The following is a 119,387-nucleotide window of genomic DNA, read 5'->3' on the forward strand; positions in this document are numbered from 1 at the left end:
TGCCACAAACACTACGTAGGACAAACAGGAAGGAAGTTAGCCACCAGGTTACATGAACACCAGCTAGCCACAAAATGACCCTCTCTCCCTCGTAGCCCTACACACGGATTTAAAAAAACACCAATTTGACTGGGACAACACATCTATCCTGGGACACGCTAAGCAAAGACATGCCAGAGAATTCTGAGAGGCCTGGCACTCCAACCACAATGCCATAAACAAACACATAGATCTAGATACCATCTATCAACCCCTCAGAAAATGAACAGGAAATGACATCACCACAAACCCCAGGAACCCCATCCAGGAGAAAGATATAAATAGAAAGCAGGAGACAACAACTTCGCTTCACTTGGAGGTCGCCACTGATGATGTTACCTAGCCAGGTAATGAAACGTCTGGATATCAAACCTACAGCTCAGCGAGCAAACCTACACCCTAAATGCTTAAAGCTGTTTGCCCACTGCTTATGAAGCAGACATTCCATCTCCTATGGCAACACTTCTGCAAGAGAAACAGCACAGAACAAATCTCTCTTAAGGGCAAAATATTGTTACACCTAGCCATCAAGATTATGGAGCCAGAGGGTGGATCAGGTGATCAAAGGGATAAAATGATTTCAATACATGTTAAGAGTTACATACTTCAATATACATTGTATTCTGAAACCAGAACAAAAAAGTGAGCAAATAAAAACAGAAATTGCTGGAAAAGCTCAGCAGGTCTGGCAGCATCTGTGAAGAAAAATCAGAGTTAACGTTTTAGGTCCGGTCATCAGACCTGAAATGTAACTCTTGATTTCTCTCCACAGATGCTGCCAGATCTGCTGAGCTTTTTACAGCAATTTCTGTTTGTGTTTCTAATTTAGAGCATCCACAGTTCTTCAGTTTTTTTTTAAAAGTAAGCCTTGCTCCAAGTGAGTGCTAATGTCTTGACTACCTTTTCCAAGCGATACAATAGAAACAACCAGGGTGTGTCACTCAGGTCTTTTACCACAGCTGCCACAACAGCAGCAACAAGAGGGGAACTCACAATACAGCAAAGGCGTGATACCTCTTGTGCCCCTATCAAGAATAGTCTGGCATTTTAATCTAATTCCTGCTTTCAGTGTGAGGAGGATTGAGAATCTTACACCTGAGATTTGTCCAAAGGTGGCAGCTCTGACATTTTGTATCATTTTAAATGGAATTTAAAGAGCATTACAGACTGAAAGAGGCCTTTCAGTTAAATCATCGTTCTAAAAACTAAGTCCTATTCAAAGATAGAGTGCATCAGAACACTGCCAGTGAATCAAAATATACATTCTATGAGATAATATTTACTTTCCATTGAACTCTAAACATTACACAGGGATGTAAGAGATCATATAAACAAGGGTTGTATTGTCTGGAATTTAAAAGATGTTCTGATTGGCGACTTCAAGAACTAAAAGGAACTGATAGGGTAGATAGAGAGAAACTATCACTGCTAGTTTGGGAGTCTCAGACAAAATCTAAAAATAAGAACCATATCTTTGAGGAGCAAAATTCAGAAATATTTCTACATACAAAGGACACTCAAAGTTTGGAATATTTTCTGCAAACAAAATTAATGTGAGATCAATTGCTAATTAAAAAAAAATAGTTTTTTGTGAACTGCAGCTCTTAAGGTATAGGGAGTTGATCCCTGCATCTCAGACAAAATTAAGATTTTCATTTGAGGAGCACATCAGAATAAGATATAGGACTAATGCTGTTGAGGTAATGGAAGTGACATTGAGTCTAAAGTTTTTTTTGTGTGAGAAATGATGGGACCATTCCTTTTAATCCAACACTTCCTTTGCAACAACTCGATACCAAGAATGAGAATGAAAATTGAAAATGTTACCAATGTAAATCTTATTCCCTTTAAGGAACACCAAAATTTTAAAGACTTAGCTGACAGTATGTATGACACAGACTTTGGACAGGATGGAACAAATTTATTTTTATCCAATGAAAGATTTGAAATTGTTTGAAAAATAAAAGAACTGTGTCTGCGTCTTTCAGAATCAAGAATGAGGCAGGAATTGAACCAAGAGCCTTCTGATGTGTATGGTTAGTATCATTTTGCATCGCTTGTTGAAAATATTGACTGGTTTCATTCCTATTTCCCATCTCTATATAATTAAAATGGATCGTGAAGATTGCTGATACAGATGTATATTAGAACTTTTAATCACTGTTTGAACCACATCAAATACTTGACTTGTAATCTAGACAATTACTGGCATGTAAAATTCTAAGCTTGTCACTGATTATTATTTAGATTAAGGGCTGGCATTGTGTAGATTGTCCAAAATTTCACTCTGATACAATACAATGTACTCCTCTAAGTTTGAGATTTAGGGAGATTATTGGAATGGGATTACGGAATTTACGCAACTGGAAATGAAAAGATAATGCTGTACAAGAAAAGCTGCTCTGATTCTGAGCAGACACAGAAAATTACCAGAATGCCTGATGGTGTACTGAGTATCAGGAAAAGTTGGCCCTGAAAGAGGCCAGTGGTAGCATTTTAGCTTCTGTGCTGTTGCTGCAAATATTTAGGTAATGATGATGGAGGGGCATCAATTTGGCAAAATACACTGTTTGGTCTATCTGAAGCTACCAGCGCAAAGAGCTGGCAACAAGTGAATGCGCCAGACTGGCAAGGTCAATGACTACATGCTACAGGATGCACTGAAGTTTGGGACATCTGCCATAAAGGCTCACTCAAAGGATGTTCTCGCCAAAGTGCACTAAGGGGCTGTATACACCAGAGAATGTGTGAAATGAAATGTATGTTATAAATATACCCTATAATTGTAATTGGTTGTAAAGTACTCTAGGACATCCTATGGTCATGAAAAGCTTTTCTCTTTAAAGCAAGAGACAGAGAGAAAGAGATTTGGAAAAGCAAAGGAGTTCCAGAGTTGACAGCCTAAGCAGTTGGGAGGCACATCTGCTAATGATGAAGTAATGAAAATCTCCCCTGCTCTCATTTGTCTCTATTCTTCCTCTCCAGCAATACTTTCATTTCAAAATATTTGTGTTAGTAGTGTTGTACTATTTTGAAATAACAGTTTGTATATAGTATTCACTTATAATTTCCATGAAAAATACCAGATGAAGCTGTAACAGAAGCAAACAGAATATGTGGTGTAATTATTAATGAAAGCAGCCATTGTTCTTGTTTCTCTGTAGCTGTTTGTGTCCCAGGAACCTCACAGTCCTCATGCAGACTTTGGACAGCCTCACAAGTGCCATCCACCTGTAACTCTCTTTTCCGCTGATTAGCACCTTGTGTGCATGCCCCTCTCTCCTTCACACCAACACAGGCAGCTGTGACTTCAGCCTCCTGGGCATAGTACTCTGATTTCTATTCTCAAGTCTTTGGAATGGGTCTAGAACCTACACCTTACCGAACCAAGACATCATATCCATTGAGCCATGCCTAACTTGGCAGCACAGTGCTCCTAATTAATGCTGAGCTGTTCCTCAGTTCATGCTGGCACACTTACTGAGTAATTTCTTCCAACTAATACAAGCACTCTCAGCATACGCATGAAGAAAAGCCAAATTGGTCAGTTTAGGGAGAAAACAAGAGAACAGCATCCCAGCATATGACAAGATCTTGAGGCAGTGAAAATAAATTAGTGGTGAAGAGGAAGAAGTAGATTAAAAAGTTAATGGCAATCTTTTTCTCTTTAACTCACTGGCCAGGACTCATTCCTATGAAATCCCACTAAAAATGAGTTAGGCGTGGGTTGAAAAGACCTTTCAAAAGCAGCCATAAGTCTGTCAAACAAAAAATAAATTAACAACCACTCCCCAGACTCCTGACAGACATCTCCTGACAGTTTCCTTGCTGTCACTGCAAAAGCTGTACACCTGTTTCAACAAATCAACAAAAGGTATCGCCTGTGATCAGCAAAAAACGCTGATCACAAATCTTGAAAAAGAAAATTAATTTATGGATTAAGGGTGGCAACGAGAGAAAAGGCAGAAGCAGCAAAATCAAATGGAATGTTGAATCTAACAATAGTTTCCCATGTGAATAGCGAAGACAGTATCACATTTAGTCATCAATTATTCAATAACAAAGAGGTTGTGCATAAGATCTGACAGGTTGGTTTGGTGAAATTTGGCAGTGAACAAAGGCTTTGTGACAAGGATCTTTCCCTGTATGACTCACCTTTTGAGACAAAAATGGCACATTGGTGACATCTTGTGGTGAGTAGTGGCTGCAGTTTTTTTTATATATATACTCCAGCATTGAGACGAAGTTAGGTCCAAATCATTTCATGAGATTGAATTTCTTGGTGTGCAGCAAAGTGATTGTGTTAACCACTGTTCTTGAAGGAAGCTGCTTCCAAAAATCAAGTTACCTCTGCTACATGGTTTTCCCCTTGCCTGACATCAAGGGAATTTCTAAGCTTCTGATAGCAGGGTTGGCACTAGGCAGGGTAAGCAGCCAGTCACATTTAAGTTTTCTTATAGAGAGCAAACCTTAAAGTTAAAAACTGACAAATTCTTCACATTTCATTTTTGAATTTTACACATTTTACAGTAAATTGAAACATACACAATGGAGTAAGGTGGAATCTAAAATATCAGAAACTTAAAAAAGATTAAAAATCACACAACACCAGGTTATAGTCCAACAGATTTAATTGGAAGCACTAGCTTTTGGAGCGACGCTCCTTCATCAGGTGTGACAACCACCTAATGAAGGAGCAGCGCTCTGAAAGCTAGTGCTTCCAATTAAATCTGTTGGACTATAACCTGGTGTTGTGTGATTTTTAACTTTGTACACCCCAGTCCAACACCAGCATCTCCAAATCTTTTCTTCAATGTAATGCAGAAGTTTCATAAATATAAAATTAGTTTTGTGGGGTCAGTGAAGATATTTAGCAGTACTAATGCTGTTAAAATCCCAGTTACATCTCATTCGACAAGGTATAACTTTTTCAAGGGTGTTTACAGCGACAGTATGCAATTTCTAATTGATTGCAATCTGGAGGACAATCTCAAAACTGCAGAGTGAAGCATAGAATCACTGACAGCAATTTCTGGATTTGCTCATTTACTTGCACATCAGAAATTCCAGACGTTACTGTCAATTTCAGACAGATAAGGACAGCAAATGCTAACAGTTTGAATCTTTGCCACTCCAGAGTCCGGTGTTGTTGATGTGGACAAGAAGCTACAATTTTGATGAATAAAGACAGAACTGATCAGTTAAGCAAATACTACAATTATATTACTAGACCTTGGGTGGTTGTGAGGTGCCTCGGGACGTTGTGCTATGTTAAAGTGTTATATAAATGTAAGTTTTTTCTTTCAACTCAGTCAAACATCTTGATTCTCAAGCAACTTGCATTTAAAAATAAACTGACACATGGGAGAGACATGCTAGGGTAATGTAAACAAAACAAAAATCAGAAATAGCCTGAGTAGGTCTATGGCAGTTTCAATTCTTACTAAGAATCAAATTTGGAATGTACAGACACTTAACAACAGAGCTAGGTCACAACTCTCAACAGCTGCTGTTAGGACTTTGATAGTCCAGTCTCCACAGCTAGTTTGGTCCTCAAGGACATAGTTGCTAGACAGGGTCCACAGCAGTTGCTGAGGGTAAAAAAACATACTTGACCTCACCTTTACCAATCTGCCAGCAGCAGATTGAAGCATTCTCAACAATCTTCAGCCAGAAATGCTCAGTGGATGATCTATCTCTGCCTCTTCCAGTGGTCTGAGCTGAAAATGTGTTGCTGGAAAAGCGCAGCAGGTCAGGCAGCATCCAAGGAACAGGAGATTTGACGTTTTGGACATAAGCCCTTCTTCAGGAATCAGGATTCCTGAAGAAGGGCTTATGCCCGAAATGTCGAATCTCCTGTTCCTTGGATGCTGCCTGACCTGCTGCGCTTTTCCAGCGACACATTTTCAGCTCTGATCTCCAGCATCTGCAGTCCTCACTTTCTCCTCTTCCAGTGGTCCCCAGCATTACAGATACCAGTCTTCAGCCACTTTGATTCACTCCACATGATATCAAGAAATGGTTGGAGACACTGGATACCACAAAGGCTATGGGTGCTGAGAACATTCCAGTAATAGGACTGAAGATTTGTGCTCCAGAACTTGTCACTCCCCTGGCCAATCCCTTCCAGTACAGTTACATTTCCATCTACCTGACAATGTGGAAAATTGTCCATGTATGCCTTGTACACGAAAAAAATGCAGGACAAATCAAACCTGGGCCAATTATCACCCTATCAGTCAACCCTTGATCATCAGTAATGTGATGGAAGATATCATCCACAGTGCTATCAAGCAGCACCTGCTTTGCAATAACTTGCTCAGTGATGCCCAGTTAGGGTTCCACCAGGGTCACCCAGCTCCTGACCTCATCACAGCCTTGGTTCAAACATGGACAAAAGAGCTGAATTCCAGAGGGGAGGGGAGAGGGACAGCCCTTAACATCAAGGCAACACTCAACCAAGTGTGGCATCAAGGAGCCCGAGCAAAACTGGAATCAATGGGTATCAGGGACAAGCTGTCCAGTGGTTGGAGTCATACCTGACACATACGAAGATGACTGTGGTTGTTGAAGGTCAGTCATCTCAGCTCCAGGACATCTCTGCAGGAGTTCCTCAGGGTAGTGTCCTAGGCCCAACCATCTTCAGCTGCTTCATCAATAACCTTCCCTCTATCATAAGATCAGAAGTGGGGAAGTTCGCTATTGATTGCACAATGTTCAGTATCATTCACAACTGCATAGACACTGAAGCAGTCCATGTTCAGATGCAACAAGATCTGGACAATATCCAGGCTTGGGCTGACAGTGGCAATTAACATTTGTGTCACATAAATGCTAGGCTATGAGTATCACCAATAAGACAGAATCTAAGCACTGCTCTTTGAATTCAATGATGTTATATCACTAAATCCCCCACTATTAATATCTAGGAGTTACCCTTTTTTTTTAGATTACTTACAGTGTGGAAACAGGCCCTTCGGCCCAACAAGTCCACACCGACCCGCCGAAGCGCAACCCACCCATACCCCTACATTTACCCCTTACCTAACACTACGGGCAATTTAGCATGGCCAATTCACCTGACCCGCACATCTTTGGACTGTGGGAGGAAACCGGAGCACCCGGAGGAAACCCACGCAGACACGGGGAGAACGTGCAAACTCCACACAGTCAGTCACCTGAGTCGGGAATTGAACCGGGTCTCTGGTGCTGTGAGGCAGCAGTGTTAACCACTGTGCCACCGTGCCGCCCTTGACCAGAAGCTCAGCTGAACTTGCCATATAAACACAAGAGCTGGTCAGAAGCTAGGAATACTACAAGTAACTCACCTCTTGACTCCCTCAACTCATCCAAACCTTTGTTGTTTACATCCCAATTTGCAACAAGCCCCAGTCACACATTTATTTTTCCCTTGCTTGCTGACTAATATTGGCTCCTTGTCCACCAACACCTCAAATTTTAAATTCTCATCCCCTGTCTTCAAAGCCTTCCTGGCCTCCTCAATCCCTCCTCTAGCTCTATAACCTATCAGGGAATGGGTAAGTTTGTCCTGTCAACCATCCAAAGTATACTTTACCCCACCACTGACAATTTTCAGCTGACTTAGGTCCCAAATTCTGGAACTCCCTTACTAAACCAGTCCACTTCTCTCCCCTCTTTTCAGATGCTCCTTAAAATCTCTTTGACTGAACCTATGGTATTCTAATGTCGCTTTTGTAAAGCTTCATCCAATTAAGCATCTTAGAATGTTTTACTACATTGACAGTGTGATACAAGTGAAGTTGTAACCCCACAAACAGCAACATATAAACTGAACAGATAATCTGTTTCTATCTAACTCTAATTGGAGGAAAAACATTGCTCAGAACACCTGAAGCTTTTGCCAGTCTTTGATTTTAACTTAAGTTCCCATCCAAAAGGGCAGATAGAGCCTCAGTTTAACATCTCTTTCAAAAGATGGCATCTTCAACAGTGCAGCTCTCCTTTATGGCACAGCAGTGACAACACAGATTTCTGTGCTGAACGGGTTTCAGGGAGACTCGAATCTATAAATCGTCTGACTTAGAGAGAAGTGCTATTTATAGAAAAGATGTACACTAAAGAGATCAAAAGATACAAAGAGATGGTTATTCTTGTTGGGATTGTTCAAGAGCCATAGATTATTAGTGGGAAGTTTGGATACAAATCAAGAGGAGTTGAAATATTATTGTTCTGAAAGATTTTAATTATCTGCTCATTGATCGGGATTGGGAGTAAAGAGGGAAAAGGTAGTATGATTTCTAAAATTTGTGGAGGACAATTTCTTCCTCAGGCTTGCATCCACAAGCTCACAACAGATGTTGCTAGATTCAACCCTCACCAAGAGGTGTTACTCACCCCCCCCCCACCAAGAAAAGACTAATTTAGATCTAAGATGACACACGACTGCAGTCAAGTGCCTGGGTGGACCCCTGTGGTGTTAACTGATAAAATGTTTATACTGTTCAGTTTATCACAAGAAGAGCAAACAGAACAAATGATTTGAGATGCCGGTGTTAGACTGGAGTGTACAAAGTTAAAAATCATACAACACCAGGTTATAGAGCAACAGGATTAATTGGAAGCACAGTAGCTTTCGGAGCGCCGCTCCTTCATCAGTTGATAGTGGAGAACACAATTGTAAGGCACAGAATTTATAGCAAAACATTACAGTGTGATGTAACTGAAATTATACATTGAAAAATACCTTGATTGTCTATGGAGTCTTTCATCTGTTCGAATACCATAATAGTTTCATTTCTTTTATGTGTAAATCACAAAACTCTTTTTTTAAAAGTTGCATTCTCAGGTTAGTTGTAACAATTGATGTTAGCTAGACAATATGTTGAAGGTGTTAGCCCCCTGTGTTCTCTGTCTATGCCATGATGTTTAGATTGATTCTAATCTAAAAAGTGAAGTAACAGAGTTTTACATGAATTCATGCAGTTTTTGAGCAAAGTACAATGTAACTCTGCAAGTACAAATTCACCCCACGAAATATATGTGTACATGTGAGTCTGTGTGTCTGTCTGGGTTGGGGGTTGTGAGTGTGAGAGAGAGTGTAAGTGTGTGTGTAATGAGTGTGAAGTGTCTTAAGTCTGTGAGGGGGTGCATGTGAGAGTGTGGGAGTGTGTGTGTATGTCTGTAAGGGTGTGTGTGTGTGTATAATGCAATGGTGATCACCTGTAATGTGACATGAACCCAAGGTCCCAGTTGAGGCCCTCCCTATGGGTACCAAACTTGGCTATCAGCCTCTGCTCGGCCGCTTCTGGCTGCTGCCTGTCCCGAAGTCCGCCTTGGAGGATGGTTACCCGAAGGTCCAAGGTTGAATATCCTGGACTACTGAAGTGTTCCCCAACTGAGAGGGAACACTCCTGTCTGTTGATTGTTGTGCGGTGCTCATTCATCCGTTGTCGTAGCCTTTGCTCAGTTTCCCCAATGTACCATACCTCAGGGCATCCTTGCCTGCAACGTATAAGATAGACAACATTGGCTAAGTCACATGAGTACCTGCCACGTACAAGGTGGGAGGTGTCCCCATACGTAATGGTGGTATCCATGTCTACACTCTGACAAGTCTTGCAGCGCCTACCGTGACAGGGTTGTATGGAGTTGTCCTGAGAGCCAGGCAGTTTGCTACGAACAATGATTTGTTTGAGGTTTGGCGGTTGTTGAAATGCAAGCAATGGAGGTGTGAGGACGGTCTTGGCAAGGTGCTTATCCTCATTGATAATGTGTTGCAGGTCATGAAGAACATGGCGTAGTTTTTCAGCTCCTGGGAAGTACTGAACAATGAAGGGTACCCTGTTGGTTGCAGCGCGTGTCTGTCTCCTAAGGTGGTCATTACGGTTCCTTGCTGTGGCACGTTGGAACTGGCGGTCGATGAGTTGAGCATCGTACCCTGTTCTTGTGAGGGCATCCCTGAGTACTTCCAGGTGCCCGTCACGTTCCTCCTCATCTGAGATGAGGAGGAACAGAACAAAGGTAGCTTTGTTTTTACTTATTAATAGCAGAGGAATCAAGTTTCTTCCAGTTCAGTTCAGTTCAGTTTAGGAGATCCTAGCACTTCAGCAGAAGTGGTTTCTATTCTGTGGACTTTGTACGCAAGGAGGGCTTAGATAGACAGTTCAAGTTGTTAGAACTGAAAATGTTTAGGCCTCAGAATTGTGAACTGTTTATGCCCGCAGACTGAGAAAGCAATCGTAAAATTATTCCTGCATTCCATGGAAGAGCAACTGGAAGGAGTCAGTACAGTAGATACTTTAGAGTCGAGATAGCAATTTAGTTTTTCTGGACTGAAGTCTCTGTAACGGATTATGTTGTAAAACAGATTGAAACTTTATACTGAGATCTTTCGAAATTGCTTTATCTTTTGGTTTACTTTCTATTCTGTGTCATTAACTTATATTCTGATGTTAAAGAACATCTGCAGCATCGTGTGAATATGTTTCAGTAACTACCCACCATGCCAACTAACTAAAAAAAATTAAATATGTGACCTATCAAACCAGTTTTCAATCTGGGATCTGATTTGTCCAGTATTACTGACAGCTAGAATGAAAACAATAGGCACAAATACCAAAAGATAAAATTACTCTATATACTGAAGAGATCAGAGCCCCAAACAAATTAAATTAAAAACAGAATAAAGGGATGGGGAAAGAAGAGGTGACATGGGTCACACATTAACATAAAATGGACTGGTTGAGCCTAACACCCTGTTTCTGTAATTCCAATCTGCATTCAGTATCACACGCACACAGGTTGGTCAGCAAAACAAGAGCAACACTGATGCAAGGAAGATAAATTATGAAAATGACCAGGAGTCGGCTGAGAGAAGTTAATTTTATGGGTTAATGCAGGAAAAACATTGCAGTATGGCTGGACAACACTCTCACTAACCTGGAAATTGTGACATTTGAACCAGTGAGAATGAGGTAAATCAAGTTTTGCAGAAATTCAACAGTTCTTGCAACATCTGCAGAGAGAAACAGAGTTAACATTGAGTCCAATATGACTGTTTTGAACCAAGAAGTCTTGATGGGCTCAAAACATTAACTGTTTCTTTCGCCACTGATGCCAGGACTTTGTTACATTTCAGATTTCCAACATCTATGTACTTTACATACCAATGACAATTCTCAGCTTCATCGATAACAAATTCAGGCAAGACCATTAAAAACAGACTGTTTAGTGTAGTTATATAAAAGATTTTAATTTTAAATGCAAAATAAAATGCTTCGTCAATTACTAGAAATGTCGGTTTATTCATTCTTGGCTCAAGGAACGTTTTTTAAAAAGCAGTAAACTCCTGTCCCAATTGGTGCTCCCAAAACACCTGACTAGTTCCATATTGCAGTCAGTTGTCAGGAACTGCTGAATCTTGTGGGCCATATCCCCTTTAATAGAGAGTGTACTGAAGTGGTTAAATCTGCTTTTGCCCAGCTTGCGCAGCCTGCGGGCTGCAGCTCGGTAGCACTTCCAGGGTTGTGGTTCAATCAGTAAAGCTTTGCAAAGTCCTGAAACATACAAAAGGAAATCCAGTAGCCCCTGGTCACCGTGATTGAGATGGATCCACATTGTCACGGACATACAAAAACAAATATCAAAGCAAGTACGGTCTAATTTCTCCAAGTAAGGCTTTAATACGGCCTCGCGGGAAGCAGAATCCATAACATCCAGTGTAACATACGAAATGGATTCAGGAAAGGAATTGGATTCAGTGGCTCTTCGAATCAGGTCAGGATCGATGTCACAACCAAGTAGCTTCAGGTCCAGTCTATCTGGGGAAATCCACATCCGGTTTTCCTTTAGATCATAAAGATGTTTGTACACGGCAACGCTGAAATCCTGAGGAAGACATTTGGACAGAGTTTGAAAAAACTTAGATCTTAAAGCAAGAACGTCCACAAAAGGGCAACATTTAAAACGGAGTTTATGACTTATGAGCAAGTTGAATTTTAGTTACCTTCTTGGTGTCTCACATTACAAACAAGCACCGTTCACATAAAATGTTGCAGGCACTTCACAGGGGATATCAAACAATATTTGACACTAACGGAAATTGTTCAGAGTATAGGAGTTGGGAGGTCATGTTGCGGCTGTACAAGACGTCGTTTCGGTCACTTTTGGAATATTGTGTGCAATTCTGGTCTCCTTCCTATCGGACAGATGTTGTGAATCTTGAAAGGGCTCAGAAAAGATTCACAAGAATGTTGCCAGGGTTGGAGGATTTGAGCTACAGGGAGAGGCTGAACAGGCTGGGGCTGTTTTCCCTGGAGCGTTGGAGGCTGAGGGGTGACCTTATAGAGGTTTACAAAATTATGAGGGGCATGGATAGGATAAATAGACAAGGTCTTTTCCCTGGGCTGGGGGAGTCCAGAACTAGAGGGCATAGGTTTAGGGTGAGAGGGGAAAGATATAAAAGAGACATACGGGGCAACTTTTTCACGCAAAGGGTGGTGCGTGTATGGAATGAGCTGCCAGAGGAAGTGGTGGAGGCTGGTACAATTGCAACATTTAAAAGGCATCTGGATGGGTATATGATTAGGAAGGGTTTAGAGGGATATGGACCAAGTGCTGGCAAATGGGATTGGATTAGTTTGGGATATCTGGTTGGTATGGACGAGTTGGACGTCTGGGTCTGTTTCCATGCTGTATACTTCTATGACTCTAAATGAAGAGATCATAAGATGGTGACCAAAGGTTTAGTCAATGAGATAGATCTAAAAAAGGTGAAAGGTGGAGAGATTTAGAAAGGAAATGCACGTGCATATTGGCTGGGTTGCTGAAGACAGGCACTAATGATGGAGCAGTTGAAATCAGAGGATGTGCAAAAGGCAAAAATAGAAAAGCAGAGATCTTGGAAGGTTGCAGGGCCACACAAGGTTATAGAGAGATTTGACAACTAAAATAGAAGATTGCAGCAAGACCAAAGACAATGACTTCGGAGTTCTCTAATGTTGCATATGAAAGAAAATTCTGCTCATTCAGTGAAATCGAAGAGGTAGGACAAATCAGAAATAGTCGATGGACTGAGGAAAGTGATGGTGAAGTACAGGTAGGGGAAACATTGCAGTATAACTGGATAGCCCTGGAGATGCATGGAGCCAACAGTGTTTTCAAATGTGGTTGAAGGGTGGCATGTAACTGAAAAACAAAAGGAATTTAAAGGATAAATCCTTGGGGGACAGCAGAGAAAATGGTGCAGAAAGAGAAACCATTGTAGATGATTGTCTGGCTATACCTAGATAACAGAATGGAACAAAGAAAAATTAATTCTACCTCAGGACAAAAAATGAATGTTGGAGCAGATGTTGTGGTTAGCTGTGTCAAGTAGAGGCCAAGAGGAATGAGTGCATCAAGGTCTCATAAGTTGTCATTTGTGACTTTGATAACCATAGTTTCATAGCTGCAGAGTGGGCTGAAGCCTGACTGAAAGATGCAAGTTGCAAGAAAGAAGGCATTAATTTCAGAGTAAACAGCACGTTCAGGGACTTGGCAGAAGAAAGTTGGAGATTGTGTGATAAATTGCAAGGACAGAGCGGTTAATGCCAGCTCATGTGAAGAGGGGGGAGAGAATAGATGAGGAGAGATAATGGCAGCTAACAAACGGGTGTGAGGACAGAAATTTGAGTGTTCAGCAATGTTTCTCCTTAGATGGACAGCAACTCCCCTTCCCCAATCCCAGTGGCAGTGCCTTCTCTTTCCAGTCTGGCAGTTAGACACACCATTGTTCTGCCATTCTCACATTCTGATCACAAACTGAACTATCAAAATCTTTTCTCCACCACCGCCACCCCCACCCCCCAACTATTGCATAAATGCTGCCCCCTCCACACTTCACTTCAACTCTGTTGAAGAGTCATCTATACTCGAAACGTTAGCTTGCTCTCTCTCCAGGGATGCTGCCTGACCCGCTGTGATCTCCAATGTTTGTTGTTTTCAGTAGAAATTCCAGCATCTGTAGTAATTTACTCCTCCAATAGGTGTTTTAGGTGGTCAACCAAATCTGGCAGTGAATGGTTAAATCAATTGTCCACTATTAACCCTCAAATCTGAGCCCTCTGGATTTAAGTGAACTGTAACAGAAGATGTATCATGTGAACAATCAGTGCAAAAGAGCTAAAAGAAAAGTTGCTGGAAAAGCTCAGTAGGTCTGACAGCATCTGTGAAGAGGAATCAAAGTTAACATTTCAGGTCTGGGACCTTTTTCACGCAGAGGGTAGTTCTTGTATGGAATGAGCTGCCAGAGGAAGTGGTGGAGGCTGATACAATCACAACATTTAAAAGGCATCTGGATGTGTATATGAATAGGAAGGGTTTAGAGGGATATGGGCCAAGTGCTGGCAGGTGGGACTAGATTGGGTTGGGATATCTGGTTGGCATGAATAAGTTGGATCAAAGGGTCTGTTTCCATGCTGTACATCTCCATGACTCTATGCTGCCAGGCCAACTGAACTTTTCCAGCAACTTCTGTTTTTGTTTTTGATTTACAGCATCTGTAGTTCTTTTGGTTTTTATAGAGCAAGAGAGCTAATGGTTTTAATGGCTACTGAGACAAAAGATGAAGGAGTGAGAAATGAGCGGACTGGTAGCTGCAGAAATGTGTTGAATAATAGCACTGGAGCTAAAGTTAACTGCAAAATATCAAACCTTCAGGGGAAAAGAAAATCCTAATATTTAAATGAAGGGAAAAGTACATCAGCTGTCAGGGGCACTGAGATCATAGTGGGGCCTAATTTGGAACTCCAGTGGGCAAGGATGCCATGCCCTTAAATCAGTTAGAGACAAAAAACTGCAGATGCTGGAATCCAAGGTAGACAAGCAGGAGGCTGGAAGAACACAGCAAGCCAGACAGCATCAGGAGGCGAAGAAGTCAATGTTTCGGGAGTAACCCTTCTTTAGGGCTGAAGAAAGGTTACGCCTGAAACGTTGACTTCTCCACCTCCTGATGCTGCCTGGTTTGCTGTATTCTTCCAGCCTCCTGCTTGTCTACCTTTGATGCCCTAAATCAGCAGTTTCACTCAGTTTATAGTAATCATGGAAGGAGCTGATTAGCTTGGGTATTGGAATTGGTAGTGGTTGGTTTTTTTTTCAGCACGAAGAATAACACGTTTGCGACAGAGCAAGGGAATACTCTGCATTGATTTGTAATCTGGTATACCAGCACCTGATTCAAATAGTGTAAAACATTGACTAAACAGTCTGTTTCCCAGAATTGGCATTCTGCACCTGCTAAGGGGGAAAATAAAAGTAAAATAAAGAAAGCCTTTTTAAATACAATGAATGTTTGGATTTGAAATGAACAGTCTGATTAAAAAAAGAGAGAATTGGATTGAAACAGAAAAGCTTAAAGGGATGTGGGGAAAGAGTGGGAGAGCAGGACTAACTGGATTGAACTTCCTAAGAGCGAGTATAGACTTTAACCAAATGGTCTCCATCTGTGCTGTACTATGCCTGATGGCATTAAACTTCATTGAAATCTGCATTAAGTGCAGCCATATGAAAGTCAGTTTGGAAACTAGCACAACTTGCCAAATTTCCAGTAGAGCTGGACATGCTAGAATCTACGACAAAAGCTTGAACTCCACTGTTATGTACAAAGTCTGTGTTCAAGCTTGACACTTTTACTGCCACTGAAGGATTAGTTAATTTTACCCACAGCTCCTTCTGTAGTTCGACAAATCTGATGTCAGTTTGCTACACTAAACATAGTACTGCTGCCAAGCTTTCAATGAAATATTGTGCCGATTGTGGTGGTGAAGTCGTCCCACTTTTCCACTTGAAGTGCAAACATCCATCAGTACCCTAAAATTTGTTATTTGTAAAGTACAAGTCACTGATTGATAAAGGATGGGCGTTGCGATGAATTATGCCAACACAACATGGAAAGATTAAGAAAAGTAGAAACTATTGAAGAAACTCAGCAGGTCTGAAGAAGGGTCACTGGAGCCAAAACGTTAACTTTGCTTTCTCTCTCTACAAATACTGCCAGACCTCTGAGTTTTGCCTGCAATTTCTGTTTTCATTTCAAACTTCCAACATCTGGTTTATTCTGGAAGGATTAACCTCTGGGGCACGAAATGGATCTGGCAACAGTATTAAAATGTAGAAAATATTAGTGAGTGCCTGTAACATTAGAAAATCAATCGTAGGAACAAGGGCTGAATGGCGTTTTTAAAGCATATTGAAACTATCAAATTAGACAAAAGTCGACTTTTCATATTATGTGACATTATTTGAAGCAGTATGCTGAAGTGTCATTGCTGGCTAGATTAAAACGAAACACTCAGGCTTATTAGAGTAAACTCCTACCCCACAATTACAGCCCACGTCCAGCGCCACCACTCTTCCTCCCGGGAACACTTCCAATAAATCGACGGCCGGAATGAGTCGTAGCCGCTCGCCTGGAGGGTTAAAACGATAATAGTTTGTGAAATTCCCATATAGTGCTGCTCCGGGTTCACATTGATAATTTTCCACCTTCACTTGTTCATGCCTCTCCTCGTGGGTGGAGGCTGCCATTTCTGTCCATCACAGAAACATGCTCTTCGCTACCAAAGCGGCCACGACGAAAGGTTCCGGGTCCGTTCCAACACAAATTAATTGGTTTTGCCAGATTATTCTTGTTGTATTGAGAAATTATGGGAAGTGTTTGATTACAAGTTTGACAAAATTGGTTTCTACTAAAGTAAACTAATATAACTCTTCTGTTATTTTACGTTATAAAGTACAAGAATTTCAATCTTACAGAAAACGATACGGCCACCCGTTTTAAAATGATTCCTCTCAGTTTTTATCTCAGTAAATAATGACAGAATTAATTAAATATCGATTCATTAACTTTATTCAGTAGACGTTGAAAATGCTAGAATTTAGTCAATTTCTCTAATAATTTGCTTTATCGATCATAATTTAGCTGTACATCAATGTTCTTCTCTCTTAACTGTCACACCATATTTCATGACAGTCCAATCCCTCACAGTGACCGTTGACTGACTGTTTAGTAGTTGCAGGATTCACAACCAAATCCAATGTTATTCTGAATTAGTTGGAATCCTGACTAACCTATTTTGGGCCAAATATCAGAACCAATTCAAATGAGCTGTTGTGATATGGTGGCAGTGCCCCTACCTCTAGATCAGAAGACCCGGGTTCCAGTCTCACTTACTCCAGAGGTATTTCTGAAAAGGTTGGTTAAAAACATCAAGAAACAATTTAAGCACCAAGTATCTACCTATATCATTTGTCATTCAGTATTAAATACACTTAAGTCATCAACCAAGTTATATTCATTTATTTACAGTAAACTTTGCATCAAACACTTTTCCCCTTGCTGGTTTTATTTCAGTTCAATCACCTAATGGTAATATATCTTAAAATAAAAGAAATTCCAGACCTTAAAACATAAACAGATGCATTTGAAAACATTACAAGCATTCAATTTAATAAACCATCCAGATAGTCTTCTCTGCAGTAGTGAAAATATTTCCCCATAAGTTTCATTTTGCACCAGCAAAAAGCTTTGAAAAAGGCCAATGTGTGGAATATTGAATTTTCAGCAAATATAACACTGAATATTCAATGAATATGATATCTGAACAGGTTGATTAAAAATACTTCTTAAGCAGACCTCTGAGCCAGGAGACTTGGGTTCAAGTCCCACTTGCTCCAGAGGTGTGTAATAATATCTTTGAACAGGTTGATTAGAAGATATTTGTTTAGGATTCTTGTGGTGCATTGGTAGTGTCCCTACCTCTGGATCAGGAGTCCTGTGTTCAAATCCTTCCTGCTCCGCAGGTGTATGATAACATCTCTGAACAGGTTTGTTAAGTAATTATAAAACAGACTTCTACCTCTAAGCCAGGAGGCCTGAGTTTGAGTCCTGCTGCTCCAATTGCATGTCATAGTGTAAATAAACAGGTTGATTAAAAATACCTTATAAAGTAGACCCAGAGTTGGGTCTGCAGAACTGTCTGCCTTAGGCTGGGACTAGCCTATGTACACCATGAGTAGTGGCTCTGTTTTTGGTGTTCAGCAATAAACAATATTCCTTTCCAGTCAGGTTTCCTCAATTATGACAATGGGATCAAGCCATCAACATTTGGAGAGTTGAAACTTCAATAATTATAGTCATTATGGCACAGAAGGAAACCATTTAGCCCATTAAGTCCACATCAGTTCACTATAGAACAACATATTCAGTCCCATTCAGCATTTCATCCTCGTAGCCTTGCAAGTTTATTTCTGTCAAGTAGTCATCCAAATTCTTTTTGAAGTCATTCATTGGCTCAATTTCCACCACCAGAGGTAGCAAATTCCATTAAAGTCCTAAATCGTCAATTGTTTCTTCAATGGATACATTATGCATTGTCAACTAATATGAGTACTGGATGGATATTATATTGGATTCTTTAATATTGAATCTTCAACAATCTGAATTTATAAAGCCTCTTTTGCATTGAAAAAAATTGTCTCGAGCCGCTTCACAGGAATGTTATTGAACAAAATTTGACACTGATCTGCACATTGATATATTTGGATAGGTGAACAAAAGATTGGTCAAAGCAGCAGGCATACGGAGTGTCTTAAATGAGGATGGGTAGATAGAGAGAGAGAATGTGGGACAAAAAAGAGGATTTACATATAAAGGCAGAAAGCATGGCTGATGTGTTAAACAAGTATGTTACAACTGTCTTTATCAATGAAGAAGATGGTACTCAGCCCATGGTGAAAGAGGAAGTAGTACAGACACTTGAAGGGTTTAAGACGTTTCGTCACCATACTAGGTAACATTATCAGTGAGCCTCTGATGAAGCACTGATAATAGTGACCTGCTTTCTATTTATGTGTTTAGGTTTCCATGGGTTGGTAATGTTATTTCCTGTGGTGATGTCAGTTCCTGTTCTTTTTTTCAGAGGGTGGTAAATGGAGTTCAAGTCGATGTGTTTGTTGATAGAGTTCCAATTGGAATGCCATTCTTCTCTGAATTCTTGTAAGTAAGGATACATACAGATGAGGAAGGACACCACTTCAACTGGGACAACACATCCACCCTAGAGCAAGCCAAATAGAGACACACACAAGAATTCCTAGAAGCATGGCATTCTAACTGGAACTCCATCAACAAACATTTCAACTTGGACCCCATTTACCACCTTCTGAGAAAAAGAACAGGAACTGACATCACCACAGAAAATGACATTACCAACCCAAGGAAACCTAAACACATAAATAGAAAGTGGGTCACTAACACTAGTGCTTCACTAGAGGCTCATTGAAGATGTTACTTAGTATGATGACAAAACATCTGAAAATGAACTTTCCAGCTCAGTGAGCAAACTTACATACAATGTTTAAAATACATTTTGATAAGTGTAATTGTACCCACACCCACCACTTTCTCAGGAAGTTCAATCCACACGTGAATGTTACACCCTCTGTGTAAAAAAGGTGTCCCCCGTGTCTTTTTTAAATCTCTCTCTTCTCACCTTAAATATGTGCCCCCTAGTCTGACCTAGACTTTGGTATACAGGGCACAATTTAAAAGTTTGCAGATGATACAAACCTTGAAACATTGTAAACCATAAGAAGGATTGTGAAAAACTTCAAAAGGACATAGACAAACTGGTGGATTGGGCAAACAAGTGGCAGATGAGATTTAATCCACAGAAATATGAGATGAACATGGAGCCAATACAAAATAAAGGTGTAACTATAAAGGAGAAGCAGGAGCAAAGGGACTTGGTGTGTATGTGCATTAGTCATTAAAGGTGATAGAACAGTTTGAGAGAGCAGTTAATTTAAAAAAAACAGATAATATCCTAGGTTTTAATAATGGCATCATGTACAAGAACAAGCAGTTACCTGTATAGGATATTAATTTGATCTCAGTCCAACTCTGGGAATGACACTTCAGGAAAAATGTGAAGGTATTGGAGAGAGTGCAGAGAAGATTCGTAAGAATGGCTCAGGAATGAGTTACTTCAGTCCTGAAGATAGATTGAATAAGTTAGCTCTGTTTTCCTTGGAGCTGAGAAAACAGAGGGATTTAATAGAGGCATTGAAAATCATGAGGAGTCTAGACAGAGAAGATTGGAAGAAACGGTTCCCACTCACAAAATGATTGAGAATCAAAGGACATAGGTATGAAATAATTGGCAAAAGAAGAAATGGAAAAAAAAACCAATTTCTCATGCAGCTACTGGTTTAGTACTGGAATGCACTGCTTGAGAGTGTGCAGAGGCAGCTTGATTCAAAGCATTCAAAAGGGAATGAGACTGTTACCTGAAAAGAAAGAATGTTCCAGGTTACGGGGAGAAGGCAGGAGAACGACACAAAGTGATTTGCACATTTGGAGAGCTGGCACTGACACGATTGGCTGAATGGCTTCTGTCTGTAATTTCCCACAAACAGCAAAATGACCAGATTATCTGTTTTTGTGATGTCAGTTGAAGGATAGATATTAATGAAGACACCAAGGATAGCTCCCCTGCTCTTCTTCAAAACAGTGCCTTAGGATTTTTTACAAATCACCCAAGAGGGCAGATACATTCCATTTTGTTCAAAAAGCACACAATCTGTAGGCAGACAGTCCATGTGGTATTTTATAAACTGCTACTTTGGAAATAAAACCAGTCTGACTCAACATTGGGATACAGACAGACTCTAACCTCACACCTTTAATGCATTGTCTGAGCTGAGATGTTACCTTTGTTTTTATACTGATAAAACTTTAAGTTGTCTCAGCAATGTGACTTGAAAGAAATTCTGGGATTTACATATTAATTAATCAAAGCCTGCATACCCATTCTAAGTGATTAAAGACTTAACAGCACTCTAGGTTTGTTCAATACATCACATCAGTTGTATGACACTTTGATTTTTTACTATAAATTATGTTCTATGATCCTGCCCCACTAGTTGCCTGACAAAGGCACAGCACTCTAAAGGCTTGTACAGTACTTTCAAATGAACCTGTTGAACTATAACTTGGTGTTGTGTGATTGTTAACTCTCATTAAAAAGGCAGCACCTTCAACAATGCAGCACTCCCTCACTGTTCCAGTGTCAGCCTTGATTTTAATGCTGTTGCCCTGGAGGGAAACCTGAATCCAGAGTTTTTTTTAATACAACAGCAACCAAATTAGCCACAGCTGACATTGAAAGTGAGCTTCATTCTGCAACTGAAGCAGTGTTCTATTCTCCCGTAGAGACATGCTTCATTTTGATTAGTACGAAGTTTAGCTATTTCTGTTCTTTGTTTAACATCTCACAATCCAAAAATAATGAAACTATCACGACACTAAATAAATGCACCAGTTCTGATGAGTTTTGTTTGGTTCTTTATTAGCAATATGGAAATACAAAGTTTACAACAAAAAAGCCACAACATTCAAGCAAAGTAATAAAGTACACAGTCAAAACATAGCTAAGCAGATGATATAACCTATTACAGAAAAATATAATCTATATACCTCTCCTTAATTTAAAACAGTCCATTAGGCCACAGAATTGACCTTCCACAAGTAATGATTTGATACCACGTTAGGTGAAAAGATAACGAGTCAAGCTATGTTATTAAGAGATAGTGTAAATGCAGAGAAACTGAAATAAAACAACACTGCTTGTATCACAGCACAAGTCTATCAGCATCTGAAGGGAAGAATGAAAAATAAATACTCTGGATAGGACTTTCCATAATAGAAAATATATCAAATTATCAAAAAGATTTAGGTTAAAAATGTAGAATAAGAATACTTGTTTTTAAGCGCCAATGAGATGCTTCTGAAGTGTAGACATTTTAATAATGTAAGAAATATGGCAGTTTGCACACAGCAAGCTCCCACACACAGCAATTTGATAATAACCAGGTAATGCTTTTGCAGTGTTGATTGAGGAATAAATATTGGCCAAGTCACTGCACATAACTGCCCTGCTCTGCTTCAGAATAGTGCCACTAAATTTTTTTAATGCTCACCTGAGAGGATAGACAAAGCCTATTTCAAATCTCGTTCAAAAGGTGGTACCTCAGGCAATGCAGCATTCCTTCAGAATGTCACTGGACTGTCAGTGTTGAATTGCATGTTCAAATCTTGAGAAAGGAACTTGAACCCACATCCTTTAGACCTTTGAACCTTTTAAAACAGTTTCTCCCTGTTCACTCTTATGATTTTGAAAAGTCTGTCAAATCACCTCTCAATGTTCTTTTCTCCATGATATCAACCCTAGCTGCTCTAATCCAGGCACATGACTAAATTCTCTCATCCCTGGTGCCATTCTTGTTAAGCTGTTTTGTACCCTCTTGAAGTCACATCTTTCCTAAATTGTCGGGTCCTGAATTGGACATAATACTCTAACTGAGGCCAAACCAATGTTTGTAGAAAACGGTTCACCATAGCTCTCTTGCCTTTGTACTCCACGCCTCTATTTACAAAGCCTAGAATCCCATATGCTTTATTAACCATTTTTTCAATCTATCCTGGCACCTTCAATGATTTGGGCTCCTTCACCTACTTTAGAATTGTGCCATTTATTTTGTTGATATCTCTACTGACACCAATGATAGTATTTCAATGCTCACTTCCAATATTTTATGTGCATGCACAGTATGAAACAGATTGTTAGAAGTTTTGTATAATCCTACTTTCTTTAACTGTTCTTTTTCTATTCATCTATGTACATTTCCATTTTGTCTTAGTATTCAGGTGTTTGTCAGGTTTTTAAATCACTCTATTTAAATATCTTTGAAAGATTTTGCCACACGTGCACGTGGCTGGCAGCAACCACAGCCTTATTTTCTACGGCCTCTCTTCATTTCTCCTACCAAATATTATCACTTAATGCTTCTCTACAGTCATGTGTCTGCTATTCCATCAGCCCAAGTCCTCTTGATGCCATCACTATCCTCCCCAGCATTTGCAATACTCCCGATATAATATGTGTGTGACAGACATATCAGAACAGACAATTACAGGTCAAGAGACAATTAGCATAAAGCATCGCTGCTTTAATAAATCTCAAAATTGAAGTTTCTGAGTAAATTGGGGAAGATCTCCAATTGTTTTACTTGAGATTTTGCTGCAAATTGAAAACAGACACAAAACTCCAAGACTTAGCCAGGGCATTCATTATTCATTCCAACAGACATAATCCTAATGATACTTAAAGAAATAAGTCATTTTAACACATATCTTGACAGCAGATTCTATTACTTTACACTTATTGTTTGGAGCTCAGAAATGTGAAACTCTTTACTTTGCCAGACAATCCTCTCCTCCTACTATCAGTAAGCTTTCAAAACCCAAATTTGGTGTCATCTAAATCTTAAATCAACCTAAACTTTTTTTTCCCAACCTTGCTGGTGTAAGCCTTGGTTCTTCATGTAGTCCTTTCATTTTGATTATTCAGTCAGAAAAAGATTTTGAAAGGATAGGAGTGCAATGTCCAATTTCCATTACATCAACTTCAAGGACACAGGTCATTCGTTGTTCGTTACATCGTTGTGTTGTGCACTTGCAAACAAGTAACAGAGGGTTGGTGACCCACTCTAAGTAAAGTAATGCTGTTTTAAGACTGTATTCAAGCTATTGGGTCAATGTCACTAAAACCTCTTAAAAAGGGACCATGTTTCTTTTGTTCAACTATGAATGCTGCAATGTAAATCAATTTAAATTAATGCACAGCAATTTCCTGTCTCAATAAGGTGCCCAACCATACAGATCTTTGAATACAGGGTAAAAACAATGACTGCAGATGCTGGAAACCAGATTCTGGATTCTGGAAGAGCACAGCAGTTCAGGCAGCATCCGAGGAGCAGTAAAATCGATGTTTCGGGCAAAAGCCCTTCTTCAGGAATACACATCAGGATCTTTGAATACACTCAATCCAAGAAAATAATACCAGTATCAAAGAAACTCAAACCATTTGTTTACCCTAAGTTATATTACACAATCTGGCAATAGAAAAATACAATAAGGTCCCAGATCATTACTGAATTACTCCTCTGAATTATGGAGGCTCTTCTCTTACTCCCTCTCTCTCACCCTTCCTCTTTTCATGATAGTAATTGTTTGAATCATGCTAATATTTCAGACTATACAATACTTAGCATAAAATAATGATTCACAATTAAGTTAAGTTTTCAATGCAACAAAAAAGCAGAATGACACCCATAGACTACCACCCTTAGCTTTACAATTATGCCAAAGATTTCATTTTTCCACTGCTTTTGGGCATGGCTGTGGCAGATAATGTGTACAAAAGGGACATGGTTTCATTGAAAGTAAGAAGTTCTTCAGCTTGTAGGATATCAGGCAATGACAGACAAGCCAGAAGAAAAATCAGTCCATTAACATTTTAAGGAGTGTGGTTCAGGCTTTTGCAGTAGGCATGAGTTGAAAAATCCCACTCCAAACTGTAAAGTAAGGGGAATTCTTTTAACTACACTGTGCGAGGCAATGCTGATGAAGAACAGAATGCTAAGGTATTTGGTATCACACTGATTTGAAACAGCGAGTATTGCAATGGCCTAATAGGTGGAAATCGATGCACAAAATCACAAAGGCGGTGAATCAAATAGGAGAGAGAGAGGTAATTCAATCCTTCAACAGTTTGCTAGCTCTTTGAAAGTGTTATCTAATAAAAAACACTCTTTGTTTTCTCTTTCTGCCACTACCCCAACACAATCTTAGCTTGTTTATCTTATTTTAGCTTCTATAAGCTTGAGGTCATCCAAAATTCTGTTGTTCACAGTTTAACTCGCACCAGGTTCTGTTCCCTTATCACCTATGTGCTCACAGGCCTACACAATGGCTCCTACATTGGCTCTTGTCATTAAATTTCATGTTCTGTATTTTTAAATCCCTCCTTGGCCCCCAATCTCTGTCATGCCCTTCAGGCCCATAACTCTCTGAGAGATCTGCACTCCCCTAATTCTGGCCCCCTCAGTATCTCTGATTTTAATCCCTCCACTATTGGCAGCTGTGACCTCAGTTGCCTGGAATCCCAAATTCAGGAGTTCTCTCCTTCCACATCTTATTCTCATTCTCCTCCTTAAATGCTCCTTAAAACTGACCTCTTTGACCGACGTTTGGTCATCTGTCATAATGTCTGTTTTTGTGGCCAGTGGATGAAACATTGCTTCAATATGTTCCTGTGAAGCACCTTAGGACATTTCATTACGTAAAGCTATAAAATTATCGTATAGAGTTGCAAATCCTCCTCATAGTTCACCCAGAACTTGCATTCACTTAGCTAAATGAGCTGAGAAATTCGTGGTGATGTCAGTCTCCAAGGTTCCCACTTTCAGAGTACGTTATATTGCACATCTCGTCACGACTACAATGAGGTCAAATCCAAGAGGAAAATGCAGTCATTTCTTCTATAGCACAATAGTTGCATTCCTGTGCAACCCTGTGCTATATAAGAATCGCACATTACAAATAACACTTAAAGTGTTGGCGATGAAATTGCATTATAGCCAACATACGTTTTAAAAGTTCACGCTTTAGAAACAGCTTCCCCTATTCATCAATCACTTTACAGCAAATTTGCATTGACGAAACATGGGTTATAGCAGAACGACCTGTACACAATAAAATGACAGGATCCCTAGGAGCACTGATAAACAGAAGGATCTGAAGCTGCTGGTTCATAGCTCCCTGAAAGCAGTAACAAAATGGATAAGGTGGTAAAGAAGGCTTACGGCATGCATGCCTTCATCAGTCAGGGGATTGAGTATAACATGTGGTAAATCATGTTGCAGTTGTATAAAACTTTAGTTAGGTCACATTTGGAGTATTGCGTGCAGTTCTGGTCCTCACACTATAGGAAGAATGTGGAGAGGGTGTAAGTTAGGTTTACCAGGAAGTTGCCTGGATTGGAGTGTATTCGCTATAAGGAGAAGTTGGACAAATTTGATTGTGGAGGCTAAGGGGTGACCTGATAGCAGTATATAAAATTATGAGAGGCATGGATAGGGTGGATAGTTGGAGTCTTTTTCCTGGGCTGTAAACGTCAAAGACTAGGGGTCATAGGTTTAAGGTGAGAGGGGGAAAGTTTAAAGTAGATGTGCAAGGCATCACATGGTTTCCACAGACACGGTGGGCCAAAGGGTTGTTTTGTTCTAATAATCATAGAACTCATGCAGTGCAGAAGGAATCCATTTGGCCCAACGAGTCCACACCAACCCTCCAAAGAGCATCCCACCGAAACCCAACCCCCACCATATCCCATAATTCCATATTTCCCATGGCCAATCCATCTAACCTGCACATTTTTGGACTGTGGGAAGAAACTGGAGCACCCAGAGGAAACCCACAAAGACAGAGGGAGAACATGCAAACTCCACACAGACAGTCATTCAAGGCTGGAATCGAACCCAGGTTCTTGGTGCTGTGAGGCAGCAGTGCCATCTGCAGCGTAATAGGCCAATTAGTATCACAGCTAGCCAACCTAAATCCTAAGTCAAGAATATTCAGCAAACTGAACTGTTCAGAAAGAAAACAAATGTAAAAATGACTGAGCACTTGTTAAATAATCAAGGGGTTAACTGCAGTCATCCTAGCAAACTTTAACAAATGCAATTCACTCTGGTGCCGATTAGAGAATTGAAACATACAAGTTAGACTGCTTTACCTCATCCTCCACATACAGGAATGCAAATGTTGCAACTGCCGCAGACCTCAAGGCATTTTTGTTATCCACTTGTGGGATGGGTGTTGCTGGTTGGCCAGCATTTATCGCCCACCCCTAGCCACCCTTGAACTGAGTGTCTTGCTCGGACATTTCAGAGGGCAGTTAAGAGTGAACCACATTGCTGTTGGCCTGGAGTCACATGTAGGCCAGACCAGGTGAGGATGGCAGATTTCCTTTCCTAAAGGACAACAGTGAACCAGATAGTATTCCCAACAATCAACAATGATTTCATGGTCATCTGTAGATTCTTAATTCTTTTAGCAGTGTCGCAATCTAATCTTTTTTAAGAGATTGATTACTTCACATCTCTAATTTGGTTTCACAGCTATTTGAGCATTGTTTAATCATGTAAGAGATGGCCCTAAACTAAGACAGATAAAATTCCCATCCGGATCTTCATCATTCTTGCCCTAATTTACTTTTCAAATTATCCATCATCTTCACTTGCACCACCATGATAGGCAGTGGGCTCCAGGTCATTGCCACTTGTTGTACGAAAGAAAGTTCTTTTGCACATCCCCTCTGCATCACTTGCCTAAAACCTTAAATCTATGTTCCCTAGTCCTTGCACAATCAGTTAATGGGAACAGCTTTTCTTTGCCTGCCTTATCTAAGCCTGTCATATTCTTGTTCACTGCTATTATATCTCCCCTCCTTTTTTGCAATCACAATCCCAGCTTCACCAATCTACTCACAGTTAGTATTCATCATCTCTGGAATCAATATGATAAATCCTCTCTGCATCCAATTTAAGGACCATCATATCCTTCTAAAGAATAGTGACCAAACACAAAACTAGATTTTCATGGAGTTGGGAACGCTCTGTGGAATTTTAAAGATGGGGGATGGGTGGCTGGACACACATATGCTCCCCTTATTGTTGCTGGTAGGGAAAAGAGGAGTAGTGAGATTCACACTGGAGGGAAGCCAAAACTCCAAGGGCCATTTCAACTTAATGCTGAATTAAAACATACCCTTTTTCGTCTGTTACAAGGGTGTTAACCGGCATTGTGGGAGTCACAAACGTATTGAGTAAACACAAAAGCTTGTAAAGGGCTGAGGTCTGTTTAACTGTCATGATCTGAAGTTGTTTTCAAATGTCCTTAAACTGTAAAAGATAACTGCCTTAAGTTGTTTGTGAAACCTCTTGTGGAATGCTCTGATTAACAAGCCAGCTAGCATTATAAGAAAGCTTTTTTGTTAAAAGCAAACTGTTCGGACAGATCATGAGCTGCCTTTGTGGTGGGTGGGACTTCAACCAAAATCCTTTGGTTATTTGGTTATCCCTTTTGCAGGGATATTACCGCTGCATCACAGTATCCTTTCAATAGAGGTCTTTGTTGACATTTCTACAGCAGCTATTCATTATGAAGATTTGACTATGTTTGAAAGCTACAATTATATCAGCATTGGGTTTTGAACTCACCATTTGATTGACTGCTTAAAAGAGGCTAGGGATATGAACACATATTTATTTGCTTTTATAAGAGATTAATCAGAAGTAAATTTAAAAAGTTTGATGCTTTCAAAATGAGTGTTTATTCTCACAATCAAGTATGTATTGCAGGATCTGGATTAGATTTTTTTTTAAGAGTACAGTATTTTTCCATCTCCACATGGCTCCTGAAGTCTGCCTATGATAGAATGTGGATGGGTTTGTGTTGAATTGACATAGGGGTATGAGGGACTGTGTGGTGAGCTGGGAAAGGTATGCATTGGCATGGAGGAATTAATGTTGGGGGATAGTGGGATGGGGTTGAAGGCTAGAGAGCCTAAAATGTACTAAATCAACCGTGACCATCCTTCGTCATTTGGAAAAATGCAGGAACCAAAAGTAAAGGTATAATAAAAGCAAAGTTAAAACAGCAATGCAGATTTATAGGTGGAAATAGTTTTCTTTTCAAAGTATAAATTTCTGAGCCAAAGGGCCTTTAAATAAGAAATATTGGAGGACCAAATGACTGTGATGGTCCCATTGTTTTCCACTCTATTTGTTGCCAAATTTCTCAGAAGATGATGATTTGTGCAAGATGTCATTGCAAAACTTCCGATATGATCTAGATATTATCTCCCTTTTTGGAGAATAAAACAAAATTATTTTGTTATTTATTTTATAAAACTTAATAGCACTTGGTCCATATGATCTCATTGACTGAGTCCTATTGTACAAGGATGTCAAAGAAAAATTTTCCAGAGTATTTGTTTCCTTTATTAACCCTGGGTTTGTACATGGCTTTAGGGGTTAAGGATGTGTTTAGTTGTAATGTTCTATCCAGCATTGTTTGTGGCAGACTTAATAGCATCTAATCAAATCCTGTCCCTCAGTCTCTGAAATGTATATGTTTCCTTTCCATACACATTTTGATTCTTGGGTCAAGGATCGTTGTATAACTTGAAATTATGTGCTAGTCTCCATTATCAAGACAAATCCTGAAATAATTCCACACGTGACCCTTTATTTACACGTGGAGAGTCCTTCAAACTGATCCAGCTCCCTCAGAGCCAGCTCTCAGAATGAACAGAAGCTCTAACCCTCCTGTTTATATCTGTCAGCCAGGGCATCCTGATTGAGGCTGTTGATCTGGTCCAATCACGTAACTCATTCTAGGAGGTCCACCTCGTTACAATCACAACATCCCCCTCCAAGTCCAGGGATGTAGGCCTGCTCTTTGTCTTGTAGCCTCTCCTGAAACGTTTTACACTGGGTCTGATTCTTCTGACTCAGTCTTGGATATAGGCAGCATGTAGCAGACCAGAGCCTGCCTCTTGTGCTCAGAGCATCTCGGAAGAAATTCATCCTGTTCTTCAGGTAGTAAAGGCATCGATGCTGTGCCATCACTGTGTCCATTTCAGATTCCGAGGTTTCTTTGGCGCTGCGCAGAGGAGGAGAACCCATGGTTTTCAACAGTTTTCCAGGTGTTCTGAGGGGCTGGGTATGTTTTGCCCCTGTCCTGTTTGCAAATTTGCAGCTTTTAGGCAGTCCACATGCTTGTTCAGGATTGCCTTACTTACTTTGTATGTCACGGGGCCTTACCTCATGTCGGCCATGCCCCTTACGCAGTCAGACTATTTCCATGGTTTTGCCACTAGAGTTTGTCCCATGAAGTAAACTGTCTCTCTCACTTAGCAGAGTCTTATGTCTGGCATTGGCATTCCTGATGCTGTTTCACCCTCACCTCCTCCCCCCCACAAGGTCCAGGAAGATCAGACTTAATCTGGTGTGGAGTCTTCTCCCCATTAGCAACTCTGCTGGAGGTATCCTTGTAACTGCATGGGGGATGGTCCGATAATCAAATAGGAACTGGGACAGTTTGGTATCAAGTGAAACTGTAGGCGGTTTCTTTAAGGCTGCCTGGCCCTTCGAGCCTGCTCTGCCATTCAGTAAGATCATGGCTGATCTGTGTGTGGACTCAGATCCACTTACCCGCACTCTCACCATATCCATTAATTCCTTTATTATTCAAAATAAAACATCTATCTTAGCTTTAAAAATGTTTACTGAAGTAGCATCAACTACTTCACTGGGCAAGGAATTCCATAGATTAACAACCCTCTAGGTGAAGGAGTTCCTTCTCAATTCAGTCTGAAATCTGCTCCCCCTTATCTTGTCCTAGTTTCACTTGCCAGGTGAAATCTGACAGGTGAATATCTTATCTATTCCCTTCATAATTGTATATGTTTCCATAAGATACACCCCTCATTCTTCTGAATTTCAATTAATATAATCTCAATCTACTCAGTCCCTCCTCATGAGCCAACCCCCTCAACTCCGGAATCGACCTAGTGAACCTCCACTGCACCCCCTCCAGTGCCAGGACATCCTTTCTCAAGTAAGTAGACCAGAACTGCACACACTACTCCAGGTGTGGACTCACCAGCACGCTATCCAGCTACAACATAACCTCCCTCTGTTTTTAAAAACAATCCCTGTCGTGATGAAGGACAAAATTCCATTTGCCTTCCTAATTCCTTGTTGTACCTGCAGACCAACTCTCTGATTCATGTACAAGGACACCCAGGTCCCTCTGCGTAGTAGCATGCTGTAACTTTTTACCATTCAAGTAAAAATCCTTTTTACTGTTATTCCTCCCAAAATGGATGATTTTACATTTATTAACATTGCATTCCATCTGCCAGACCTTTGCCCATTCACTCAAAGTATCACCGTTCCTCTGCAAAGTTTCCCAGTCCTCTGCATACTTTGCTCTGCCACTTATTTTAGTCTCATCTGCAAACTTTGACACACTACATGTGGTTCCCAACTCTCAAATCATTGTAATAAATTGTGAATGGATGGTATGGAGCTGTCAAATACCAATTGACTTCAGGAAATACTCCAATCCTCTGCTGGTAAATTTTCTGTTTTCTGTGACCAGTATTTCCGGGAGTCTGTATATTGCAAAAGATACTTGCAGATTTTTATTGTTATCCCTGTTTGGCGAATGAATTCTAAGTACGTCCAACCACTGACTAAGAGCAATGAATCCAAGAAAGGACCAGCATGGTCAATGTGTAATCGAGTGCAGGGGTTACCTAGCCATTCCTACAAATGTGGGGGATCTGCACTTTGGGTATTGCCCCACCAATGCAGCTATGTCTGCATCCAATCCTAGCCACCAGACATCACCACCAGAGCCATCCAGGAGTGTCCAAACTGAAAATGTTGGCAAGAGGTTGGGTTCAGCCAGTATCTGGCAGTGAGCTTTACTCAGGACAATCACTCTTGTTCCCCATAATAATACGCTGTCCTCTATGGTGATTTGGTCTCTCTGGGTCCAGAAAAGCTTCAGTTCTGGTTGTTGTGGCCCTTCTGTTTTCCCCATCAGCACCAGCTGTTTTAGTTTTGCCAGGACTGGCTCTTTTTGTGTCCACAGTCTGATATTGTCAGTGGTGACAAGAAGGGTGCCCAGAAAGTTTAAAACCAGAATGGAATCTTACAGTGGCAGTGACACCAGTGGAGTATCTGCCAATGGGAGGCCGCTCAATGCTTTCCCATTTGCCACTTGTCCTCCCGGAGGGTGTTCTAACGTGTAATTGTATGCACAGAGAATGAGAGTCTACTGCTGAATTCAGCCTGAAGCTATGGGCAGCACGGCCTTGTCCTCTTTGAGTCACCCTCGCGGGTTTGTGGTCTGTTACTGTTACAAATTTATATCTGTAAGGGTACTGATAGAACTTGCTCACATCAAAGATGAACATCAAATCTTCCTTTTCTATTTGGTTGTATTTGAGTTCTACATCAGCCAAAGTCCAGGAAGCATACAGTATTGGGCGTTCTTCTCCAGTGGGTCATCTGTGAGCCAACACTATCCTGATACCGTATGGGGAGGCATCACATGTCACAGTATGCTAACACCTTAAAGAATGACAGCTGCTTTTGCACTTCCCTGAAGGCTACATCTTGGCTACGAGACCATTTCCAAGGCTGAACTGTCTCAATAGCAGATGTAAGGGTTCCAGGGTGGAGGGAATGTTACATATGAACTTTCTGTAATAATTCATCAGCCCAAGGAAAGACTTAAGCTCTGGTACAGACATGGGAGCCGGGGCACTTTATCTTCCAATGGGTGTAACCTAGTCTTGTTGACTCTTGAGCCCAAGAAGGTCATTTGGGGTGCCTGGAACATGCATTTTCCACTTCTAAGGCAAACATCCACCTGGGAGAAACATCTAAGGATTATGTCTAAGTTCTCCAAGTGCTCTTTGTTTTCTGTTACACCATCCAGATAAACAATGACATAGGGTACACCTTGTAAAGTGCTCTCCATCATCTGCTGAAAAATGGCACAGGCTGATGATACCACAAGTGGCAATCTCTTATATTGCTACAAACCCTTACAGGTGCTTTGGGAATCTAACTGCAATTGCAGGTACACATGGCTCATGTTCAGCTTCGTGAAGGACAGACCCCCCCCCCGCCGCCAGTTTTATGTACAAGTCATCTATGCAGTTTACCGTTTTTTTAAAACTACCCACAAAGGTGAACTGACCCATTTGGCTTCACAATCAGTAGGTCACTTGGTGTGTCCGGAACATTCAAGTTTCCCTTCTTAGGTGTGCGCCCACCTGGGAGACACATCTGAAGACTATGTCCAAGTTCTCTAAGTGCTCCTTATTGGTCTTCCCTGTTATTTGCACGTCATCTAGATAAATGGCAACCTGAGGTAGACCTTGTAAAATGCTCTCCATCGTCCGCTGAAAAATTGCACAGGCTGATGTTACTCAATGATGGCAGTCTGGTATACTGGCACAAACCCTTACGGGTATTTAGTTGTAGCATACCTCTGGGAATCCTCATCTCACTGCAATTGTAGGTACACATGGCTCATGTCCAGCTCTGTGAAGGACACCCTCCCCCCGGCCAGCTTTGTGTACAAACCCTCTATGTGAGAGATTTGATATTTATCCAGTTGTGATAAATGGTTTACTGTTTGTATAAAATCCTCACAAAGGTGAGCCAACCCATCGGGCTTCACAATCAGTACGCCCAGTGCTGCCCATTCCACAAACTGGACTGGTTTGATGATTCCTTCCCTTTCCAGTCTCCTTGATTTCTGCCTCTGTTTTCGCCCATAAGGCAAATGGCATTGGGTGGGCCTTAGAGAATCGTGGAACTGTGTCTGGTCAACATGCAAGGTAGCCTTGGCTCCTTTAACAATCCCTAGACCTTCCTGAAAATCTTCCAGGTATTTAATTAGGACTTCACTCAGGCAGCCATTTTCTAATTGAAAAATGTTGAACCAATCACCATGAAACAGTTTCACCCCATCAACCTAGGGCCCTGGTGAACTTTCCAGGGTGTACACTCTCCTGGATTCTGGCCTATGTGTTCTTTTACTCCATTTAGATCTGGTAGGACTCTTTAGTTGTCATGTATCTGCATACCAGCAGTAAATACAATGACTTGCTGGCGAGGATCCTGGAGATAATTTTAACCGTTTGGCCGAGGCTTGGCTTTGTTTTGGGGTTTTGCTGTGGGCTGACCTCGAGATCCTCTGTTCAGGATCTATCCTCAGTGAGGCTGTGCAATTGCCTTCACTCAAATGGTATTCCCCAAGCTCAGTTGACCTGGTGTCAGTGTCCACCTTCATCAGAATACCCTGTAACTCGTGCTCCATTTGCCGCATTTTTAGATTAGATTAGTTAGTTACAGTGTGGAAACAGGCCCTTCAGCCCAACAAGTCCACACCAATCCTCTGAAGTGCAACCCACCTAGACCCATTCCCCTACACCTAACACTACAGACAATTTTAGCATGGTCAATTCACCTAAACTGCACATCTTTGGACTATGGGAGGAAACTGGAGCACCCGGAGGAAACCCACGCAGACACAGGGAGAATGTGCAAACTCCACACAGACAGTTGCCAGAGGTGGGAATTGAACCCAGCTTGTTGCCAGAGGTGGGAATTGAACTGGCGCTGTGAGGCAGCCGTGCTAACTGCTGTGCCACCGTGCCACCCAAAGTTTCAAATGACAAAGCCAGTTATAGTGCCTGTTTGAAGTCCAGATGGGCTTCAGCTAGTAGGTGCTTTAGCATGGTTACATAATTAATCCCACATTCCAAATGGGCTCTCAGCATCTCCTGAAGGTTGAAACCAAAGTCACATGTCTCTGCCAGGTATCTTAACCTTATCAAAAATCCAGAGATTCCCCTGTTTCTTGAACTGCCAAGTAAAATTGATAACGTCTCAAAATTAGAGGTGGCTTGGGATCATAATATTCCTTAACTAAATACATCAACTTTTGAAAGGTTTTATCTCTTGTGCCTTAAGAAATGTTAGGCTCCTAATAATTGAAAAAGTTGTGGGCCCACAAACTGTCAGGAGAATTACTCATGCTTTTCATGTATCCCAGTATTATTTGTCCAGAAAAAAAATGCGTTCTTTCCAATATTGGGTCCAGTCTTCATCGGCAGGATCAAATGAGTCAAGCTTCCTAAATACCAACTTGATGTCAGAAATGCTTAATCCATCTCAAAGACAACTGTTCCGAGTGATTTTCTTCATGAGTGTTTTTTTTCCCTCTAGCCACCACTGAAATAACTCCAGAGCTGGTATTCCGTCACTTAGTCGCCCTTTACTTGACACGGGTCTGGCTTCCTCAGAGCCAGCTCTCAGAGTAAATAGAATCTTTTAACTCTTGTTTATATCTGTCAGCCAGGGCTCCCTGATTGGACCAGATTGACTGCCCCAATTATGGGACTCAGCAAGTGGTCCAAGGGGCACTGGAACCTATGAATCATGGCATCATTCCTCAAACTGGATTTTAAAAATTTTTTGAATATAATTTTGGGTCTGTGGGCATCACTGGCATTACATTTATTGCCCAACCCCAATTGCCCTTTTTCAAGTGGATAGTGAGTAAACTTCTTGAATATGACTCAGTGACTTGCTTGGCCATTGCAGGGGGCAATTAAGAGCCAACCACATTGCTGTAAGCTTGGAATCACATATTGGCTAGACTGGGTAAGGATAGCAGATTTCCTTCCCTAAAAGACATTAGTGAATCAGGTGTGTTTTACCAAACCCAATTGTTTTGTGTTCACTATTCTTGATAGAAGTATTTTTAAAAATTTCCTATTATTCATCTGAATTTATATTCCCAAACTATCACTGTGAGGTTTGAACTTATTTCTCAAGACCTTTAGACTAAGTCTAAATTACTGATCCAGTAGTATAACCACTATGCTACTTTTCCATTTATTTTACTAAATTCTTTATCTTTAATCTTAGTCCAGGTTTAGAATACGCAGCTCAAAACTTTTTAAACTGAATTTTATAGGTTACAGTACAGAGGGAAAGAAAAAATTTGCGTTTATATTGTACATTTTACATGCCCCCCCCATGCTTAAAACCTTTACTTTTCAAGTCACATCGGCAAATGCAGCTAATTTGCGCATAGCAAGCTTCCACACAGAGGAAATTAAATAAATGATCTGACAATTCACTATTAAAATTGTGTTTGAGAGTTCACCTTTGGAACAGTACCATGTCTTTGGTCTCGGTTTTCCAGTCTCAACCAAAAAAAAACTGGCTAAGACAGCCAGTATTACCTCAATCCAGATCCAGGAGTATCATCCTAGACTTTGGAATCAAATCTTGGTCTTGAACCTACAACCTCCTGAATCAGGAACAAGAGTGCTGCCCAGAGAGCCACTAATACTGATGCTTAAAAAAGTGTGCAAAAATAAGATTAAGAGCAACTTAACCCAAGTTGTGGAGAACATATCCCCAGATTCCACGCACATTTCAAAGGCTAGTTACAAAGCAGCCTCAGTCTCAAGAGAATTCTCAAAATGGGTAGCCAATGAATATTTGAAAATCCTTTGCAAGACATTTATAGATATTGTTTCTTCTTCAACTTTCTGCCTGGCCTTTACTGATTATTTGCTGAACTACAGCAAAGTGCTGTGATTTTCCACCATGGGTAGGGCAAGGAAGCAGGCCAGAATCTACTTCAACTCAAAAGGGGAAATCAAACACCATGCTGTTGCTAATCTACATGCCCGGGAGCCTAGCCAACTGAGCTACTGGCTTCCCATATAGCACTATATGTCTGTCAAAAATTGATACAAATTTGACAAAAGGACAGGAAGCTAAGCTTAGATCACTGGTAACTGACTTTAATACAAGGAAGCTCATAATTCAAGTGGAGGAAGTATGCACAGAGAAAGCTCAAAATGTGCAAGTATATGTATTGTGGTTATGCTTCTACTTATAAGCTTGTGCAGTTCCACCTTACACTAGATTGACAGTATGTTAACACAAAAGAATTCTAATACCAATGAGTTACTGGACAAGATGGAGTGAATGGATTCTCTCAGCAACTCTACTTGCTGTAACTTTAGGTGCTCCTGTGGCTGATATTCTTGTGGCTGGTGGTCTATGTTGAACAGAGACCATTCATTCTGACTGACTTATTCTCTGTTGGAGCCAAAAATCTGCAGCATGAAGGTGAAGATGTAAATGATGTCCAGGTAGATATTCAGTGCCCCGAAGATGTACTCCTCAGGGCTGATTGCGTACCGGCGATTCCCTATTAGCAGCTGTGTGTCAAAGGCCAGGAACTGGAGAAGAATAAGCACAATGCACGTGGTATTTGAATGGGTTTTCTCCATGGAGTTAAAATTATTACAGGTTTGCATGCAGATTATATTGAAGAAAATGGATGATTTGCGTTCACAACTATAGGCTGTCTCAAAGCACTTTATGGCCAATGACATAATTTTGGAATGTGTATAGTCACTGCTCTAATGGAGGAAATGCAGCTGCCAATTTGCGCACAGCAAGATCCCACAAACAACAATTGATGACAATTGGGTCATCTTGATGCATAAATATTTGCCTGCTTTCATTGGAGGAGTGTCAGGAGATATTTTACTCAGAGGGGCTTTAATGTCATATCCAAAAGAGAGCACAGTCAGTACTGCACTGGTAGCATCAGCCTCCATTTTGGGCACCAATCTTTAGAATAGATTGTGAACTCACAACCTTCCAACTCAGAGGCAAGAATGCTATCCACTGAACCACAGCTGACACTTAACAGGTCAGTCCAGCACTTCCAGTCAGTCATCTACCTGACCTTAAAACTGATGGTGTACTCTTGGAGAAGATGCCCAGGATAATGTTTTTAAAACTGCAGCCAGCAACACACACAGGCCAGTCTGTGGTCATCAGCTGCACTGGAAGGTGAAAACACTAAACTTACCTTGTAGCAGCAGTAAGGGAGACCCACTTTTCTTAAACCTTGGGAAACATGTCAAATTTCCCAATGGAAACAGCACCAAATGGGAATTTTGCAGTGACAGAAGAGTGGTAGGACAGTCAGTGAGCGAGAATGGGCTTGCATCCAAAATCTTAATTGCAAACTAAAAATGCTCCATGAACCACTCACCATTGTAAAAATGATTGCGCCAAGCACTGCATACACTGCATGAAGCCAAGGAACCTGAAACACAAGACAAGGACAGTATCAACCATGACCTCTTGCTTTCTAAAATAGGTGCATTTTGTGGCAGTGACAGTGGTTACTGTCTTTTCCCCACATTATCAACAATGGTAACACCTACTGGCCCATATTGTCAATAATAGTGGCATCCATTGGCCAACACTTTCAATAATAGTGGCAGCTATTGGTCCATATAGTCAAATCATCTCAATCATTTCCGTGTTGTTAATAATTTTTTTTTGCCATTGGCAAATGAGTGTTGTAGTGGCACCTACAAAGTTGAAAGCTCAGATCTCACGCAATAGAAATTAATAATACCCATATTTCTGAAACCCTAACCCCTTCCAACAGCAATTCCTAACCTTTGCACATTAGCTCAACTCTCAGGTCTGTAATAGAGGACAACTGCGATGTCAGATCCACTCTGTTTTGAAATATCTAATTTCTGTGAGGCTTACACAGAGTTGATTGTGGATTACGTCATGGGCCCTCAGTTAAAAGGTGTGTTTGAAAGAATGGATGGAAATGGTGGAGAAGTTTACGTACATACTGAAATGGTAACACAATCGCCAGGACCAAGCCACTGATGCAAAGGACTATCAGCAGCACAAACAGAACCCCATGGCACGAAGTAAAGTCAAACTGAAAGAAAAGAGAAAAGTTGGTCATCAGATCTGTGGTTAGATTCAGAGCAAAGTAAAATTAACTTGAAGAAGCAACATAAAAAAGTTTATTTCTCTTCCACCCCCACTATGTAATATTTGTCCACCATGCAACATTTCTGGGCAATATCTAAATTAGTCTCAAGCCTCTGCTGTTCACTCAGTAAACACTGAGTGGCACCCTGGAATGGAAAAGCAAACGTGGAATGGTGACTCAGTGGTCAGCACTGTTGCCTCACAACGCCAGCAACCTGGATTCAATTGCAGCTTCGAGTGACTATCTGTGTGCCTCCCACAGTCCAAAGAGGTTAGGTAGATGGGTATTTAGCATGGCCATAGTGTCCAGGGATGTGCAGGCTGGGTGGATTAGCCATGGGAAATGCAGGGTTACAAGAATAGAGTAGGGGGTGTGGGTCTGGATGGGATGTACTTTGGAGGATCGGTTTAATGCCCTGCTTCCTCACTGTAGGGATTCTATTATTCTCTCCAATTTCCATTTCCCCTGTATGGATATGCCTGGCTTCCATAATGACAAAGTTCAGCACCTGAGGAATGAGGTGTACAATCCCATTGTAGCAAAAGTGAAGTATTTTGGGTAATACATTATTTACTGCTGAAAATGTGTTACTGGTTAAAGCACAGCAGGTCAGGCAGCATCCAAGGAACAGGAAATTCGACGTTTCGGGCCAGAGCCCTTCATCATCCATTCCTGATGAAGGGCTCTGGCCCGAAACGTCGAATTTCCTGTTCCTTGGATGCTGCCTGACCTGCTGTGCTTTAACCAGCAACACATTTTCAGCTCTGATCTCCAGCATCTGCAGACCTCACTTTTTACTCGGATACATTATTTATTATAGGGTTCACTTTTCTAACCTTTACAAGATTAAACAATACTAACTTCCATTTGTAAACACTTTCATGAAAAACAATCAGTCAATCAGTTTGATGCCAAATAATGTAAGAGGATATCAGGCCAAATGGTCTAACATTTGTCAACAAGAATTGCAGGCATACAGAGACCTTGCACGGTCTTGGAACTGGGGGTCGTCGCAGGGACAGGTAGACACAGGAACATAAATGGCTTTGAAAACAAGGCTGAAAATTTTAACTGCAAGATTCAATTCAAGTAATGGCTCAGTCTGGTTGATAGGGAAGAACAGAGATGATAGTGACTGTTGGTATAGTTTTGATATGTAAACATTCATTACTACTTTTGGGGGTTTAGACGATGTTACACCTGATAGTTCATCCAAAAGATTATGCCCAGGAAGAGACTTTACTGTTCAGCTTAAACACAAGCAGCTTTTACATTGATTGAGAGATACAGTTCTTATCTCATTTGTTTCAGTCAAAGAATTTTCAAAGTAGATCTCAGGGAATTTCAGGCATCTTTATCGTTTCTTTGAAGTTGTCAGGTCAGAGAGAAAAGGAGATCCTTCTAAGGCTTGGCAGTGAACTTCCAGCTGGGGCTACAGGTAGGAAGCACAGTACAACTCCAGTTCTACACGGACGTTTAGACAGCTCTTTGCTATTTTCTATATTCAAATGAATGATGTTTGTATGTTATTGTAAATATGCTGTTCACCTTTGCTGAAGTTTATTGATCTATTCAGTGTTATCAAACTCTTTGGTAATAAATAGATGAAGTCACTATCTCCTAAAGCCAAGGAAATCATGTGTGGTCTGTAATATATCCAATGTCAAGAGTTCAGTTTTAAGGAGCAGATCAAAAAGAGTCAACACAGACAGGAAGGGTCATGCTGTCCTGTGTCACAAAAAGTCCAAAAACTTTCACACTCTCAACTAGTCTGTAATCCAGCATCTCAAACTCAGATACAATTTGCAACATGTGTCATTTTATAGCAGACACATTGTGTTATACTTTTCCCCACACAGAAAAGGTGAAACAATGTAAGCTGAGCTTACATTAGCCACAGTACATGTGGTGTCAAGATGCAATTCCATTCCACATTTAGCAATGGTTTATTAATGGTGAGATATGGAAAGATTGGTCTTCAAAAAACCAGAAGAGGTGCAGAAGACTAGGAGTTGACAGATCTCACCAAATGGACCATCAACGAAAATCTGCCATGTTGCATTCAATGTGGTGGTGGTGGGGTGTGCACATGTGTGTGTGTGCATGTGCATGTGAGATTGCGACTAGATGGGACAGATAAGTATTTTTGCGGCACTGCTTATGTCCAGGTGGAGCTTTCTACTGGCTACCCAAGCAAACCTGTTTCCCATTTTGTATGATTGAATGCGTCTCTCCTTACTTTAGGACACCCACAATTGCCAACACCATCTTTGCCTATTTCTCCATCTCACCCCAACACCCCCTGTGATTCAGCCCAGTTCTCCAAACCACACTGTAACGATGCACAATCTTTAAATAGAGCAGAACCATCTTGCTTGTTCCTGTCCTTCAGTCTCTTTTGTAGTATTCCTTGCTTGACAGGGAGTTCAGCAGGGAACCCATTAAAAAAAACAATAATGTATGCCATGAAGTTAGCACTCAACTAGAACTCTATCCCTCTCCCAGTTTGGAAACTCCAGCTCAGTAAGTATCAGAGCCAACATCTTGCTAGCTCATTCACATTCAGAATACTGGAGAAACTGACCTACCTGGATTACACTTCTTCCCACCCTACCTCCTGCAAAAATGCCATCCCATATTCCCAATTCCTCTGCCTCCGCCGTATCTGCTCCAGGAGGACCAGTTCCACCACAGAACACACCAGATGGTCTCATTCTTTAGAGATGGCAATTTCCCTTCCCACATGGTTAAAGATGCCCTCCAATGCATCTCGTCCACATCCCGCACCTCCGCCCTCAGACCCCACCCCTCCAACCGTAACAAGGACAGAACCCCCCGGTGCTCACCTTCCACCCTACCACCTTCGCATAAACCAAATCATCCACCAATATTTCTGCCATCTCCAAACGGACCCCACCACCAGGGATATATTTCCCTCCCAGCCCCTTTCCGCCTTCCTCAAAGACCGTTCCCTCCGTGACTACCTGGTCAGGTTCATGCCCCCCCAACAACTCACCCTCCTGTTCTGGCACCTTCCCCTGCCACCGCAGGAATTGCAAAACCTGTGCCCACACCTCCTCCCTCACCTCCATCCAAGGCCCTAAAGGAGTCTTCCACATCCATCAAAGTTTACCTGCACATGCACCAATATCATTATTGTATCTGTTGCTCCCGATGCGGTCTCCTCTACACTGGGGAGACTGGACGCCTCGTAGCAGAGCGCTTTAGGGAACATCTCTGGGACACTTGCACCAATCAACCACACTGCCCTGTGGCCCAACATTTCAACTCTCCCTCCCACTCAGCCAAGGACATGGAGGTCCTGGGCCTCCTTCACTGCCGCTCCCTCACCACCCGACACCTGGAGGAAGAACGCCTCATCTTCCGCCTCGGAACACTTCAACCCCAGGGCATCAATGTGGACTTCAACAGTTTCCTCATTCCCCCTCCCCCCACCTTACCCCAGTTCCAAACTTCCAGCTCAGCACTGTCCCCATGACTTGTCCGACCTGCATATCTTCTTTTCCACCGATCCACTCCACCCTCCTCTCTGACCTATCACCTTCATCCCCACCCCCACTCACCTATTGTACTCTATGCTACTTTCTCCCCACCCCCACCCTCCTCTCATTTATCTCTCCACCCTGCAGGCACTCTATGTATTCCTGATGAAGGGCTTTTGCCCAAAACATCGATTTTCTTGCTCCTTGGATGTTGCCTGAACAGCTGTGCTTTTCCAGCACCACTCTACTCCAGAATCTGGTTTCCAGCATCTGCAGTCATTGTTTTTACCTCCCATGGTCCAATGAACCCAGCTTACCTTAGTTTGAAAGCTGAATATTGTAACTGCCAAACACACAAGTGCCGTAATGGTGAAGCAAAGCAGAACCGATTTCGTATTGTAGAAGCTGGAGATTGAAGATAAAAAATAATCAGGACAGGTTTTTTTTTATTGTGGCCAATGACTCTTGTTTTACACTTCTTTCAATAAAACATCCATTTGAAGTGGTAGTTTTGCATTTTGACCATTGCTTGAGCGAATAGCCTTAGAAATAATCTCCATAGCCCTTCCCTATCATTCATTCAGAAACTCAAATTGAAAGATCAAGGAGCCACATATGAAACAGGAAATGAAGAAGCAGAAGTAAGGTGTAGATTTTAAAAGCCTGAGCATTGTTGAAGGGACAAAGGCCAAGGGAGGACAGGATTCTACAGCACATGAGCTGCAGGATAGTGTTAAGGGGGGGTGGGGGGGGGGGGGGCGGGGTGCAGGACCCACAGAGGAAGAAAAGAAAACTGGTCAAATAGCAGACAGACAATCTGGAGGGATTGAAGAACAATATGGAACAGAAAGATGCAATTTCCAAAATGGTGATCGTAAAATACAAGATAGTAGAAGTTAGTACTGAGAACAGGATGACCACTGCTGGTACCTTGTGCTATTTGCCATTTTTACCAGTGTGAAGTACTAGGTAAGGACTGTTTGGTGTAGGTCACTGTCACCAATCCTTCTTTATCTTTCCTTCATCTCAGGCCTATCTAGTGATTAGTGCTACTAAGGTGGACATTTCTAACATCAGATCTAGCTCAGTAGGTAGTGCACTGTCAGGCTGAGTTTCCACGGTTGTGTGGGCCAGTGTGGGGCAGAATTGGGCCTGCCACCCCAGAAGAAGTTTGGAGGAGGACACAGGATGGCCAAGTGCTGAGGCAAGCTGTTGAAAAGACCCGCATTACTTCTCTGGACATTTGTCCCAGTTGCTTGCTTATATATTAAGTTCTATAGCACTCATTCACACTCCCACCTACTGCCCATGCCACCTCCCTGTCAATTCAAGCAAAATTCTGTCCCCACAAATACTTCATACCTAGTCATATTCCATGCCTGCTCATGGTACTTCCATTGCTATTCATTCATATATACTTTGCACAGAGGGGTCTGTAGTGTTGCAGAGATAGTGATAGTGTCCCTGTACTTGACCTAGGAGATCCAGGGTTTAAGGCCCACCTGCTCCAGATGTGTATAATAACATCTGTGAATAGGGTTATTAAAAATATCTGGCACTCTATACTGAACCAATGAATGCAATAGTAATAATGGCATGTACAGAACTGCTTAAAAAACATCCAATAATAATTTTCTTTTTAAAAGCTTCACCTGGTACACCCCTAAAAAAGTGTCGATCAATCAGACCTTTAAAGTATCAATAAGAAAAGCTATACCATCTCTTTACCTTCTACAAAATTGCTTTTTAATAACATCATTAACCTGTCAATTGGGCAGAGTTTTCCCTTCTCCTCAAATGTGTCAGAGAGATATTTTTTTATGGGAGTCTGGGCTCTCAGTCAAGTCTCACTCCGTATATGTTTAGGCAACAATAACTGCATTTCTGAAGGCAGTTTTAACACAAAAGAAAACTTGACCCAAGGTCCTTCACCTTGGAAATAGATTGAATTGGGCCCCAAATCACAGAGACAGAGATTAAAGCTTACTGTAAAAGATGCGCCTTTACTTCTGAAAAATAGAGAAAGGAGAGATTGATGAGATTTAGGTGGAGAGTCCCAGAGCGTGAAGCTCAGACGCTGAAGATTCTGTCATCAATAATTATGGCAAAGGGTTAAGTGGGGGTAGTGACAAAAGGCTGAGGAGAGAAATGGTATACTGAGAATAGGCGGCTGGATAGGAGTTCTAGAACTAGAATTGAGCAAAACCTTGGAGCAATTGGTAGACTAGGATCAGAATTTTAAATTCAATGGGCTTACTAGGCAATCAATGTAGATTAAGCACCCTGCATCCCAAGAATTAAGTGTGTGTGTGTGTGTGTGTGTGTGTGTGTGTGTGTGTGTGTGTGTGTGTGTGTGTGTGTGTCACATTCTCCCCGTGTCTGAGTGGGTTTCCTCCAGGTGCTTCGGTTTCCTCCCACAATCCAAAGATGCACAGGGCAGGTGAATTGGTCATGCTAAATTGCCCCATAGTATGAGGCACATTAGTCAGAGGTAAATATGGGGTAGGGAAATGGGTCTGGGTGGGTTACTCTTCGGAGGGTCAGTGTGGCCTTGTTGGGCCAAAGGGCCTGTTTCCATATTGAAGGGAATCTAATCTAATCTAAAGTCTCCTAATCATTTGCTGTTGATTTTATATCAATCCCCTCTAATTCTCAATTCAAAGATTAGTGGGAATAGCAGATCACCTCTATTTATTCTCACTATGAGGCATATTCAAAAATGCTTGAACAGAACTATGTGCTTTGTGCTTTTAAGACCATCTCCTCCTGCATAGAATCAAGTGAATATTCGCTGTATTATCCAAAGCATTAGCTGATTTTGAAAACTTGCAATGGCGTATGGTCCCTTTAAGAAAGAGCTCTAAATTCTGCTATGAATTGTTCAGCTAGTTTCTATCCAAATTTCTGAGAACTGCCTGCTCTTTACTGAAATGGAAAAGGCACCAGAATTCACAATGCTGACTGCTATTAATTTTAGATTTCATAGTGAGTTAAGCCAAGGCAGGATGGAAAGTAAAATAGAGCAAAAGATATCCTGATCAATGAGCATTCACTTCAAAGCACAAATCATTTTAAAATAACAATACCTTGAAAGAAATCCAAGCATGCATGCAAAACTGCCAGTCTTTGGAAAGGTTAAACACAAACAAAGGAAAGCAGTTAATGACAAGCCACAGAGAGTGGAATGTGTGGCATGGCTAATTATTGCAATACCTTGACATCATTCCTGTCATGTAAGACATGGCCAGAGTCTGCAGAGAGTGATTAGAAACATTGTTGGTTAATGCTATACAGGCACCACATGAACATTCCCAAAGAGGTCTGCTTTGATCAGTCATGACACCACATAAGGTTAGTCCTAAAATATTGACACAAAACAGCAAAGACTGTGGCAACCGTAGCGTAGTCGTAACGTTAGTAAACCAAGTAATCAAAACCTGAATGATTGCTGTCGGGATGTGGGTTCAAATCCTCCCAACGGGAGGAAATTAAATCAATCTACAGTATCATGTTTGTCTCATTAATAATGCTGGTGAAAATACTGCATTGTTGACATGTTTTTAAGACAGACACCTGGTGCCTTTGAAAGGTCTGACCAGTATGGAACTGTAATCGTGCACCTACTTTAAAGTGGCCAAGCAAGCCACTCAGTTGCATCAAACCACAGCAGCAGAATAATTAAGAATTGATTCAAAGAGGCAGCCTAGAGCCCCTCTCTCAACAGCACCTTGGGATGGTGCCCTGCAAACCCATTGGAATGGAAGAATTTGAAGAGTGAGGCTCAAGCAAAGGTCAATGAGGGGGTAATAGTTGCCCATTTGATCAGCACCTTTGACAAATGTAGGTCTCCAATGCAAGTGGTTTCAATACTTCTCCCATATTATATGCTTTCTTGTGGACTATTGATACATTTAATAATACAAAACAAGTTATTAGTAATACAGATGTGATTAACTGTAAAGGAAGGAAAGCACACAAGGTTTCTTCTCTCCTTCTCCTACTTACAAAAATGCCGAGCAGGATCAGATTCCATGGAAAATACCTCCTGCAACACATAATAGCATAAGTTAAGGTTAACCATTACGGTTTATCAGTTGTTTCCTGGGAATTCATAAAGGTCCACTATAAGTTGGCAAACTTTATTCTACTGTCAAAAAGTGTGGTACCGGAAAAGCACAGCCGGTCAGGCAGCATCTGAGCAGCAGGAGAGTCAATGTTTTGAGCATAAGCTCTGCATCTAGGTGTGTTTAACTCTCTTGTTTTATATCTAGGTTTCCTTATGAAGGGCTTATGCTCAAAACATTGACTCTCCTGCTCTATGGACGCTGCCTGACCAGCTGTGCTTTTCCGGCACCACACTTTTTGACTCTGATCTCCAGCAGCTGCCGCCCTCACTTTCTCCTAACTTTATTCCACTGGTCTGCAAATTTGTAAAGCAACAAATCTTCCACTCAGTGTGCATAACATAAAACATAATGGGCTCAGGGTGCTGGTGTGGGTGGGTAACAGGGGCCTTTTGAGTTCATGATCCTGGGATAATCCCCTTTAAGAACAATGGAAGTTTGGCTTGTTAGAATTGCTGCACAGGGACCAGGATATTTTACTAGTGTACTGAAGAACACACTTGTGGCGCAGTGGTAGTGTTTCTACCTCTGGGCTAGGTGGTCCAGGTTCAAATCCTACCTGCCCCAGATCAGAGCAACAGCAATCCTGATCAGGTTGTTTTGAGAATATTAAAAAAGGTTGATCTCTGACATAGTGCTTAGTGTTCCTGCCTCTGAGCAATAGGCTCTCAGCTCAAGTCTGAGTATCTGAAACCCTCTCCCTGCAAAGCTATCGAGGCCAAGGGTCAAAGCTTTGAAAACCGAGATTAATTGACTGTTGTTCATCAAGTCTCAAGGGATATATGGAACCAAGGTGGGTAGATGGAGTTAAAATACAGACCATCCATTGGTTTAGCGACCTGACCCAATATTTATCCCTTAACCACCAACTGAAAACAGATTATCTGCTTGGAATCAATTTGCTATTTGTGGGAGCTTCCTGTGCACAAAATTAGCTTCTGTGTTTCCTATAATACAACAACGGTGACACTTCAAAAAAGTTTGTTGCTTGTAAACTGACCCCCTGCGGTTCTGATAGGTTCTATATTAACGCAAATCTTTCTTTTATGGAAAATAATTAACTACTGAGGCAAGAGGTAGCATGGGCAATTTTCCTAAATCAGGGCCCAGGCACGTTGGAAAACCTGAGCCAAAGGAATATCAGAAAATTGGGGATGTTTCTTTGCTCTGTGTGGCTTTACTACTTTCCACACTAAACGTCTGCACACTAAACCTGTCCCACAAAAAAAGAACAAGTTCACCAATCCTCCACTCTCAATGGACAGCAATCTCTTGACTCAAATGGAACAAATAACATGTCCTGGAGGTGGGCGAAATTAAAGAAGTAGTCTCTATTTAGGAATCGGCTCTCAACTCCGAAGTCTGCTACACAAACAAACTTCTCCCAAGCTTCATGATGCTTACAAATACCTGGAGTAGTAACTCAAATCAAGGTTCATTCAAGTTTGGGATAGTCCTTCACTTCCAATGCAAAACTTCCTCAAAGCCATGTGGTGATACAAAATGTCCTCCATGTAGGAAAGAACTAAACATTTAAACTAAACCAAACAATTATTATACGATTCATATATTATATATAATATACTTATATTATTCAGGAGTATTATTCTTGGATTCTCTGTCCAAAGGCAGGTCCTGCTGTACAAGGCAGTTAGCAATTGAAAGGGTTAACTGACCATCCATGATAAGCTGTGCCCATCAGGATATGAAGTTCTCTTCCTGGAAGAGCCAACCAGATTTCAGTTCCAGTTGCAAGTTCAGTTCTGGGTTTTATGTAGCTAGCAGTAATGCATACTTAATCTGGAGTCAAACCTGAAACTTACAGGAGACTGTCATGTAATGCAGAGAAAATGCAATGAAATATTATGTAATCTGTAATAAAACTATACTGTGGGCTTCCTTCCCCACTTGGTATCAAAATCAATCCTGATAAGAAGGATTGTTGGGCAGTGAATCTACCCAAACATCTCAGATGGTACAAGTGGACGTGACCACGACATGCTTCAGGCCCAACTGACACTGCAATATTCACTGTGGGCAGGGTGAGGAGGTAGGTTCCGAATCCACCACAGACAGAATGGGGACTGAACCTTGTGCTGTAGGCACCAATCTGACCCACATTGACCAGCCAACCCAGAGTCCACTCTGCTGTGGCAACAAACAGTTTTTTCCATGCATGCTGTAGCCTGGAGCTATGGATAGTGATGAGAGAGGCTCCAACCTTCTCTCTGTCACATGCTGACCCGGAATTTTTCCCATTCTCACCTCCTGCCATTGGAGTGTGTCAAACAGTTTAGAGTTTGGGCAGAATTCAGATGACACCAGGTTACAGTCCAACAGGTTTATTTGAAATCACAAATTTTCGAAGCGTCAGGTGAAGTGTTCAGAGTTTGATGTTTAATCTGTTTGGCCACATTCTGAATGTGTCTTCCTAAATTATCTAGTCCTGAAGTGAAATAGAACCTGAAATGTTCAGTTGGAGTGGGGCTATACCTACTACACCATAAAGCCACCCATCACTACTTTACCAATTTTAATAGCTAAATAAGTAGAATAAGCCATAAAATAGTGCACAGTTTCACTTATGCCTAAATATAATTACCTTGGTCCAGGGCAGCAGGCCAGGGTCATATAGGTAACAAAGAAGACAGCACTGTGAATAGAAAAAGAGATATTAAAGAGACTGCAGTGAGTGCTGGTACTTGTTTCTGTGGTATTTCCAGCACCAAAAAACACACCCTTCAACCCAACTGGTCTACATTGATATTTACACTCCACACAGTTCTCCTTCTATCTTATACTGTCAGTACTATCCATCTATTTCTTTCTCCATGTAAGTCTCTAGGTCTCTCTTAAACAGAGTTCGGCAATAACACCTGTCCCTTTGGCTCATACAAGGATGTGACCATTTAGACTACCTCACACACGGACGGACATACATACACACAATCTAGGACTTGGGACACTATTAATTCACACTTACTATGAAGCCCAGTACCAGCCAGGACGTGCCTGAATGTAAATCTTGACAGGGTCACTGTACAGAAACAGAGGGGGAGAAAGAACATGATTGAATACAACTTCAGAATGAACAAACTGAAATGAAAACACAGGAGAAAATCATGCTTTGATGACTTGACTCACATTTCAAAAGGAGAGCTGTCCCTCACTGACAGAAGAGTTGAAATGAGAAGGTCTCTCCCACTCATACTACTCATCCAGTCATCAGGCCAGAACATCAATTATCTGTCAGCTCATGACATCATTAAGCCAGAGGCAAACTGGAGGCAGCAGACAACCTGGCATCTAACCCAACAGTGTAGATGCCACACAGACCTTACCCAGCAAGGGTACTGATGTTCAGTGCAGGGTGGCTTGTTGAGTCTTAATTTTAAGAAGAAATTGTCCATTTATTTATCTCTTTTTACCCAGACATAAATGCCACTTCCATTTCCTCCCCTTTTCCCCATTTTCGTTTCCTGTGGCAAATAGTGAAGAGCGAGAAGAGCAGGCCATAGACTTGGCATTTTAATGACTATTTGTTACAGGGCACTGGCATCCTCAAATGCCCAAGGGAAGAATTCAAAATCTCGGCACTAAGTGTTCAAATAGGAAGGCAGCGCAAGTGCGGATTAGAACCTTCTCAAGAAGGAAACAGTAAGTGAGACAGGCTATTTGTATACTGCTGCTGAAACATAGCTGGATGAGCTGTAGGAGCAAATATTTGATAGAAAGCTCCTGCTGAACCATCTGAGAGGGCATTTGAATGTACTGTGGAGGCAGGAGTGGAGAATAAAGCACAGAAGTTGAAGGCTTTGCCAAAAATAACACAATGAATATGTAGAGTCATAGCACAAAAACAGACCCTTTGGTCCAACTCATTCATGCTGACCAGATATCCTAAATTATTCTAGTCCCATTTGCCAGCACTTGGCCCATATCCCTCTAAACCCTTTCTAAACATATACCCATCCAGATGCTGTAATTGTAACAGCTTCCCACCATTTCCTCTGGCAGCTTATTCCATACACTCACCACCCTCTGTGTGAAAAGTTACCCCTCATTCTAAACCTATGCCTTCGCCTACCCCAGGGAAAAGACCTTATCTATTTACCCTATCCATGCCTCTCATGATTTTATAAACTTCTATAACGTCACCCCTCAGCCTCTGACACTTCAGAGAAAACAGCCCCAGCTTTTTCAGCCTCTCCCGATAGCTCAAACTCTCCAACCCCAGCAACATCCTTGTAAATCTTTTCTGAATCCTTTCAGGTTTCACAACATCTTTCCTATAGTAGGGAGACCAGAATTGCACACAGTATTTTAAAAGTGGCCTAACCAATGTTCTGTACAGCTGCAACATGACCTCCCAATTCCTGTACTCAATACTCTGAGCAATAAAGGAAAGCATATCAAACGCCTTCTTCACTATCCTATCTAACTGCAACTCCACTTTCAAGGAGTTATGAACCTGCACTCTAAGGTCTCTTTGTTCAGCAACACTCCCTAGGACCTTACCATTAAGTGTGTAAGTCCTGCCCTGATTTGCTTTCCCAAAATGCAGCACCTCACATTTATTTAAATTAAACTCCATCTGCCACTCCTCAGCCCATTGGCCCATCGATCAAGATCCTGTTGTAATCTGAGGTAACCTTCTTCGCTGTCCACTTCACCTCCAATTTTGGTGTCATCTGCAAACTTACTAACTGTACCTCTTATGCTCACATCCAAATCATTTATATAAATGACAAAAAGTGGACCCAGCACCAATCCTTGTGGCACTCCACTGGTCACAGGCCTACAGTCTGAAAAATAACCCTCCACCACCACCCTCTGTCTTCTACCTTTGAGCCAGTTCTGTATCCAAATGGCTAGTTCTCCCTGTATTCAATGAGACCTAAGCTTGCCAACCAGTCGACCATAAGGAACCTTGTTGAACGCCTGACTGAACGTTATATAGATCGCGTCCACCACTCTACCCTCATCAATCCTCTTTGTTACTTTTTCAAAAAACTCAACCAAGTTTGTGAGACATGATTTCCCACGCACAATGCCATGTTGACTTTCCCTCATCAGTCCTTGCCTTTCCAAATACATGTAAATCCTGTCCCTGAGGATTCCTCCAACAACTTATCCACCACCAATGTCAGGCTCACTGGTCTATAGTTCACTGGCTTGTCCTTACCTCCTTTCTTATATAGTGGCACCTCATTAGCCAACCTCCAGTCTTCCAGCACCTCACCTGTGACTATCGATGATACAAATATCTCAGAAAGGGGCCCAGCAATCACTGCCCTAGTTTCCCATAGAGTTCTCAGCAATTCTCAACTAAAGAGTTGGTGAGGGCCACTTAAATCCTGCCCTGAGGGAGGGATGAACTGATCTCAACAAACAGTTGGAAGGCAGTTCACCAAAATGAGACTAGCAAGGTGGCTCAGTAGTTAGCACTGTTGCCTCACAGCTTCTCAGGTGACTGTCTGTGTGGAGTTTGCACATTCTCCCCGTGTCTGCATGGGCTTCCTCTGGAGGCTCCAGTTTCCTTCTACAGTCCAAAGATGTGCAGGTTAGGTGAATTGGCCGTGCTAAATTACCCTCAGTGTTCAGGGGTATGTTGGTTAGGTGAGTTCACTGTAGAAAATGCAGGATAGAGGATAGGTTTGGGTAGGATGCTCTTTGGAGGGTTGGTTGGACTTGATGGGTCAAACGGCCTGTTTCCGCACTGTAGGGATTCTATAGAAAAGCAGTTCAACACTTTCTGTTTCATTTGGAAGCTAGATGAATTCAGAGTTGTAGCCTTTGAAAGCGAAAGCTGCTCAAAAGATAACTGGTCACACGTACAAAAGATGGCAAAGGCCAAAGAATTGTTGAATGGCAAAGTGATACTCTTGTTTGCATGCTGCTGGAGTGCCAGCTGAGAGGATCATGGCAACAGCTCAGGAGCTATTGGCCAGACATGATCATGTCCACAGATGGCATATGTTCAGGAACCAGGCAAGGTGAGGCAATGCAATGATACCATGCACCAAGCAGTCCATCCAAGACAATAAATAACAAAATGTTGCCTATCACACAGTCTAACGTCTTATGCTGCTCAAAATTAGACAGATCAGTCATTAATTGTGTGGCATATTGTGTCCTGTGCAAATCCACATTTAAATAGAGTTAACATCTCAGCTTCAACCCACAGTTTAAAACCCATATAAAAGCTCACAATTCCGAAGAGATTCACATTGAAGCACACTGTTCCTTACTGACACCAAGGGTTGGATGCAAGTCGAGAATGTCCTGGCTGCTGGTGATCCCTATTATTTGGGAATTGTGGCATTTATGCAGTGAGAAACTGGAGGAAAGTTCTGCCCATATGGTTCAATGTATTGGTTTTGTCTAGGTGCTGGCAGACTGTCAAGATGTATTGCAGTGTTGATCATTGATAATGCCACAGGAATAATGGTTTGGAAAAGTTGCAGTGCCATCCCAATACTGACAATTGGCTTGTTCCCTTTCTACAGGAGGCAAAGCTCTGCCCTACTGACTCAGAGCAAATAGCCATAATTTGCACTGTTGCCACTTGCCAGATGCACAGACATGGTTTGTAGATAGAATAACTGAACTTCATGAAATGTCTTCATTTATTTCACACCACCTAAATTGTAAAATACTGACCTGATATGCTACAATAACAAGCCTTGCATTTAGATAGTGCATAAAAATTTCAGAAATACGGAAATTGTTCAAAAACCACTGAAAAAGGTAAGAATTACATCCAGAAACAGAAGTGTCAAATATACAGCCATATTTGTCCCGGCACCTTCCTTATTCCCATTTGAAAGGGATGCACAAGGGGAAGGAAAGAGAAAAATAAACTTCGGATAAGTAAACGCTTTCTACAGTTCCACAGTTTTGCGATAGGGCTGAGGCCTGAGCAAGGTGTGTGCACAAAATGGGAGCACAAAATGTAGAGCAGGGCTGAAATGGAAGCCCGACAGTTATTGGCTCAGGTTGTGTTCTCCTGCACCCATGATCCCTTGGCACCAGTTTCTCACTTGCTCACTCAGCCCATGGACAGGACGAGTGCTTGATGGCTGAATATTGTTAAGCTAAAAGTGGAAAGAATATTGGCCTGAACATTCTGAGCGAAGCACCGTTCAGTAAGCTAACTGTCACAGTCGGGTGGGTGCGGCTGTGTAAGGTTTGATGGTAGACAATTGGAGGCCTGGTTTGTGACAGGCTGAGCCAGTTCAGTCAAGTAACTTCTAGCAACCAACTCCAGACCCATTGAGAGGGGATCGGGAGCAAGCCAAGTCTGTGCCATCTTCACAAGGTGTCAAGAAATCCAAAAGAAAGGGACGGGAGAACAAACATGTACAAAAACATGGTCAATAAATGCTTTCCTTTTCAAAGACGCACTTATAATAGGACCCTTACAGTGCAGAAAGAGGCCTTTTGGCCCATTGAGTCCACACTCAAAGTGCATCCCACCGAGGCGCACCCCCCTACTCTATGCCTGTAACCCTGCATTTCTCATAGTTAATCCTCCTAGCCTGCACATCCCTGACACTGTGGAAAATTTCCCATGGCTAATCCATCTAACCTACACATTCCTGGACATTATGGATGATTTAGCATGGTCAACACACCTACCCTACACATCTTTGGACTGTGGGAGGAAACTGGAGCACCCGGAGGATACCCACACAGGCATAAGGAGAACATGCAAACTCTACACAGACAGTTGTCTGAGGCTAGAATCAGACTTGGGTCCCTGGCTCTGTGAGGCAGCAGTGCTAACCAATGAGTCACCATGCCACCCAGAACTTAAGTATTGCTGAAAGAAAGTCACCTGCTGTTAATTATTTTTCGTCTTGCACTCATCAGGATAGATGCAAAAATGCCAAATTTCAAAGGAAGCAACATGCACAGAACTTGGAGGTAAAAACAAATATGTCCAGACAATGTGCTTTTTCCAAATGAAAGAAAAACCTTGGGGCCAATACCTCCCCTGCGCGATCTCGATGTCAGTGCCTTTCCCCCACGTCATAAAAATCATTGCCTTCTTTTGAAATTTGGAATTTATTGTTGGTCTTGATGAGTGCAAAACAAAAACCATTGATAGCATCTTATTTTGTAGCAAAAATCTCCTTTTCCCTCTAGAGCTTGAGGTTGAATCAGATTGGACAAAGCAAATGAAGTTCCTCTCACTATTTGCCCAATGCCAAGTGAGCATGGGATTATTCCAAGCCCAGTTCCCAGCGGGTTCAGGCTCAAAACCCATGTCGCTTCAGATTTTGCACTTGACTCAATCATCAAAACTGCCACAAGGACACATTGGCTTAAATTGAGAGGCATTACATGACAGTACTGTTGTGCCACTTTGTTGGAGAGGGCACTGGCACCCTGCTAATTTGCCGGGCCTTAATGGATTGAAGAGCACAAACTTTAAGAAAAATTATTCAATATGTGAGGAAACAATTCGATCATTGAAAAGCTCCAATTCAAACCAGAAGCAATTCACCTTCTGATCCCCTATTGACTCCCAGAAGATCATTCAATATTCAACAGTTACATTGATGGATCCCCCCCCCCCCCCATGTTAGTGCAATCAGACTGGTTTAACCTGCAAAGTGACATTGTTAAAACAGAACCAATAGTCTCCTACCAGAAGGTGAACAGAGCAATAACACCAGCCGTGAAGGAGAGTTGAATCATCAAGATGATGTAGACCTTCAGAAAAAAAAGAACAAGCCATCAACCACTGACACAGGGTACTGAAACAGCAAAGAAACATGGCTTTTAAAATGATTCTTAGTCAACAAACGTTAAATGCAACTGACAAAAGAACAAGAGACAACAAGTTATGATGATTTAGAATCTATTACCTGAAAGGGGGGGTGAGTTTGATTTGATTGATTTAGTGTCACATGTACAGAGGTACAGTGAAAACCTTTGTTTACGAGCAACAGAGGTAGATCATAGTAAGCAAGAACGTACAGATCAAAAAGACTTAAACAGAGGGATGGAAGCAGAATACATTACAAAAGGGCATTGCATAAATTCTTTAAGGAAAAAGATTTAAAAGCTCTGGGGAAAGAGCAGAGGAGTAGGAGTGCTCTTTAAAAAATATAATACTGTACTTTGTATCATTCTATGTTACCTCAAATGATTCCTTTACTTCATAATATCATAGAATCCCTACAGCATGGAAGCAGGCTATTCAGCCCATCGAGTCCACACCATCCCTCCAAAGAGCATCCCCCAGACCGACCCCCCCTACCTTATCCCTGTAAACCTGCATTTCCCACGGCTAACCTACCTAGCCTGCACATTCCTGGATACTATAGCATGGCCAATCCACCCTAACTTGCACATCTTTGGACTGTGGAGGAAACTGGAGCACCTGAAGGAAATCCACGCAGACACGGGGAGAATGTGGAAACTCCACACAGACAGTTACCCGAGGCTGGAATTAAACCCGGGACCCTGGCACCGTGAGGCAGCAGTGCTAACTTCTAAGCCACCGTGCCACCCACTTACTGTGGAATGACAGTTTTAACTAACTTAAACCATCCTTCATGCACACTCATGTTTAATAGCAAACAAACAAGAAAACTTTGTAGTGTTTGATATGCCAGGAAATTGCATTCAAAGGAAACAAAAAAAGGAAAATACAAAGGCGAGTTTGATAAGGGCAGATTTGCTAAAAGTAAACACATAAGAAATTCCAACAAGAAATCAGCAAAGCTATCCTCTTGCACCCAGACATTTAGTCACAATTTGCAGAGAGCAATAGCACAGAAAACAGGCTGTTCAGCCCCTCTCGTCTGTGCGCTACTGAAGCCCCCTCCCATCTGCAAAAATGAACACAAGAAAACAGGAGGGTATTGTAAAAGGGAGAGTAAGAGAGAAACTGAGAATGTTTAAAAAATATGACAATAATGGAAGGAGAATCCCAAAAAGCAAAGGCAAGTTCAACATGTGACACTTAGTAATGAGGGCAACTGTGAAAATTCAGGCTCGACTATTTACCTTCCTAATGAAAACCCGCCGAACATTCTTATCATCCCAGCTGAATGAGGAAAACAGCTCGCTCTCACCAGAGAAACTTGCACTTCCATAACTTGGGCTGCGGCCTGAACAAAGTGAAAGATGGAAAATATTTGTCAATCCAGCACCAGGACAAACACCTTGAAAAACAATACTGAAATCTGGTGCCCAGCTGTCACTCAGTGAAAGCCACACTTACCTCCGACCCTGGGGTTTGAAGGTTTATGTCTCACTCCAAAATCTTTAGTGCAAAATTCTAGGCCTCACCACACCCATCTGATTCAATGTCACCTTGCCACAGGTTGCACTTTGCCCATTGGACATGACTTAACAATCTTCACAAGACCATCCTCCTGAACTGGCTAACCATCTGCAGTCAGTTGTATATTCCCATCCTTAGACAATACAGGCAGTGACTTTGTTTCCATGCTATTGCAAATCAGTGACATTTGAAAGGTGAAAAACAAACTGGTATTTCTTTGGCATCATTCAGGACATTACAAAGTGATTTACAGCAAATGAAAGACTTACTTTGAAGGATATTGTTATGTCTTATTAGGGTAGCATACTGGAAATCAAGCACCGATATTCCCAGGGTTGTCACAAAACAAAAAGACTTTATAAAAGTACATAAAATTCCCAATTTACATGTCTTTTAGACCCAGGTTGACAGAGACCATGGACCAGATTTCTGTACTTAACAAGAATGACTATTTATTACAAATAAATAGTCTAGCTGTAACTAAACAAATGAACTGTCAACATATAACTCTACTAGATAAAACTCGAACTTGCTTAGAAAATTGACCCCTCCACAAACACTCAACATCTATGACTTTATTTCTTTGAGTGCAAGGAAATACTAGGAAGGCAGTTCAATGGTCACTGTCCACAAGGTTCTCTGTGATGATCCTTTTGTCTCATCAGGACTTGCTGCTCCTCAATCTTCCTTTCCCAGGTCCTTTCACTTGCTTGTAGGTGGCACTGAGTGACTGGTTCCCATTTAAAGTCTTTGACTTATTGGTTAAGAGCCACGGCTTACAGCAACTTATGAGGTGAACTGAACTGACTTCTGTCAGGCTTGAGACTTTTTTTTCTGTAGAGAAAAGGACACCACCTGCCTTTTTAGATGTCCAATTAGCTTCTGATCAAGCAGTCACAGCCACAAGCTATTCATCTACCTGGGAACAAATCATTTGGCTGCCAACAATATGATCTTTGTCATTGACAACTTGTCACCACCCATGTTTTCTGTTCAGTGGGCACTTGCTCTTCTTTCTTTTGCATCTTCCTGCGACAGTGCGTCTGCTGTTGAATCGTCCTGTTGGCTGTCTCTGGTGTTATGGACCAGACCAAACCTCTTCAAAATATATTAAAGGAGATAGCCAAGATCCTAAATTTTACTTATTTAAAGGACAAGTGGTGCTAGCACCTGAAGAAGAAGTGAGGCTTTGAACGCTTGTGTTTTCAAATAAACGTTTTCGACTATAACCTAGTGTTGTGTGATTTTTAACTTTGTCCACCCCAGTCCAACATCGGCTCCTCCACATCATTTGAACATGGACTGCTTCAGTATCTGAGGATTGGCTGGGTTGGATTTGTCCTGCTTTTTATGTACAGGACACACCTGGGCAATTTCCTACATTGTTGGATAAATGCCAGTATTGTAACTGATAATGCATTGGTTAGAGTCATAGTCATACAGATGTACAGCATGGAAACAGACCCTTCGGGCCAGCACTTTACTGACTATTCTTAATTGCTCTTGAGAAGTGGTAATGAATTGCCTTCTTGAATTCAACTGACGGATGTTAAGAATGGGCCTGGAGTCACATGTAGGCTGGATCAACGAAAGATAGCAGATTACCTTCCATAACGGGCACGAGTGAAGCAGAGTTTTTTTTTACAGCAATCTATTTCTTTCATTGTCATAAGTACTGAGATTGGTATTTTTAATTCTAGATTTATTTAACCAGTTAAACTTGAATTTCTCCGCTGCTGTGGGATTTATTTGAACTTAAGTCACCAGTGCACCAGCTTAGAGCATCATTTAGCTGATCACTGTGCTCTCGCCACCCTGTAACCACTTCATCACCGTGTCGCAGTGTGTTAACTTGCATAGACACGCGTTATAGAGCCACACTGTGGTGAAACAGATTTACTGCAGCTATCGCCGCTGGTGGCCAATAATCGCTACTTCAACAAGCTGCATTTGTTTCAGAACTGGTTACACGGCCACCTTGTGGCGAACTGTACGTCATGAATGTAATGCACAGTATTTGTAAAGATCTGGGAGCGTATTAGAACTCGATGTGGACTTGTAAAGTGTCTCTTCATATGCCATGATTGGCAATCGATCTGTAGTTGCTTATTCCTCAACAATTTTTGAAAGTCAAATCAAGGTAGGAGTTTCATGGTGAATAATAGGTCCTTAAGGAGTGCAGTGGAACAGAGTTCAGGTGCATTGTTCCCTGAAAGCGGAGCCACAGGTAGACAGGGCAGCAAAGAAGGCTTTTGACACACTGGCCTTCATCAGTCAGAGTATGGAAGGTGGGAAATTACGTTGCAGTTATACAGCACATTGGTGAGGCTGCACTTGGAGTATTGTGGTCAGTTTTAGTCACCTTGCTATGGGAAGGATATAATTAAACTGGAAAGAGTGCAGAAGAAATTTACAAGGATGTTGCCAGCACTCAATGGTCTGAGTTACAAGGAGAGGTTGGACAAGCTAGGACTTTTTGCCTTTAGAGCGTAGGAGATTGAGGAAGGACCTTATAGAAGTGTATAAGATCATGAGAGGCATGGATAGGGTGAATGCACTCAGTCTTTTTCCCAGGGTTGGGGAAACAAGGACTAGAGGGCATCTGTTTAAGGTTAGCAGGGAAAGAACAAAAGGGTATCGGAGGGGCAACCTTTTTACACAGAAGGTTTTACGCTTATGGAATGAGCTGCCAGCAGAAGTGGTTGAGGCGGGTACATGAACAACATTTAAAAGGCATCTGGACAAATACATGGATCGGAAAGGATTAGAAGGATATGGGGCATGGGCAGGGACATTGAGTTAGTGTGGATGAATATTTTGGTCAGAATGGACCAATTTGGCCCAAAGGGTCTGTCTCCGTGCTATAGGACTCTATAACTCTAATTGCATTTATATAACACTTTTAACATGCCATAGGCACCTCATAGGATTAATATCAAATCAAATTCAAAACTGAGCCAGATAAAGAGAATTTTCGATAGTTGACCAAAAGATTTGTCAAAGAGATAGTTTTTAATACGTCTTTTGGAAGAGGAAAAGGAGGTGATGAGGTCAAGAGATTTAGCAAGGAAACCCAGAGCTTGGAACCAAGGCAGCTGAAGGCACTGCTGCAAATAGAAAGGGATTTTCTTTTCCACTTAATTCAGACATGGATGTAGGGAGGGAGCATTTTAAAAATATATTCATTCATAGAATGCAGCCATCACTGACAAAGCGTACATGTATTTTCCACTGTCAAGGTGAACTGCCTTCTCGAATACATCAGACAGATTTGCCCTGCCATTTCAGAGGACAGCTAAAAGTCAACCACATTGTTGAGAGTCTGGAGTCACATGCAGACTAGACAGGATCAGGATGGCAGATTTCCTTCCCTTAAGGACATTAGTGAGTCAGATGGGTTTATACAACAATCTGGTAGTTTCGTAGTCACCATTCTTGATACTAATTTTTTTTTATTCTCGATTTATTTAATTGCTTCAATGTATATTCCCCAGCTGCCAAGAGGGAATTTAAACGCATGTGTCTGGACCAATGATTAGAATGAAGCATTTGCAAGGACCTTCAGCCAGAGTGGATGATCTATCTCGGATTTCTCTAGAGGTCCCCACCATCATAGATGCCAATTCGATTCACTGCATGTGTCATCAAGAAACGGTTGGAGGCAATGGATATTGCAAAGGCTTTGGGTCCTGACAACATTCTGGTAATAGTACTGAAGAATTGTCCTTTAGAGCTTGCCACTCCTCTAGCCAAGCTATTCCAGTACAGTTACAAGACTGTGGAAAGTTGCCGAAGTATGTCCTGTACATAAAAGCAAGACAAATCCAACCCGGCTGCATCAATCTACTCTCGATCATCAGTAAAGTGATGGAAGGTGCCATCCACTGTGCTATCAAGCAGCACCTGCTCAGCAATAACCTGCTCAGTGACACCCAGTTTGGGTTCCACCGGGGTCATTCAGCTCCTGACCTCATTACAGCCTTGGTTCAAACATGGACAAAAGAGCTGAATTCCAGAGGGGAGGGGAGAGTGACAGCTCTTGACAGCAAGGTTGCATTCAACCGAGTGTGGCATCATGGAGCCCGAGCAAAACTGGAATCAATGGCTATCAGGGGGCAAACTCTCCGCTGGTTGGAGTCATACCTGGCACATAGGAAGATGGTGGTGGTTGTTGGAGGTCAGTCATCTCAGCTCTATAACATGTCTGCAGGAGTCCCTCAGGATAGTGTCCTTGGCCTAACCGTCTTCATCTGCTTCAAAGATCCTCCCTTTATCATAAGGTCAGAAGTGGGGATGTTCACTGATGACTTCACAACGTTCAACACCATTCACCACTCCGCAGACATCCAGACTGTCTGGGTGGCACAGTGGCTCAGTGGTTAGCATAAATGCCTCACAGTGTCAGGGATCTGCAATTGATTCCAGCCTTGGACAACTGTCTGTGTACAGTGTGCACATTCTCCCATGTCTTTGTGGGCCTCCTCTGGGTGCTCCAGTTTCCTCCCACAACTTAGGTGGATTGACATTGGGAAATGCAGGATTTCACAGATAGGGTGTGTCTGGGTGGCATGTTCTTCAGAGTATTGATGTAGACTTGATGGGTCAAATGGTCTCTTTCTGCATTGCAGGGATTCTATTATTCTGTATCCAAAAGCAACAAGATTTGGACAATATCCTGGTTTGGGCTGACAAGTGGCAAGTAACATTCATACTACACAAGTGGCACACAATTACCATTGTGAACAAGAGACAGTCTAATCATTGCTCCTTGATGTTCAATGACATCCCTATTACTGAATCCCCCACTACCAAAATCCTGTTGGTTACCATTGACCAGAAACTAAACTGTACTAACCAAATAAATACATTGGCTACAAGAGCAGGTGAAAGGCTAGGAATAATGCAGCGAGTAACTCACCTCCTGACTCCCCAAAGCCTGTTCATTATCTATGAAGCACAAGTCAGGAGTGTGATGGAATACTCCCCATTTTCCTGAATGATTGCAGCTCCAACAACATTCAAGAATCTTGACACCATCCAAGCCTACTTGATTGGCACCACATCCACTCCCACCAACACCGACACTCAGTAGCAGAGTGTGTGCTATCTACAAGATTCACTGCAGAAATTCACCAAAGATCCTTAGACAGCACATTCTAAACCCACAACCACTTCCATCTAGAAGAACAAGGGCAGCAGAAACATGGCAACACCATCACCTTCAAGTTCCCTTCCAAGCCACTCACCATCCTGACTTGGAAATATATCGCTGTTCCTTCACTGTTACTGGGTGAATATCCTGGGAATTCCCTCCCTAACAGCATGTTGGGTGTATCTACAGCATATAGGCAACTGTGGTTCAAGAAGGCAGCTCACCACCTTCTCAAGAGCAGCTAGGGATGGGCAATAATTGCTGGCCCAGCCAGTGACAATCACATCCCACGAATGAATTATAAACATATTCTATTTGCCTGGATTCCTAGACAAGTAAGTTGAGCACTATGTTGTCAAACCCCACTAGGAGTCTGTGGAGGACCTTGAAAACAAGGATGAGAATAATAAACTTCGGGTATTGTTGGACTGGGAATGGATGCCAATCAGTATGCATAGCGAATGATGTGTGGATACAGAATTGGTTGAGTGGTAGGAAATAGAGAGCAGATCAATCTGTACTTTTCCAGCTGGAGCAAGGCTTGTGGTGGAGATCCCGGGGGTTGGTATGGGGACCCTTGCTTTTTCTGATTAATATTAATGATCTGGACCTTGGTGTACAGGGGACAGTTTGCAGAAGACATGAAATGTGGAAGATTTGTAAACTGAAAGGAGGACAGTGTGGAGCTCCAAAAGGACATTGACAATTTGGTGGAGTAGGTGGAGACGCTGCAGATGAGGTTCAATGTACTATGATAGTAAAGATCTTGTGAAACTTGAGAGGGTATAAAGATTTACAAAGATGTTGCTGTGGTAGCAGGGTTTGAGCTACGGGGAGAGGCTAAATAGACTGAGGCTGTATTCCCTGGAGTGTCGGAGGCTGAGGGGTATAGAGGTTTATATAATCATGAGGGGCGTGGATAGGATGAATAGCAGGGGAGTCTAGAACTGGAAGGCATAAGTTTAAGGTGAGAGGGAAAAGATTTAAAAGGGACCTAATGGGAAATATTTTCATACAGAGGGTGGTGCGTGTATGGAATGAGCTGCCAGAGGAAGTGATGGAGGTTGGTACAATTACAACATTTAAAAGGCATCTGGATGGGTATATGAATAGGAAGGATTTAGAAGGATAGCTGGCAGGTGGGACTAGATCAGTTTAGGCACGGTGGCTCAGTGGTTAGCACTGCTGCCTCACAGCGCTGGGGACCCGGGTTCAATCCCAGCTTTGGGCAACTGTCTGTGTGGAGTATGTACATTCTTCTATGTCTGCGTGGGTTTCCATCGGCTGCTCCAGTTTCTTCCCACAGTCCAAAGGTGTGCAGGTCAGATGGATTGGCCATGTTAAATTGCCCATAATGTTCAGGGATGTGTAGATTAGGTACCTTAGTCAAGGATAATAGGGTAGGGGAATGGGTCTGGGTGGGTTACTCTTCAGAGGGTTGGTGTGGACTTGTTGGGCTGAGTGGCCTGTTTCCACACTGTAAGGATTCTATCATTCTATGATATCAGGTTGGCGCAGGTGAGTTGGACTGAAGGATCTGTTTCCATGCTGTATGATTCTATGTCTCTCTAAGTATGAGGTAATGCACTTTGGTAGGAAGAACATTGAAAGGCAAAGTAAAAGACAGAACACAATTTGAAGTGGGTGCAGGAGCAGAGGAAGCTGGGTGTATCTGTGTACAGATCATCGAAGGTGGCAGGACAGGTGGAGAGAGCAGTTAATAAAGCACACAGTGTCCTCAGCTTTATTAATAGGGACATAGAGTACAAGAGCAGGGAGGTGATGTTGAACTTGTACAAGACCCTTGTTAGACCCTCAGTTGGAGGGTTGTGTCCAGTTGTGGGCCTCACACTATAGGAACGATGTGAACACATTGGAGAGAGAGAGAGAGAGAGAGGGCAGAAGGGATTTACCAGAATGGTTCCTGGGATGGGAAACTTCAGTGAGGAGGAGAGATTGAAGACGTTGGGACTGTTCTCCCTGGAGGGAAGAAGGCTGAGAGGGAGATCTGACAGAGGGTTCCAACATCATGGGGGGAGGGGGCTGGACAGAGTAGATCAGGAGAAACTGTTCCCACATGGAAAAGGACCAGGAACGAGAGGGACAGAGATTGAAAGGGATGAAGTGAGGGGGAGGTGAGGAAAACCTTTCTCCCCCAGCGAGTAGTTAGGGTCTGGAATGTACTGCCTGGGAATGTGGGGGAGGCAGGTTCCATTGAGGCATTTGATGGATTGAATGATTTTTTTGGGGAAAAAATGGTGTGGAAAGGCATGGGGACAAGACAGAAAATCAGCTTTAGGTAGTGATACTTGTTTAACAAGCTGGTGCAGATCCAATGGGTCGAATGACCTCCTTCTGCACCGTAAAAATTCTGTGATTCTGTGAATAAGACTTGATGCAATTAGTACATAGGCTGCAAAGTTTTGGATGAGTTCAGGCTTATGGAGGTTGGAAGGCAGCTGGTTGACTAGACCCCATTTTCCAGGCACAAGAAAGTCCAATGACAGAGGCCATGCATCACCTGAGTATAGGGGAGCTGACCCTCCTCCAGCACTACTGACAGCCCACACTCTGATTGGTGAAAGATGAAAAAGTCAGGAAAAGCCAAGAGTGACTGAGGGAGGAGGTGGCAGAAAGAGAGAGAGAGCGCAATACAGAGTTAGAGTTGTCGACCCACAGATCTGGAAGAGAGATGGAAAGAGGGAGGGAATAAAAGAGAGAAAGAGAGGGGGCGAAATGGAGAGGCGTAGAGGAGGAGAGACAGAGAGGAGAGGAAGAAAGATGGAGAGGAGGAGATCCCAAGTAAGGTTTGAGCCCACAAGCTTCATGGTGAGAGTGTAACCACTGAAACAAGCTGGCACTCAGGCAACATTGTAATATTAATGCTTAACAAATAAATTATTGATAAATGCTACAACTTTAGTGTTGCTGAGAAAGAAGACACATTTTGTCAAAGCTTTTCATCTTGTACTTGTCAGGACAATTTGCAATTGGGGCAGCACAGCTGCCTCACAGCACCAGGGACCTGGGTTCGATTCCAGCCTCGGGTCCGTGTGGAGTTTGCACATTCTCCTGGTGTCTGTGTGGGTTTCCTCCCACAGTCCAAAGTTGTGCATGTTCGATGAATTGGCTGTGCCAAATTGCCCATTGTGTTCAGGGATGTGTAGGCTAGGTGTATTAGTTAGGGGGAAATGTAGAGTCTAGGGTAGGGGAATAGGTCTGGGTGGGATACTCTTTGGAGGGTCGGTGTGGATTTTGTTGGGCCGAATAGCCTGTTTCCATTTCGTAGGGACTCTGTGAATACCAATTCAAGGGGAAACCAATATTAATATTGCATGAGAACAGATGGGTTAGCAAGCATTCGTAGGTTCAGCTCCTCCCCAGCTGGCTAGGTTAAAGTTACCATTGGATGTCTGTTACACGCCTGCCATAGTAATGTCAACCAAGTGGCAGAGGGTCTGAGTGACATTTGGGAACAACGTATACATAGTTTCCAAAGCCTATCTATGGTCATGTACTGAATAAGTAGGGGGACAGGATTATTAATTCACACAGCCATCCTCTGCTATGTTTTGGAGATGCCGGTGTTGGACTGGGGTGTACAAAGTTAAAAATCCCACAGCACCCACAGTCTAAAGATGTGCGGGTCAGGTGAATTGGCCATGCTAAATTGCCCGTAGTGTTAGGTAAGGGGTAAATGTAGGGGAATGGGTGGGTTTCGCTTCGGTGGGTCGGTGTGGACTTGTTGGGCCGAAGGGCCTGTTTCCACACTGTAAGTAATCTAATCACCAGGTTATGGTCCAACAGGTTTAATTGGAAGCACTAGCTTTTGGAGCATCACTCCTTCATCAGGTGATTGTGGATGAAGGAGCTGTGCTCCGAAAGCAAGAGTGCTTCCAATTAAACCTGTTGGACTATAACCTGGTGTTGTGTGATTTTTAACCATCTGCTATGATCACCTTTTAAACCCTGTTTCTCTGCTCCATGCAATGAATTGCCTGTCAGCTGAACAAAACAGATTACACTGCAGATGATCTTCACATCCAGGTCATTGCCACATCAACCTCCCCAGGACTGCACTTCTCATTAGCTTAGCAGGAGTTAACAGGTCAGAGTTCTAAAAGACTGTTAAAAAGAGCATGTAAAAATAACAATCTTGCATTTCTAAAGCACCTTTTACAACAACCAAATGCCTCAAAGCACTTTACATGCAATATTTGAAGTGTAGTCGCTGTTGGAGGAGGGAAAACAACAGCCAATTTTCACACAGCAAACTCCCACCAAAAGCAATGTGATAATGACCAGATGATCTTATCAAGGGCAACTAGGGATGGGCAATAAATGCTGGCCAGCCAGCAATACCCTCATCCCACAAATGAATAATAAAAAAGCCTGAATCACTACTGCAGTAACATTGCCCCAAGGCTACCAGCCTCTTACAAGGAATGATGACAGAAATTGGATGATGTGGTTTTGAAAGAAGACAATTAAGAGGGTTCCTTGATACATACATGAATGTTATGGATAAAGTTAACTTGGAGTATTGCTTCAGCATGAGTTATGGCAGTCAATATTTCAGACCTAAAAGTCATCCTCAGTTCATTCAAACCAAAAGCATGACTGAAGAAAGTTGGCCAAATGGTAAGACCATTTTTATTGTACAGTGAATCCTGAGTACATACACAGGACAAGGTAAAAGAAAAGCTCTTTCCCAAGCTCTTAGAGAATCCCAATATTTGTCCTTCTTTAAGTATCAGTGTAAAAGGTAGATTACAGAGAAATCAGTGCAGCAATGTGCTAGGCTACTGAATAGCACAAGGAGCATTTTATACTTGCAGTGATATCCCCCTGTACAAATGCCATCTTAGCTATTTCAATCGTACCCAAAGAAAAGCAAGCAGAGTTTGAGTAGACTCTATTTGCTGTCCCATATACAAGGTTTAAAAACCAAATCCAAATGGGCAAGTAATGCCAGCTAAGTCATGCAAGTAGGCCTCCTAGCAACAGATTTCAAGAAGAGCAGAGGGTCTGTGAGGAGGCCTCTTACCTGCTGTCACAGCAAGGTTACAGAACTCACCAGTTGGAGATCCAACATACAAGGCAGTAAAAATGGAAGCAAAACACAAGCCTGACAATAAAAGCTACCAATAAAGGTACAATGCAATCTTTCCAGTGATTTTTCAAAAGGTTTGACTTACTTGGATCTACATAGGCCCAGCTGGGGTGCATAGGTGCCGATGGCGATGGACTGTTATTCTTAGCCCCCAAGGTTGCCTCCTCATAAGTGGGAGGAGCAGTTGATGCTGACATGGGTTCTCTTTTCTCAGGCCCTCGCTGTTCGCCTTCTGGATTTGAGGTTTTACTTGTGGAAAAAAGCTGCAAAGAAACAAAGATAATATACATTGATCTGCTGGATCTTAGTGACACAAATTGAAAAAAAATGCCTCCACTTCTTCTTATTTGGGAGTTTTTGATTCATTTTTTTCCCATATTTATGGGGATATCAGTGATTTGGATAGAGTTTAGAAAAGGATGGATTGTGCCAATTGGACACTCTTCGATGTAACAAAAGCATTAGGCCTCCAACAGAATAGATCAGAGTTTAAAAATCAGAACTGGTTTCCCTCTACACAAATATATCAGTTGCTGATTGTTACAAAATTTCCTTACCTTTTTACTTCTCAGCTAAATTTACCATTGTCTATCAAGCTCAAATTATTTTGAATTTGAGCTTCCAAAAGCCAAGAGCCACACAGGGATCCTGAAACTGTAGTCTTACCTTTCCTTCTGAGTTACATCCTGAAAAAGTATTAGTGAAGAGGATTAGACCACATGATGCTGATAATTCCCATCACTAGAGATTACTAACACACTAATACTAATACTCAAGCACTGTTTCTGTCAGCTTCCTTCTCAGGAGATCATTGCATTGGGGAAATGCAATTAATTGAAAGATATTGAGATAGATTCTGAATGATTTTAAAATCCAGCTATTGGTCTTACATGATTCAGAGATTTAACTTCTTCCCCACATTGAACTCAATGGGGAAATAAATACCAGTAACATACATCTTCAAATAATGCTGATCCTGTTAATGTTGATCTTGCTTCATGTAAATCCTGTGCAGTGTAACCTTTATACCTTATTCTGTCCAGGTTTTTTTTCACTCTATGATCTGTATGTTCTTGATTACTATGATCTGCTTGTACTGCTCACAAACGAAGTTTTTCACTGCACAGTGTACTTAGATACACGTGACAATAAATCAAATCAAATCTACCAATTATCATTCGGGGATGTGGCTAGGCCAGCATCCCTTATTGGAGAAAGTGGTAGTGAGCTGCTTTCTTGAACCACCTCAGTCTTTTGTATAGGACACCCACAGCGATGTTTGAAAGAGAGTAGCAGGATTTTGACCCAGCAACACTGAAGAAGGAAATGTTTAGTTTAAAAACAAACTGTGAAAAACAAAGTGATGACAGATTGAAGCATCTATCTTTATCCTCAACTATCAGAACAATTCCTGAAGAAGGGCTCCTGCCCGAAACGTCGATTCTCCTGCTCCTTGGATGCTGCCTGACCTGCTGCGCTTTTCCAGCAACACATTTTCAGCTCGTATCAGAACAATGAATTGACTGTGTTCAGCACATATCAGGGTGTTCAACTCACTGTCATATAACTGAGAAATCACAGCAAGGCAACCAATTAAAATGGCACCATTTATCTAATGCTGATGGTATAAACCTGCACAAAACATTGCCAGCAAACTCTCCCCAGTATCCTGGCCAGTATTTATCCTTCAGCTAAAATCACTAAGGCAGACGATCTGCTCATGATCACATTGTAGTTTGTGGGATCTTGCTGTGTGAACATTGGCTGCTGTGTTTCCCATGCAACAGTAGTGACTGCATTTTAGGATGTTTTAGGATTTAAGTATTTTAGGATGTTTGAGGTCACAAAAGGTGCATTGGATATGCAAGCTCTTTCTTTCACTGCACAAATGTGAAATTGACGGGGTCACCTGACTTTCTACTTGATTAAGAGCTCTTTATCCTATTCCTTCCCTTCATCTTGGAGTGGATAAAACAGCAGTATTGCAACTGTCCCCCCAGAATAAGGCAAGTAATGGCTGGTTAAGTATGAAGACTGGGGATGGGGCATTCGGAATAATGGAGAATTTGTCCAACCCAAATGGATTGCAGGAGCCAAGAGGGTGATGGAATTAGTGTATGCAAACATAGAACGGGACCATTGGTGGTTCTGAGACCCTGAATCTTTGTGCAATCAGTGAGTTCGATTTGCACACAGGTTGAGATGAAGCAAACATTTAAAGCCAGTGTGCCACTTGATGCACGTCAAAGAGAAATATTTCCCCCAGTAGAGATTCAAGCGTAATGGTGGCACAGGAGGAGGGCACAACATACAGCCCATTTGCCCCTCATTTATTGGGATAGCACTTTGTAATGTGTACAAACTTTCTAACCAATGTGTATTGCTGCATGGAGCAATTTCAAATCCGTTGCTAACCCTTCTCTTATTCCACTGTCAAACTTGTGAAATTGCTTGATACCAAATTATCCAACCAACCTGTTGCCAGCTGATATATTGTCAGTGCACAGAATTAGCCAGCATTGTGACAGCCAGCAGCTCAATCACATGGCCCTGTTGTCAAGCTTCCAGTCAAATCCTACACACAAGTGACTTTTTGTCCCAAATCGCACATCCTGATAAGCAAAAACAAACCTCAGAGCGAATGCAATTAGCACAAACTGGAAATCAATAGAACAGAACTTAAAGCATTTTACAATCAAATGCAATTCTGAGGAAGGGCCAATCAACCCAAAACGTTAACTGATTTCTCTCCACAGATACTGCCAGACCTGCTGAGCTTTTCCAGCAACTTCTATTTGTGTCCCTGATTTACAGCTTCTGCAGTTCTTTCAAGCTTTAAAAACATCTCTTGTTTGCTTCTGCACGTATCCACTTCTCTACCAGCTCCAACCCTACATCACCAGGGTGAACTGCTATCAGGCTGTTTCTGACAGGTATTAGCTCCATGATTGGCATGGCATTCTTCAGACAAACTATTTGCTGTCAGCAGTCAGAGAGGCAGGCTGCTGATAGAGTCTAGACTCTTCACCACTCTGACATCCCATCTTCTGCCTGCCCCTGTAAGAAAGACTAACTTACACCTTTCTTCACTTTAGGATGTCTCAAATTTGCAGTCAGTTAAATTTTTTTGAGGTCAATATTTGGAGATGCCGGTGTTGGACTGGGGTGTACAAAGTTAAAAATCACACAACACCAGATTATAGTCCAACAGGTTTAATTGGAAGCACTAGCTTTTGGAGCGCTGCTCCTTCATCAGGTGGTTGACCATCTGATAAAGGAGCATCGCTCTGAAAGCTAGTGCTTCCAATTAAACCTGTTGGACTATAATCTGGTGTCGTGTGATTTTTAATTTTTTGAGGTGTAATCATTTGTTGTAATGTGAAAGTTTTAGCAGCTAATTAGCACACAGCAAGCTCCCACAAACAGTAATGTGATAATAATCAGATAATCTGTTCTTGTGAAGTTGATTGAAGAACAGATATCAACCAGGACACCAGTGCTAACACTTCAGATCTTCCTTTAAACAGTGTCATGTGATCTTTTACATCCATTTGAGACTGCAGACAAAGTGTTGCTTTAACATTTATCTGGAATAAGACTCCTCTGACAGTACACCACTCCTTCAGTACTGCATAGAGAGTGACGTCCTAGGTTTTGTATTTGAGCATTCGGAGTGGAACCTCCGACTGTGAGGTGAAAGCGTCAGCTGAGACACCTGACTCGGTCCATTGTTCCCACCTCAGTCTGGCCTTTAAAGGTGACTTGTCCTCTATCATACAGGCTGCAATCTCTGCCCTTTGCAATCCTTTATTGCGATACACTCTTACCAGAGGCCATTCTTCAATATATTTTTGATTTTCTCCTTGCTAAACAACTCAACACCATCATGGCATTGCAGTTTACAAACAAATTCAGCCTCTGCTCGTATGTCTTTGTCAGAGCATGTAAGTCTCAATGCTACTCAGAAGTGATGATTCACAGTATCTTACTTCAGCTCTCCTTTTCACCTCCTACTGTATTTCTGCCCACCTCCAGAATGCTTTCCGTCACAAACAATTCCAGCCAAAGTATTTCATATTCCCCCTCACGCTGTGCTATTGCCTGGCTATCCAAGCTCATCCGCAATATCACCATCCCTGGGCAAAGTTGAAATTGGGAAATATCAAGGGGAATCTACCCCACATCGCTGCCTCACATAGATCTGCAACAAATGAACAATGTGATGTTACAATCTGACAGCTTTCAATGTTACCATCCTGGAATGATGACACAAATGTAGGGATTGCTCGCTGGAGTGCCCAGGACTTTGTGTGGAAAATGAAAGCTCTCGGTGGATTGAGTATGATAAATGTTAGGAACTTCTTCACAGAAGAACCAAAAAATGGTCGATGATTTACCTTCTGGCCGCTCCTGTGCATTTACAAGGAGCTGGCTCAATAGGGCCCTTGCCACCAACTTGGCAGGAGATAATCTCCCTGTCCCCAGCTCAACAAAGATGGAAAGCATTGCACTGGAATTTATTGGGATCTCAACAGGAAGAAAATACTTCTTACACATTAAATAAAAATGGTCTTTCGGATTTTCCTACAGGCTGCGATACTATTCTCTGCCATGCATTCCCTCAAGCCTGACTGTACCATTCTGTTAGATCGTGGCTAATCTCTACCTCAAACCTATTCACCAGTTTTTGTCTCCATATCCTGTGATTCCCGAACCCATCAAAAATCTGTCCACTTCAGATTTGAAGGCTCCAACTAACCCCCAGCAACTATTTCTCATACTCATGAATCTTACCAAGATACATTAAGGCTCTCAGTTGCTGATGAGAAGCAGAGCATTTTGGTTTTTAACTATGACTTACTACAGAGCGGCAATGGCTTTGGTGAACAAATGTCTCATGGTGAGTGCTGCAGATTTTCCCTCTCAGATCTATGTGGAGTTACACTGGCTTCTATATGTTTAACAGATTTTACTTACAATGTTTTAAAATGTCTACTCTATACTCCTGCTCTGGCTTCCAGGTATTTGCACAGTTTGTGTATTGTCCTCTGAATCCACACTCAGAGCTTAACCAATCAAGCACAGTCAGCATCAGTGATAAACAGATTTACATAATCAAATACAAACAATTGAACCATTGAACACTAAGGTGAAGTCTGACATTGAAACAGGTACATCTCCAATGTGGTGACCAGAGGAGTTCTCAATCCCCAAGTGACAGGGAGGGAGAATCAGTGAAGTACAACTACTCCAAAGTAGGTAACTTTAGGCAGGTATGAAACAATTACTCCAATGTTTTTTGTTTAGGGGAGTGGGAGTTCCTGGCAATGAAGTAGATTGCAGTTTGACATCAAGGATCATAGCTATGAATGCATTGCATTCCTCTCCATGTAACTGCCCTGTGTATACTGATACCTGTGCTACCTGCTGCCAGTGACCTTTTCCAAAACATTTTTCCTTCCCTGCCCAACCCCAACCACCTGCACAGTATAGCCTAGCCTCCAATTCATTGCTGTAAATATGGTGTGCAAGCAACATTATCAAGTAACTGGATGTCACAATTCACTAACTGTCAAAAACTCCAGAAATGAGACAAAAAGAGAATGATTGGGCCAAGTGTGTGCAGTATATAACCACAATACACCTGCATACAGACTGCATTAACAACTCCAAGTTACCTTCATAGTGAAAAGCCCCACTCACTAACATACAAGGTAAAGTTATAATCCCAACCTCGTGAGGACTTGCTTCGTCTTAACTAGAATTACTTATCAGTTTAGGGAGGGGAAAGGGGAAACTAGTTTTATTTCCACAATAATGCAAAGTGTATGTGTGTTGGATAGGTTGCTCTTTCTGATATATAAGCTTGCTGGTAAGGAAGGGTGCTGATAACCAAGACACCATAGCTCAGAATGAGTCAGAGCCTTCAAGACAGGAGAGGGAGGGAAAGTAATTATTGGTGGCTCAGATACACGTTCAGCTTCAGCACAGCGGCTGCAAAGGAATCTGACACCGCACCTTTTGGGGTGATATCCATGGCTGAATGAACAATAGTATGCACACTGCACCACAGCAATGAACAGAGACACAGGTAGCTTGGAGTGCACACCACCCTCAATCACTCAAATGCTCTGAAGCACCGTTATGAAGGAGAGGAAAAAGGCTGAACCAACAGTTTTAAGATGCAACACTTAACACTCGAAAACTCCTTCCCCTACTGGACTAGTAGAATGTTACATTCCATCACAGACTGAGCTTCTAACACTGGTTTAACAATTGATTTCCAAGGATTTCAAAATAAAGCTGGGCGCAGGAGTGGGAGTCCTATTTTCCACGAGGATGCCCTATTTTAGCACCAATATTCACACTAATATCTATTTCCTATGAAACTGAAGAATGAAGTTCAGAAAAGAAATCCTGAGGTTCTCAGGTGGAGACGTATTGTTTAAGTGTATAAAATTAGACAATAAAATGCCTGGGGAGACCCATGACTAGATTGGTCGCACCATAGCGACGCTCTTGGAAATACAACGAATCTGTCATACCATAATTGAAAAGGAACTGAACGATATAGATGTACTTACTTTTCCTTGTGTCATTCTGAGGAGCTCACTTGCACTGCGGATGACAGGCAGTGTCGAACACCTGTGCTCCTGCTCGTTAATTTCCAGTGAAACTGACCCAGCCGCTTGTTATGACTGCAGTAAATCTGGGATAATACCGTTTCTAGCAATATCCACGGGCATGCACACAAGCAGGCTGGGAGGTACCAAGCGAGTGTAGCAGCCAGGGGAGGCTCGCATTAGATTACACATCAGGATCTCGGGCAAAACCCTGAACAATTGGCGAGTACCGCTGCGGTGGGCATCTCCGCAGTGCCCGGAAGGTGGCCAAAGTGTCTTTCTCCTTTTCACCGGGACATCGCAGCGAATGGTGCTGGCGTTTGCTCTAATGGTTGAGTCCTGTCATTCAAGTTGGGTTGGTGGAGGGGGCAGTGGGATTGGGGTGTTGTAGTGTTGCGTTTTACAAAAAGACCTTGTGTTTTGAGAGCAATGGAAGGAAGATGAGCATTTCTCGACCGCCGTTCACGACCTCAGTGACTCGCAGAATGCTTTGTAGCCAATGAAGAGAGGTTTATAAACTCATGAGGGGCATGGATAGGATAAACAGAGAAAGTCTTTTCCCGGTGTGGGGGACTCCAGAACTAGAGGGCATAGGTTAAGGGTGAGAGGGGAAAGATATAAAAGGGACCTAAGGGGCAACCTTTTCACGCAGAGGGTGGTACGTGTATGGAATGAGCTGCCAGAGGAAGTGGTGGAGGCTGGTACAATTTAAAAGGCATCCGGATAGGTATATGAATAGGAAGGGTTTAGAGGGATATGGGCCAAGTGCTGGCAAATGGGACTTGATTAGGTTGGGATATCTGGTCGGCATGGACGAGTTGGACCGAAGGATCTGTTTCTGTGTTGTACATCTCTATGACTCTGAGTACTTTTGAAGCATAGATACAGTGTCAGCAAGTTCTCATACAGTAAGATCCCACAGATTGCAACATGAAAAGGACCAGATAAACCATTTTAAGTGATGTTGATTGAGGGATAAATACTGGTCTGGTCTCTAGGGTGAATCCCAGAACAGAAACAGAAATTGTAGGAGAAACAGGTCAAGCAGAATCTGTGGAGAGAATGCAGAGTTAACATTTCGAGTCCAGTGACCTTTCTTCAGAACTGATGGTAGCTAGGAAAAAAGGTTGACCATGTGCTGAAGATGGGATGGGGGTGATTGTGAATGATGGAGCCCAGAGAAAGACAGAACCACAATTAGGCAAAGGCTTGAAGAACAGCATCTCATTTTCCACTTGGGGACCCCCACAGCCATTAGAACTTAGTATGGAGTTCAATAATTTTAGAGCCTGAACACTTTCCTCTATGTCCTTTACCCATTGCCCCACATCTCAGGCCTTGTCATGACATGAGCTGCTTTCAGTATAGCTCACCCATTGTCATCTACTCATTGTCCCATTATCAGCTTTTCTTCCTCCATTATCCATCCCTGTTTAACTGTCATTCTGTCTTTCAGAGTGACAACCCTTGACATCAAGCTCGCATTCAAATGCGTGTGACATCAAGGAGCCCTAGAGTCATAGAGATGTACAGCAGGGAAACAGAGCCTTCAGTCCAACTCATCCATGCTGACTAGATAACCGACATGAATTAATTCCAAAACCCTTCCAATTGATATTCCCATCCAGACGCCTTTTAAATGTTGTAATTGTACCAGCCTCCACTGCTTCCTCTGGCAGCTCATTCAACACACACACACCACCCTCTGTGTGAAAAATTTCCCCTTAGGTCCCTTTTAAATCTTTCCCCTTTCTCCCTAAACCTATGCCCTTTAGTTTTGGACTCCCCTACCCTGGGAAAAATACCTTGTCTATTCACCTCATGATTTTATAAACCTTTATAAAGTCACCCCTCAGCCTCATCCTCCAGGGAAAACAGCCCCAGCCTATTCAACTTCTCCCTGTAGCTCAAACTCTCTAAGCCTGGCAACAGCCTTGTAAATCTTTTCTGAACCCTTTCAAGTTTAACAACATCTTTCTCAGGGAGACCAGAATTGAATGCAGTAGTCCAAAAGTGGAAAGTCAAATCAAGATAGGAGTTTCATGGTGAATGGTAGGGCCTTCAGGATTGTCGTGGAACAGAGGAATCTTGGAGTTCAGGTGCACGGTTCTCTGAAAGTGGAGTCACAGGTAGGCAGGGCAGAGAAGAAGGCTTTTGGCACACTGGCCTTTATCAGTCAGGGCATTGAGTATAGAAGTTGGGAAGTTACGTTGCACTTATACAGGATATTGGTGAGGCCTCACTTGGAGTATTGTGTTCAGTTTTGATCACCTTGTTATAGGACGGATATTATTAAATTGGAAAGAATGCAGAAGGAATTTACAAGGATTTTGCCTGGACTCAATGATCTGAGTTATAGGGAGAGGTTGGACAAGCTAGGATGTAGGAGACTGAGAGGAGGGAACCTTATAGAGGTGTATAAGATCATGAGAGGCATGGATAGGGTGAATGCACTCAGTCTTTTTCCCAGTGTTGGGGAAGTGAGGACTAGAGGGCATCAGTTGAAGGTTAGAGGGGAAAGAATAAAAGGGAACCTGAGGGGCAACATTTTAAATATAGGGTGGTACATATATGGAATGAGCTGCCTGGGGAAGTAGTTGACGTGGGTACATTAATAACATTTAAAAGGCATTTGGACAAATACGTGGATAGGAAAGGATTAGAAAGGATTATGGACCAAGTGCAGGGAAATGGGTATTTTGGTCAGCAGAGACCAGTTTGGGCCAAAGGGCCTATCTCCATGCTGTAGGACTCTTTGACTCTAAGTGGCCTAATCAATGTCCTATATAGCTGCAATATGACCTCCCAACTCCTATACTCAATGCTCTTTCGAATCCAGCATACTAAGCATCTTTTTCACCACCCTGTCTACCTGCGAGTCCATTGCATTCCAAGGTCTCTTTGTTCGGCAACATTCCCCAGGACCCTACCATTAAGTGTATACACCCTGCCCTGAATTGCTCTTCCAAAATGCAACACCTCACATTTATTTAATCTGCCACTCCTTGATCCATTGGCCCATCTGATCAAGATCCCATTGTACTCTGAGATAACCTTCTTCGCTGTTCACTACACCTCCAATTTTGATGTCATCTACAAACTTACTTACTATAGCCCTTGCAAAACTGGAGTCAATGGATATCCAGGGGAAAACTCTCCTGGCAAAAAGACGGATGGTTATTTGGTGGTCATTCATCTCAACTCCAGGACATCTCTGCAGGAGTTCTTCAGGGGTGTGTCCTAGGCTCAACCATCTTCAGCTACTTCATCAGTTGCTTCATCAATGATCTCCCTTCCTTCATAAAATCAAAAGTGGGAATGTTTGCCAATGATTACAAAATGTTCAGCACCATTTGCAGCTCCTCAGATACTGAAACAGTCCATGTCTAACTGCAGTAGGACCTCAACAATATCCAGGTTCCAACTAATAAATGGCAAATAACATTCACACCACACAATATGAAACAATCTTGATCTTCAGTGGTGTTACCATCACTGAATTCCCTCATTTATCAACATCCTTATTGACCAGAAACTCAAATGGACTAGCCACATAAACACAGTGGCTACAAGAGCAGGCCAGAGGGTAGGAATACTGTGGCAAGTAACTCACCTCCTGACTCCCCACAGCCTGTTCCACCATCTACAAGGCAGAAATCAGGAGTGTTTTGGAATACTCCCCACTTTCCTGATGAGTGCCACTCCAACAACACTTGAGAAGCTTGACACCATCCAGGACAAAGTAGCTCACTTGATTCGCACTCCATCGCAAACATCCACTCCTTCCACCACTGATGCACAGTAGCAGTGTGTACTATCTGTAAGATCTACTGCAGAAATTCACCATCCTCTCCCTCCTTCATCCACCCTCCTCGCCAACCTACACTATCACCCCACCACCTCCATTTACCTATCGCATTCCCAGCTACCTTCCCCCACCCCCCCCCACCATTTATCTCTCAGGCCCCTCGGGCCAACCCCTCATTCCTGATTAAGAGCTCATGCTTGAAACATCGACTCTCCTGCTCCTCGGGTGCTGCCTGACCAACTGATAAGAATAGCAAAGATTCTTATTGCGCAAATGCCATTAGAAACCAGAATAAGACAGTACTCAGAAAGACAGAGAAATAAAACATCTTTACTGATAAACCTTTAATGAAGGATGTTTTTAAGCCTAAAATAAGATGGGACAAATGAAGGGAGTATAAAAATATTGACGAGATAAAAGCTCACAAATTCATTAACAGCCTGTTAATTTCTGTTAATTAAGTTGTAACATCAGTAAATTGTCTCATTGAAGTTTATTTTTTGTTACAATTGTAACAAACTTTAATGTTTTATATACCTCCTTAAGTTGGAAGTGTATTTTCTGAAGAGAGAAATCTCAGACCCATAAAATAGCTTAGCTGAAAATGTGTTGCTGGTTAAAGCGCAGCAGGTCAGGCAGCATCCAAGGAACAGGAAACTCGACGTTTCGGGCATAAGCCATTGATTCCTGATGAAGGGCTTATGCCCGAAATGTCGAGTTTCCTGTTCCTTTGATACTGCCTGACCTGCTGTGCTTTAACCAGCAACACATTTTCAGCTCTGATCTCCAGCATCTGCAGACCTCACTTTTTACCACAAAATAGCTTAGACATTTATAGCAGAGCTAAGGATTATTAAACGTAAGCAGGCTATTTAGAACATGGCAACATTCACAAGTAGTTTCTTAGCCAGGGAAAGTTAATCTTACAGTCCCAATACTTTAAGTATTTATAAATTGACTAGCTTGAACACAATAGACAGAAATTACCAAGAATATACTCCTGATTTAAGTTTGCTCTAAAAAAAAAGGAGGTAGAAGCGAGAAATCACTTTGGGGTAAGGGGTACCTGGGGATTAGCTGGATCAGGTTGGAGGTTGGTCAGGTGGTGTTTGAGACAGGACTTGGCTTCAGTCAGTGATTGGGTGGAGGGTTGTCCATTGTGTATTACCAAGAAGTTAGACTTGGTCTAACCTGTCAAACATTTCCTTGGTATCTATCCAGGTAACTACTTTGGAACTGTAGGAGGTTTCTGAGTCCAGCTTTAACTGCGATGGAATTTTGAACCTGGTGGACAATTCCCATGTGGATTAGCATATTGGGACCTATAAAGGATCCCAAAATACATTTTGGGTTGTATATCTGATCTGCAAATTCCAGAAACCAAAACACCCGGACCATAATTTTAACAGCAGTGTTAAACCATGTATTTCAAACTGATTAATACTATACGAAGACGTGGGTGTACTGTACCTTTAAGAGAGTTAAAAGCTAGCAGAACTACCTGACACAGCACCAAGTGTTCTGAATAAGGTAACAATGTGACACTTGGTCAAAAGCTAGATTAGCTGGTTGCCTGGAAATGACAAAACAGATTTGAATTAGGCCAATCGGTTTAAATTATATTCTAAAAAATATCAAATTCCAATCAAGTTTGAATTTAATACATTGACAATCATAAAAGCCAATGACACAATCCGATTCTTTGGGGTATAAGACCGGGAAAAATTGAACAGTTGGGAGGAAAACTGCCAAGCCAATGATATCTGAAGACTGCCCAGAGAATAGCTCTCTTAAAGGTACCTTATTGATCAGTAACCTATGAAGCAGAAATCCCAAAGAGGAAGAAAAGAAGATTCGACATCCGGCTGGTTTTTGAAAAGTTGAATTTTAGTAAATCTTAATTGGGCGGTTTTATTGGACTAGTAGAAGGGGTAGGTAAAAGATAGGTTAGAGGAAGGAGTTGTGAATAGTTTTAGTTAATTATTCTCTGTTATACTTTAAGAAATGAAGTTGTTACTTTTACTTTAACTAGTTCTCGGCCTCTCGAAATTTCACAGGTTACTGCATGGGATAAATCTTTTCTGGGTTGCTGGTTTAAATTAAGGAGGGTTTACCCTGTGTCGTAACAATACTTCACTGCAATAGTGTGGGAGGGTGAAACTAACAAGGTTGTCAATCCTCCCAGATTGTCTGGGAGTTTCCCAGTACCTCTTGATGTGCTGCTGCTGCCAAAGACAAACAGCAACAGGGGACCCAGTAAAAATTTGCAAATTATGGGCCATTATTTCCTAAACAAATATCCAGTGATCAAACCTCCAGGAATATGTCCAACCAGAGTTGGCAAACAATTAATTGCAAGATATTAGTGGTGCACACTGCAATTTGACCCATTTGTTTTCTACTTCTTTATACCAAGAAATGTGAAGGTTTAGTGAAAGGTCTCTCTTCATATTAGACATTCAGGTCTTTGACATCTACAACTGAGAAGGATAACAGCAACAAAATAATTGAAAATCTACTAGTCCACACCATCCAAACTTGGAAATATATGGGCCGTCGTTCATCATCGTTGGGTTAAATTTCTGGAATTCCCTGCCTGACTGTTGGGTGAGATTTAACTCTCAAAACCTGCTCATGTACAAGGGGTTAAAATCAGTCTGGCTGTCCCACAGGGTGAGTTACAATGCTCTTTATTTGAATAACTTTACAGGTGGGACAGTAGGGAGCTTGCAGCAGCCATCTAACTGTGAATAGGAGGAGTTGTCATCATGAGGACAACATATGAGAAAGGGGAGAAAATAATGCAAGATATAAATATTAGTTCAGTGTGAGTGCATTAGGTGTTGGCTGTGGTTTAGTAATAAATACTGTCAGTCTGGCTCAGATGGTAGTAGATTTATATCCCATCCCAAAGACTTAAGAACATTATCCAGACTGATTGGTCATTATCACATTGCTGTTTATGGAACATTGCTATGTGCAAATGGACTTAAAACTTTCCTACATAACAACAGTAGCTAACTACAAAAGTACATAACTGACTGACGGCCTCTGAGATGTCATCAAAAATGCAATAAAATGCAGATTTTTAAAAAAATAATGTTCTTTTCTCATCAGCTTCTTGGAACTCCAATCCATTGACTCCCACAAAATATTTGCATGGAGATTGGAATTCAAACGATCTCAGTGCCAGTAAATTGGATTCACAGAAATAAAACTGAAATGTGATTAACTCCCAAAGCCAGTGATGGTTTTCTCTGTAATTAATCCCTCTTAGCATTATCTTTGATAATGTATGTAACAACATTATTTTGAAACAATAGCAAGGCTAAACCTGGCCTCCAACTGCTGTCTCACCATGTGAGCAAAATGATTGTATCTCTGATGGCACTTCTGATCTGTCTATGCTGTTTCACTCTGTGTTCATCACAATTTCTGCGTTCATTAAAATTTCTGTACTCACCTAGAGACTGGAACACTCAATTGTGGGGAGATGGTGGTGTAGTGGTAACGCTATCCTTACCCGAACTGGCCGACATGTGACTCTAAATTCAAAGCAAAGTAGTTGACTACTAACCGTGCTCTGAAATGCCAATCAGTTCAAGGGAAATTAGGGATGGGCAACAAATACTCACCTTACCAGCAATGCCCATATCTCATCAAAAAATATCTTTAATAACCAGGTTGCAGTCTCCCTCCGCAAAGCATGTGTAAAGTCGTCAAGAGAATACAGACTGGACATGATGTACACGAGGCTCCTCAAAACATTGCATGGCTGTAACTTTGGAAATCCTGACCAAACTGTGGAGTGAATGATGACGTTTTGTCCGACCCAAGTTTGAAGGAGACTTCCTAGAGATGCACTTGTTCTCCAGTGGGGCATTGGATTGGTGAGGGAAATGTGATGCCAGCTTCTGCTCCAAAAGCTAGATGAAAGAAAAATAAGAAGATCCAAAAATGTAACAGAAAATTAATCATAGCAAAATACCCCAAGATGCTTAATAAAGGGGGAGGCGAAAGAGAATAAAATTGTGGAAGAAAAAAGCAAGAGAAGACACGGGAGGTTCACTCCCAAGGAAACCAAAAAAATGTGGAAAAGAAGGAGCATGTTTTTTGGAAGAGGACTCCAAAATGCTGGGGAATGATGACTGAAGGAGGGAATATACAGCAGATTAGAATCAAAGAGTAGAGTTTGTTGCCTGAGATACAGGCTTCAATGCTAAGTGATTCAGCAGGGACCTGAAACTGATAGGGACCATGCACATAATGCATTCATTGATAAATTAAATAGGTAATTCAGGAGGCATTTCTTTACTGAGAGGGTAATTAAAAAGTGGAACTTGCTGCCACAAGGAGTGCCTCAAGTGCTAGCTTAAGTGCATTTAAAGGAAAACTAGATGAGTTAGCACAGGAGGTAGGAGTAGTGTGTTTCAATGACGTAGGCTAGGAGGAAGTTCACATGGAGCACATCAATATGGGCCAACAAAAAAGTGGCTGCTTTATATTGTAGGCTAGTGGGAGCTGGACAATGGATGCATAAACTGAGTTCACATTTCAGTTGACAATGGGAGCTATTACAGGTGATCATTAATCCAAGTAACTATCTCATCCCAAATAAAAGCAAAATACCAGTGATACTGGAAATCTGAAAGAAACACAGAAAATGCTGGAAGAAACTCAATAGGGCTTTCCAACCCACTAGTCTCCACATTCAAAGGATCATCTTTCACCATTTTTGCCACTCCCAAACACATCTTCCCCTCCCCTCCCCTCCATTGTCAGCAATCTGCAGGGATCATTCTCTCATGACTCCCTAGTCCATAACTCCATCAATCCTAATGCTTCCTCACTCCCCCGTGGCATCTTCCCACACTAGTATAACACTTGCCCATTCACCTTCTCCTGCCTCACTGCCCAAGGCCCCAAACACATCTTCCGGGTGAAGTAGTGTTTTATTTGTACTTCTTTCAAGCTAGTCTACTGCATTCACTGCTCGCAACACAGTCTTCTTTAACAAATGCAGACTGGGTGACTGTTTTGTGGAACACTTCCACTCTGTCCATAGGCATGGCCCTGACTCCCAGTTATTTGCTATTTCAATAAACCACCTTGGAGTCATAGAGTCATAGAGATGTACAGCATAGAAACAGACCCTTCGGTTCAACCTGTCCATGCCGACCAGATATCCCAACCCAATCTAGTCCCACCTGCCAGCACCCGTCCCATATCCCTCCAAACCCTTCCTATTCATATACCCATCCAGATGCCTCTTAATGTTGCAATTGTACCAGCCTCCATCGCATCCTCTGGCAGCTCATTCCATACATGTACCACCCTCTGCATGAAAAAGTTTCCCCTCTCACCCTAAACCTATGCCCTCTAGTTCTGGACTCCCCGACCCCAGGGAAAAGACTTTGCCTATTTATCCTATCCATGCCCCTCATAATTTTGTAAACCTCTATAAGGTCATCCCTCAGCCTCCGACGCTCCAGGGAAAACAGCCCAGCCTGTTCAGCCTCTCCCTATAGCTCAAATCCTCCAACCCTGGCAGCATCCTTGTAAATCTTTTCAGAATCCTTTCAGGTTTCACAACATCTTTCCGATAGGAAGGAGACCAGAATTGAATGCAAAATTCCAACAGTGGCCTAACCAATGTTCTGTACAGCCGCACCATGACAACCCAACTCTTGTACTCAATACTCTGATCAATAAAGGAAAGCATACCAAACGCCTTCTTCACTATCCTATCTACCTGCGACTCCACTTTCAAGGAGCGATGAACCTGGACTCCAAGGTCTCTTAGTTTAGCAACACTCTCTAGGACCTTACCATTAAGTGTATAAGTCCTGCTAAGATTTGCTTTTCCAAAATGCAGCACATTGCATTTATCTGAATTAAACTCCAACTGCCACTTCTCAGCCCATTGGCCCATTTAGTCCAGAGCCTGTTGTAATCTGAGGTAACCCTCTTCGCTTTCCACTACACCTCCAATTTTGGTGTCATCTGCAAAATTACTTACTATACTGCTTATGCTCGCGTCCAAATCATTTATGTAAATGACAAAAAGTAAAGGACCCAGCACCGATCCTTGTGGCACTCCACTGGTCACAGGCCTCCAGTCTGATAAACAATCCTCCACCACCACCACCACCTTCTACCTTTGAGCCAATTCTGTATCCAAATGGCTAGTTCTCCCTGTATTCCATGAGATCTAACCTTGCTAATCAGTCTCCCATGGGGAACCTTGTCGGACGCCTTACTGAAGTCCAGATATATCACATCTACTGCTCTGCCCTCATCCATCTTCTTTGTTACTTCTTCAAAAAACTCAATCAAGTTTGTGAGACATGATTTCCCACACACAAACCCATGTTGACTATCCCTAATCAGTCCTTGCCTTTCCAAATACATGTACATCCTGTCCCTCAGGATTCCCTCCAACAACTTGCCCACCAGTGAGGTCAGGCTCACCGGTCTATAGTTCCCTGGCTTGTCTTTACCACCCTTCTTAAACAGTGGCACCACGTTTGCCAACCTCCAGTCTTCCTGCACCTCACCTGTGACTATCGATGATACAAATATCTCAGTAAGAGGCCCAGCAATCACTTCCCCAGCTTCCCACAGAGTTCGGGTACACCTGATCAGGTCCTGGGGATTTATCCACCTTTAACCGTTTCAAGACATCCAGCACTTCCTTCTCTGTAATCTGGACATTTTGCAAGGTGTCAACATCTATTTCCCTACAGTCTATATCTTCCATATCCTTTTCCACAGTAAATACTGATGCAAACTATTCATTTAGTATCTCCCCCATTTTCTGTGGCTCCACACAAAGGCCGCCTTGCTGATCTTTGAGGGGCCATATTCTCTCCCTAGTTACCCTTTTGTCCTTAATATATTTATAAAAACCCTTTGGATTCTCCTTAACTCTATTTGCCAAAACTATCTCATGTTCCCTGTTTGCCCTCCTGATTTCCCTCTTAAGTATACTCCTACTTCCTTTATAGTCTTCTAAGGATTCACTCGATCCATCCTGTCGATACCTGACATATTCTTCCTTCGTTTTCTTAACCAAACCCTCAATTTCTTTAAAAGGAGCTCATGCCCGAAACGTCGATTCTCCTGCTCCTTGGATGCTGCCTGACCTGCTGCACTTTTCCAGCAGCACATTTTCAGCTCTGATCTCCAGCATCTGCAGTCCTCACTTTCTCCTCAATTTCTTTAGTCATCCAGCATTCCCTATACCTACCAGCCTTCCCTTTCACCCTGACAGAAATAAAGTTTCTCTGGGCTCTTGTTATCTCATTTCTGAAGGCTTCCCATTTTCCAGCCGTCCCTTTACCTGCGAACATCTGCCTCCAGTCAGCTTTTGAAAGTTCATGCTAACATTTTTATCCCGTGCCTTCTACAGTTTTCCAACTAACCTCAGTGCCAGTTTGAGGAACAACACCTTATTTGCCTTGGACACTTTATAGTCTCTAGGACCTAATATTGAATGTCACAAATATCAGACCCTGAGCCCATTACATTTGTCCTCCATTTTTCATACATTCTCCTCTGTATCTCCCCTCCCTCCACTCCAAAGACTTGTACAGTTTGTGTTTCGTTTATTTTTCTCTCAGCTGAGAGGATGCATTTTCACCCTTCTCAACCTTAGTTTACACCCATTTTTACATCTGTATTTCTCTTTTACCCCAAATGGTAACCCTTTGTCTTTGGCACCAGGCCTCCACACCATCTGTTCCCCTTGCTGTTTCTTTGCCTCTGTCCAAAGTATGAAAATCACCATTTTCCTATTCTTCTCAATTCTGAAGAAGAGTCATACCGGACTCCAAATGTTAACACTTCATTGGGAGTTTTCTACACACCCCTTAATAGCAACAAAGACACAGAGGAGTAGATTGTGAGGCGACTTTGGAAAGGTCACCCAATACTGAAGTAAAGTATACATTAAGGACATCCTCTACTCCTCCAACTCCAGGTACAAGTTCCCTCCTGATCAGCCCTACCCTCACTCTGGCCATCCTCTTGTTTCTCACATAAATGTAGAATGCCTTTGGGTTTTCCTTAATCCTACGCACTAAAGCTTCTTCATGTAAGAGGGTTGTTGTCATGGGTGGCTTTAACTTTGCTAATATTGATTGGAACCTCTTTAGTTCAAATAAATTGGATGAAGCAGTTTTTATCGAGTGTGTCCAGGAAGGATTCCTGACTTAATATGCAGATAAGCCAACTGGAGGGCCGACTAGATTTGGTGCTTGGCAACGAACCATGCCAAGTGTCTGATCTTTCGGTGGGTGAGCATTTTGGTGATAGTGATCACACCTCCCTGACCTTTGCTATAGTCATGGAGAGGGATAGGAGCAGACGGTATGGGAAAGTATTTAATTGGTGGAGCAGGAATTACGATGTTATTAGGCAGGAACTGGGGCACCTGAATTGGGAATAGATGTTCTCAGGGAAATGTATGACAGAAATGTGGAGATTAATTAGGAAGCACTTGCTAACAGTGCTGGATAGGTTTGTCCCACTGAGGCAAGGAAGGAATGGTAGGGTGAAGGAACGTTGGGTGACAAGGAATGTGGAACATCCAGTCAAGAGGAAGAAGGAAGCTTACTTAAGGTTGAGGAGGCAAGGATCAGATCGGGCTCTAGAAGGTTACAAGATAGCCAGGAAGGAACTGAAGAAGGGACTTAGGACAGCTAGAAGGGGGCATGAAAAGGCTTTAGTGGGTAGGATTAAGGAAAACCTGAAGGCATTCTACACTTATGTGAGGAACAAGAGGATGGCCAGAGTCAGGGTAGGGCTGATCAGGAGGGAACTTGTACCTGGAGTCGTAGGAGGTAGGGGATGTCCTTAATGAATACTTTGCTTCAGTATTCACTACTGACAGGGACCTTGACATTTGTGAGGACAATGTAAAATAGACTGATACACTCAAACAGGTTGATGTTAAGAAGGAAGATGTGCTGAAAACTTTGGAAAGCATAAGGATAGATAAGTGTCCTGGGCCAGACGGGATATACCCTCGATTCCTACAGGAAATGAGGGAAGAGATTGCTGCACCTTTGGCAATGATCTTTGCGTCCTCACTGTCCACTGGAGTAGTGCCAGAAGATTAGAGGGTGGTAAATGTTATTCCCTTGTTCAAGAAAGGGATAATCCTGGGAACTACAGACCAGTCAGTCTTATGTCAGTGGTGGGCAAATTATTGGAGAGGACTCTGACAGACAGGATTTAGGTTTACTTGGAAACCTATAGCTTGATTAGAAATAGTCCGCAAGGCTTTGTAAGGGGCAGGTCATGCCTCACAAACCTTATTGAATTCTTTGAGGATGTGACAAAACATGTTGATGAAGGTAGAGTAGTGGATGTGGTGTACATGGATTTTAGTAAGTCATTTGATAAGGTATGGTCATTCAGAAAGTAAGGAGGCGTGGGATACGGAAAGTTTGGCTGTCTGGATACAGTATCGGTTGGCTCATAAAAGACAGAGGGTGATGTAGATGGAAAGTATTCAGCCTGGAGCTTGGTGACTAATGGTGTTCCGCAGGGATCCGTTCTGGGACCTCTGCACTTTGTGATTTTTATAAATGACTTGGATGAGGAAATGGAAGGGTGGGTTAGTAAGTTTGCCAATGACACGAAGATTGGTGGAGTGGTGAATAGTGTGGAAGGCTGTTGTAGGTTGCAATGGGACATTGACAGGATGCAGAACTGGGCTGACAAGTGGCAGATGGAATTCAACCTGGAAAAGTGTGAAGTGATTCATTTTGGAAGGTTGAAGTTGAATACAGAATACAAGATTAAAGGCCAGAAGTTTGGCAGTGTGGAGGAAAAGTGAGATCATAAGGTCCATGTCCATGGATCCCTCAAATTTGTTACCCAAGTTGATAGAGATGTCAAGAAAGCGTATGATGTGTTGGCTGTCATTATCGGGGGATTGAGTTTAAGAGCTGTTTGGTTATGCTGCAGCTCTTTACAGCCCTGTTTAGACCACTCTTGGAATATTGTATTCAGTTCTGGGTGCCTCATTATAGCAAGGACGTGGAAGTTTTCGAAAGGGTGCAGAGGAGATTTACCAGGATACTGCCTGGACTGGAGGGCATGTCTTATGAAGTAAGGTTGAGGGAGCTAGGGCTTTTCTCATTGGAGCGAAGAAGGATGAGAGGTGACTTGATAGAGGTGTACAAGATGATGAGAAGCTTAGACAGAGTGGATAGCCAGAGACTTTTTTCCTAGGGTAGAAATGTCTATCACGAGGAGGCATAATTTTAAGGTGATTGCAGGAAAGATTGGGGGAGATGTCAGAAGTTGGTTCTTTACACAGAGTGGTGGGTCAGTGGAATGCACCGCCAGCAATGGTAGTAGAGTCAGATACATTACGGACATTTAAGCAACTCTTGGATAGGCACAATGAAGTGTATGTAGATTAGTTTGATCTTAGAGTCAGATAAAAGATCGGCACAACATCAAGGGCCGAAGGGCCTGTACTGCGCTGTACGTTTCTATGTTCTATGTAACTGTTTCTTTCTCCATAGATGCTGCTGGATCTGCTGAATTTCTCCAGTGTTCTCTGTGTTTGTTAATTATTTATTCTGCAGTGTCAGATCAGGGTTAGGCAGGTTTCTGATTTTTTTTTAGTCTTGAAGTTGAAAAATTTGGGGAAACTTACAAATTACCAATTTGGCTCGATGTTGTTTAAGCATTTGGCACTTCTATACTAATTTCTAGGAGGTCATCATTCCTGGGTTAATTGCAAGATACTCTATATGACCTTACAAACTCTGGTACCACCAAGCATTTAATTACCTCTGTATGTATGCAGCACAAAAACCTTTATTTGATTTGATTTGCTTTGAATTATTTGTTGACAGTTTTATTTTGTTACAAAATACAAAATACAGTTGTATAGTGTCACCACTCTACAGTGCCATTTTAAAACACAAAAATAAATTACCTTTCCAAAAATATTTAGCTAGTTCTTTCTTCAAAAAAAATCTATTAAGTAACATTCACTGTGTGTTAGTGTCAGTTGAGGCTCAGTTGATTGCACTTTCTTCTCTGTGACAGAAGGTAGTGAGTTCATAATCCTATCCAGAGAGCTGAGCCGATAATCTGGACTGACACTCCAATCTGGTGCACAGTCAGAGGTATGGTATTTCAGACAAGACACTAAATTAAGGCCCTATCTGACCTCTTACGTGGATGTAAAATATTCTATAGCAATTTTTGCACAACAGCTTGGGAGTTCTCTTTGGTGCCCTGGCCAATATTTATCCTTCAAGCAATACTGTTAAAAACAGATTATCGGGACACTTATCTCATTGCTGTTTCTTGGAGCTTCTCATAAATTGGCTGCTGTGTTTCCTATCTTACAGCAACAACCACACTTCAAAAATACTTTATTGGCAATAAATCCTGAGGATGAGAAAAATGCTATGTAAATGTAAGCTTATGTACTGATTTGGTTTCAGTTTGATTTATTATTGTCACATGTACCTAGGTACAGTGAAAAGTTTTGTTTTGCGTGCAGTACAGGAGCAGATCATACCGTACAAAGTGCATTAGGGTGATAGAACAGAGCGAGGAATAGTGTTATGGCTGCAAAGAAAATGCACAAAGTTCGAGATCAACATTAAATTTGAAATTTGAGAGGTCCATTCAGAAGGCTAATAATAGCAGGGAAGAAGCTGTTCTTCAATCTGTTGGTCCATGTGTTTAAGTTTTTATATCTTCTCCCTGATGTAAGAGGTTGGAAGAGATTATAAGTGGGGTGGGAGGGGTCTTTGATTATGTTGGCTGGCTTTGCAAGGCAGTGGGAAGTAATATATTTGGAATATAATAAATGCAATGTAATTTTATGCTGATACAGAGTGATTAAAGGGTTCGATTTCCCAGCATATTTCACTTTCACAAATGCCGTTTGGTTGAAAAGGCCTCCTCGCCTAGAATTGAGCAAAAAAACCATTCAAAATAACATTGATCAAACAATTTTGACTTCTGTGTTTAAATATTTCTTTATGGAAATTCATAAGATTGTGGCTACAACTTTTCAAAAATCCATTCAGTTAATCTTTTGTTAACCCTGATGGTAAGTAATACTGTTCAAGTCAGATTCAAGAGTGAAACCTGACCTGATAGACCATAAGTTTTACTTTTTGCAATTTTGTTTCTGTGGTAGTCACTCACTGAACGTACTCCCGAATGGCTGTCAATAGACTTTTATCGAACAGCCACAAGTTTATTATACAAAAGAGAAAATAAACTAAATGTGTGTGTGACAATTTGGAAAAATCATATATAAACAGCAAAAACAAAGATTCAATCCTTTACACAGCAATATCCTTCACAAACACTCAGTCCCAGTGAAGGGTCACTCCTGCCTTCACTTTAAATTTTTTTTAACTTAACTGATGAGGTTGACTTTTTGCACATTCACAAGATATACTTTTCTCCCTGAGACATAAAGACAGGTTACCTCACTGATAGGAAGTGGATGCTGTACCCAGTAGAGTCAGCGTCATAGAACTGTATAGCAAGGAAACAGACCCATCGCTCCAACTTGTCCATGCCAACCAATTATCCTAAATTAATTTTGTCCCATTTGCCAGCATTTGGCCCATATCCTTTGTAAATCTTTACGGCACCTTCTCAAGTTTAACGATACCAAGGAAACCAGAATCGCACACAATATTCCAAACATGGCCTAACCAATGTTCTGTACATCCACAACATGACTGCCCAACTCCTATACTCAATACATGGACCAATGAAGGCAAGCGTATCAAACCTGCTGAGTTTCTCCAGCAGACTCTGTTTTCTGTTATTTTCATGCACAAGCATTGTATATCCCACTGGGGGTTTGAAGGTGGGGGGAACAGATAGCTGCAATGCTGTTGAGGTTACAATCAGTGCCTGCACCTTCCCAGCAGCAATAAAACCCACACAGTAAAAATATATTGGACTAACCTTGAGGTTCAACACTAGGGCTGTCTCAAATTCAAGTCGTGCCTGTGTGTTTACACACTTGCTGTGTTTGTATTACAGCTTTCCTCGACAGGACCTGTACTTATGTGCTGAGCATGGTGTTTGTCAAGGTGAGGGAGAGAAAGAAAGGCTTTTTAAATCATGTCAGCAGTAAAAGTCTCGCAGGTCAGGTAGTGACGGAGCCAGCTAGCTGCAATTTCAGACCTCTGCTCCCAGACCTACAGTTCCACTTGCTAATTCAGCACCAGCCACATCCCCCATTCCAATGCCATGTCCCACAATCACCAACTTTAATCACAATCACTGCAGCATAGAAGGGGGCTATTCAGCCCATTATGTCTGTGCTAGCTTGCCAAACAAGCAACAGAAGGAAAGGTGATGGCCTGGTGGTATTATCGCTAAGCTATTCAGACCCAGATAATGTCCTGGAGAACCTGGGTTCAAATCCTGCCATGATGGAATTAGAATTCAACAATAAAAATCTGAAATTAAGAGTCTAATGATGACCATGAAACTGTTGCCAATTGTCAGGGAAAGGAGAAAGTGAGCACTGCAGATGCAGGAGAGTCAGAGTTGAAAAGTGTGGCGCTGTAAAAAGCACAGCAGGTCAGGCAGCTTCTGAGGAGCAGGAGAGTCAATGTTTCTGACATAGCCCCTTCACCAGGGATTCTGGTGGGAGGCTTATCTCTGGACGCTGCCCAACCCTCCAGCACCACACCTTTTGATAATTGTCAGGAAAAGCCCATCTGGTTCATGTAGTCTGGCAATTAGACTAGATTCCCTACAGTATGGAAACAGGCCCTTCGGCCTAGCAAATCCACATCGGCCCTCTGAAGAGTAACCCACCCAGAGCCATTCCCCTACCCTATGTTTACCCCTGACTAATGCACCTAACAGTATGGGCAATTTAGCATGGCCAATTCACCTGGCCTGCACATCCTTGGATTGTGGGAGGAACCTGGAGCACCCAGAGGAAACCCACACAGACGCAGGGAGAATGTGCTAACTCCACACAGTCACCCAAAGTGGGAATTGAACCCAGGTCCCTGGCACTGTGAGGGAGCAATGCTAACCACTGAGCCATCATGCCGCCCATTAGGGCCAGACCATTTAGATGATAAAGATTGAGAACCAGAAGGACAGATTTAAGGTAATTGGCAAAAGAAGCAATAGTGGCATTGTAGAAATTTGAATGAGGTCAGCCAGGTGAACCTCATAGAATCGTGAGTTCCCTGGTTGGGGCTGTTCACCTGGTCCAATCAGGGAGCCCTGGCTGACAGATAGAAACAGGAGATTCAGAATCTCCTCAGTTTAGGGGACTGACTCAGTGCTGGCTTGTGCTACAGTCAGTATTTTACTGTTAGTTTCTGCTTCCCTCTTTTTGAGAGGGAAACCTGATTCCTGAACTGGCTGAATTATTTAGCCAGTTTGTTAACTGATGTTTCTTTAGTGATGTCTGATTTCTAAACTCCTGATGCACATAATGTGTTTCAGGTGTGACTTGGTTCTCATTGGGGATTGTTGTTTCACAGGCTGGTCACAGCCTGTGTTACTCTTTTTTTAACTTTTGAGAAAAGGACAATGTTAATTTTGTGGTAGGGCTTAGCCCTTGGACTCTAGTTTTTTTAATGTATCCTCACTCTTTTTGGTGTTTGGACTGAGCCCTTGTGGAAGACATACGTTTTACCAGAGGAGCTGTTCCTGTGGGGAGGCCTAGCCCTGGGACTGAGCCTCTGAAGACTGAACACCTGTGTGTGTGCTGGGAGGTGAGCACTTGCTGTATCCTGGAGTTTGGGAGAAGACCTTTCCTTCAGGAGTGGACCAAACCCCTGAGTTAACTGCACCTGTACAATATACTGTGTTCCTGGGAGTGGGCCTGGTTCTCCAAGGATGGACCAGGACTCCATGGAGACTGAACACTTGTGGGGCGTGCATTTGCTGCCTTCAGGAGTGGACTCCATTTTGGACAATGCACCTCAAAAACTGGAGTGGACTCCATTCCTGGGAATGGACTCTATATTTTGAAGACTCTGTTTGGACTGTGTACCAGAAAGGACTCTGTTTTTTTTTTGGTTATTGACTGTATTGTGGTGTTTGTTGGGTCTATCATCTGCACTGTCTCGTGTGTCCCAGGGTCTGGCAGGCCTTACTGTGAGCTGGGAACCTCCTGGGTCGTCCTGAAAGCTGTCACCCCGAGAGCCAGAGGGTGGGTCGGCCATCCTGTGAACCTGAAGGTTGGTAGGCTGTCCTAAAAGCTGGAGGGTGGGTAGGCCACCCTGATGCCAGTCACCCTGAGAGCCAGATGATGGGTAGGCCATTCTGAGCGCTGTCATCCTGAGAAATGGTGATCGGGACGGGCTGTCCTAGAGGTGGTCAGAAGGTGCGTCAGAGCAGCCGAGAGCCAGAAGGCGCGTAGGGGCAGGCTGAGATCCGGAAGGGTTGTGGGCTACTGTGGGATATATGTAAATTAATGTTATTTCTGCAATTATAATTGATTATACAAAAAATAAATGAACTCACATCAGTGTGTAATTGTTTCAGCCAGGAGCTGAGTCAACAAGAGTGGAAACTATGTGGAGGAAATGCTAATTGGTTAGTTTGTATTTGCTAAAAATGCATGCAAGAATGAAACGGGACTGCAAAACAATGGTAAAAAATACAGGCACGAGATAAAATGCTGTGAGGAGAGGCAGTTAAACTAAATATGCGTGTATAAACAGTAGGTATAAAGATCTGTTTCCCACTTTTACAGAAACACAAGAACAAACCCCAATTAAAAGGGCTTAGTGATAAGGTGCTGTGAAGGGCAGCACAGATGGAGGGAGTAAATAATGGTAAGGCAAGGATGTGCCCACAGCAGGAGGAGGTCAAATGGCCTTGTGAGAACAGGAATAAGCATTTTTGTCACACACAAGGCCGGATAAGACAAGAGATAAACAGGAGTAATGGGTACCGGTCTTAGGGAAGTGGAGGATGTAAACAGGGGGGGAAACAATGAAATTTTAAAAAAGTAGGAACCAAATTATATAAATCGAGTATTTGTTGAATTCAGTGTGTTTTGTCCCTGCCTTGTGGACATCACACCCACTTGCAAGTGTAAAATAAATGACACTACTGATTCAGATCTTGTCTCGGACTGAAATTATTGAAGTGAGTGAGCTTTGTTTCTCACAGCTACCCTGCACGCCGTCATCCCAGGGAAGGGGACGGGCTGTCCTAGAGGTGGCCGGAAGGTATGTCAGGATAGTCCACTGGCCGGATGACGCATCGGGGTGGGTGAGAGCCCAATGGTACGTAGGGGCAGAAGGTGGGTAGCTGTCCTCAGCGCTGTCACCCCAGGCAGGTACAGGGGTGGGCTGACCCAGAGGTGGTCAAAAGGTGCTGAGGGTGCTTAGTGAAGCCGGAAGGTGGGTAGGCCATCCTGACCGCTGTCACCCCGGGTGGGTTGTCCTAGAGGTGGTCGAAAGGTGTGTCAGGGCAAACCGAGAACTGGAAGGGGCATGGGGTGGACCGAGAGCTGGAAGGTGTGTAGGGATGGGCTGCCTTAGAGTGGCCGGAAGGTGGGAGGGCCCGGGGGCTTGTTGGGTCTGTATTGTATGCACTGTTTTTTATGTAACTGGATTAGATTTTTATGTACAAATGTCATTGTCACTGTCTTGTCATATGTGAAACTGGGACTTGAGGTTTGTCCTCCTCTCTCTGTAAACCGGTTGAATGGTAGGGTTTGGGGCCTGGCGTTGCTGCTCCTCTTCCTTGTAAAATTGCTGTTGTATACAACTGTAAATGTTAACTGTTTTTCTGTAAACTGTTTTGTAATTGTTTAATAAAATAAACAGGAGAGTCAGAGGCTCTGTTCACTCTGAAAGAGCTGGATCAGTGTCAGCGACTCTCCAGAGGAAGTGGTGGAGGCTGGTACAATTGCAACATTTAAGAGGCATTTGGATGGGTATATGAATAGGAAGGGTTTGGAGGGATATGAGCTGGGTACTGGTAGGTGGGACTAGATTGGGTTGGGATATCTGGTTGGCATGGACGGGTTGGACCGAAGGGTCTGTTTCCATGCTGTACATCTTTATGACTGTGTATGTGTAAATAAAGGAGGACTTGGTGACGGGATACCAGCCTCTGGGGAGTTATTTCAGTTGTGGTGAAAATCTTTTTCATCCAGACAGTGTGGTGGAGGCAGGGGCAATGGAGGATTTCAAAAGCAAATTGGATTGTTATCTTAAAAAAAAGGAAAAACAAACGCAGGCTTATAGGGAAAAGACTGAGAAGAGGCACTGTGTGACTTGCTCCGTCATGAGAGGGCGAGTACAGGCTCGAAGGGCCAAATGAGCTCTATCTGTGCTCTGAGCATTCTGTATGCTTGCCAAATGTTCAGCTTCCTCCCCTCCAAACCATCCGTGAAACGCTGTATTATACACTCTTTTCGCTTTTGAATTCGGGTTGCGGTGCTAAAATATATTTTACGGAGCTGCATGAATCGGTTACCCTCCTGCAATTGCAGACAAGAAATTGTAGGGAAGACCATAACATTTAACCTCAAAGGACACTATTTTCTTCCCTGTATCCTAATACACTAACTACAACGCATACAATATCAACCTATTAGACCATACAGAAAAAGCACTGTTCCCTTTCCCAGCACACGAAGCGCTGGAGCAGTACTTCCGCTCTGTGAGTGACAGCTGCTTGACACAGCCTGAGCTTTCAGTTTTGTGCCGCTCAACGATGGGTTCAATCCTGGTGAAATGTGCTATGATCGATTTGACCATTCAATGGGTTCTCTGGGCTGCAGCGAGCATTCTGCAAACCGAGAAGTTTTATGACTTGGCTGGTTAGTGCTTCGTGGAGAGCGTGGAAAGAAATTTACAAACAATAACAATGTGGGGTCGGGGGAAATTGAGTGAAAGTTCAGTTTCCAATGTTTTTTTTCCTTGGCCACTTCTTACTGCATCTTTTTCCTTTTAATCTTATTTATCTTGAAATGCCTGGCCAACTACATAATGTGAGTGCTGTGAAACATTCTTCCGAGTTGGTCATTGCATAACTTTTGTCACGCAAAACTTTTATAGCCATAGAACACACTAGTTTTCCATTGAGTTATGTTTTTAGAAAATTGATAATTATATTAATCCTTTAACTTATGCAAACAAATCATATTTGAGTGCTTTGTAATAATCTAACGAGTACATTAGACAAAGAAGAGACAGTGGATATAATCTAGTTGGATTTCCAGAAGGCCTTTGACAAGGTGCCACACAGGAGGTTCTAAATAAAATAAGAGCCCATGGTGTTAGGGGAAAGGTACTGGCATGGATAGAGGATTGGCTGACTGGTAGAAGGCTGACAGTAGGTATAAACGGGCTTTTTCAGGATGGCAGCTGGTGACTCGTGCAGTTCCGCAGGGTTCAGTGTTGGCACCACAACTATTATACATTAATAATGTTATACATTAATGATCTGGACAAAGGAACTGAGGGCGTTGTTGCTAAGTTTGCATTTAACACAAAGATAGGTGGAGGAACAGGTAGTGTTGAGGAAGTGGGGAGGCTGCAGAAGGATTTGTCGAGAGTGTGGTCCATGGTGCAGGAGAGTCGATGTTTCGGGTAAAATGTCAACTCACCTGCTCCTTGGGTGCTACCTGACCTGCTGTGCTTTTCCAGCACCACAGTCTCGACTCTGATCTCCAGCATCTGCAGTCCTCACTTTCACCTGCAGAAGGACTTGGACAGGTCAGGAGAGTGGGCAAAGAAGTGGCAGATGGAGTCCAATGTGGGAAAGTGTGAGATTATGCACTTAGAAAATCTCTCTTCTTTTCCACCTAAACAGGGAAAGGCTTTGGAAATCTGAAGCACAAAGGGACTTAGGAGTCCTTACTCAGGATTCTCTTCAGATTAACATACAAATTCTGTTGGCAGTTTGGAAGGCAAATGCAATGTTAGCATTCATTGCGAGAGGACGAGGTTGCAGGAGCAGAGATGTACTGCTGAGGCTGTTTAAGGCTCTGGTCAGACCGCATTTACAATATTTTGAGCAGTTTTGGGTCCTGTATCTAAGGAAGAATGTGCTGGCCTTGGAGGAGGTCCAGAGGAGGTTTACAAAAATCCTGAGGATGAAGAGCTTGTCATATGGGTCTGTACTCAATGGAGTTTAGAAGAATGAAGGGGAGATCTGATTAAAACCTACAGAATACTGAAGCCTGGATACAGTGGATGTGGAGAAGATGGTTTCACTAGTTAGGAGAGACTAGGAACCAAGGTCACAGCCTCAGAGTGAGGGAACAATCCTTACGAACTGAGGTGAGGAGGAATTTCTTCAGCTAGAGGGAGGTGAATCTGTGGAACACTTTGCAGCAGAGGGCTGCAGAGGCCAAGTCATTGACTGTATTTAACACAGATAAGTTCTTGATTGGTAAGGGGGTCAAGGATTAGGGGGAGAAGCAGGAGAATGGAGTTTAGAAACGTATCAGCCACGATTGAATGGCAGAGCACACTCAGTGGGCCAAATGGCCTAATTGTGTTTCTATATCTTATGGTCATATGGGATGATTTAGCAGTTTTCAATTATGTATGGGACTGTGGCTTGGAACCAAGGTGCAAAGGTATAGGATTTTAGGCTGCAGCAAGGAAGAGTTAATAATTGAGGTCAAAATTATGGTGAAAGAATCAATAACAGAAATTAGATTTCTTTTTCACCCAGGAGGTGGCTTTGATCTGAAACGCACAGTCCAAAAGGGCAGTGGCAGCAGTTTAGATGGTAACTTTTAAAAGGGATTTGGATTACACTTAATGGGGAGAAGAGGGAAGAGCTCTTGGGGGATAAATGCAGGGAAGTAGGACTAAATAGATGGCCACACTAAGGATGGGGATGACAGGCTGAATCCAGCTGTTCTGTAAGGTTGTATATCGATGTTTAAAGGATAAGTTAGATCAGTAGTTGAAGGAAAGAAGATATGGGAAGAGAGCAGGTACATGGTATGAGGATACTGCTGTGTAGAGGATAAACTCAAACAGTATACAACTCAATTCTCAGTTACAATTTTGAAGAAAAATGGACAAACACTAATAAAGAACAAATCTCAATGTTGAAATGGACTTTTCCATTCTCTTGCTCAAATCACAAAGCATCTGCAGGCTATTGCCAGTGTTTCTCCTTTTTAAATATCTGTTTTACATTTTGCATTTCCATTCTGTAACATACAGTTCCCCTGTTTACAGGGTCAGGGACATTCATCTTCTTGACTCACCTGAGTTACAGGTGGAATGGCACCAGCTACCACCGACAGAAAATACAGAGCACCTTGGTAACCGTGTGGGGCTTGAGGTGAGAATGCAGAAGAGCAGGATTCAGCAGATAAACTTGAGCTGGTTTCTGCATGCTTTGTTTTGACTCAAACTATTCCAGGTTGATTAAGAAACTGGATTGATTCATACTTTATAAGAACATTTTTCAAGAGCTGGCATTTTGTTTGGCTTTAACTTTTTTATTCAAGCTGTTTTCTTGCCTGCACTTTTTCAACCATTGGCACTGGCTAAGTTGGCCGAGGAGTGACCTGCTCCCAACTTGACAGGAAGAGTTTGATGTTAATCGTGCGCGAAATCCATTGAGGTGGGGGTACAGAGGGATAAAACTAAGACCCTTGCTGAGTACAGAATGTTCAGCATCAGAGACCGGGAGGTCAGAAGGGATGGTGCAGGCACAACAAGTGGTGAGATCAGGAGAAAGGATGGAGTCAGAGGGAAGGGGAAAGGAGGGATGTTCAAGAGGGGTGTGGGTATCAGGGTTGTTCCAGCTTACATTGCTGAAGCCGAAGTTAGGGAGGTGGGGGGCACAGTGAGAGAGCTGAGCAAATAGGTGGAGATGGAACCCAGAGAGAGAGAGCGAGAGACAGACAGACAGAGAGGTGAAAGGGGTAAGTAAATGATGAGATTATGGATAGCAGACCCGGACAGCTGAAAAGCCTCAACATCTCTGTTTCCCTTTCTGGGGATAGGTTGGTCATCACATATCCCCTATAAACCCATCAACTCTCACAGTTACCTCGAGTATACATCCTCACACCCTGCTTCCTGGAAGAACTCCATCCCATTCTCCCAGATCCTCCATCTCCACCACACCTGTTGTGACGCTGCCACCTTCCACAGGGGAGGCCTCAGAAATGTTCACCTTTTTCCTAAACCGAGGATTCCCTGCTTCTGTGGTGGACAGGGCCCTCAGCCGGGTCCGATCCATCTTCCGCACATCTGCCCCCATCCCATCCCTTCCCTGCCACAACAACGATAGGGTCCCCTGGTCCTCACTTATCACCCCACCAGCTTCCACATCCAAAGGACTAAGCTGCAATTTCCAACACCTCCAATGGGATGCCACCACCAGACACTTATTTCCCTCCCCTCTCCCATCAGCATTCCATATGGATTGCTTTCTTCAGGACACTTAGGTCCATTCCTCCTCCGTTTCTAACACCACCCCAAATCCCAATGGCAACTTCCCATGCCACCGCAGAAGGTGGAACACCTGCCTGTTTACTTCCTCCATACTCACCACCCAGGGACCCCGAAACACCTTCCAGGTGAAACAGCAGTTCATCTGCACTTAACTCCATCTAGTCAACTGTATTCACAGTTTACGGTGTGGTCTCCTCTACACTGGGGAGAGGAAACGTAAACTGGATGCAATATTTGCAGAACACTTACACGAAAGTAACCCTGAGCTTTCAGTTGCCTGCCACCATGTTCCCACATCAACATTGCCCAACGCAGGCCTGCTGCAGTGTTCCCACACCAACATTCCCCATCACAGGCCTGCTGCAGTGTTCCCACACCAACATTCCCCATCGCAGGCCTGCTGCAGTGTTCCCACACGAACATTCCCCATCGCAGGCCTGCTGCAGTGTTCCCACACCAACATTCCCCATCGCAGTCCTGCCGCAGTGTTCCCACACCAACATTCCCCATCGCAGGCCTGCTGCAGTGTTCCCACACCAACATTCCCTATCACAGGACAGCTGCAGTGTTCCCATACCAACATTCCCAATCACAGGACTGCTGCAGTGTTCCCACACCAACATTCCCCATCATAGGACTGCTGCAGTGTTCCCACACTAACATTCACCATCGCAGGCCTGCTGCAGTATTCCCACACCAACATTCCCCATCACAGGCCTGCCGCAGTGTTCCCACAATAACATTCACCATCGCAGGCCTGCTGCAGTGTTCCCACACCAACATTCCCCGTCGCAGTCTTGCTGCAGTGTTCCCACACCAACATTCCCCATCACAGGCCTGCTGCAGTGTTCCCACACCAACATTCCCCATCACAGGCCTGCTGCAGTGTTCCCATACCAACATTCCCTATCACAGGACTGCTGCAGTGTTCCCACACCAACATTCACCATCGCAGGCCTGCTGCAGTGTTCCCACACCAACATTCCCCGTCGCAGTCTTGCTGCAGTGTTCCCACACCAACATTCCCCATCACAGGCTAGCTGCAGTGTTCCCACACCAACATTCCCCATCACAGGCCTGCCGCAGTGTTCCCACACCAACATTCCCCATCGCAGGCCTGCTCAGTGTTCCCACACCAACATTCCCCATCACAGGCCTGCTGCAGTATTCCCACACCAACATTCCCCATCACAGGCCTGCTGCAGTGTTCCCACACCAACATTCCCCATCGCAGGCCTGCTGCAGTGTTCCCACACCAACATTCCCCATCACAGGCCTGCTGCAGTATTCCCACACCAACATTCTCCATTGCAGGCCTGCTGCAGTGTTCCCACACCAACATTCCCCATCACAGGCCTGCTGCACTGTTCCCACACCAACATTCCCCATCACAGGCCTGCTGCAGTGTTCCCACACCAACATTCCCCATCACAGGCCTGCTGCAGTGTTCCCACACCAACATTCCCCATCACAGGCCTACTGCAGTATTCCCACACCAACATTCCCCATCGCTGTCCTGCTGCAGTGTTCCCACACCAACATTCCCCATCACAGTCCTGCTGCTGTGTTCCAACACCAACATTCCCATCCTCGGCCTGCTGCAGTGTTCCCACACCAACATTCCCGTCCTCGGCCTGCTGCAGTGTTCCCACACCAACATTCCCGTTGCAGCCCTGCTGCAGTGTTCCCACACCAACATTCCCCATCGCAGGCCTGCTGCAGTGTTCCCACACCAACATTCCCTATCACAGGACTGCTGCAGTGTTCCCACACCAACATTCCCCATCACAGGACTGCTGCAGTGTTCCCACACCAACATTCCCCATCATAGGACTGCTGCAGTGTTCCCACACTAACATTCACCATCGCAGGCCTGCTGCAGTATTCCCACACCAACATTCCCCATCACAGGCCTGCCGCAGTATTCCCACCCCAACATTCCCCATCGCAGGCCTGTGGCAGTGTTCCCATACCAACATTCCCTATCACAGGACTGCTGCAGTGTTCCCACACCAACATTCCCCATCATAGGACTGCTGCAGTGTTCCCACACTAACATTCCCCATCGCAGGCCTGCTGCAGTGTTCCCACAATAACATTCGCCATCGCAGGCCTGCTGCAGTGTTCCCACACCAACATTCCCCGTCGCAGTCTTGCTGCAGTGTTCCCACACCAACATTCCCCATCACAGGCCTGCTGCAGTGTTCCCATACCAACATTCCCTATCACAGGACTGCTGCAGTGTTCCCACACCAACATTCACCATCGCAGGCCTGCTGCAGTGTTCCCACACCAACATTCCCCGTCGCAGTCTTGCTGCAGTGTTCCCACACCAACATTCCCCATCACAGGCCAGCTGCAGTGTTCCCACACCAACATTCCCCATCACAGGCCTGCCGCAGTGTTCCCACACCAACATTCCCCATCGCAGGCCTGCTGCAGTGTTCCCACACCAACATTCCCCATCACAGGCCTGCTGCAGTATTCCCACACCAACATTCCCCATTGCAGGCCTGCTGCAGTGTTCCCACACCAACATTCCCCATCACAGGCCTGCTGCAGTGTTCCCACACCAACATTCCCCATCACAGGCCTGCTGCAGTGTTCCCACACCAACATTCCCCATCACAGGCCTACTGCAGTGTTCCCACACCAACATTCCCCATCACAGGCCTACTGCAGTGTTCCCACACCAACATTCCCCATCACAGGTCTGCTGCAGTATTCCCACACCAACATTCCCCATTGCAGGCCTGCTGCAGTGTTCCCACACCAACATTCCCCATCACAGGCCTGCTGCAGTGTTCCCACACCAACATTCCCCATCACAGGCCTACTGCAGTGTTCCCACACCAACATTCCCCATCACAGGCCTGCTGCAGTGTTCCCACACCAACATTCCCCATCACAGGCCTACTGCAGTGTTCCCACACCAACATTCCCCATCGCTGTCCTGCTGCAGTGTTCCCACACCAACATTCCCCATCACAGGCCTGCTGCAGTGTTCCCACACCAACATTCCCATCCTCGGCCTGCTGCAGTGTTCCCACACCAACATTCCCGTCCTCGGCCTGCTGCAGTGTTCCCACACCAACATTCCCCATCACAGGCCTGCTGCAGTGTTCCCACACCAACATTCCCCATCACAGGCCTGCTGCAGTGTTCCCACACCAACATTCCCCATCACAGGCCTACTGCAGTATTCCCACACCAACATTCCCCATCACAGTCCTGCTGCAGTGTTCCCACACCAACATTCCCCATCACAGTCCTGCTGCTGTGTTCCCACACCAACATTCCCATCCTCGGCCTGCTGCAGTGTTCCTACACCAACATTCCCGTCCTCGGCCTGCTGCAGTGTTCCCACACCAACATTCCCGTTGCAGCCCTGCTGCAGTGTTCCCACACCAACATTCCCCATCGCAGGCCTGCTGCAGTGTTCCCACACCAACATTCCCTATCACAGGACTGCTGCAGTGTTCCCACACCAACATTCCCCATCACAGGACTGCTGCAGTGTTCCCACACCAACATTCCCCATCATAGGACTGCTGCAGTGTTCCCACACTAACATTCACCATCGCAGGCCTGCTGCAGTATTCCCACACCAACATTCCCCATCACAGGCCTGCCGCAGTATTCCCACCCCAACATTCCCCATCGCAGGCCTGTGGCAGTGTTCCCATACCAACATTCCCTATCACAGGACTGCTGCAGTGTTCCCACACCAACATTCCCCATCATAGGACTGCTGCAGTGTTCCCACACTAACATTCCCCATCGCAGGCCTGCTGCAGTGTTCCCACAATAACATTCACCATCGCAGGCCTGCTGCAGTGTTCCCACACCAACATTCCCCGTCGCAGTCTTGCTGCAGTGTTCCCACACCAACATTCCCCATCACAGGCCTGCTGCAGTGTTCCCATACCAACATTCCCTATCACAGGACTGCTGCAGTGTTCCCACACCAACATTCACCATCGCAGGCCTGCTGCAGTGTTCCCACACCAACATTCCCCGTCGCAGTCTTGCTGCAGTTTTCCCACACCAACATTCCCCATCACAGGCCAGCTGCAGTGTTCCCACACCAACATTCCCAATCACAGGCCTGCCGCAGTGTTCCCACACCAACATTCCCCATCGCAGGCCTGCTGCAGTGTTCCCACACCAACATTCCCCATCACAGGCCTGCTGCAGTATTCCCACACCAACATTCCCCATTGCAGGCCTGCTGCAGTGTTCCCACACCAACATTCCCCATCACAGGCCTGCTGCAGTGTTCCCACACCAACATTCCCCATCACAGGCCTACTGCAGTGTTCCCACACCAACATTCCCCATCACAGGTCTGCTGCAGTATTCCCACACCAACATTCCCCATCGCAGGCCTGCTGCAGTGTTCCCACACCAACATTCCCTTCCTCGGCCTGCTGCAGTGTTCCCACACCAACATTCCCGTCCTCGGCCTGCTGCAGTGTTCCCACACCAACATTCCCCATCACAGGCCTGCTGCAGTGTTCCCACACCAACATTCCCATCCTCGGCCTGCTGCAGTGTTCCCACACCAACATTCCCGTTGCAGCCCTGCTGCAGTGTTCCATCAAGCCTCAGCATGAGCTGGAAGAACAACATCTCATTTTCCACTTGGGGATCCTGCACCCTCTAGGATTCAACATTCAGTTCAGTGATGTTGCAGTGTGATTCCATTCTTTCATGTTACTTACTCACCCCCACACCCGCTCCATGAGGTTGCTTTTCGCACTGTCAGCCATTCTCACCTACTCCTGGGCCCATTTGATGGGTCACATTCAGTACAGCTCACCCATTCTCTCCTACCCTGAGCTCTTATTATCACTTATTCGGCTTTGTTTCTGTCCTTTAATCTCCTGGTTTCCCTCCCCCTTTCATATCTCATTGTAGGCTCCATCTCCACCTGTCCACTCGCCTCACCCTCTCCAACTTTCTCTTCAGAATAAATACTACGTTTTCCGAGCTGCTAACATTTCTGATGAAGAGGCACCAGATTGGAAACATTAGCTCTGCTTTCTCCTCAAAGATGCTGAGTTGTGACAGCAATTTCTGTTTTTGTGTCTTCACGGGAGTTTTGCTGTACCTCACTCTGGATCTGGTTGGCCCCAGACTTTCTCTTCAGATTTTATTAAAACTTTTTATAGGTGGTGTCAGGGCAAACATTTTCCCCTCACTATCGATGCTAGAACTCTAGTCAAGCCTCCCCCTTAGGACCAATAACAAAATGTACAGAACACTTTAAACAGTTATGCAACAACTTAATAGAGAGGAATGAACTGTAAAGAAAAAACTGGTGACATGTCTAAGACATAATAGAGAGTCTTTTCTCAATTCCAGGCTCGGCTTGTTTCTGTTCTTAAGAGTGTTAAAGGAAGGTCGTGATAGACGGTTTAATGAAGTTCGCACCAGCCCAAAGCTGTTCTTTGTTTATTGGACACTTCAGGGTAAGCTTCCTTGAAAATTCTGGACTTCCTTTCTTTTTTCAAAGTATCAGTTTATTCACTGTATGTTTTCCCCATTCATCTGTGTTTGAATAGCCTTTCATTGCTAACTGGGTGGGTAGCAGGGTCTTGCAGCCAGTCACTAGAGTGAACCAAGGATTGGCCACTCATGCCCCTTTTCCCCCACAGGTACTTCAGGAAGGGAGCAGCCAGAGTCTCTGTACAGTAGAACTCTGGTCACGGACTCAGCAGAAATTGAATTTTGCCTCTTTAAGAGTGGGGCTTCTGTTCAATAAAAGAAAATCACTCCTGGAGAAATGGAACAAGTTTGATTTTTAGAAATGTTGTTTCTTACAATGGAGATGCATCATATAGTCAATGTTCCATTCTGCCAGGACTGACTAACACCAACAACCTGCATTTGTGTAGCATCTCTAATATAGCGTATTCTTAGACTGTAAGTACCTAACTGGTTCTTCAAGTTCTGATCAAAATGAATACGAGAAGAAACATGTGCTTTAATATTAAGCAAATTTATTAGGGATCATTCGGGAGGCTGAGGGGGAATTGAGAGGAGTTACCGGGAGTTGGTCACTCCTCAGGCTTAGGACAAGGATAGATGGGTTACAGTTAGGGGGAGGAAAGGGGACAGTCAGACAGTGCAGAGATCCCCTGTGGACATTCCCCTCAGCAATAAGTATACCATTTTGGATACTGCTGGCGGGGATGACCTACCAGAGGAAAGCCATAGCAGTCAGTTCTCTGGCACTGAGCCTGACACTGTGGCCCAGAAGGAAGGGGGTAGAATAGAAAAGCGCTAGTGGTAGGAGACTCGATGGGGGAATCGATAGGAGATTTTGTGGTCAGGATCGGGATTCCCAGAAGGTATGTTGCCTCCTGGTGCCAGGGTCCGGGACGTCTCCGATCAGGTGTATAAGGTTCTAAAAGGGGAGGGCGAACAGCCAGAAATCGTGTTACATATTGGCACGAATGATACAGCCAGGAACAGGATCGAGGATATAAACAGTGATTTCAGCGAGTTAGGATGGAAGCTGCAGAGCAGGACGAACAGAGTAGTGTTCTCGGGTTTACTACTGGTGCCACGAGATAGAGAGGCGAGGAACAGGGAGCGGGCGCAGCTTAACATGTGGCTGCACAGCTGGTGTAGGAGGGAGGGCTTCAGATATGTAGATAATTGGGATGCCTTCTGGAGAAGGTGGGACCTGTACAAGAAGGACGGGTTGCATCTGAACTGGAAGGGGACCAACGTCCTGGGTGGAAGGTTTGCTCTAGTAGTTTGAGAGAGTTTAAACGAGTATGGCAGGGGGGTGGGAACCTGAGCTGTGTACCGGAGGTGAGAGTTGATGCAGATGAGGCAATAGCAAGAGGTAGACCAGCCAGTGGGAAGGATTTTCCTGGGAAGGAACCAAGGGATCAGTTAAAGTGTGTTTGCTTTAATGCAAGGAGTATCAGGAATAAAAATGATGAACTTAGAGCATGGATCAGTACCTGGTGCTATGATGTTGTGGCCATAACAGAGACATGGGTTTCTCAGGGGCAGGAATGGTTGCTGGATGTTCCAGGGTTTAGAGCTTTTAAAAAGAATAAGGAGGGGGGAATAAAGAGGAGGGGGTGTAGCACTACTAATCAGAGAGGGTATCACAGCTACAGAAGCTTCCATTGTCGAGGAAGATCTGCCTACTGAGTCGGTATGGTTGGAAATTAGGAACAGCAAGGGAGCAGTCACCTCGTTAGGGGTTTACTACAGGCCCCCCCAATAGCAGCAGGGAGATGGAAGAAAGCATAGGTCGGCAGATTTTGGAAAAGTGTGGACGTAGTAGGGTTGTTGTAATGGGTGACTTTAACTTTCCCAATATTGATTGGAACCTCCTTCGAGCAGAAGTTTTGAATGGAGCTGTTTTTGTAAGGTGTGTTCAGGAGGGTTTCCTAACTCAGTACGTTGACAGGCCGACGAGGGGAGAGGCCATTCTAGACTTGGTGCTCGGAAATGAGCTGGGGCAGGTATCAGATCTTGTGGTGGGAGAGCATTTTGGTGATAGTGACCACAACTGCCTCACATTCTACATAGCTATGGAGAAGGAGACGATTAGGCAAAATGGGAGGATATTTAATTGGGGAAGAGGAAACTATGATGCGATTAGACATGAGTTAGGAAGCATGGATTGGGAGCAATTGTTCCATGGTAAAGGCACTATAGACATGTGGAGACTTTAAGGAACAGTTGTTGCAAGTGATGAATAAATATGTCCCTCTGAGACAGGCAAGAAGTGGTAAGATAAAGGAACCTTGGATGACGAGAGCGGTGGAGCTTTTTGTCAAAAGGAGAAAGGTAGCTTACATAAGGTGGAGGAAGCTAGGGTCAAGCTCAGCTGTAGAGGATTACAGGCAGGCAAGGAAGGAGCTTAAAAATGGTCTGAGGAGAGCCAGGAGGGGGCATGAGAAAGGCATGGCAGGAAGGATTAGGGAGAACACAAAGGCGTTTTACACTTATGTGAGGAATAAGAGAATGGTCAAAGAAAGAGTAAGGCCAATCAGGAATAGCATAGGGAATTTGTGTCTGGAGTCTGAGGAGGTAGGGGAAGCCCTAAATGAGTTTTTTGCTTCTGGTTTTACGAAAGAAATGAACTTTGTAGTGAATGAAACCTTTGAAGAGCAGGTGTGCATGCTGGAGTGGATAGAGACTGAGGAAGCTGATTTGCTGAAAATTTTGTCAAACATTAAGATTGACAGGTCGCCAGGCCCGGACCAGATTTGTCCTCGGCCGCTTTGGGAAACAAGAAATGCGATTGCTTCACCACTTGCGAAGATCTTTGCATCCTCACTCTCCACTGGAGTCATACCTGAGGACTGGAGAGAGGCAAATGTAATTCCTCTCTTCAAGAAAGGAAATAGGGAAATCCCCGGCAATTACAGACCAGTAAGTCTCACGTCTGTCGTCTGCAAGGTGTTAGAAAGGATTCTGAGGGATAGGATTTATGACCATCTGGAAGAGCATGTCTTGATTAAATGCAGTCAACACGGCTTTGTGAGGGGCAGGTCATGCCTCACAAACCTTATCGAGTTCTTTGAGGATGTGACTAGAAAGGTTGATGAGGGTCGAACTGTGGATGTGCTGTATATAGATTTCAGCAAGGCATTTGATAAGGTTCCCCATGGTAGGTTCATTCAGAAGGTCAGGAGGAATAGGATACAGGGGAACTTAGCTGTCTGGATACAGAATTGGCTGGCCAACAGAAGACAGCAAGTGGTAGTAGAAGGAAAATATTCTGCCTGGAAGTCAGTGGTGAGTGGTGTTCCACAGGGATCTGTCCTTGGGCCTCTACTGTTTGTAATTTTTATTCATGACTTGGATGAGGGGATTGAAGGATGGGTCAGCAAGTTTGCAGCCAACACAAAAGTTGGAGGTGTCGTTGACAGTATAGAGGGCTGTTGTAGGCTGCAGCGGGACATTGACAGGATGCAGAGATGGGCTGAGAGGTGGCAGATGGAGTTCAACCTGGATAAATGTGAGGTGATGCATTTTGGAAGGTCGAATATGAAAACTGTGTACAGGATTAAGGATAGGATTCTTGGCATTATGGAGGAACAGAGGGATCTTGGTGTGCAGGTACATAGATCCCTTAAAATGGCCACCCAAGTGGACAAGATTGTTAAGAAAGCATATGGTGTTTTGGCTTTCATTAACATGGGGATTGAGTTTAAGAGTCGTGAGATCTTGTTGCAGCTCTATAAAACTTTGGTTAGACCGCACTTGGAATACTGCGTCCATTTCTGGTCGCCCTATTATAGGAAAGATGTGGATGCTTTGGAGAGGGTTCAGAGGAGGTTTACCAAGATGCTGCCTGGACTGGAGGACTTATCTTATGAAGAGAGGTTGACTGAGCTCAGGCTTTTTTCATTGGAGAAAAGGAGGTGGCAAGGGGACCTAATTGAGGTATACAAGATAATGAGAGGCATAGATAGAGTCGATAGCCAGAGACTATTTCCCAGGGCAGAAATGACTAACACGAGGGGTCATAGTTTTAAGCTGGTTGGAGGAAAGTATAGAGGGGATGTCAGAGGTAGGTTCTTTACACAGAGAGTTGTGAGAGCATGGAATGTGTTGCCAGCAGCAGTTGTGGGAGCAAGGTCACTGGGGACATTTAAGAGACTGCTGGATATGCATATGGCACAGAAATTTGAGGGTGTATACATGAGGATCAGTGGTCGGCACAACATCATGGGCTGAAGGGCCTGTTCTATGTTCTATTAGCTTAATCTACTGGGCATGGACTATTTGGACTGAAGGGTCTCTTTCCATGCTGTATGACTCTTAGCTCAAATGTTAGATTCACTTGTTAGTTTGCATGTTATCTATCAGTTAAACTCCATAACATACATATCTATACAAGCAAGTGTGTCTCACATTGCCTTCTATCCATTGGAGACTTTGGTGATGATATCACTCAGAGCTCCGTCTCAGATTTCATGGCACTGATATTGAAAACCACAACCTGATGATGAGTGGGGCAAAGTCCTTGATATTAATAATATTCAGAGTCTAAGATTACGTGCTGAATCCCCATTTTGTAATGACTGTAGTACTTTTCCAAGTTTCAAAACAAGCTGAGAAACAAATCCAGGTGGCCCTATGTAACTACACAACAAGACAATTCTCATAGACAATTCAGTGTTACCTGCTGATGAAGGGCTTTTGCCTGAAACATCGATTTTCCTGCTCCTTGGATGCTGCCTGACCTGCTGTACTTTTCCAGCGCCACTCTAATCTTGACTCTAATCTCCAGCATCTGCAGTCCTCACTTTCGCCCAATTCGATGTTACCTCCCAGTCAAAACCGGCTATTGTTGCATTAGGCCTGTTTTGTTGTACTTTTTCCACTTTCCTTCAATTGCTCATTGCCATGACAATTAACCCTTAATAGTCAGGTTTGAAGATATCACTTTTAAGCCTACCACTATGCGTACTAAAACATGCCAAGGTACCTCACAAAAATATTTATGAAGAAATTTGACACTGAGTCACTAAAGGAGATAATGAGACAGGTGACCAAAAGCTTGACCAAAGAGATTGGTTTTAAGAAGGGTCTTAAAAGGAGGGGATTGAGAGTTGGAGAGATTTCAGGAAGCAATTTCAGAGCTCAGTAGTGAGGCAGCTGAAGGTCTGACTACCACTGGTCGAGCGATTTAAAATTGGGATGTGCAAGTGACTAAAATTGAACAAGTGCCAAGATATCTGAGAGCTGTGACAACTAGAAGAATTTAGACAAACAGAGCAAGGTCATGAAAGAATTTGAATATGAGGATGAGCATTTTCAAATACATCATTGCCAGACTAGGAACTGCTGTAGATCCGCAAGGACAGGGTGATGGATGAGCAAGACATGATTAGAGTTAGGATATGATTAGCATCTCTGGGTTAACTTACCTCACAACTCCTATTTTAACAAAAATCAGACTTTCCCTGGACTCCAAAACTGTATAAGTTGATTCTTTAAGCAAGGTTGTCAACTACAAGTACCCATAGATTTTCTTTCTTCCAACTGGTAATCATTGCAAATCCCCTGGCATTGTTTCAGCAAGAGTAGAGACTTCTGATCTCCAAGCCAATTGCCAATTGAAATCCAGTTTATCGCTTGGTCATGCTGGTAAGTATGATGTGGAGGTGCTGGTGTTGGACTGGGGTAGACAAAGTTAAATATCACACAACATCAGGTTATAGTCCAACAGGTTTATTTGGAAGTATTTACGTAGAAGAAAGGATTGCGAGGATGATTCAGGAGAAGAGTGAAAGTAATAGGGTAGTTGTTATGGGGGACATTAACTTTCCAGATATTGACTGGGAAAGCTATAGCTCGAGTACGTTAGACGGGTCGGTGTTTGTCCAATGTGTGCAGGAGGGTTTCCTGACACAATATGTAGACAGGCCAACAGGAGGTGAGGCCATACTGGATTTGGTTGTGAGTAACGAACCAGGCCAGGTGTTAGAATTGGAGGTAGGTGAGCACTTTGGGGACAGTGACCACAATTCGGTGACTTTTACTCTAGTGATGGAGAGGGATAAGTGTGAACTACAGGGCAAGAGTTATAGCTGGGGGCAGGGAAATTATGATGCGGTGAGGCATGACTTAGGATGCGTGGCTTGGAAAAGTAGGCTTCAAGGGAAGGGTGCAATCGATATGTGGAGCTTGTTCAAGGAACAACTACGGAGTGTCCTTGATAAGTATGTACCTGTCAGGCAGGGAGGAAAGAGTCGTGCGAGGGAGCCGTGGTTTAATAAGGAATTGGAATCCCTTGTTAAAGGGAAGAGGGCGGTCTATGTAAACATGAGGCATGAACGTTCAATTGGGGCGATTGAGAGTTATAAGGTAGCCAGGAAGGATCTAAAGAGAGAGCTAAGAGCAGCAAGGAGGGGACATGAAAAGTCCTTGGTTGATAGGATTAGGGAAAACCCAAAGGCTTTCTATAGGTATGTCAAGAATAAAAGGATGACTAGAGTAGGAATAGGTCCAGTCAAGGATAGTAGTGGGAAGTTGCGTGTGGTGGCTGAAGAAATTGGGGAGACACTGAATTAATACTTTTCGTCAGTATTCACTCAGGAACAGGACATTGTTGCTGATGTGAATATTGAGTCACAATTAATTAGAATGGATGGCTTTGAGGTATGTAGGGAAGAGGTGTTGGAAATTCTGGAAAGGGTGAAAATAGATAAGTCCCCTGGGCCTGATGGCATTTATCCTAGGATCCTCTGGGAAGCAAGGGAGGAGATTGCAAGCCATTGGCCTTGATTTTTATGTCCTCGTTGTCTACAGGAATAGTGCCAGAAGACTGGAGGATAGCAAATGTGGTTCCCTTGTTCAAGAAGGGGAGTAGGGATAACCCTAGTAACTATAGGCCGGTGAGTCTTACCTCTGTTGTGGGCAAAGTCTTAGAGAGAATTGTAAGGGATAGGATTTATGAACATCTGGATAGGAATAATGTGATCAAGGATAGTCAGCATGGTTTTGTGAAGGGCCAGTCGTGCCTCACAAACCTTATTGAATTCTTTGAGAAGGTGACTAAGGAGGTGGACGAGGGTAAGGCGGTAGATGTGGTGTATATGGATTTTAGTAAGGTGTTTAATAAGGTTCCCCATGGTAGGCTACTGCAAAACATACGGAGGTATGGCATTGAGGGGGAGTTGGAGGTTTGGATTAGGAATTGGCTGGCTGGAAGAAGACAGAGGGTAGTAGTTGATGGTAAAGGTTCATCTTGGAGTGCAGTTACCAGCGGTGTTCCGCAAGGATCTGTTTTGGGACCATTGCTATTTGTCATTTTTATAAATGACCTGGAGAAGGGGCTAGAAGGTTGGGTGAGCAAGTTTGCGGATGATACAAAAGTCGGTGGAGTTGTTGACAGTGAGGAAGGATGTGGCAGGTTACAGTGGGATATAGTTAAGCTGCAGAGCTGGGCAGATAGGTGGCAAATGGAGTTCAATGTAGGTAAGTGTGAAGTGATTCACTTTGCTAAGAGTAACAAGAAGATGGGGTACTGGGCTAATGGTAGGCTACTTGGTAGTGTGGTTGAGCAGAGGGATCTTGGTGTCCATGTACACAGATCTCTGAAAGTTGCCACCCAGGTAAATAGTGCTGGGAAGAAGGCATATGGTGTACTGGCTTTTATTGGTAGAGGAATTGAGTTCCGGAGTCCTGAGGTCATGTTGCAGTTGTATAAGACTCTGGTGCGGCCGCATCTGGAGTATTGTGTGCATTTTTGGTCGCCATACTATAGGAAGGATGTGGAGGCACTGGAACGGGTGCAGAGGAGGTTTACCAGAATGTTGCCTGGGATGGCAGGAAGATCATATGAGGAAAGGCTGAGGCACTTGGGGCTGTTTTCATTGGAGAAAAGAAGGTTTAGGGGTGACTTGATAGAGGTGTACAAGATGATTAGGGGTTTAGATAGGGTTGACCATGAGAACCCTTTTCCACGTATGGAGTCAGATATTACGAGGGGGCATAGCTTTAAATTAAGGGGTGGTAGGTATAGGACAGATGTTAGGGGTAGATTCTTTACTCAGCAAGTCGTGAGTTCATGGAATGCCCTGCCAGTAGCAGTGGTGGACTCTCCCTCTTTATGTGCATTTAAACGGGCATTGGATAGGCATATGGAGGAAAGTGGGCTAGTGTAGGTTAGGTGGGCTTGGATCGGCGCAACATTGAGGGCCAAAGGGCCTGTACTGCGCTGTATTTTTCTATGTTCTATGTTCTACTAGCTTTTAGAGCACTGCTCCTTCATCAGGTAGTATGGAAGTTACTACGGCAGTAATGTAGTTAACTTAGTGTTGCAATGTATGCTCAGGATCAATGTATGTTATAGGGCTCCAGTAACAGGTAATGGTAGTGCATTGTGATAGGTTAGTTAAATCACTGGGAGATGAGCTAATGCTGAAGATGATGGTGTTGTACTATGATACATTAAGTGTGATGGAGGGAACCAGCGTAGCAGACGATGATTAGTTTAGAAAGACAAAGCAAGCCAGCATGCGGGTTATGCTAATGTTATCTGAAAAGCACGGGAGGAACAACTGTATAAGTAGCACAAGAACAAGTTGTTTTGAGGAGCCAGGGAAGACATTTTGCTGGCTCCCACAGCTTTGATTTTGCAAGATTAAAGTTTAATTTCATGGACTATTTTCTGCGTTCTCCTGGTAATTATTTTATAGAACATTGAGTAATTCTTCCACAACAATAGCTGTGGAGCAGGATCATAAGACACAGAATTTATAGCAAAAGATCACAGTGTCATATATGCAATTGATACGATATATTGAACAAACTGAGATTGCTGTTAAGTTTGTTCTAGGTTTGTTAGTACTTCCATATAAACCTGTTGGACTATAACCTGGTGTTGTGTGATTTTTATGTTGGTACGTAGTAAGGCAGAAATATTGTTGAGTCCAAAAAGGAAAATTTAATAGTATTCCCATCTGGAGATGCATTATTTGTATGGTAGTAGTCTTATGCAGAACACGAGTTAATATACATAGAACATTACAATGTGGTACGGGCCCTTCGGCCCTTGATGTTGCGCTGACCTGTGGAACCAATCTGAAGCCCATCTAACCTACACTATTCCATTTTCATCCATATGTTTATCCAATGACCATTTAAATGCCCTTAAAGTTGGCGAGTCTACTACTGTTGCATGCAGGACATTCCACGCCCCTACTACTCTCTTAAGTTAAGAAACTAACTCTGACATCTGTCCTATGGGCTCAGTGGTTAGCACTGCTGCCTCACAGCACCAGGGACCCAGGTTCGATTCCACCCTCGGGCGACTGTGTAGAGTTTGCACATTCTCCCTGTGTCTGTGTGGGTTTCCTCCAGGTTCTCCGGTTTCCTCCCACAATCCAAAGATGTGCAGGTCAGGTGAATTGGCCACGCTAAATTGCTCATAGTGTTCAGGGATGTGTAGGTTATGTGCATTAGCTAGGGGTAAATGTAGAGTCATGAGGAATGAGTTTGGGTGGGATTCTCTTCAGAGAGTCAGTGTGGACTTGCTGGGCCGAAGGCCCTGTTTCCGCACTGTAGGGATCCTATGATATCTATCACCTCTCAATTTAAAGCTATGTCCCCTTGTGCTAGCTATCACCATCCGAGGAAAAAGGCTCTCACTGTCCACCCTATCTAACCCTCTGATTATCTTATATGTTTCAATTAAGTCACCTCTCAACCTTCTCTCTAACAAAAACATGCTCAAGTTCCTCAGCCTTTCCTCATAAGACCCAGGTTCGATTCCTCAGCCTTTCCTCCATATCAGGCAACATCTTAGTAAATCTCCTCTGTACTCTTTCAAAGCTTCTTCATCCTTCCTATAATGCAGTGACCAGAACTGTACTCAACACTAAGTGCGGCTGCCCCAGAGTTTTGTAAAGCTACGGCATGATGATAGCACAGAAGCCATATCTCTGCACTACTGTAGTTGTGATCATACCAGTTCCTACTGATTTTCTTGGATTCACCTTTAAATGTCCATAGGCAGACAAATTGATCCATTTCCCCATCCCACAATGTCAGCATTGTAAAAAAAAATTGTAATCTGGGCTACATAGTACGACAAAAAGTGCTGTATAGTGAAACAACATTAGATGGCGCTAAAATGCTATAACTAAGAGACTCTTGAATGGTTATTTCAGTTGCGCCAGCTCAACAGAAGTTTTCTTCCTGTTTTTTAGGTATTTGGATCTTTGTAACACTTCTTCCTACACTAATTCTAAACACTCGGGGAAAGGACAGGCCTTTGTGTGTCCGAGATTATACTGGATGGATAATCTGGGTTTTGGGCTTTGTTACAGAAACAATTGCAGACCAGCAGAAGTGGAATTTCAAAAGTCATCCTGATAATGTCGTAAGTGAATTATACTGTACTTTTAATGACCCTGCCTCGCTCTTTTATTCCCATGGTGTTAGGAGCAAGGGATCACAGTGACATAATTTACAGTGCAATCCCCAGGATATTTGGATTATTATTTTCTTAACTTTTTTTTTCATGGGATGTGTTACAATTTATCAATTAATTGACTATGTCAACATTTATTGCCCATCCCTAACTGCCCTTGAAGTTGCCTTCTTGAACCCCATCAGCCCATGCGGTGCTGGTGCCTACACAGTGCTGTTAGAAAGGGACTTGATGTTTGAGGCAGTAACAGTGATATTAGCTCCAAGTCAGGATGGTGTGTGGCTTAGAGGGGAACTTGTAGGTGGTGGTATTCCTGTGCATTTGTTGTCCTTGTCTTTCCAGTTGGTAGAGGTCGTGGGTTTGGAAGGTGCTGTCAAAGAAGGGGGCTGGGTGAGGTGCTGCAGTGAAACTTGTAGATGGTACTCACTGCTGCCACTGTGCATTAGTGGTGATGGGAGTGAATGTTAAAGGTGATGGATAAGGCATCAGTTAAATGGGTTGCTTTGTCCTGGATGGTGTTGAGCTTCTGAAGTGTTGTTGGAGCTGCTCTCATCCAGGCATGTGTGGAAAATTCCCTCACACTCCTGACTTGTGCCTTGTCGATGGTGGACAGCCTTTGGGAGGCTGGGTGGGGTCAGTAGGTGAGTTACTCACCATGATTCTTTCCAAGAACACACCTTTCAATGGCTACAGAGTCCTCATGATTGTGATGTTATACAAATAATACAATATTACTTGGCAATGAACTAGAAATATCAGCACAACTGCCACAATTACTGTGCATCTTTGTTAGTCATGTCGGAGCATTAAACACAGGCAGATGGTTACAATGCTGACAGCCGGTTTGAGTTTTAAGAAACATACGGCTCAATCATCGAATTAAGTTTCTGACAAAGGGACCAATTGTCACCTGGTTAAATTACTTCCAAGTAGCTATTGCAATAGGGCTCCATGATAAAAAAATTACTAACAGAGTACTTGGAAAATAGTGACAGCATGGGTTTATGACAGATAAATCATGCTTGATGAATCTACTGGAATTTTACAGGATGTAACTAGTCCAACTGACATACTTTTGAAATCTGCTCGGTTGCAAATGGTTTAAAAACTGTAGCAAAGATTTTTAGTTTCATTAACCTATATTAATTTTCTGATCATAAGCTGTCTGTCAGGTCAGGACACCGTCGCATTCAGGTCTTTGCAAATAAAAATAGCTGTCACTAACATGCATTTTGTTCAGTGTGGCAGGGTTAATGGGGAAGACAAACAAAAAGACATATTCTTCAGGAGTTCACAATGTTGTTTTCTCCCCCCAATCAGGGCAAATTCATTCAGACTGGACTCTGGGCTTACAGTCGCCATCCAAACTACTTCGGAGAAATACTTCAATGGACTGGCCTGTTCATCTCTGCTTCTTCAGTAATGAAGGGAGTGGACTATGTCAGTGTGCTGTCCCCAATATTTCTGTGGTACTTGCTTACCCATGTCAGTGGAATTCCAATACTAGAAAAGCAAGCAATGTCAAGGTGGGGACATGATCCCACTTACCTTCAGTATGTCAGGAATACACCAGCTCTGTGGCCGTTTACATTTTAATACAAGTTTCCCTCTTTTCTACATTCAATGAGAAATGACTAGATTTTCAGGTAGAACTGGAGGCCTTTTACAATCTTCAGCTGTCATTTAAAATTAAATTTGTTTCAAGTATTCCTGTCATTTCGTTGGTGATCCAAGTATTTTAGTCAAAACTTGAATTACGGTTGTGTATAATTTTGTAATCTGCTGTGAGAAACAACATGATAGTTAATGCGATTATGGGAGGTGAGGTGTTGTAACTGCAGGAAGATTTTCTTTTGCTTGATTTCAAATCTCTTTGCGGAAACAGAATTAAACGACTGAGTAATTTTAAGTTAGTTATTTGCAATTTCAGCTACACAAACAAATATAGACGCAAATGCCATGTGCAATTTGATCTGTGAGCCACTAGCTTGTAATTATAACAAACCCTTTTACATTCCCTGGAGTGATGATAGCAGAGGTGACGAAGAGAAATGAAATGAAGACAAGTAATAGAATAAAGACCACATGGAGAACGAAGAAGTGAATTTAATGACTCTGATCTGCAATGAGGAATTCATGCAAGCTGGCTCCATGAATCATTCTGCATCTCAGCTAGTTTTAAGCTATTGTTCTCTTTTGTAATTGAGAAACTTTTGCAAATAATGACGTAACCCCATTCAGTTACTTGTGCTCAATGCAAAATGTCAGCAAATGTTTCCATTTATGGAGCGAGGCTGAGGGCGGTTCAGAACGAGAGATGATAAACATAAGAGTGATGCTAATAAATATAATTGAGAATTCAGAAGAAACTTCTTTACACAGAGTGGTTTGATTGTCAGTGATGGCTCACTGAGTAGCACGTGCATCTCCAGGTCAGAACGTCATGGATTTCAGACCCATTCCAGAGACTGCAGGGCAAAAATCAAGGCTGAAGCTCCAAACTGTCAGAGGTGCCATCTTTCAGGGGAACATGTTCAGCCGAGGCCCTAGCTGCCCTCTCGGGTAGATGTTCATTTTCTGTACCCATTAAAAAACTTCTTAAAAATTCATTTGTGGGATGAGGTCGTCGTGGCTGAGTCCAGCATTTATTGCCCTTTCCCAGTTGCCCCTTGAGAAGGTGGGGGTGAGCTGCCTTTTAGAATCACTGCAGTCCACTTGCTGTGGGTTGACCCACAATGCCCTTAGGGAGGGAATTCCACAATTTTGACTGAGCGACACTGAAGGGACAGTGATAAATTTCCAAGTCAGGGTGGTGAGTGGCTTGGAGGGGAACTTGCAGATGATGGGGGACATGGTGTTGCCATGTAGCTGCTGCCTTTGTCCTTCTAAGTGGAAGTGGTTGTGGGTTTGGAAGGTGCTGTCTGAGGATCTGGTGAATTTCTGCAGTGAGTCTTGTAGTTAGTACACACTGCTGCTACTGAGCATCAGTGATGGAGGGAGTGGATGTGGGGCCAATCATGCGAGCTACTTTGTCCTGGATGGGGTTAAGCTTCTGGAGTGTTGTTGGAGCTGCCCCCATCCAGGCAAGTGGGGAGTATTCCATCACACTCATGACTTGTGCCTTGTAGATGGTGGACAGGCTTTGGGGAATCAAATGGGGATGCATTGAGCGGCCTCCCATTGGCAGATACTCCACTGGTGTCACTGCCACTGTAAGATTCCATTCTGGTTTTAAACTTTCTGGACACCCTTCTCGTCACCGCTGACAATATCAGACTGTGGACACAAAAAGAGCCAGTCCTGGCAAAACTAAAACAGCTGGTGCTGATGGGGGAAACAGAAGGGTCACAACAACCAGAACTGAAGCTTTTCTGGACCCAGAGAGACCAAATCACCATAGAGGACAGCGTATGATTATGGGGAACAAGAGTGATTGTCCTGAGTAAAGCTCACTGCCAGATACTGGCTGAACCCAACCTCTTGCCAACATTTTCAGTTTGGATACTCCTGGATGGCTCTGGTGATGATGTCTGGTGGCTAGGATTGGATGGAGACATAGCTGCATTGGTGGGGCAATACCCAAAGTGCAGATCCCCCACATTTGTAGTAATGGCTAGGTAACCCCTACACTCGATTACACATTGACCATGCTGGTCCTTTCTTGGATTCATTGCTCTTAGTCAGTGGTTGGACGTGCTTAGAATTCATTCGCCAAACAGGGATAACAATAAAAAAGCTGCGAGTATCTTTTGCAATATACAGACTCCCGGAAATACTGGTCACAGAAAACAGAAAATTTGCCAGCAGAGTATATGATTGGAGTATTTCTTGAAGTCAATTGGTATCTGACAGCTCCATACCATCCATTCACAATTTATTACAATGATTTGAGAGTTGGGAACCACGTGTAGTGTGTCAAAGTTTGCAGATGAGACTAAAATAAGTGGCAGAGCAAAATATGGGAATCTTTGCAGAGGAACGGTGATACTTTGAGTGAATGGGCAAAGGTCTGGCAGATGGAATACAATGTTAATAAATGTAAAATCATCCATTTTGGGAGGAGTAACAGTAAAAAGGATTTTTACTTGAATGCTATTATCAGAGGGACCTGGGTGTCCTTGTACATGAATCAGAGAGTTGGTCTGCAGGTACAACAAGGAATTAGGAAGGCAAATGGAATTTTGTCCTTCATTGCGACAGGGATTGATTTTAAAAACAGAGGGAGGTTATGTTGTAGCTGGATAGCGTGCTGGTGAGTCCACACCTGGAGTACTGTGTGCAGTTCTGGTCTACTTACTTGAGAAAGGATGTCCTGGCACTGGAGGGGGTGTAGAGGAGGTTCTCTAGGTCGATTCCGGAGTTGAGGGGGTTGGCTCATGAGGAGGGACTGAGTAGACTGGGATTATATTAATTGGAATTCAGAAGAATGAGGGGCGTATTTTATGGAAATCAATAGAATTAGATAAGATAGAAGTAGCGAGGATGTGTCCACTGATGGGTGAAACTAGGACAAGAGGGCATAGCCTCAAGATAAGGGGGAGCAGATTTCGGACTGAATTGAGAAGGAACTCCTTCACCTAGAGGGTTGTTAATCTATGGAATTCCTTGCCCAGTGAAGTAGTTGATGCTACTTCAGTAAACGTTTTTAAAGCTAAGATAGATGTTTTATTTTGAACAATAAAGGAATTAATGGATATGGTGAGAGTGCGGGTAAGTGGATCTGAGTCCACACACAGATCAGCCATGATCTTACTGAATGGCAGAGCAGGCTCGAAGGGCCAGGCAGCCTTAAAGAAACTGCCTACAGTTTCACTTGATACCAAACTGTCCCAGTTCCTATTTGATTATCAGACCATCCCCCATGCAGTTACAAGAATACCTCCAGCAGAGTTGCTAATGGGGAGAAGACTCCACACCAGGTTAAGTCTGATCGGCTTATGCCCGAAACGTCAAATTTCCTGTTCCTTGGATGCTGCCTGACCTGCTGTG

At 43.1% G+C, this 119,387-nt stretch overlaps 3 protein-coding genes across 4 annotated transcripts; 1 reads left to right on the top strand and 2 right to left on the bottom strand.

The window, feature by feature from the left end:
* Positions 1 to 10,912: 10,912 nt before the first annotated feature.
* Positions 10,913 to 29,652, bottom strand: LOC132805753 (pre-miRNA 5'-monophosphate methyltransferase). Its single transcript, XM_060820984.1, has 4 exons — positions 29,374 to 29,652; positions 16,811 to 16,859; positions 16,375 to 16,466; positions 10,913 to 11,907 (listed from the first exon to the last, which is right to left on the bottom strand). The coding sequence occupies exons 1-4, from the start codon at positions 29,650 to 29,652 to the stop codon at positions 11,326 to 11,328; spliced, it is 1,002 nt and encodes a 333-aa protein (XP_060676967.1). The 3' UTR covers positions 10,913 to 11,325.
* Positions 29,653 to 36,495: 6,843 nt separating this feature from the next.
* LOC132805754 (protein lifeguard 2-like) lies at positions 36,496 to 70,733 on the bottom strand. Its single transcript, XM_060820985.1, has 12 exons — positions 70,614 to 70,733; positions 66,685 to 66,862; positions 56,055 to 56,158; positions 54,688 to 54,752; positions 49,015 to 49,068; positions 48,634 to 48,684; positions 45,913 to 45,952; positions 45,121 to 45,158; positions 42,225 to 42,312; positions 38,252 to 38,347; positions 37,652 to 37,705; positions 36,496 to 36,824 (listed from the first exon to the last, which is right to left on the bottom strand). Exons 1-12 carry the CDS (start codon positions 70,731 to 70,733, stop codon positions 36,675 to 36,677), a joined length of 1,038 nt encoding a protein of 345 aa, XP_060676968.1. The 3' UTR covers positions 36,496 to 36,674.
* A 23,979-nt stretch (positions 70,734 to 94,712) lies between these two features.
* Positions 94,713 to 116,729, top strand: si:ch211-210c8.6 (uncharacterized). 2 transcript variants are annotated; one of them, XM_060821078.1, is made up of 5 exons: positions 94,713 to 94,857; positions 97,241 to 97,346; positions 103,838 to 103,944; positions 114,175 to 114,347; positions 115,719 to 116,729. In XM_060821078.1, the coding sequence occupies exons 1-5, from the start codon at positions 94,752 to 94,754 to the stop codon at positions 115,992 to 115,994; spliced, it is 768 nt and encodes a 255-aa protein (XP_060677061.1). In that variant the 5' UTR covers positions 94,713 to 94,751; the 3' UTR covers positions 115,995 to 116,729. The 2 variants fall into 2 exon arrangements, with proteins under 2 accessions (XP_060677061.1, XP_060677062.1); XM_060821079.1 differs by having other exon boundaries at positions 114,295 to 114,347.
* The last annotated feature ends 2,658 nt before the right edge of the window (positions 116,730 to 119,387 follow it).

This window comes from Hemiscyllium ocellatum, chromosome X (genome assembly GCF_020745735.1).
Source record: "Hemiscyllium ocellatum isolate sHemOce1 chromosome X, sHemOce1.pat.X.cur, whole genome shotgun sequence".
Taxonomy (NCBI): domain Eukaryota; kingdom Metazoa; phylum Chordata; class Chondrichthyes; order Orectolobiformes; family Hemiscylliidae; genus Hemiscyllium; species Hemiscyllium ocellatum.

Bases quoted from the DNA above. Each gene is read 5' to 3' on its own strand.
- LOC132805754 (XM_060820985.1), bottom strand. From the start codon at position 70,733: ATGGTGATATTGCGGATGAGCTTGGATAGCCAGGCAATAGCACAGCGT. The intron at 42,313-45,120 runs GTATTGCAATAA...TTCAATCTCCAG, and splicing joins ATGACAGGAATGATGTCAAG to CTTCTACAATACGAAATCGG. The intron at 37,706-38,251 runs GTACGTAAACTT...CTTGTGTTTCAG, and splicing joins TTGTGTTACCATTTCAGTAT to GTTCCTTGGCTTCATGCAGT.
- LOC132805753 (XM_060820984.1), bottom strand. From the start codon at position 29,652: ATGGGTTCTCCTCCTCTGCGCAGCGCCAAAGAAACCTCGGAATCTGAA. The intron at 16,860-29,373 runs GTGGACCTCCTA...TTATTTACTGAG, and splicing joins GATGTTGTGATTGTAACGAG to ATAAAAACTGAGAGGAATCA. The intron at 11,908-16,374 runs GTAGGAGTTTAC...TGTCTTCCTCAG, and splicing joins ACGTGGGCTGTAATTGTGGG to GATTTCAGCGTTGCCGTGTA.
- si:ch211-210c8.6 (XM_060821078.1), top strand. From the start codon at position 94,752: ATGGGTTCAATCCTGGTGAAATGTGCTATGATCGATTTGACCATTCAA. The intron at 103,945-114,174 runs GTAAGCTTCCTT...CCTGTTTTTTAG, and splicing joins TGTTTATTGGACACTTCAGG to GTATTTGGATCTTTGTAACA. The intron at 114,348-115,718 runs GTAAGTGAATTA...CCCCCCAATCAG, and splicing joins AAAGTCATCCTGATAATGTC to GGCAAATTCATTCAGACTGG.